General features: G+C 44.5%; 10 protein-coding genes across 23 annotated transcripts in view; 5 read left to right on the top strand and 5 right to left on the bottom strand.

Annotated features, from left to right (window-relative positions):
* Positions 1–178: 178 nt before the first annotated feature.
* LOC142879954 (androglobin-like) lies at positions 179–8281 on the bottom strand. The gene is made up of 12 exons (XM_076013538.1): positions 8230–8281; positions 5694–5808; positions 5539–5602; positions 5281–5385; positions 4567–4675; positions 4212–4353; positions 3014–3128; positions 2219–2380; positions 1995–2133; positions 1775–1909; positions 606–699; positions 179–371 (listed from the first exon to the last, which is right to left on the bottom strand). Exons 3-12 carry the CDS (start codon positions 5539–5541, stop codon positions 215–217), a joined length of 1161 nt encoding a protein of 386 aa, XP_075869653.1. The 5' UTR covers positions 5542–5602; positions 5694–5808; positions 8230–8281; the 3' UTR covers positions 179–214.
* LOC142879913 (androglobin-like) lies at positions 5690–18363 on the bottom strand. The gene is made up of 14 exons (XM_076013472.1): positions 18199–18363; positions 17908–18034; positions 17603–17695; positions 17314–17385; positions 16890–17066; positions 16418–16557; positions 15361–15447; positions 14761–14900; positions 12513–12580; positions 11746–11827; positions 10850–10943; positions 10413–10494; positions 8230–8272; positions 5690–5808 (listed from the first exon to the last, which is right to left on the bottom strand). The coding sequence occupies exons 1-14, from the start codon at positions 18249–18251 to the stop codon at positions 5690–5692; spliced, it is 1377 nt and encodes a 458-aa protein (XP_075869587.1). The 5' UTR covers positions 18252–18363.
* A 3192-nt stretch (positions 18364–21555) lies between these two features.
* LOC142879957 (ras-related protein Rab-32-like) lies at positions 21556–38216 on the bottom strand. The gene is made up of 3 exons (XM_076013540.1): positions 37764–38216; positions 24609–24886; positions 21556–22499 (listed from the first exon to the last, which is right to left on the bottom strand). The coding sequence occupies exons 1-3, from the start codon at positions 37975–37977 to the stop codon at positions 22350–22352; spliced, it is 642 nt and encodes a 213-aa protein (XP_075869655.1). The 5' UTR covers positions 37978–38216; the 3' UTR covers positions 21556–22349.
* Positions 38217–40774: 2558 nt separating this feature from the next.
* Positions 40775–72557, bottom strand: LOC142879945 (metabotropic glutamate receptor 1-like). 5 transcript variants are annotated; one of them, XM_076013524.1, is made up of 10 exons: positions 70920–72557; positions 70334–70416; positions 69214–70080; positions 65251–65500; positions 50572–50807; positions 49456–49702; positions 47719–47896; positions 45886–46012; positions 43136–44072; positions 40775–41762 (listed from the first exon to the last, which is right to left on the bottom strand). In XM_076013524.1, exons 3-10 carry the CDS (start codon positions 69929–69931, stop codon positions 40949–40951), a joined length of 3507 nt encoding a protein of 1168 aa, XP_075869639.1. In that variant the 5' UTR covers positions 69932–70080; positions 70334–70416; positions 70920–72557; the 3' UTR covers positions 40775–40948. The 5 variants fall into 5 exon arrangements, with proteins under 5 accessions (XP_075869639.1, XP_075869636.1, XP_075869640.1 ...); XM_076013521.1 differs by lacking the exon at positions 70334–70416; XM_076013525.1 differs by lacking the exon at positions 70334–70416 and having other exon boundaries at positions 40775–41600.
* Positions 72558–75093: 2536 nt separating this feature from the next.
* On the top strand, positions 75094–78344 carry LOC142879947 (F-box only protein 30-like). The gene is made up of 2 exons (XM_076013530.1): positions 75094–77124; positions 77595–78344. The coding sequence occupies exons 1-2, from the start codon at positions 75094–75096 to the stop codon at positions 77787–77789; spliced, it is 2226 nt and encodes a 741-aa protein (XP_075869645.1). The 3' UTR covers positions 77790–78344.
* Positions 78345–79684: 1340 nt separating this feature from the next.
* On the top strand, positions 79685–84588 carry LOC142879951 (hydroperoxide isomerase ALOXE3-like). Its single transcript, XM_076013533.1, has 14 exons — positions 79685–79891; positions 80230–80434; positions 80594–80675; positions 80810–80932; positions 81048–81151; positions 81622–81794; positions 81898–82041; positions 82127–82330; positions 82898–82984; positions 83090–83256; positions 83349–83470; positions 83566–83666; positions 83777–83947; positions 84023–84588. Exons 1-14 carry the CDS (start codon positions 79745–79747, stop codon positions 84200–84202), a joined length of 2010 nt encoding a protein of 669 aa, XP_075869648.1. The 5' UTR covers positions 79685–79744; the 3' UTR covers positions 84203–84588.
* A 1788-nt stretch (positions 84589–86376) lies between these two features.
* Positions 86377–91309, top strand: LOC142879912 (hydroperoxide isomerase ALOXE3-like). The gene is made up of 14 exons (XM_076013471.1): positions 86377–86995; positions 87209–87410; positions 87536–87617; positions 87739–87861; positions 87995–88098; positions 88381–88553; positions 88664–88807; positions 89065–89268; positions 89987–90073; positions 90186–90352; positions 90446–90567; positions 90660–90760; positions 90851–91021; positions 91130–91309. The coding sequence occupies exons 1-14, from the start codon at positions 86849–86851 to the stop codon at positions 91307–91309; spliced, it is 2007 nt and encodes a 668-aa protein (XP_075869586.1). The 5' UTR covers positions 86377–86848.
* A 2465-nt stretch (positions 91310–93774) lies between these two features.
* On the top strand, positions 93775–98547 carry LOC142879950 (hydroperoxide isomerase ALOXE3-like). The gene is made up of 14 exons (XM_076013532.1): positions 93775–93936; positions 94306–94510; positions 94624–94705; positions 94815–94937; positions 95033–95136; positions 95797–95969; positions 96094–96237; positions 96419–96622; positions 96978–97064; positions 97153–97319; positions 97424–97545; positions 97641–97741; positions 97844–98014; positions 98151–98547. Exons 1-14 carry the CDS (start codon positions 93784–93786, stop codon positions 98328–98330), a joined length of 2016 nt encoding a protein of 671 aa, XP_075869647.1. The 5' UTR covers positions 93775–93783; the 3' UTR covers positions 98331–98547.
* A 440-nt stretch (positions 98548–98987) lies between these two features.
* On the top strand, positions 98988–103366 carry epm2a (EPM2A glucan phosphatase, laforin). Its single transcript, XM_076013539.1, has 4 exons — positions 98988–99648; positions 100136–100310; positions 101986–102230; positions 102701–103366. The coding sequence occupies exons 1-4, from the start codon at positions 99402–99404 to the stop codon at positions 102982–102984; spliced, it is 951 nt and encodes a 316-aa protein (XP_075869654.1). The 5' UTR covers positions 98988–99401; the 3' UTR covers positions 102985–103366.
* A 32121-nt stretch (positions 103367–135487) lies between these two features.
* The window catches only part of utrn (utrophin), a 174958-nt gene continuing 169637 nt past the window's right edge, over positions 135488–140808 (bottom strand). For 7 of the 10 annotated variants that reach the window (XM_076013511.1, XM_076013512.1, XM_076013510.1 and 4 more), the window contains 3 exons: positions 140772–140808; positions 140427–140510; positions 135488–136945 (listed from right to left, as the gene is read on the bottom strand). The exon at positions 140772–140808 is cut by the window's right edge and continues 39 nt beyond it. In XM_076013511.1, coding sequence (XP_075869626.1) covers positions 136890–136945; positions 140427–140510; positions 140772–140808 — 177 coding nt within the window. In that variant the 3' untranslated portion in view covers positions 135488–136889. Of the gene's footprint in view, positions 136946–138946; positions 138973–140426; positions 140511–140771 lie in introns of all 10 variants that reach the window. The other 3 variants (XM_076013516.1, XM_076013514.1, XM_076013515.1) reach the window with 1 other exon arrangement.

The raw sequence follows: 140808 nt of genomic DNA, 5'->3' as shown, positions 1-140808 counted from the left end.
TAAAATTCCATCACTGCAAACTGTGATTTTCAATGATCTTTTCAGAACTTGACGAATAGAGCATGTTGCTCGTCTGTCACAACACAGAAAAACATCAGCAGGTTTCTATTATTTATGTTTTTTTTTGTTTTTGTTTTTTGCAAAACTCAATGCGCTGCAAGAATTGATTCGTCGATAAATGCTTTGTCGATAAAATCGAAAATGTTTTAGCAAGTTAAACGAAAAAACAAAACAAAAACAAAATGTCCCTGCGCTCATCGGCCAGGCCCTGCGTGTTCGTGCACGCGCCTTCCTCCCCAGGCGGCGGGTCACTCGGCAGACGCTGTTGGCTGATTGGAACGGGGGTTGAGGATAAACAGCAGATGGTACCACTGGGAAAAGATGGAACACAATGTGGAAAATGTTCCCTGCCAGGCCACGGCGAGCCGCGGCAGCGAGGGGAAGGGAGCCGCCATCCCCACCAACACCCACACCCCCACCCCCACCCCCGGCGGAGGGTCGAGACGCAGCACGCCATCGTGCAACGTGCAGAGCCACGGCGGCTAGTGATCTAGCGCGTTAGGGATCCGAATCCAGAAGCGAAACGCATTTCAGCCGTTGTTTACCGTAGCAGCAGGACGGCGTGCTTTTCGGCGTGAGGTAAAATCTTTGGCCATAGTTCCGAGAGGATCTTGGAGGCCCTGAGGTTCTCCTCCGTGCCTGAAAGACATGAATAAAACACCCCGGCAGAGGCGGTAAGAGAAAGAGTAAAATATCAGCTCGTTTTCCTCGCAGCTTTTCATTCGCACCAGACAGGTAAGTGCTGCCGGGAGGCAGGACGCAGTCATAAAAGAGGCCATCTGCGTCGGAGCCGCAGCCATTCAGCAAATAAACAGCCGCGCCGTGACTCACGGACTTCACTCTTACTAATCCATCTTCAAAATCTCCGCGCTGAAGCGCTCGTCAGTCCCTCTCAGCGCAGAGTCACTCGTCATGTTTTTTTTTGTTTAGTTGCAACGGAAGTAGGAAGCAAATATTGCAGGATGACGTTCAAGAACTAAACAGACAGCAGCAGTCAGTTTAATTTGGACTGGGCGGTGTTTTCACATTACGAGAAGAAGAAAAGGAGCTGAAGCTTTATTACAAAGAAAAAACCCAACTGTCTTGTTCAGCTTCAGCAAAGATTTTGTTAAACACAAGCTGTGTTTCCATTACCACTGGAATTGCGCGAAACCTAAATATCGCAATTAAAAACTGGTAATGAAAATTCCTAAACTTGGGAAAAAGCGGACGTGACGTACGGGGTCACATGACCAGTTCATTTCAAGTGAAAAAGGCGCATTATGTTTGGACGAAGCAGGAGGCGGGATATTTTTTACAAGTAATCAACGAGAAAAATATGACAACAATTCTTGACAGCAAACAAACGTAAACCAGGAGAAGCAAATGTAAGTCTCCAGATTTTGCGAAAACGACGCACCATTCAATGGAAACACATGGAAATCGCAATTGTACTTTGTCGAATTTTTAGAAATATCGCTGTTATTTTGCGAAAAACTGATGGTAAACGTGGCTACTGAGGTGCATCGCAGCTCTCCACTGTGGCAGAGCAGCATTAGCTCAACCTGAAAGTCATTTAAACTCAACAGCTGCTTGCTTAACTCTCCACTTTAGAGGAGACAGCAAAGCAAACTTGCAGCTGGTTCCTCAAGTTCCATTCAAAAGACGAAGCAGGAGAGAAACGAAATGGAGCAAAAACTCACAAAACCTCCAAGAGCCTGTGTTGATGACTCACCTGGTTTGGAGGCGTTGGGGTTTTGTCGAAGCGAGTGACCTTTGGCCCCGGCCTGCGGCGGAGAGCCTGCCTGGTTCTCGCCGTCTGTCGGCTCCCCGCCGTCTGCACTTTCTGGAGACTCCGGCTCGCCGTTGGCTGGGAGGAACGTTTAAACTTAAACCTCAATGGGAAATGTCTTAAAAAGTCAGGAGTGTGCGGCGGGGGGGGGGGCGACACTCACGACTGGGAGGTTCGTCCTCCTGGTCAGCGGGCTGGAACGAGGGCTCGTTTATGAGGGCGATGATGGCGAACTGATCGTCCGACGTCAGCTTCCCGCCCAGCGCCTGCCGCAGTATCTTGTACACGGCGCTGTTGAACACCTGCGCGCGGTCGTTCAGTGAGGTGAAGGTTTGAGCCCCATCCGAATGGTGATTAAGGCAAAGAAGCAAAAAAACAAACGGTTACCGTGAGATGCTGCCGCGGGTTGGTGGCGATCTTCTGGGGCGTGTGAGCCTTTTCCAGCGCGTCTCTGGCGGGACTCAGCTTCTCCTCGTCGCTGAAGGAAGACACCACCGAGGACAGGGCCTTTAAGATGGACGAGGCGTCCATCATGAAGAGGGCGCTCTCCTGTTTGAAATGGGGGAAACCGGTGAGGGCTCTGGTGTAATTCAGATGGTCTTGGCTTCGGAAACAAAACAGAAGAGTCACGGAACAGCATCAACTAGAGGCACCAGAGGGGTGTTGTTATGGCTACTTCATTTAAAGACCCAATGTGTAAAATTTTTATGGAAGCCTGGTATTTAAGGAAACCTGCCTGACGGTGTGTTTTGTAATTAGGACACAGTCAGGCAGGCTTCCTTAAATACCGGGCTTCCTTTAAAAATGGCGCCGCTAGATTTAAGCTAACTAGGAGCAAGACCCTTGCTCTGTGTATATTCTTTTATATATGAGAACAGTTCTAAGGGTAGGAAAACCAAATGTATTGTGCTGCAATTCCACGCTTTTCTTAATGTATTTATGGGTAGTTTGTTAAGCTTTTGCCAAAATAAAAATCATAAATCAAGTCAAATTTTACACACTGGACTTTCAAGTTTCTTTGTTGTTTTTTTTTTTTTTTTACATAGTCTTTTTATCATCGCTGCTAACGCACAGGCATGAATACAATGCTAAGCCTTTCAGTCAGTCGAGTGACAAACCTTATCGGAACTGGTTTGTGGTATTACACGCAAGGGGGAAAAAAAAGCATCACACACAACGAACCTTGACAAGGTGCGACAAGACGGTTTCCTCGTCCCCGAAGATCAAAGGTGTCGTGCTACACAGATGAACATGGTAACCCAGTTTCGCGAAGGCGCTGAAGCTCAACACATGGCGCCTGAAGAGAGGGTGGGGGGTGGGGGGGAGAGAGGGTTCAACACCACCTTTTATAATTCCGGGCCGGATGATCCCAGTTGAAAACGCAGCGAGTTACGTGAACGTGTCTGAACGTAGCTGAAGAGGCCATGTGGACGGACGGTGGCAAAAATGTGTTGTATGCAGACGATAGAGCTGCTTCTCAGGGCCAATTTGGGGATGAGAGAGTGAATGAGAGAGAGTAAGTGCCTTTTTCTCTCATCCCAGCAGCTTTAACACACAGATGCTTCAGAACTAGATGGCAAAGAGTGGAAGGGAATGGAGAGCGAGGTATGTGCATTTTAAAAGGATAAAGGGCATAGAAAGCAGAAATAGGTCAAATCAAAAGAATAGAAAAGAGTGGATGGAGAAAAAGAACGTTACAAAAGTAGCGCTATGCAGATGAGCAATATTTACGCACGTTATTTAAGGCGGCACGCCGGCCAAAACGACTGCAAACATCAGCTAGCGTCAGTGAGGGAGACTTGTGTGTGGCACCCGTGGGGCCCGCCAGCGCGATAGGTTCAGCGCTTCGACTGCAATTACGGCTCAGCGGTAATTGCACAGTTGCAAACCTGCAGCTGACCCCAGAAATGAGGCCCCTCTGCTTCTAGGACAAGACGCGTCCATTAATAGAGACTCTTTTCTCAGCATTCCAGGCAGGAGGCGTCTCCTGTCACTCCTCGCACGGGGCGGAATATTAACAGCGGAAGCACTTTCGAAGTCGGTTCTCTTGCATTTAGGTGTTTTCTAATATACTGATGGGTATTTGGACCAAGAAAAATTGAATATGAAATATTCCCTTGCATATAAATGTGATTACATAGACAAGAAAGAATTTAAAAGTATTTGTGAAACACCAAAAATGTATAAATAGCCAAACTAAAGGACCTGTGGTGGTGGTTATGGACTACCTAATTTAAAACAATAAAAAAATACATGACAGAATCAAAGAAAAATACAGTTGTGACATTGTTCTCTGCTCGCTCTTGTACTGGAGACCCAGACTGTGAGACTCAACCAATCCAGCAGTTCGCCAGATCGATGTGGGCGGATGCCGCCCTACCCTGCGGGCAGCTGGAGCACGGCCGCCTTTGAGTAGGTGGTCTTGATTATGATGCACGGCGACGGCAGCTCGGCGGCTCTCAGGTTGTAATGCGCCGCTTCAAACCTCGGGTGGGCGCTGCCGAGCACCTTCAGCAGCTCGCCTGCAGGAGGAGGAGGAGGAGGAGGAGAGGCAAAGAGGGGATGGGTCGCTAATCGGTCAAGTTCAACGCACATAGATGCATTAATTGAGGCATTTTATCACACGTCCTAATTACAGACGAGGCTTCGCCGTATTTACGATTGCAGCCCCCCCGTCGCCGCAGAGAATCAAAGGCTGCGCAAGCGAGTGCCAGCGCCTGTCAATAAATCCTTACCGTCCACAGCTTTGTCTCCCCAGGGAAGCAGAGCGGAGAACCTGATGAGGATCCTCGAGGGCTGCGTGCTGTCCACACACAGGTAGTAAGTGCCTCTCACGGACCACTCCTGGAGGGAAGAGACACATTCACATGCACCGTTCCAGGAAAAGGCACGGAGGTGGAAGACGGAGAAACGAGCCAACGAGGACATTAAAGTGTTGATGGAAGACTGGCTCGGTCACTGAAGGCTGGGACAAGATGAACGTAAAGAAAATTGGGAGGAAAAAAAAGGAGCAAGAATGCTAAATATACAATACACACATACACACAAAGGCTGCAGATGTGTGTATGTGTTTGACAAATTTAAACTGACAAGCGGTTGTGCTGAAGCCTGAAATACTAGTGGGGGGAAAAAAATGAGAAAGCCTGCAAATCTCAGTGGAAACAGTTTTCCATTGGTGTTTCATCAACATTCTTAAACAATTGGTATGCTTTTCAGCAAAACTGTAAGAGAGACATTAATGCTCAAGACTTGGCATTTAGTATTCAGCATTTAGCAACATCGAACGCACAGATGAGATGGTCAAGCGACAGTAATGAAGTGAATCCAAACCATTTGCTTCATAGAAAAACATGAAAGAGAGAGAGAAGAAATCCCTCTTTCACTTTCGTTTGCTCCAAATAAAATTACGTGAATTTCATTTGTAGCGTGTTGTTGTAGCATGCACGTACTTTGGCGTGAGCGACTTCGGTGGTCACAGAGTGCGATCCAGAGGAGAGGGAGTGTGTGGACGACGCAGCGTCGCAGCTGCCCACCGACTTTGACAGGACGGAGCTCTGGAGATGAACCGGTGAGACGGCACACTTGATAACACAGCCATTAATTAACGCCAACTAAATGTATTTATGGTAAATAAAAATTAAATTAGCTCCAGATGCAGCGCAATGAAAAGCTAATAGGTCCAATTAAACCAGTAAAGAGTGCCGTACCATCAAATTATATTTCTGGACCTGATGCGAGTAGCCGTCTGGCTTGTGGAAAACCAGGAGAGCGCTGGGAGAAAAGCACGAGAGGCGATTAAATTCAACATTCCTAATCTTTTTCTTTTTTTTATATATTTGTGTATGTGCGTGTGTTCACTCACTGAAAGCATTTGGTGAAATCATCAAAATGCAGCCTGGCCTCCTTGAGGCAGGATGGGACTGAAGAGGAGGGGCTCTCGCCGACGGTGCCCTCGCTCACAGCTTCTGGACAATCTGCTGCAAGGAGAGATTCACATTTAACTGGAAGCTGTTAAAATGCCATCATAAATGTGTTTATGAATATTTAATGCCAAATCATCATCTCGAGAATGACAGAAGGGAGCCTGGAAGGGGGAAACCTGTTGGATTGGGCGTACGACTGGACAGGGACTCCAGCAGTTTAATCTGGATTCATGTCAGTTAGGAAAAGGTTAATTAGCCGTTTTGTGGATAAATATGTATAAATTAATTTAGAACTTGGAGTCAGAAACAAACTCAACTTGCAGAATGGACGTCTGGTGTATTTGGAGTTTGGATGGAGACAAATTGGTTGTAAAAGCTCCCATTTGAAAATAATTATTTTTAGCCAATTTAGCCACTAAAACCGAAACAGAAAAGAACCGTGTGCTTGTCATCGCTCATCTTTTTTTTTTTTGTATGTGTCATTCTGAAGTAATCGTTACTAGGCAGACTCAACCTCGTGCCACACCTACTGTGAAATAAATGCCCACAGAACGCGGCGTTCTCATAGCAAGTTCTCCTCCACTCGAACCGTTCTCACAAACGACGAACCGGCTCAACTCCCACGTGGTGGCGCGGTGCACGGTGCACGCCCGCGACTCCCACTCGCGGCCTCCCACCGCCTCGATTCACGGCAGCACAAAGTAAAGAGCCACATGCAGGCAGACAATCCCTCCACCCCCCCGGGGAAAAAACAAAACAAAAAACATGCAGACAGAGACGCTTGCGGAGAGCAGCTCTGCCCCCGGGGCTCGGGTCTGATCAGAGAGCCGAGGCGGCGTCTACGTTACTGTGGCAAGGCGGTCCGCTAGCTTCGCACTGCAGGTGTTACTAAGCAACCGGAGCAGGGCGGCGAGCCGAGGAGGCAGCGAGTTGGCTGCTCGTCGTCTGTAGGAACTTCTCTAATTGATGGAAGCGCGGAGAGAGACATGAAAGCGCTTTTGGCCGATGTGATCAAAAATCAACTGAGCGATCCTGCGCAATTTGGCGAGACGGCCGCGACTCCCGACATCTGAGCCGGACGTTAAGTCCATGTTGCTCGAAATAAAGTGCAAGTTTATTTCGTGTCTGGGTGGGAAACAGGGAGACATTTTCATCTGATGAAAGTGTTGCACACCGCAGTTGAATTTGTCACGCCGTCTGGTGACAGAGCATGGAGGCATTTTGGAGGATTCACATTCACATGGATGTATTATAAGAATTGGATTCTGGACTGTGGCGATGGCGTGGCAATTTCTTCTCAGTGCCCACTTGAGGTAATGTAGTACAATACAAAATAAAGCCTGGAAACCGGTTGAATAAATATTTATATTTCCAAGTCATGTACTTTTAATCTTTCTGAAAAAAAATGCATAAAGGCCAGAAAATCCCAAGAAAAAAGTTTTAATCCCAGCGTGATGTCATGGGTGCATTTCCAGTTGAGTTTAGCAATTACGTTTTTTCCCAAAATAAAAGTGATATTTCAAAAATTTCAACAAAGTACAATTGTGATTTGCAGGCGTTTCCATTGAATGGTGTGAAGCGCATAAGCCTTTAGTGGTATTGGAGTTTTTTTTTAGGTTTAGGCGTTTCCATCAGCAGTTTTATATTGCGATATTTAGGTTTTGCGCAATTCTAGGGGTAATGGAAACGCAGCTGTGTCTCAACTCGTTCTAATCGGCTGATGCATTCTGATGCATCACGTGTGTTACATGATGGGAAGTGGCACTACTGTCCATGCTCCATTGGCCGCATAACGTGGAACTTTGTCGCTGTACGAGCTGGATGAGAACCTCTATTGAAAAGAATGAGCTGCAACTGGAACTTTGGAGGATTAAGCACAGGCAGTGGACAGTGACCAGCCGGGTGAAACGAGGAGAAGCCAAAAGACAATCCAACGCTAGCTCAGCAGCCTAGCGTTGGAACGTCGCCCCCCTGAGGCTGGGAGGTCGTAGTGTTTGATGATCCCCGACCGTGTCCGTCCTACCACAGACTACAAAAACGGGACCCGTTGGCTCCCTGCTTGGCTCAGCATCAAAGGTTGGACTTAGATCAGCCAATGAATTCCAAGGACATTGTCTCTGCTCGGGAACCTTGTACCTAGATTTCCGACCAAATAGCCACTTTGGGTCGAAATGCCTTTGCTTTGGCAGCAGCCGTGACGGATGTGAAAATCAAGCCGTCCTCGAGAACGCCTGTAACGCATGTTCCTATCCGTTGTCGCTATTTATATCGAGAGCGACCCCCCCGCCCCCCTCCCCACCCCTCCAGGTGTCTTGTCTGGAAGGGTTCTGAAAAACCCTGTAACTGAGATAAATAAATCCAGATTGGGACACAGAGCCACTCTTATATCAGTGTGTAGTATTTCAATCAGCCCTGCTCCAGTTTTCTTTCCAACGCGGGTAAGAGGCCCTGAATCACAAAAGGAAAAGCATTTACCATTAGAAACGGAATCGTCCTTCTCTGTGACCTCTTCAGCAACCTAGGGGGACAGAGAAAGAGAGGGAGAGGGAGGAGAGTGAGAGAGAGAGAGAGGGAGGGATGGAGGGGGTTATGTTTAGTTGAGCTGTTGACAGAACAACACGGCCAATAACTCGGCTGCAGCCTCCAGTGATGCCACGCCAGCTGTGGTGTTTCGCCACTCTTTCCAAACACTACAGAACACACAAGGCAGGGTTCAGTGTGACAGTGGCATGGGGAAAAAAAACAAAAAAAAAAACACTGCAGGGGGGGAACACAGGCTTTAATTTACTTCAGCTGTCAGTGAGAGCTGCTTCATCATCAAGCACATCCTGTCGGCTGTTCCTTGCAGGGGTCGCCACGGCGAAGTGTTTCGCTTGGCATGGTTGGTTCGTTTTTTTGTTTTTTTTACATTGCCCTTCACACAACTCTTGCATTTGTCTGGGCTTCGGAGAATGGCACAAGGAGGACACTCAAGAGGGAGATGAATAATAATATTTAAAATTATTGAAAAAAGAAAAAATCTGATAAGAGTGCATAAAGAGGGACACCTGTATCAACAGGGCATTATGAGTGATGTCATCAGTTCGCTTGGCATCAACTGGGGTGTGTGTGTGTGTTGGGGTTGCTGGAGGGGTTGGTTTTGGGTTGTGTAACTTCAAAGGAGCCCTCGCCAAGACTCTGTAATGAGTCAGAACGAGTGTGTGTCTGTGCGTGAGTCACAACTTATTTGAATAAGCACCTTGAGATCCAGACAGACGGAGGAAAAAAAAAAAACACTATTGTGACTGTGAGCTACGCTTTGCCTCTTTTCTACCACGTTGGCAATGTAAAATGCAAATGCGCCTTTTTTTGCTTTTTTCTTTTTCCACGAGCGTGGGAAGGAAACTTGCTCAACAGTAAGATGTCATACCCACCTACGGCCTATCAACATCCACTTATCACATGGATAATACTGGATTTTTGAGAAAAGAGTTCACTGGCACTTCCTCCCACAGTCCAGAAACATCAAAAACGTTCATGTGAGGTGAATTGGGAACTCTAAATGGACCATCGCTGTTTGTATGAGCGCAAATGCTTGTTTGTCTTTCTATGTGGCCCTGTGATGAACTGGCGACTTGTCCAGGGTGTCACCCTGCCTTCGCCGTATGAGAGCGAAGGAAGAAGCATAGATTGAAAATGGATGGATGGATGGATGATTGGAGTTCACTGGAACGTTTAAAGTAAAATTGTGAGGGGCTTTGTGGTGGAATTATTTAAGGTCAACGCCCACAAAACCATGGTTTACACTGGAAATATCCTGGATTTAAAATCAACCCAAACCAAACCTGATTTATTACAGGAACTTATTTGCAAGGTTTCGCACATTTCGTCAGTGCCTTCGGAGCGGGTGCATCTGTGTGTGGTGTGTGTGTACGCAGTAGCACACATGGTAGAGGCAGCGGTAATAAAGTGAGTGTTGCGCACATGTTGCTGGGTTTGTACACGGAGCGGAGTGACAGCAGGGGCAAAAAAAAAAATGACACGTGACGCCGTGGAGTTGGAGGTGTTAAAAGAAAAAGGGAAAAAAGCACACAAAATAAAACAGGTTTAAGCCAGAGTGAAGAAACAAGAATATTGCTGAAAAGGACGCAGGACAGGATGCGAGAGTCTGGGCGAATTAATCAGGTGGGCGTTGTGGGCAGTGGTGAGGCAAAGTCAAGCGCCTCGTGCTTGGGACACCATGTGACTCCAGCGCTAGCTAGCTAGCTAGCTAGATAGCTCGATCCCAAAGTGGGAAACTACAATGTCGCAGCACTAAAAAATAAATAAATAAATAAAAAAAAAACAGTACAAAAACACTCAAATCAATGTACAAGTTTACCGAGTGAATAAATGTGGTGCCCTTCCCCACTGTCCTTTTCTTTCATCACTTGCTGTCCAATGGTCCCTTCCATCTGTCAGCCCACCTTCTGCCTCATCACTATTCCCTTTTATCTGTTTTTTTCCCCCGAACTGTACTCTAAACCTCCTCGCATTTCAAGTCTTGCTGCTGCACGCCCAGTAAGGAAAGGGTTCTGATATACAGTATTTGGAAGCCAATCAGAACGACCACTAATACGGAGACCAGGTCCAAAAGGAAGCAGCAGGACTTGCTAAAGGGCGACAGTAATTCACTCTACCTTTGTGGAGTCGGCCTTGCCGTCGCCTGGAGTTTCTGTTTCAGAAGAAGGTCCTCCAACTGCAGGACTCTGCTTGTCCACCCTTGACACAGGCACACATGCACATCATGTCATGCACATGAATGCTGCATCTTAAGTACATTTATCTATGATGACATTGCTCTGATACGCTATTATTTCTCCGTTTTCTTTTATTATCATGTACGAGGAGAAAACTCTTTGTTACACCTTCACTGCTCAGCAGCACACAAAGGAGACGTAATGGTTTGATGGGATAATCATAGCCCCCCCCCCCCCCCCCCCCCATTTTCATTGCCAGCTTCTTTGTGTCTTTTATTCTTTGTTCGTACACATGACTTGAAGGCTTTTTAATGAGGTCTGAGACAGTTCAACTGGGCAGAAAGGCTCTGAGATGTGGACGGTGCGAGATCACTTACACGCACTGCTCTGGGATCGGAGCACTGCCTGCACAGCAGCGGAGAAAAGGACTGGCGACCTCAATGAACCGCTCCAGTTTTGATGAGGAAGGCTCTGTGAATCGAAAAATAGGAAATCTCACATTTCAAGCCAACTATGCTTTTTTTTTTAGTTTTTTGTTTTTTCCAAAAGACGCTCCCTGGACTGAATTTTCTACTCCTCGCTCAGAGATCAGCTGGTGTCAGATATGCCCAAGCGGGCAGCTATTTTCATAACAAAAGGAATATGTAGCTTTCCCGCCGCTCCTCCTCCTCATTCTTCTTTTAAGCGCTGGCTGGTGCATGTCCTCTTCCCCACTGAAAATTCAAAGCATAAACACTACTTTGCTAGTCATATTTATTTATGATATACACCTACGCCGCATCGCAAAAATCCTCCCTCTCCAGTTCTCTGCATGCGTCTCTCGATTTTCCCCTTCACCTGCCCAGTTCCCGCTTTGTTCACTTTCAGTTCAGTTTAGTCGGTCATAATTGTGCGTGTACAAATAAACAGATAACCAAGGATACAGAAATAATAAAATTATATTAACCGAAAAGGTGTAGGCTGAACCTAAATTTATATTATCTACCCTTTTTACATTTACAGTAAAAAGCGGCTCATTTTTTCTTTTTAATAGTCCATACATGAACAAAACTTCAAAAACAAAAGGTTCTAAATCATTTCCATAAACAAGGGTCATCATTCCTGACTTGCTCTTGTTTCAAACAGCCTCTGAATAGAGTCAGGACGCAGGTTATTGTGGAATTCATAAATTATCTGTACAGTTTTGCAGTCCATTAAATCAAAAAAAATTAAAACAATATAAATTGATGGATTCTCTGAGCTCCGCTAGCGGTGCAAGTTTCACCAAACTCACCTTCATGAGTTTTGTTCACAAGAACAATGTGGCTGTGATGCAGCGAAAGGCCGCACCGGCTGAGGTGTTGCGGAGAGGCACCCTGCACGAAGACAGAAGCAAAAAAAAAAAATTAAAAAAATGGCGGAGCGGCATGAAAAAATAAAAGACTTACCCATTGTAAATAATGATGATAATGATGGTAAAGTGACCACCAATTTCATGAAGCATGGGTATGAATCACCAAACATTCGGCCTGTTGAGAGGCAGCGTCGAAACGCAGCCCCATCATGCCTCCGAGTCAGAAGCGCTCTTATTTCTCAACTGAGACCACCGACTGGTGACTCACATGGCACAGCAGTCATCAGTGTCTGAGGCTGTGTGCATTTTAGAAAGACACATTGTACACACACACACTGATTAAAGAAAGTTTGACTATATGATACCCAAGCGATGTTTTAGTTGTTTAATCACACATTTATCCGCATATTTATAATTTTTTATATAAGTTACATAACCAAATGCCAGGTATCAATTTATATTGACGGCTCACGCTGTCTTTCAATCTGACTTGTTTAAAAAGTCAATCGCTAAGAAACGTAGAAAACCTCTGGCATATTAATATATGAATGAAAAAAAGCTACACAGTCCAAACAGGGTAAATGCTGTATGAACATCATGAACGTCAGTAACCTATGGGAGCCTACTTTTTTTTTTTTTTTTTTTAACAGTAGGTCCTATTTTCCAACAGGTCTCGTGGAAAACTGGCTAAGTCAGCAGGAACCTACTTTGTGGTGGTGCAGATTGAGAATCGTGCTTGGCGGCGAAGGGTAGTAGCTGGCACACACCAACACATCTGAAATTCCAGAGGAAGAGACGCAAAATTAAGAGGAAGCAGGCAGCGGATGCATGCAAAACGCTCTACGGAGCAGTCGGTTCAAAATGCAAACAAGGAGAACACACGATAACCACAGACCTGAAACCAACTGAACGCCACGGCGAGAACAGGAACCGCATGACGCAAACCGGGACAGAAAACAGTGAAGCAACAAAGACAAACGGAGACGAGGACGATTCATACGCTGGGGTCAGGGGAGCACAGGTGAGAACAATCAAGGGCGGGGCTGGCAATGAGACACAGGTGAAAAACATCAAGAAATAAACAAAGGAAGTAGAACTAAGGACGCTGACAACAGAATAAACACATTTCAAAATAAAACAGGAAATACACAACGGCTTTCCATCACAAGTGTAAAAAAAACAACAACAACAACAACAAAAGACAAACTAAAACCTCACAAACTAGGTAATGTCCAGAGGGAAATAGTTATAGAAATTAACAGCAACAATTATGACCGATGTTGTCCATTTCATATATATCCAAAATATGTGACCATTTTCACCTGATTTAAGTGCGCAGCAAAGCTGATGCAACTTGTTTGCGCTGCCACTGACTGAAGCAGCACTTTTGTGAGACCCTCGACGCGAGTGTTTGTTGTGCTTCACTCCGCACCACCAACACCACCGGCTGCGCGAGTGCACAATGCCGACGCGGGCTTAGGATGCACGCAAAGGTTGCGACACGCGTGTTTCACTGGTGCTGCTCCTCTGGGTAAGACCGCCGGAGTCGGAGCACATGCACGGAGAGGAGCTCGGGCTATTTTTGTTGGATGTGACACCAACCCCCGCCCCCCTGCCACAGCCCCACGGAGCATCTACAGCCTATAAGGAGCTCATGGACCCGGAGACATGGAAAATCAATTTATGACAGCACTGCTCAACTCACGCAAAGACACTCGTGCTGCTGTATGTCGAGTTGAGAAGGGATTTGGTTTTGTCGCGTTTGACGCACGCCGATGCGTACATTTTGAAGTGTGCGCGTCGATGGAAAATGACAGTGCAAAGTAAGAAAAAAAGTCTTTTTTTTTTTGCCCTTTAATCTTACCACGTCTGCGTCGGCTCCAGGTGATAAAGTCAGAAGTCGCCGTTTTTGAGGGCTTGATAATATCAGCAATGTCACAGCTCTGGAATAAGTTACATTTTCTCAGAGAAGAACGTGGAAGAGATCCCATCAAAAAACATTTATGAATTGGGGACAATTTTTCGGTGCCACAGCGGGAATGAGAGTCTAGCTTATATGACAAAAACAATGAACTTAATCCAGTACTGTGACATTGAGATATTATCAAGCCCTCAAACAGCAAGTTCTGAAGTTCTCACATGGGGCTGATGTATATATGGTAAGATGGAAAAAAAAAAAAAAAAAACTACAATTATTAATTTTCTTAATTTTCCATTGACACGCTTACCTCAAAATGTATGCATCAACGCAATAAAAATGAATCCCTTCACAGTTTGGCATACAGTACCATATATATCTGTGCGAGTTGAGCAGCGCCATCATAAATTGATGACACTAAATGCGGTGTCATGGGCCTGCAGAGGGACGAGTCCCAGTGCACTATGCAACTAAACTTCTGCTAAAGGAAAAAATAATATCCCAATCTTACATAACTGTGGCTGTTGCAGCGTCATTATTAACTGAATAGGATCCCTTCATTTTAAAATTCCATACCAGGGACAACCATCCAAATTGTAAAGCCTTCAAGTTTCACAAGTTTTGCTGCAGTGCAAACACTTGTTGAACAAAAGTGTCACATACTGTACATACAAACACCACTGGTATTGGTGTCGTGGTATCGGCGCATGTTTTGCAAGTACGAGTGGTGCGTCCCTAACTCGCGTACATGGAAATAAAAAAAAGTTAGAGGAAAAGAAATATAGCACAAAACAAAAGGTGTCTATTGCACCGATGCATCACATGCACACACACATCAGCAGCAATATTTAATGTCGCCAACACATCGTTTCAAATCATGAAAGCGTAACTGCTTTTAATGCTTACAAATAACCGCAGCCTGATTTGGAAATGATTCCACTCACTAGCTTAATCATATGTGCAAGCCAAGTGTGAAATTGTGTGCATGTGTTGGCTAGTGTGTGTGTGTGTGTGTGTGTGTTCCAGAGCGTTCAGACCTTGACTCTTCTTCGGCAGCCGACTGGCAGAATCTCTCAGGGCATCTGAACCCACAGAGTCGCTCTCCGCCTCCTGCGGCCCCGTATCAGGGTCTTTGGCTCTTGGAACGTAGTCTTGCAAGAGATTCCAGTTGTTCGGCCTGAGAAGCAGTTGTAGAAAACAAAATTTTAACATTCTGCGTGGTTTTGACTAGAAATTGTGGCTTGGTGGACATAGACTCAGCATACCGGACACGGTCAGTATTTTAATTGTAACAAGGAAGCAGGTTGGATTTGTGATTAGAGGTGAAACAGGAAAACAATGTATCGTGGAAGTTTCTACGTCAGCTCATCCTGACTGAAATCTGTGCGCCATAAAAAGCTTCCACCTTGATTGCCAAACGCTATTTGCTCCATTAGCGCTACATGACCAGCCAGTTTTTCTACTGAACACTGCATCTCTTCTGCATTTACTGGACATGTACTCCCTTTATCAGAACAGCCACGGCACGCTTGAGAGGAGAAACTAAAAATAAGAAACGGTGTCAAATGCGCAGATGTGAAAACAAGACGAGTCGGAGACGAGAGAGGGAAGACGCAACGTCTCCAAGTTGTTCTTACAGAACGACGTCGACAGTTGGGATCCAGCCAGTGAGGGTGGAGATGAAACTGAAATCGCCCAACTCGCCGCCTTTCTGGAACACCGCGCTGCAAGGACAAGACGGACAATCAAACAAATCAACACATCTGCAATTCACGTTGTGAAAATGGTGGGGTTTCTATTGCACTCTGGTTTTTAATGCATCATTCACACGGTCCAGTCTGATTGAATGGCTGCAGCGGTTCCAGAGGCTTTGTGCGGCCGACCCACGTGCGCCGTCATCGTACATGACACAAACATCAAACCAGGTGCAGAGGGAAAGAGTCCCGGGAGTTCTTGGCGGGGACAGGCACCTCAACTTTAACAGGAGGCCCGAACAGACACCTTGGTCAAGGTATGACAAACTTTCAGTCTGGGTCATGAATAATAAATTAGGAGGAAGGCTACTTTGTTTCCTGGCTCGGATTAAACTTTTATGCCTCGACCTTCGGTGGACAGTGCGACAGCCACCTGCACTCACTCGTCATAGTTCTCTATCACAGGCGTGCGCAACACCTGTCTGCCCGCCTGTTTAAATTTAACACAGCCTGAGGGACACACTGGGCCAAGTGAATGTTTGTAGAGAGCGTTTGTTCAGAACTCCATAGATCCCCCGTTCCAAGTACATCCTCGTCAGTGAAGAACAAAATGTCATGTTTGTATTACCAGAGCGGGGATGAGTCATTTCTGCTGAAGCATAAATTACTGTATGTATTTAGACATAGTGTGATTCATTTACAAGGCAAAAAGCATTGTGCATAATGCAATACTACATCAAGTTATGTACATTAGTACAGTTTGGAAAGATTATTGGTCACCTGTTGTATCAAGAGGCATCGTGTAGAGTTTCAATGTGTTTTTTCTTTTATTCTGGCTGCACAGTGACAAGATATTTAGCTAAAGGTTAATTTTTTTTTTTTCCAACCCTCTCAATTTAAGACATTAAAAATTTTCTTCCTCCGAGGTGGGGCGTGACAGAGAAAGTTTGAGAACCACTGCGACCAAACAGTACTTCTGGTGGAATGCACATTAACTCACTTCGTGTTGGCCACTTTAATGAGAGCCTTGGCCAACAACAGTGGCCAAAGCTCTGACTGACAAGTGGAAGCAGGGAGGAGCAGGTTGTTCTTTTCATCAAACGGCATGAAATCGTCCACTGTTATCTTCCTCCAGCAGCCCTATGAGAAGACATGCCACAGCAGACAATATATCGCAAAGAGGAAATAGTACACACTGTATCGTAATAGACAGTGTTGAGAAAATTAAAACAGGGTGTCTTACATATTAATCATCGTTCAAATATTATCACCGTTTTTGAGTAACTTTTCAGTCATAAGAACGAGAGAAATTGTTCAGTTTACGTGTTTTTACTTGTAAAAGTTTCTCAATATTTGACTGCAAAGCTTTAAACCCCATCTTTGTGTATGATTTTACTGGGCACACATACAGTATAACTTATCTCACTCTCAAAAGTACCACAAAACGAGCTACTGCATTTATTTAGACTTACCATCCAGAAGAGTTTGACCAGGTATTTGCCATAGCTGTTGTAGAGCGCCACGTGACCCTTCGTCACCTCGCACAGCGAGAAGATGTGCTCCCAAGGTGTCCAGACATCTTGCTCTACAGACTTGCGCCTTTGCAGCGTCGTCACGATGTGGATCTCACTGATGAGCCACCTCATTAGCTAGATGGAGCAGTTGGGGCGGGGGGGGGGATGAAAAGCAATCACGGTACTGACAACTAACTGCGAAACAGAACGGCAAAATCAGTGACGAGCTGACGTGCAGATCAATTCATATTTATTGGGTTCTGTCAATCACACATGGCCATCACTGACGGCTGAACCACATTGCCCGTGTGCTGATTAGCAGTGGCTAACAGAATGTTGTTGTGATGTTCGATAGCAAACACGGACCGAAAGAAAAACTTACCTCGCTGCACATCAGGTGGTCGTTGGATGAAACTAAGTTATAGCTCTCCAGGTTTTCCACGACAACGGGCTCCTACAATTAAAAACACATATAGAAAGTGCCATTGGCCTTTATCAACCAACACAGACCTATGAATGTTACAATTCAGGAGGACACACACAAATGAAATTACAGATGGATATGAACATGAACAGAGTACGACAAAATACATGATAATAAATAACATATACAATAGCTAATATCCCAGTCCAGTAATTGAGCACTTTTCTGTTGAAAGCAAGAAGGTCACCTTGTCGATGATAAACTCTGCAGGTCGCTTCCAGGTGTGTACTTTCAGAGATGGAGGCAGCCCAATCATTCCTTTGGGATCTTCAAAATATTGCTGCAAAATCAAGACAAACAACCGCGCACGTTCACTCCTGCTGACAATTTAGAGTTGTCAATTAGCCTAACGTGTGCATGTCTTTGGACTGCATGAGGAAGCTGAAGCACCTGGTGGAAACCCATGACACTGCACACAGAAAGGTCCTCACCCTAGAAATTGAACCTACAACTTTACTGCTCCACAATCATGGCACTGAGGCTCTTGCACACCTTTTCATCTTCAGCTCCTTCCCGCAGGTCCCACTTCTCCTTGCTGACCTCGTCGTCATGCCACTCCGGCCAAACGAGAAATCCTGGTATAAACTGTTGGCTTTCAGAGCCTGCAGGGGAAGCCGACCTGAAACAATGATATATATCTTTTTATGTTGATTCTTCTTTTCATTTGTCACCGTTATTGAATCATATCATGCTTGTCTGCTGGTTCAGGGATAGCAAACAAACCTTTACACCATACATTTATTTATTTATTTATTTATCTTTATCAGTAACCACTTCACTTACTCGCCGTGCTGAGGGTGTGGGGAGTGCTTTTTCCTTGATTGACCCTTGGACATTGCAGTTGGTTTTTAAAATAATTACTGAACACTTGACCTGGCTTGGCTTGACTGATGCCACACACAATGTTGCTTTGCAGCCACTTTATATCTGCGTTCTTATTCCATTCTCTACCCAGACACTTTGTTATAACATTAAAGTTTCATTCCATAGATCAGTGTTTTTCAACTCAGTGTGGAACCTGGGCCTGTTTAGATGCAACACTGGTATCCATGGAGGAATTGAGGGAGGAAAATATGCTTACATACCTTTCAAAGTAGTCACTTGACAATGGAATGCCTCTTTGAAGACCAATTAAGGGAAGTTTTTTTTCACGGCACACCTGACATTATCTCACGGTACACTTGTGTGCCACGGCACAGGGGTAGAGAAACACTGCCATTGATTACCCTACTAATTCTGTCAGTTGCAAATTAGAGGTACAGAAAAGGCTGTGGCTGTCCGACCAGGATGTGGTGCTTTTCATCAGTTAAGGTAAATCTCAATTCTTATTATTTTTTTTTCTTTGTTTCTTTTTCAATCCGTATGATCCCAATCTATTCCACAGGAGGTCACGGACATTGCTTGCTAACTGCAGCTAGCTGAAAACGAGCTAGCTAATTCACTAGCTACGTGCAACTGTAAAACCTAGAAGGCTATCGGGGGACTTCCCGTATTTATATTGTTTTTGTGTAGGTCTTCCAATTGAAGATGCCGAAGTCATTTAGGATGCAAAGCAACTTACACGTTATACGACGACACATATGAAATGTTGAAATATTGTGTTTTTCCGAGGTTGGCCTTTGGAAAATTCTCGTGACGTTTTACCCCCCACCAAATTCTCTTCCTGCCGCCCCCAACGCTGACTCCGGAGTTAAACTCAGTTATATTCATATAATACACGACGGAGGTGTGTGTTTCTTATCTTCGCAAGCTCGCTGTCGGTGAGGAGCTGCACGCATGTGTTTCTAATGAGGAATGTTTAGCAGCAGAAGAACGTACCTGCACACACCTGGACTTATAATTTAGTCATTTAAGTAAATAAATAACACCTGTAAAGTGGGGGGGGGGGGGGGAAATCAACCCCCCCAAAAGCTAACTTAATTAATTCAACGGGGTAAATACAATGATTTTTTTCCCCCAGCATTAATTCAGCATTAAGTCGCGATAAAGCCTATGCAAGATACTCAGAAGTTAAACTGTGAATCATGTTTCATAATCCTAAACTTACTATCGGTTCCTATTTGTTAAATGTTAACGCCAAAAATGCTATAGCCAGAAAAACAAGAGGCAGGTGTGCCACTTTAAATGCTGACCACTTTGTGTGACGGTTGATAGCGCGCTACCAGCTAACCAGCTACTTCATTTAAACAGCTGGCAATAACCACTTACTTTGACTGTTGGTTTTTACCGGACAAGGACGTCTTTTTCCTCGGCTGTGCCTTTGCCATCCCCTTCAGTTTGCCAGAATCTGCGGTATTAATGTGCTACAAAGACAGACACAAGTTGCCCTCCGGATGTCTGTTTTCTGTTTCATGGCACTCATTCACAGCGTCGACGCGTTGCTAGGCAACAAAGAAGACGCTCAAGCTGGGACTCGTTCCAGTGCAAAGTTGAAACGTGCGTTGGGTTGGTTTTTACAGGAGTCTACATCAGACAATTGGTGGAAGTATCTTCCAACATGGGAGAAATCAACAAAAAGGAAAGTATGCAGTGATCTTTGAAGGATCTTCAGCTCCATCAGGTACAATAAGGAATACTGGTAAACAAATAATTCCTATCATTTCATTGTCAACATATACAATTGTGGATAATTGTGAATGAAACCACCATGAAAATTACACTTGAATTTGGCAAAGTTTGCTCAAAGCTAATCACACTAGATATGTGGATACTAAAGAATTTTGTAGTTTTACTTGATGGTGGTGTTGGGGCAAAAATAAAACAAAAGAAAACAGATTCAAGAACCGTTGAGAAGCATGATGGAAAATTTATGTAGTTCACACCATTGAAATATGAATTACAAACGCACATGGTAAACTGTCATTTCACAGTTCATTAGCTACAAAGAGGTACGTCAAAGGTGGCTAAGTGGTGTGTGAATCTTGTGTCACAAAGATTGTGTCAAAATGTGTCAATTCAATCTATTTTCTTTGACTGTGTGTGCAAAAGCGTTGACACTAATGGTGTCTCGAGCATAGCATTTTCCCAGGGGCCACGGCTGCTGAATCCCTCTGGACGACTAATGCCTGTCACCGTGTGAATCACGCACATGGCTCGAAATCAAAGAAGTGTCACGGCACAAATGGAGGCACGCACACACACGTATTTAATTTTTTTTTTTAAATAAAAAAAATTAAAAAGCTGCCTACGCCCACGTGTTAAAAGTGCCAAGATCATGTGCACACCGAGACACTTTAATGACACGATGTGGATTGCAGTGATGGCAGCAAAGGGGCCTGCTGTGACAACAACACCAGTACATAACAACAGTGGAAATGCATTCTTGCTCTGGATATAACTGAGTGCAGACTTCAGAGCAGAATCTAATCACTTGCAGGCACTTTAAGAAAAAAAAATCATGGCGTATAAGTTTTACCTCATGAATAAAAAACGACATGTCTTTTAGTGCCATAAAGTACTTACCCATTGGAATCATGAACGGAAAAAAAAACACAACACAACAATACAAATGACTACATATAGTTCAGATTAAAGTATTTTAAATCAGGGCTATCATTCATTCATTCATCTTCTATACCTGCTTATTCCTATTCAGGGTCACGGGGGTCTGCTGGAGCCTATCCCAGCTGTTTTAGGGCGAAGGCAGGGGGACACCCTGGACAAGTCGCCAGTTCATCGCAGGGCCACATAGACACAGACAACCATTCACACTCACATGCACACCTACGGACAATTTAGAGAGTTCAATTGACCTTACATGCATGTAAATCAGGGCTAAGTAAAGTTAAATTATTTACATTTCTGTTCATTAAGGGAATTCTGTCTTTTTTCATTTTAAGGTAATTTGAGAACGTTGACGTTGGAATTTTGATCATATGCTTGTAAAATATGATTATGAAAAATTCACTCTAATCCAAGCTCAGCGGACTTGATCCAATAATTCCCAACATACCAGGGAAAAACCTTTAAATATATAATCTGATTTTGTTAATTTTTAAAACAACCACCGCAGTCCACATTAATCAAATGTTTGTATTCCGGAGCCCATGAACGGTAACGCTTTGGAGAATATTGCGCAACCGCAACACTAACCAATAAGAAAAACATAAACATTATTAATGATCATCATCAGAAAACAGATATCTGTTAAAGTGTTTATTCTATACGAGTCTTGTAGATTCACCATCCTTATTTACATGTGCTCTGAATGCAGTTCTGAATATTTTAGCTTTTTCATGCACACACATAAAAACTCCACACTGTAAACCACATCTACATACAGCTAAAACACACACTTTTTCCTAAGGGTCTCCTTCCTGGAACACTCTTTGCCTCTTTGCAAGAGTTCCCAACAGCAATATCATCGGCTACAAAGAGGACTGATTGTGACAGCAATTTAAAATATATTTAAATAACTTTTTTTTCCTTAATTTTACAAAATAGTCTAAAGAACTGTGGATAAGACAAAATGTGGATGCACTATAAAACAGTTGAATTAAAATGCGTTTCCTACAGCGGGTTGCCTGAAGGGATACTTCGGGAACACGAAAGTAAAACATCTTATTTTACAGATAACAGACAACAGTACCTGTAGAGTGAAAACACCAGAGAATTGTGATTTTTTTTTTTTTTTTTTTTAGTCCAGGCCCATAAGACACAGATTCAGTTGAAGGAGGTTTGAGCTACAAAGGCTTTGTGACGGAAAACAGTCGAGGCAACATGTGGCGTGTCTGAGAAAAAAACTGGGTTTCCGTTCTGGCTGATGGGACAGTGAGAACCTTCACCGTAGCGCAGGAAGGGGAGGATTCCCGTAGCTTTGAGAAAAGAAAAATCCCCGTTTCCTGCGAGGGGCAGTAGTTGAAGGACCACTGAGCAGCCGCAGGCTGGCGGGCAGGATGGACTTCACCCACTAGTGACAGGCGAGAGAAGAAGAGCTAACAACAGCCCGACTTGCTCTCGGCAGCTATGGGCTCTTGGTCCAGTTTGATTCGGTCTCCGTTGCTCTCCTCATAGGGCAAGCCTTTATCGTTGGCCAGGATGTTCTCCACCAGGAAGCGCGCCGCCTCGTCCACGTTGATGTTGTCCTAGGAAGAACAGCAGTGCGTCAGAACAGTGGTGCCACGTTTAGGAGCTAACAGTCCTTCCCCAACACTTTATTTTTTTTCTTAAAGTTATTTTATTTTATTTTTTAGAATGAAAAGAGCCACAAAGGCTCAAGCAGTGATGGATCACCTTCTTCTTTCTCATTCTGGACTCCAGTGGAGGATCTTCAGATAGATAACGTAAACTCGATATAAATCTTTGGGAACCTGAAAGTTTAGCCCTCTGTTTACAGTCACCAGCTGGGAAAAACAAAACCCTCACGAAAAAATAATAAGACCAAAAAAAAAAAAAAAATCTAAACGATGAATTACCATTGCATATGATTAAAATAGGGCAACTACAAATAGAGCCAGGGCCAAAGCCCAAATATTGCAGACATGAACCTCAATATAAGAGAAATTAGTATGTACATTTAATCATCCTGGATTTTAAAAAAAAAAAAATGTCCAGGGAGGCGCTTTGTGCACGGCACACACCCACACACTTCATATGACGCAGCACGTGACCCAGCTACTGGGGCCTCAGGCCTTTTGGAATGACTTAATAACGTCAGCTCTGGCTGTCAAATTTAACAGCATTTCCTCACACAAAGGGAATTGCAGAAGTGTGTGTGTGTGCATGCGTGTGTGCGCGTGTGGAAGTGCGTCTTTTAGCTGAGCTGTCTCGCTCTCTCTTATACCTTTCCTCACTTCATTTCGTTAAACGTGAATGGCTTTGAGCTCTTGCACTAAATTTAAAATATGTTACCACTTTACCTGCAGAACGTTCCAAAGAAAGGTTCTCAACAAAGACTTTTTTTTTTAAGCGACCTAAAACTTAAAGTCTGCCTCATCACATGTGAAAAAAGTTACTGTCATTAGCTGAGACAATCAAAGATTTATTATGGTGCACAAAATACTTTTTGTGCATCAAAATTAGTTTGTAGTCCGAATGTCACGCATGTCGTAATCACGTAACATATGGAATTCCTCGTCCTTTATCACAAGTACAACACCTGAGACCAACCCTATGACAAAGCCAACCACACATAACAGAGTCTTCCTGCCCCTCTAGCCCCTACAGCTCTGTGTTGCATCACAAGTCAGCATCATGTGACACCGTTTTATCACGGCAGCCGACTTCCAAAGATAAGATATATGCTGTGAATGAATAGTGAAAACTGCAGTGCGAGAAAGGTCGGCAATTCGCTTTGTAGTATCTGCTCAAAGAGAGTGAACAGGGACAATACTTTTCACAACCACCTTGATACTACTAGGGTGACCATTCCATAAATTTAAAGCAAATTGTTCAGTTGCTATGCACCAATTTGTTGTTGGAGGCTATGGTTTAGAGATTTTCTAATCCACACATAACCATTCAAGAGTTTTACAGGTGGAGAAAATACAACCCAATAGAAGTCAAGGACTTAGCCTATGTCCAAGTGGACAATCCAAGAGTCCAGAAGACACAGCAGTCCAATTTGATCACAAAATTGTATAGTTCACGTCACGTTTTTGCCCGAAATGTCTGCAGCTTTATGTATGCGAGATCAGCAAGAACATGTCAGAGTAAAGAAACATTCCTTGGCATCGTTTAGGTTGCTGCTTCAAGTAAAACTCAACTGCTTTCTGCGGACAGTATAGAAACAAAACATAAACTTTCTGTTGATTTTTTTAGGTTTGGAGTATGTGGCTCCAACTCAGAATGCAGGGCTAATCAGTGGAATTATTTTCCTCCATGAAATTTCTATACGGTCACTTAGATTACGCAGGTTTAAAAAAAAGAAGCTATGACCAACTTGTGAGTGGCCATTGGATGAAATTTTAATTCTGGGTGAAATGTCCCTTTAATGCCATTTAGAAAAAAAGAAAAATCACAGTCATGTGTAGACCATGACTCCAGTATTAGTTCTTCCTTTTGGGACATTTCATGCTACTCTGAATCCATTAAAATTCTAGCTAGAAATAAAAATGGAACACCCAAGCAGGGCAACAAGGTCGAAAAGATGTGGCGAGGAGGTAAAGGAACGTAAGGAAAACATTTAAGCGTGTGTGTGTGTGTGTGTGTGTGTGTGTTCGGCTGAGAGCTTCTGTCAGGTGCATTAATCTTACCTTGGCCGACGTCTCAAACCAGCCCAGGAAGCCGGTCTCTTTGCAGAAATTGTCCATTAGGGCCGAGTTGTTGGCGCCCTCCTTCTTCTGGTCACACTTGTTGGCAAGCAGCACCGAGGGGATGGGGTTGCCGTTGGCCAGCTTCACCTTGCTGTCCAGGTCGTGCTTCCACTTGGACACGGCCTCAAATGTGGAGCCCCTGGTCACGTCGAAGACCACGAAGGCCCCCACTGCCTCTTTGTAGTACACTCGCGTCATGTTGCCGAAGCGCTCCTGACCTGCGGGGGATAGAGAAGATTTTATTGGTGCATTTTTAAAATTTTTTTTTTTTTTTACAGATAAACCTTGGGCCAGCGACAGTGTTTTGGGTTTTGTCACGTATGTAGAAAAAATAATAATCTGGATTTGATTTCATTCTTAAAAATCAGACATCAGTATCTCAGGAACCGTTGTCTTTGGCTCTAGATCTTTTGATTTTTGTCAGTATGGCCACAAAGCCTCAACAAATAAATTTCCACTTTTTTTAATTTAAATGTTGCCAAAAAGAGAGAGGGTAAAAACGGATGTGACGGTTCTTTGACCCACTTTCCTCTGCGGGAGTAATCCGCCACGATAATAAGCCCCTTTCTCTGTAGTCAGGCTCAGAGAAAATGCGAGGCGGTATTTCACAAAGGCAGAGCCAAAAGGGGGGGAATTACCAGCATGTCCACGGGGGTTGCTACCATTGTTCCGAGGGTGGCCTCGTCTTTCCCCGAAAGCAAGTCATGATCAGCGTCCAGATCCGACTGTGTTCACACCCGTCAGACCCCTGGTCCTGATACCACCTCAGTTTTAATGCATCGCTGAGACTCAGCTGAGCCGTTTTAAACATATGGATACAAAAAAAAAAAAAAGTACCCCTGACACGGGGCTCTTACATACCGTCACGTCAACCCAAGTCGGCACGTGAATGTGCAACGGAGCGTGGCAGCATAGAAAGCTCATTGGTGGAATTGGATTTTCAGCAGCATGCATGACTCTGGAGAGGCGTCTTCTGATCACAATCCCCTGAGCTGTCACATACATACATACATACACACACATTTGACCCCTCTGCAACCCACCCAACCCCACCCTCATTTTTCTTTCTCAAATTTAGTTTTCTTGGCTGTGGGTGGTGGTAGTTTACAGTAGACGAATTACTGCAGCTTTGAAAAAAAAAAAAGGCCACATTTGTGCAATCAGAATCACTAATAACACTCTAAAGTACACAGCGGTAGTCATAATCTGGCGGTGCAGGTTTTTAAAATGCATTACAAGGCTAAAATCAGAGCCTGTAGGATTTTCTTGAGGGTAGGGTTTTTTAACCATTGTAATTATTTGACAATGTACTAAACACACAAGCACCCACACACCTCCTCTTCAGGGATATGCGCACCGTCACTAGCCATATGACTCACCACAATGAGCTGTGAGTTGTTAAAAGACTGAGAAAAGCCACAGTTTATGCTCCTCACATGTGGCAGTCAGGTGACTGGGGTTCGACCGCATCTTGGTCTCAAAGTGCTAAGAACTCTGTTAGACTTGTCTTGATTTGTCTCCCTGGCTACTGCAAACTGAAGTAAGAATTACAAAAGAGTCAACACCCACGTGAGTTCTTAGTTGGTACTGGGCTCAGTGTTATCACGTGGCATCACAAGAGCCCAGCAACATCGTGAACCAAGAAGACGATTGAGGAAGTGGGAGCTCGGCTTCTACTTTCACTATCCTGCCGGTACTTGCCCAACCACGGCTGAAAGTGGAGTGACGTGGCGCTGTGTGGTGCGGTGCGAGGCAGAGAGCGAATACACTGTGGGGCCCAAAGGCCTGACGGTAATTGCTTATAATTGAGAGTCTAATTTTAGCCGATACAACCCCAGGTGAATCCACCGGGGACATGACACAGTGGGATGAGCAGGCGTTGGACTGAATCAAGGCTTTAATTTTACAGAGCCTCGCAGAGCTCATACTGCCCTGAGAGGAGTTTAAAGGTGGAGTTTCGGCTGTTCCTTTTTTTTATTTTTCCAACCGGGCCCGGAATTAATTTTAGCCGGAGTGGAGACACTGGAGTTCGATGACCACAAGGGGCAGAAGGAAGGGGAATAAAATAAGTACAGAAAAAAGGTAGAAACTCTTAACTTAGTCGCCAGTGAAAGAGGGAAAAAAAAGTAGGCAATGGGTAAAATTAAAGCATTGCTCCATTTGTTCAAATGAAATAAATTAATATCCATCCCAACATACCCTCCACCCCCTGTAGAAACTAGTGGCCCAAAGGACCAGGCAGCGGATACAAAGCAACAGAAATAAAGTTTCTCCTGAGGTATGGAGACAGAGTGACTGTGGAGTACAACCACTGCTCCTTGAGGTGGTGTCGGGAAATCTGATCGAGATTCCGCCTGGAGACCCTCCCCTCACCCAACTCCCTCCAGAGAGGTTCCAGGCACATCTATCTGGCCAAAGACCCTGGAGGCAGGCCCAAAACACACTGAAGGGATAACATATCTTGTCAATCCTGCCCCCGGGGGGAGTCTCTGATAAGTAGGAGAAAATGGACGGACGGACATGAGGCACGTTCATTTCACATTCTGTATGTAAGGGAAGTGATGGCACTCTTGCCAGAAGGTGAGGAACACCCGCTGCTGCACAGTGATCAGAAGCAGCTCCTTCAGTGACGTTCACGTCGTTGTTTTTCCTCTTCTGGAAAAACATCTCCAAATTCTTCTGTATCCCGTTTGTATCCCTCAACCAGTTTTGGACTTCAACCTGCACTTTAAACCAGCAACCAGCAACACTGTAGAGCGTTTCCTCTGTAGACCGACAGCAACTGAAACCAGAAAACCTAAGCAAACGTTTGAGGGCAGTGGCAACGGGCATGATGTCTGAACTCGTCTGGTGCGACGACACCTGCCAAGACCTGTATTCTTTGTTCTTTTTTTTTCAAATGAAAGTGAGATAAAGGTGGAGACCAACAGAACTGAAATCAAATACATCTCTTACGGTATGCTGACTAATTTTCATCTGGCCAATGTTTTTCTTGCCACTTATGCAAATTTAAATCAGTTAAAACAGTTCCCACTTACTCAAAACATTTTTCACCTTCACCTGCAAAATGCACACCAGCCATGTGTGCACTCTGTTCGAATGACATCTCAAATAAACTAAAAGCAATCTCAGCAAATTGTAGACACTTGGTTTTATATCAAAGATCAAATATTTCTCCTGATTTAGGAGCTTGAAGATAAAAAAAACAAAAAAACAAAACATAAAGATGTCCAGAGAAAAAAGCACATTTACTTAATCTAGAAGTGAGCCGTACCCTTTATGACATCGCAAGGAGCTGATTGTGATCAGAGCAGAGTGTTCTAGAGCATGGTTTCTGAAAGTGGAGCAAGCAAAAGAGGTAAATTAAGGATTTTCCTCATTTCTTGGAATCCACCTACGGCTGGAGCAAAACCACTGAACGAAACAGGCAGTTTTGCTACTGTGCAGGACATTTGCAGAGTTCATCAAACACTGTTGCTGTCATTGCTCACAAACTCTGAAACTGCAGGATTGTGCGTGCCTCGATTTCCCCCTTTTCAATGGATAGAAAGCAGAACTGAATAAAGCCGCAGCCTCTTTTTGGTCGTTTTGGTTCCAACTGTGTAAACAGAGGCCACGCTACTATCCGACACCGACCTGAGGCGAATCGTCTCGTAGATGCACGCAGCAGCGCAATCATGTGTCCCAATGAACCTCATTTGCTCCCCTGCTATCCATGCACTCCGCGCCGCTGCAGTTAATCCCTTGATTTCACCCTTAATCTTCAGCTTGAAACGTACATAAGAGCCATCTGAAGGGGGTTTGATTCGGTCGGGGAACCGAAGACACGGTTCTCCATCAACACTGACAAGATGACGGTGACGAGATGAAACGAGATGCCCGGCAGTGGCGACGCAACATCATCGCGCTTCCACTTGAAATTCCGACACATCCTGCTGCTGGGCCGAAATATAAACACACACACGTACACCCAAAGACACACACACACACACACACACACACACAACCAACAGTGAGGTTAGCCTCACTTCATCCTGGTACAGTCAGCTGGAAGAAACAGTCTCCCATCGTGGGAATTCAATCGATGGTACTTGACTGGCCCCATCTACACACACACACACACACACACATGTTAGTGTATTTTTAAGCTGTAATTACTCATTTAAAGGCCATTGATAAGTTGCCGTGTTATCATGCAGAAATCACTAACTTCAGATGACAGCCAGTCCCATGATGCTTGACATTCCATTGCATTGCATTTATCACGTGCAGACCTCTGTTGGCTGGAATGAAACATCCCGTTTCTGTCTCCATGGTGCTGTTGGTGCCTCAGCAACAAACGGCAGTGAAGACTCCCCCGAAGTAATACAGATACGTTTAGCAAATTTCATTGCAATGGCAAGATGCCAGTTCCTTGATCAGTTGTTGCCGCCGTGGCTTTACTGTATGTGCCACTTTTCAGAGTTGACTGGTCACATAACGGTGAAGTCCCTCCTAACAGCACATAGCTGGAGGACTGCTTGGCTCAATTCCAACCGGCGACCGCAGTTGCGTGTTTCAGCTGCGTTTCACTTCCTTGTTTTTTTTTCCTTTCTCAACGTTGAGATCCAGCCTGCAAACTGTGCAGGGCGTGCAAAATGATAGTGTTCTTCTTGAAGGTTCCAGACAGTGCCTGATCATTCGTCAGTTTAGTTTATTTATTTATTTAGTTTATTTTGAACTGTTAAAAAAATAAAAAATGATGGATAAAAAGATGTACATGTGGCTATATTCAAGAAAAAACTTTTTTTTTTTTTAAATTTCATGTACACAATTTCAGTAAAGATTTCCAAGAACTTACCTAGTCCCCCTTTTTTGTAATCTAATATTGTACCGTAAATATATATATATATATATATATATATATATATATATATATATATATATATATATATATATATATATATATATATATATACATATATATATATATATACATATGTAATACAATCGCTGTGCGCGTCAACAATGCACACATTTACACTTGAAAGCCACAGAGGAGCATGAGACCGCAGGAGGCGGAATGGCCACGCACGCTACTGCGTCAAAGCGTCGACATGCCTCGAAGGAACCGGGCAGCACATTAGTCTGACAACCGAAGAATTACGTTAGAAAGAAAAGGGGGAAAAAATTGACTAATCACAAAATTTCGGCTCAGTTGACCACGATGGACCACAAGACCAACCGGTTTCCCAGGTTCCAGGAAGGAACATGCGGAACACTGAGCGGCACGCGGTCGCGCAGCGCCCGTTATCATCTCATGTGTTTGTTGTGTGGGAGAAAGAGGGAACAAAAAGAAAAGGACTCATCATTATCCATAGCCCTGGCAACCCCGGTTTCCTTTATAATGGTACATATTGCCACTGTGTGGGCGGGTAACCATGGGAACTGTCCAAGCCAGACGCGGCAGTAGCAACAGCAGCCTTTTTTTTCTCCCATTTTTCTCTGTTGTTAGGAGGCAACTGGCTGTGAAATGTCCTCGCGCACCCTCGCAGGGGCGAGCGGAGACGTGATTATCTCCGCGCTGGTATCTGCTAACCAAGCGAAATGATCTGGGTTCCAGTGTTCAGATAAAAAAGGGAATCGGCCGTTGACTTGGACTGCGGCGCAGTTTCCAACACGACTGTTGGGGCTTCGCTGAGAGATTTCTACCTCCACGCCCATCTCACTCTCATTGTCTTTACCACCGAGACCTCGTCCGCAAATGAATGCATGCACTCCAACAAAATGTGGGCTGAACAACAATGACAAAATGCACGGTGGACTGACAGTAGAGCGAACGAGCGGCTCAGAGGCAGAGCTGCAAGTAGGAGCTTCTCTTTGGCAGTGAAGCAGCATGGATGTGACCAGAGATGAGGACATCATAGGGACGGTCTCAAAGACTAACCCTAACCCGACTGGGGAGGTTTGGACGTGTCCCGAAGAGGGACGGTAAATTTATCAGGAGAAGGATGCTGAGGTTTTGGAACTGGCAGACAGGAGGCCTGGAGGAAGCAGAGAGGACAGGAAGTGAGTTGGTGTGAGAGAAGAGGTCGCAGAGGAGAGGGTTAGACGGAGGCACACCATTGGCTGTGGGTACCCAAGAAAGAAAAGCAGATGATGAACAAGAAAGGGAAACGCCATACGATGCTTCTAAACCTCAATACACCAGGAGAAAAAGACCCAGAGACCTGCATAAAGTCCTGTGAGAAAGATGAAAACGGGCACCATTTTGGCTCCTCTCGCTATATTCTGTGGGTTTCCCGCAGCCAACACTTCAGTCTACGACGCTGATTATTTTTGATAAAATACGAATATGTAAATGTCACAATAACAAAAAGAGACAAAGTCATTGAACTTTGAGGAACATTTTTTTTAAAATAGAAAAAATGATGATGATCAAAAACACATATTCATACCCTGAAGACAGCCAGATAAAATCTCTACTTGATTGTCTCCACAGATCTTTATTATATTTTAAATTTTTCTTCCACCCACACGAGCACCAGTTAACGTGTTAGAAAACTGTCTTTTTTAAAATGTCCTGATAAAAGGGAACATACATCCATCCATCCAGCCATCCGTCAATCTTCTGTCATTGCTTATCCTGCACTCGGGAGTGACTGGGGTGCTGATACCCATCCCAGCTGTCTGAGGGTGAAGGCGGGGCTACACTCTGGACGTATCGCCACTTTATCACAGGGGTCAACCATCCGTAATCACCACGGGGTAAACCAGAACTGCTGATTTTCTTTTTTCTTTTTAATTACATGCACGCCTTCACACCTCACACAGGAAGGCACGGGAATCGAACTCGCTCAACACAGAGCTGCCGCGTGGCCTCGATAAGAAAGCACTTTTCAAGCGTTTTGCCTCCTCCTGGTTTTCCGCGCCTCTTGAGATTATCCAGGCTCCGGTACGGGCTCGTCTCCTCCGAAGGCTCACATGCCAAAGGCAACACAGGGTCCACTCATAGACTTCGGCACAAGTTTTTTAAAACAAGGGGACCGCGAGAAACACATGACTGCCGCGTGTGAATTCCTCTGGCGCGGCACGTGAGGGGTGACTTACTACAGTGCGTACGACGGGCCGGATCAACACAAAGCCCGAGCACAAGGCTGCTGCAGGAATTTAGACCGAGACAATTACGCTTCCCCGATTACTACGTGCGAACCCTCCGTGAACCTATTTGGGGTTTTTATTTTTGAGGAATTCTGGAATAAAGTGAAAAAGCTGGTAAGCCCTAATCACTCCAAGCGGAGGGGAGGGGCTTAAATGTTGCCCTACAATGTTGTTTTAATATAGTACTGCAAAATCTACTAACACAATTGCTTCAGAATGAATTCACAAATGAGTGGAGAAATGTTAAATCCGCTCTGGAAAAGAAATTGTCTTTTTACCGAATGAATTACGGAAAACAAGGAATGCGGATCTCATCAACCGAGTGAAGATCTTCTCAGGGGGATTTTTTTGCTTTTTCCTCCGTTCTTCCCTTGACGCTCATGCGGCACACGGCGAGTTCGGCCGCTGGGAGTTGCCTGGCGGACATTAACCTTTGCTCCAGTGAGTACCGTGTCGTTTCGTCGTCACACCAAAAAAAAAAAGGCCCTGGCGACGCTGCTCGACGTGCACTGTTCTAATTGCCCAACGAAGCTAAACTGCTGGGCAGTGATTACGTTTCTCTCTCTCTCTCTCTCTCTCTCTCAGTGGTTCTCAGCAGCAGCGGAAACAATTAGGGGTTTATCCGCTAGTCAGTCAGACGCTGCTCCGACAAACATTCTTTGTTTCATCTGTGGCTTTTTAAAAATGGGCATTTTTCTCCATGTTCATAAAGCAAATAATTACCCAAATATAAAAAAACAACTATCTGATCTCTCACCTTCAAGAGGGTTTTAAAAATTTCGACCTCAGACTTTCCAAAGCTACAAAGTTGACACCTGATGCCAATAAGTTCACAACCACATAAACAAAACTTTATTCTCTTCTTTTATTAACACCGGCTGAGAGGAAGTAGGAGGTCACCACGTATCGTTAAATATACTCTAAGTTTCGTGATTGTATCCTGAAGTCACAGCTGGTATAACAGACAAGATCAATACTTTCACGATTAACATAAACATTGTTAGCAATACTGCCAAATCTTACCCACTGGGCCTTAAAAAGAGGTCATTTCAGAACGAAAAGAAATCCAGGTTGGCTGATCGGTAAATTGTTTTTCTCCTCTCTGTAAAAGGTTCCATTCACTCACGCCACCTTCCGCTTCTGTCCGGAAATGTGCGATCCGACAGGAAGCAGGAGGCTTGTTTTTTAATACCCCAATCATCCTGCCCTCTGGCAAAGACAAATCAGGATAGAGGGAGAGTAGCAATTCTGGGTAAAGAGAGGGTGACGAGCCACAGCACCTCCGTCGTGTGAAACCCTCTGATTAGCGTCATCCGTCCCAGACGGTAATTGTTATCAAGGTTTGTGTGCGAAAAAGCAACGCTGATCTAAAGTCGCTCCGCGAGTTTGCCGGGAGGGCGAAAGTGGTTGTGATGAGTCAACGCACGTGCTTCAACACGTTTTCAGTTTGTCACACAGACGTACTGAGAAATGAACCAAATCGAATGTTATTTGGATACATTTACCGTATACATTACAATTATGGCTATGATGTGACGCGGATGTGCTTTTCAGAGGCTTTTGGAGAGCGCCCCCTCCCTTCCGCTTCAGTCTGGGTTTTAAATCAGATTTGAATCATTTTTTTGTGGTCATGTGATTTGAATGAATCAGCCATAATCGGTTCATACGGCCAGTTGGCCCATGAGTGGACACTTGTGACATCGGTTAGCGGTGGGAGCACAGCGAGAAGATTCCAACAATGGAGGACAGTCCAGAAACAGAGGTTCCTTCCTCTGCACCTAAAACACAGCACTGAGCTCCAGAGCTTAATCCTTCTCTCTCTCTCTCTCTCTCTCTCTCTCTCTCTTACACACTCACACACGTTCATTATCACAATTGCATCTGATTATGCCGCTGTTCATTGTTGATTCCACAGCGTGACATAATGGTGTTGCATTGTGTGCTCTTGTACTCAACCCTCTACGACTAAACCCGGTATTTTCGTCCCGATTGTGTTTGGAACCTCTCCGGCATCTGCGTTCAGCTCTAGCTATTCTATTCTTTTTCAGTGAAAGAATGAAAAGAAGTAGCAATGAGGCAATGAGTCTGTCCTGGCAAAAAAAAAAAAAAAACCTCTGCAAGTTTGCCACAGCAAACAAATCAAAACAGCCAACAGTAAAACGTTTGGAAACGTGACCTTTTCATTGCCGGTGCACTAGCAATAAAAGGTCATTTACCTCTTGCAAGCCATTTTACAGGATAATTGCTATTTGGGTTAGAATCAGGAAAAAAGCTCTTTGCATATCTGCCCTATTTTGTTTCTGTCCAAGCACAAGGCGATGGACAGTGGAAGACAATGGAACTTTCCGCACGTTAATTCGGACCAATCAAAGAGCAGCTCAGGAAATGGTCGGTGTGATTTTTCTACTCAACTGTTTCCAACCTGTCACTAAATTCACACCAGTCCTGTTCAGTTCAACTCGATCCGCCTCGTAACTAATAATTAGGTAACAGCTACATTGGGTATCATAGGCGTCTGTCCGCGTCAAGTGGACCAAAGACAGTCAGGAGATTGCAATTTGCAACGCAGGGCAATGTCAGCCTATACAAATGTGCTTCATCTTCTATAATCACCGATACAGCGCCACCACAGGTGAGGAGGGGAATTCATTACTCAAAAAGGTTTGGGTCCGTTTGACAAAAGCGCACGCAACGCAAAAGCAAATTGAAACCCGCCGAAATCTTGCAACCAGCTAGCTTCAGCTACGCTACGCTTCAACCGCCCGTCAGCTAGCCCCTCGCTGCCTTCGCCACCTGTTGACCGGTTTGGTTTCATTCAGCGCAATGAAGCTCGTCTCGGTGAATGACACCAGTCAACGGCGGGCTTGCCCGTCTGTGCGTGTGTCTGTGTGCGTCAGTGTTTTATTTATCCTCACATATCGTGTGACGGAGTGCTGTCTGGCTGCGACAGGCAGACGTGCTGCCTTCGCTGGCACCCAGTCACAGATGGCCCTGCACGCTGAGCGAAGCGCTGCCAGGGCCACACTTGCCAATCAGTCCAGGGCAGCGAACCCCCACTTCCTTCCCTCTCCCCCAAAACACACACACATAAACACACATAAATTGCACACACTTATTTTTTTCCTGTCACGGCTGCAAGCACTTAAAAAAAAATAGCTGTCTGGACCCCTCTGTGCCTTTGAGGGATTTCTTTTTTGGTGTTTGATTGATTGAAACTGCGCTGTTGGTGATCCTCCACTGCCCTGCCGGAGTTCAAACATGTGACTAGAATGTGTCTGGAGACAGGGGAAGGCAAGGCAGTGTTTGGATGTGACCTGATCAGTCACAGGCCGGGTGTCAAAATTGATCAGACGACTTCATGACACGTAAGACAGTATAGCTATAACTAACTTTTGGCACAAGCTGTCTGAACAGCAGGTGCTGGAACATTGTGTGATGGAAAAAAATAAAAAACTAACTAAAAGTTTGCTACTGTTGTCGATTTTAAAAAGAAAATAACATCAGCGTGAGTATTTTAATGAAAAGGTATAAGGACGGTGGCTACTTTTTCTCTCAAACAGTAGCTAAATTGCTAACTTCCTGGATTAGGACCGCAAACGCCCTCCACCCCCGTGCCAACCTATTACTCAAACAAAAATTGAAAGTTGAACCGAATCCAGGCCTCAAAGGAAAAGCCATTTACACCTGCCGGGGCCTAAGTAAACTCCACAGCCGCTAATGTGATCGACTAGAAATGCTGCATGAATGCAGTGTTTAACATCTGCCACTCGGCGCTACAGGCAAAACAACTTAATAAACGTCTTAATGGGATTTCTGTTGACTGTGCGATACGGTTGTCACTGCAGTTACTCCACGGTCTGATTTCCATCTGAATGTAAAACATCCATCCAGTTTCCATCTCGGTTGTGAGGTTTTCATGGATTAGATCCATGAAAACCACGAAAACCTTTGAGATCAAGTAATATAATGGTCTCATTACTGGCTGATGGGCATCGGTTGTTACTGCTTCTCCCAGTTTGAGAATGAAGTATGTTTCACGCAGGAGCCTAGTCTCATAATGAAATCAAACACTGCATTGCACCCATCGGCGCTCACATCTTTAATCCAAGATTAGTCTTCACTGTAAAAGGTATGGAGCAGAGCAACAAAAAGCTTATTTTTGTTTCACCCCAAGAAGGCATTCCCGCGCTGCCTTGAGTTCACGTCACGTGAAAAAAATTTCCCGTTTCACAAACATTCTTCGGTGGATCAGGGCACCCACGCGAGACACCAAGCCGAGCCCGCGGCTGACATTTTGCTCGATTTACTCAGAGGCGCCGAGCTTCTTTTAAAGGTCAGGATGAAAGCCGCGTTCATCCGTCACGATGCGTTCGACCGAGGAACATACCATCCGCGGAGCTCCCCTCCTTTCAGGATACACACCCGACCATTCACACCGAACGGAGCATTGAAAGAGTGCCGGCCAGATAAAGATCGCGAACCGAGCTCGTCTTGTTTCAAACAGTGTTGGAAAATGGAGAGAAATATCAAAACATAACAGACAGGGAACCATGTCTGCTTGCGCTTGGCCATATGAATGTAATGTTGATTTATTTATTTTTCCCAATATCACAGCTTTCCTTCCTGACTGACAGGTTTCAGCTGACATGTCCTGCATCAACACCTTACATAAAGTGGCCCTTCTAAACCGCTGCGACATGTGACGGACATGAGGGCGGGGGGGGGGGGGGAATCCACCGGCAGACATGAATGCTTATCTCTCACTCCCTCTGACATGTTCGGCAACCAGCATCCATCATTTCACACGCACAACACTTTCTTTTGTACCGTCGCACTAAAAGGTCCCCATATCAGACACGCTCTCAGATCTTTATTTTTCATCCTGGACTCCAGTTCAACAGTCTTCCACCACTAAATGATTTAAAAAAAAACAAAAAAAAAATCATACTGAGCTCTGCGTTTGCAATCTGCTGCCAAACTCAGTCTTTGCTGGACCTCCTACATGTTCCACATCTCAGAGGGCGGAGCACAAAACCTGGCTGGATGTGTTAGCGGAAGCTGCACCCTGAAACAGTTTTTTTTCCGCGCAAACCGACTGACCAGAGGAGGTCAAGGGTGATCTTTTCTCATCACTCACATGCTGGAGGGGTGACACTGTCGCATGCGTTTAATAACAACACGGGAAGACGAAAATCCTAAAATTCTGCCTTTAATTCGCATTAAAATTGCTTTTAAAAGCTGTACTTTGCATCTGCGCATCTGCTTTCTCTGCGCGCGCACACACACACACGCACACACACACACACACACACACACACACACACACACACACACACACACACACACACACACACACACACACAGCTGTTTGCAGTGAGGCGCTCTCCCGGTGCCTTGAGATGGCAAACAGTGCCAGTTGCAGCAGGGCCGCCCGCCTGCGTTGTGTGAGAAAGTTTTATTTGCGCTGCACTGATTGCGCTCAACTTGCGCACGCGCGCCCTGCTGGAATGCGTGCGTGCCAGTTTAAAGAGGACCGTGGTTGCAAGTCTCGCACAAAAAGAGGCAAAGCGCTCAACACGGAGCAGGGAAAGTTTGTTGGAAACAAACATATAAATAAAGTTACCCAACAGGATGAGCAACGACGTGGAGAAGCGGCAGAGGAGAGCAACGTTCTTCTGCTCATTACGGGGCTCGTCTCATGATGCGTGTGATGATTAGAAGAGAGGCGGTGCCCGGCTGGCAACGTGACCTACATTCCATGACAATAATGGATCGCGCCAGAGATCGCAGACGGACAGAAAGCGAAACACACACGCACACTGGGATCCGATCTTCTCAGGGAAAGTCCGGTTATGCTCCCTTCAGGCCACGTCGGAAATCCCAACTTCCTCCTCCACAAACCCTCCCATCGAAGCACTTTCACCTGTTTCCACTCAACCTTCGGACTTTCCTTACCTGCTATGTCCCACAGCTGTAGCCTGACCAGCGTCTTGCTGTCCCAGTTGATGACTTTGAGGGCGAAGTCCACCCCGATGGTGGCCCGGTAGTGCTGCGAGAAGAGCTGATGCACGTAGCGCTTGATGATGCTGGTTTTGCCGACACCCAGCTCGCCGATGACCAGAACTTTGAACAAGTACTCCTTGCAGTCGGACACCGAGCCCCCCGCCATGGCTGACACCGTGTCCGCGTTGTGTGTTGGTCGCGTGTTCTTCTTCTTCTTCTTCTTCTTTCCTCACCCTTTTTGAGCTCAACTTGCTTCTGCTTTTGCGCTCATCAAGGCTTCCTGTGAGGACCTGAAGCAGCAGCAGCGGCAGCGGCGGGACTGAGCCGGTCACTGGTCCGAGGGGCCGGATGGGACACGACTCACATTAGCGTGCCTCCCCCCCCCCCCTTTTTTTTTTTTTACCTTCCTCCGCCTCCTCCTCCTCCCCTTTATTCCTTCCCTCCTTTTGACTGTTCTTCTCCTCCTTCTCCTCCTCCCCTCCTGATGCCGCTCAGCAATCACCTGACAAGTCACAGGACCCGGAAATGTGAGAATAAACTTGGCAGGCACTTTACTTCGAGGTTCCTCGTGCTGCTGCGTCGTTTGCGCAACCATTTGTTGTTCAACTGAAGCCAGCGGGCTTCCTCATGCGTGAGTTTCACTGCCATCAACTGTCAGCTTCTACAGTCAGGGGGGGGGGGGTCCGTCATGCCGTTTAAAATCAAAAGGCAGTGGTGAAGATCGATTTAACAAACAAGTCAATGAAATGGCACGTCACACACACACACACACACACACACACACACACACACACACACACACACAGACTTTGAAGAACACAGATCACTTGACACATCAGCTGCATCTTTTCCCAAATCTGTTTATTTCAAGTATCCAATCAGAAAGAGAAAACAGCACCTAGAAAACATTTGGAAAGGGGACATATATATATATATATATATATATATATATTCTAAAATACATTTGGAATAGTTGGAATTTGTTTTTGTTTCTTTTTAACTTAAAATCCCGCTTGGTATTTGTGGGCTTCCTTCTGGTTCAAGGGTTGACATTAATCGCTGGTGGTGAGCATCACAGCGTCTTGGTGTGTAGCTAGTTTTCTTGCCAAAAACAATTAGTTCAAGAGCATATTTTCCATAACGGCTGTCCGTGCTGTTTTTCCGTTCTTCTCTCAGTGTGAAAAATACAATTTCATTCTGACAAACTGCTCTGAAGGCAAGCTACAGCAGCAGCACTTAAGCTGGTAGTACAAACCCTAAGACTGAGTGAAAATACTTTATGCTGGAGGCTGTCAAGATGGATGAGTGAGACTGAAGAATCGAACTCTTTAATTTAAAAATTCTGCCTAGAGCCCACATCATTTTCGTCAATACGCTACCAAATTGACCCAAAAACCTTTTGCGAGCCTCCGAGTGATGTTCCGAATTCATTTCACTTTCAACGTTTAAGAACCTGGTTAGATAACAAGAACCCAGTTTCCAAGCTATTGGCAATAATCAGTCTTATTTCATATAAATACATTTTATTTTACAGCAATTGTTGAGCTTGGCCAAAACTATTTCACTCTAGATTCAACAGTGTTAGACAGGTAGTGCCGTCATATGTTTGTACACTGGTTAAAATCATTTAACAACTCACACTATAATAGACTTAAAAACATTTGGAAATACAATACAATTGCACCGGCTTTTTTTGTTTGTTTAAATAAAAAAACAAACTTCAAATTATTTGTAACCTTATAGATTAAGAACTATGAAACCTAACCCCAAGTAGACTACTTAAATTGATTATGCAAGATTTAAGCAAAGTTGAAACATGTATCATCTCATTACAGGAAGCAGCTGATCATTGTTTTTTGTTTTTTTTTACCGTTTACAACTTTTCAAGAGGATAACGTTGACTTAAGTTAACTAAAAAGTTACCCCAAAAACCAACAACATTGCTTCGCAACAAGCATCGGCGGACAGCTTCAATATGTATAAACTCCTACCCCCATCTCTTGACATTCTAAATATAGAAACATTTATCAGTATTACAAACATACCATCCGTGTGAAAAAACAAGAGATGGCATAACGGTATTACAAACTCTGAGAACTCATACAAGTACTGTGTTTTCCCATCACAGCGACACAGCAGAACATCGGACTCAGGGAGGAGTTCTGGGGCGCGACGGGCCGGCAAAAGTGTTGCGCGCCGCGCTCGTAAAACGCCTCATCGGGTTCATGGTGAAGCGTAAACAGGATAGAAAGCACTGCCGTCATCTACAATCACGCTAACCTTTACCAGCTGCACCGTAAGAGCCAAAAAGCGGGGATGTAGGTCGATAACAGCTTCGACTGGCACATTTTAAATCCACATCGCATGTCACGCGGCGCAAATCTTCAGCGGAGTCTCGGTTCAGAGCACAGAGGCGGATAAATTCAACCAAACTACTGCATTATATATACTCATAATATATATATATATATATATATATGTGTGTGTGTGTGCATTTTTTAATTTGTACGGTTTAATGAGAATAGGATGAGGCGAGACCGATTCATGGCTAAAGAGGAACTAGCTTGCGCTAACTAAAAAAAAAAATACTGGCATCAAATCCACCTGAGACACTTGCAGTCAGCCAGTTTAGCCTGATCGATGTGGTCGAGTCTCCAGGTAAACATGCTGAAGTATTTCCCTGCTTCCCTTTTTGTTGTTGTTTCCCTGCGAGTTTAGTTTCTCACATCTGGAACTCGGATTTATGCAAATGAAAGCTAACTGATTTTTGGCACTGTTCACTTTCCCGTTGTACAGGGAGGCTTTGTGCGCCAGCAGCCCTTCAAGAGAGGTTAGCACTCGTGGAGGATTCCTATTGGTTTTTCTACAAACGGCTTAAATCAACCCCTTAACGATAAAAGCAGAGTAGCAGTAATAATAATAAAGAGCGGGCCTGAGCCACAGCGAAGGCCCGCTCGAATAATAATAACAATAATGATGATAATAATGCTCATAATAATACAAGAAAGCAATCAGGAGAGAGCAAACATGGTTATTAGTGTGTTGCAAAAGTTTGCAGGTTGTGTGTGTGTGTGTGATTGTAAATGCGAGTGTGCTGGAAAAAAAAGAAAAGAACTGTGTCAGCGTCTGCTTTGCTCTCACAGTGTCGACGAGCTGTGTGCGAAGTCTCCGAGGATGTTTGAGGTGTAGAGCGAGCTGCTGGGGTGGCTGGCCAGCATCAGCTCGGCGAGGGGGGAGCTGCTGAGCGACTCCTCCGAGCACACTGAGTCCCTGAAGGGGGAGGGAGGGGAGAGGACCAGGGACTCCTCCGGGGTCGCCATGCGCCGGGCCGGGACCTGGCTTTCCCCGTCCTCCCCTTCGTCCTCCTCCCCCTCCCCCTCCCCCCCGTCCTTGGCATCGTAAATGTAGCCACGCAGGAGGTCCAGCTCCTCGTCCTCTTCGGATACGTCCTCCTCGGATACGTCCTCGTCGTACGGCGGGGACGGCGGGGGCCTGGGCGGCAGCGGCGGCGTGGAGCTCGGAGGCTCGCCGGCCGAGCCGTGCTCGTCCGCCGCAGGCTCGCCGCGCGGGTGTTCCCCCGCGCGGCCCTCAAGGTCCGGGGGCAAATACGAAGCGGGCTTATCCAAGTGGGACTCGGCGCCTCGCTCGGAACGAGGCGGGGTCCAGAGGGGGCGGCGCGAGTCGCTCTCGTCGTCCTCCTCCATCAGGTTGTAGAGGGGCTTAGTAGCGCCGCACGCTTCTTGGGGGAGATGGTGGTCTGTGCCAAGGTCGCGGGCGGAGGGCTCGCAACTGTGGGGGTCGGGGGTGTTAGTTAGGGGCCTGATGACCGCCGTCTGATTCAGGCCGGCTTCCTGTTTCCTCACATGCACAGACAGTCTGTGCCACACATTCCCCCCCTTCGGAGGGTGTCTTGCACCTGATTCAGACCATGACACAGACTTGCCATTAGAACTATGAACGAGATAAAGACTCAAGTTACTACGACAGGAAACTGGGAGGTGGTCACAGAGAAAGTTAATAGGTCACACAAAGCAGCAAACGGCAATGGCGCGGCAAAGTGGCAGCGTTTCAACATTTCCGATGCATGTTAAAACACTTTTTCCAATGCAGGCTGACATGACATGTAGGCGGCCTTGCAGTGGGAGTTTGCTCAAGATCTCCGGAAAGCAGAACACTGTTAATGTATCTACTTAGTTTTTAACTTTGGCTCAGGACTTGCCGGCTGATACATAATGTGCTGCATACAGCATTATGATCTTAAGAGAAAGTCAAGCATGTGAAATTAGGAGTTGCCCTGACTGTTAATACAGTTAAAATGGACACATGCACTCAGAGAACAGTCTCAGACCCCTCTGCGAGCCTATTCGCGAGAGGGGCTGTGTGTTGGGGGTGGGGCCGTGGATTACTTTAATGCGATTAGTCAGAAAGGTGGCAAAAAGAAGGGGCATTCATGCTTAAAGAAGTTATACGTAAGGTCAAACCAGGGGAGACCAAAAGCAGCAGAGTGGCTGAGCTCTTCTTGGAGGGCTGCAGTGTCAATTTTGTATTTATTTTTGTTATTGTTTTTCCTTTGCCAGCCCAGGTGTGACAGGGCGGCAGAGCAAAATATCTTCTTTAATCCTTCACAAGGAAAGTTTCCATCAAACTTTGCCCAACTCCATCCCCTTTTTTGTGTTAGAGATGGCCTGCAAATTTTGGCTTGCCGATTGCTTCCGTCGTCAGCGTCACAATTGGCAGAGCAGCCCTCAAGGAAAAGAGCACAACGAGCCTGTTTTTCCCAAATAGTATGCTGCTTTTTTAGACATTTGTGTTTGAACATTTGTAAGGTTGCATAACTGGGGTGAAAGACAACATGTAAAAAACAAAAAAACTGGGACCACTCTCATATTCCCATTCCTTACTCTGGACACTTGCCCATGTGTCAATTCTGTGGATCTCAAGAGAAGTTATATGCAAGTCTTATATCTAGATGAAACCAAAAATTGAAATAAACAGTGATAATTCTGCAAGGCTCTTTTAGCTTTGGGTTTCCAACTGAATTCATTAACAATAAGGGGAATGTGCCACATAGTCACTATTTGGATGTCATCATACTCGGGGCTAAAAGTGAGATTCTTTGAAATCATTATGCACGAACACTCAAAGGTATGTTGGATTAAATTAAAAACATTAACTTTTGCCCGCCAAATAGTCATAGATTTTTTTCTTCCACAAATAAAGCCAATCCACACCTTTTCGAGACTTTGCACACCACCATTTAAGTGTGTACGCTCTTACTTCACATATCAGCATATCACCGTAGAGACTTGTAGAGGGTTACTCACTTTGCGTTGCCGGATCCGGGCTTCTTCCGGCGGAACATGTTAAGGAAGCTGTTGCTCCCGCACTGCGCCGCCGACTTCCCGTCTCCCACGTGCATCCGCACCACGTCCGACGTGGTGAAGGCGCTCCGGACGTTCCTCTCCGGCTTGGCGATGATAATGTACATCTTGGGCGTGAACATGCAGCTCAGCGCCACGGTGACGCTCAGGCTCACGGAGAAGGACGTGGTGATGATCTTGTAGTTGGAGCCAAAGTAGATGGGCACGAAGGCCAGCCAGATGATGCAGGTGGTGTACATGGTGAAGGCGATGTACTTGGCCTCGTTGAAGTTGGCCGGGACATTTCGGGTCTTGAAGGCGTAGTAGGTGCAGCTCATGATCAGCAGGCCGTTGTAGCCCAGCGGCGCCACCATTCCCACGTTGCTGGTGTTGCAGATGAGGAAGACCTCGCGGATGCTCGGGTAGGACTTGACGGGCTCGGGGGGCTCCAGGATGATGAGCGTGATCTCCAGGGTGAGTTGCACACTGATGAGCATGAAGGCGATGATCACCTGAGCCCAGGCGCTCATGAAACGGGGCTTGCGGGTGCAGATCTTCTTCTTGCTGCCCGCCAGGATGCGGGCAATGCGGTTCGTTTTGGTCACCAGGGCCGAGTAGCACATGGCGGACGAGAGGCCCACGAGGAGCCGCTGCAGGTAGCAGGAAACCACCGTGGGGCGAGCGATTAGGGTGAAGGGACAGATATAGCCAAGGAAGATTCCGGCCAAGATAATGTAACAGAGTTCTCGACTGGAGGACTTAACCACAGGCGTATCACGGTACTGGATGAACACAAAGGTGACAAAGGAGGTGATCAAGATGCCCACGCAGGAGAAGACCACCGCCACGATGGACTCGACGTCGGCCCAGTCCAGGTACCTGAGCGGCAGTGGCTGACAGCCTGCAGAGAGGGAGAGGAGGAAACTGGGTTTTTCCCACGTTCGAGTGAAAGACGTGAATCAGCACACACTGCCCAAGACCCAACTTCTGTAAGGTTTCTTGCGAACATTTTGCAAGACATGTATGTGTGTGTCACAGCACCAAATAAGGAAGTTTGTGGATCTCATCCGAAAAGGCATAGTTTCATACACATAAGCAGAGCTTCACAAGCATCATTAGCCAAAGGTCTAGGGACATATAGAGAAGAAAAGAAAAAAAAACTTTGTGGTTGCAAAACCACTAAAAAAAACCCTCTGCTTTCCCTCAATTGAATGCATTTACCGTTTAATCATGTTCAAGTATCGAGCAAGTAGTCACAAGTCCTGTTGTTTCTGTCTTTGTGAATATCTGGTACTTCACTCTCAACAGCCTATGCATCATGCTGTTGCCACATGTGTTTAAGTTCCTGTTTTGAATAAGGGAATTATGCAAAGGACGCTATGACAGAACTGAACTGAACACCGGTATGTGTTGCTAATCCCCAGAAATACAAATACGAGTGAGTCCTTGGAAACGTTCAAATGGCGTCTTTGGTCCAAACAAATCTGGTTACTGTCAACAAAAAATGTGAACAGCTCAATTACAGTAGGATGAGAAGGAGTTCTTACCGAACGCCTCTCTACAAAAGAGCCAATTGTGGAACACTTGAGGGGAGAGTGTCTGAACAGCACCTGTTTTCTTTGGACCACCCACACGACTTCCACTCTCAGGAGAAGAGATACAACTTGCTGCATCTGTCCAGTCACGAAACCAAAAGTATGCTGCGTTCCTTAAACTTCAGGAAGACTTTCTAAGGAATTGATTCATTACGTGGTGAACACCCTCTCTTGGAAAATGTTGCTCCCCATTTCATCCTGAGCAATCGCTTTATTAGCACGTTGTTAATAATAAGGGATTTAGACAAGAACATCCTGCCCTGAATGTGCCCACGAGTGAACACGTGAGCGCCGCAGCCTCTCTCTATGAATATAGCACCAGCTCTTGCTATTAGTATTCTCCAGATAGGGGTGTGTAATGAGGGTGGCGGGAGGGTATCTTTCTCGACATGCCGCTGAAACGCATCCCAAGAGCCGCTCGCGGCAGTAATAGGATTTTACACCTGGGAACCGAGAGCTGCTCAAAACTCCATATATCGCCGTCGGAAAAAAAACATAGGGTCGCAAAAAAGGCAAAGAGCAGCGGAGGTGAAGACAGGAGTGTCGCTTTGAGTTGTTGGGTGGTGTGACGGTTGAGTGATGCTGAAAGTTTCGGATGCTGCCAGGTTGGGGAGAATTGAACGGCGTGGATTTCGATTGTTCTCTCCTAGTGGTGACATGCGCACGGTGCATGTGTAAGTTCAGCTTTGGGATATAAGTTCAGAATGCAGCTCAATTGCATTTAATCTTTTGACCTCCAGAATTTTCAGTCCACGTTTCCAACTGTTGAGTCTTTCAAGTCTAATTCCAGAATACGCTGTTGGCTAACTAGGTCATTGACCACAACGGTCAAAAACTCGAGCGCCTGATCCGTGTTTGACGAGCACTAAATGTTCTGGTTCAGTGACGGTTTGTATTCAAACGGTCCTGCAATCTGGTGGTTGTTAGCTTCTTTTTCAATCAATTGTTTAATATGAGGAAACAGCCATTGCCTGTTACTAATTGAATACCCTGCTTTCAACATATAAGATCAACTTTGAACATTTTTCTTCAATTTTGCCCGAAAATCCGACATCCGCAACCTTTTGTCGAGTTGCCGATGTGCACAACAGGGCGCAAGGATGAGCAATTTTCGCCTACCTTCCAGGTCGTCGTCGGGCCACCAGCCCAGCTCGCACGCCTTGCAGGTGAACTCGTCCTGAACGTACTCATTGTCCTTGCAGGTGGTGCAGATCCAGCAGCAGCTCACCTCGCCCTTCCTGATCACCTGCACGCAACACAGCCCGGACGGCAAAGGTGCTGAGGGGAGGGTCGCAGACATCTCAGAGTCTGTTCAAAATGCTGATCAAACCAAAACAAGAAGCGCACCACGACCCCCAAAACCATCTAAAATAACTGATTAGTATCAAGGGGGATATCAAAGGCTTTCGTGGGTTTTTTTTTCCCTTCCCCGGGTTTCAGAAGCACCGTTTTTTTTTTAAACGGTACGTTTTAAAAGCATTCTGCTGGGAGGGGAGCTGTGATATGGAAAGCAGGGTGATAAGTGGGGCAGGAAACAAAGCAGATCGGGGGAGAATGTGAGGGGCTGGCAAAGAGGATGCAGCCTCCCTCAGGGTGCCTGCCTGGCGTACGGCGAGACTGAAAAACAATTGATTCCAGTGAATGCAAATCAGGGCAGTTTGCAGACTGAGCTAGTCGGCAATTTTTTATATTGCTCCCAGCCCCAAAGTCACCATCTCCTGCTACCTGATTTTTTAGTATATATGTCGGAGCCATCATTTATGTCATATTTAATTGCAGCATTAAATCCAAAAGGTGCACGGCAGAAAACGGAGCAAAGTCAATGTGAAGATTTGTGGCAAAAATATTGCAAGCTGTACATAAATATCGGCAAGGCTCCAAGATGCTGCTGCTTTTCCATTGTAATGTTAGCAGTAACAATGGCAGGAACAAACATTGTACGATGCCGGGGTCATCCATATGCAGGCTCTCTTTCATGCATTAATTACGAGTAGGATATCATGGTGCATGATAGCTATGATGCCATTGCAGCTACTCCAATATTGTGAATGAACTATAAATCAATTATATAAGGCTATGAGTGCCAAAAAATATTGTCTTCAGTCAGTAAAGGAAATTCTTACTAAGAATGTCAACAGGAATTTACTTTTTTGTTTTTTTAAGGGTTAGTCATCCTGTTACTAGCCTAGCATCTTCTACCAATGAAACATTTGTACCAGAAGATAGTAGGTTTCTCTTTTCTGAAGTATTGATTTTAAAATGGAGTTATATTCATTGGCATGGAGTAAATGAACATATTTGACGTAACTACCTTATTAGTTTGATCAGTTGGCCGTTGTGTCCTGATGTAGCATACCGTTAGTTAGCATTTTGAGACACTAAACATGGCAGTACCTGCCAAACGATCGTAATAAAAGATCTGCCAATGGGTGTGTAAAATGATCAAAGAACAACTTGTTAGGAGCTTTAACACCTATTTAATTGTTTTGTTCAGCTCCATTTTTGTTCATTACAGATCATTAGGGCAAAGTATAAAATAGAAAGCACCAAAGGAGGAGAAATGAAGCATCAGTCTCAAAAGCTGTGCCGGATAACTGACATAACATTTCCAAAGTAGAGGGGGTGTCACCCTGCTTAATCCCCAAAGATAATTAGTTTGCCATAGAGTTGCAATCTAAAACACATTTAAAGGCGCTTTTGCTGACAATGATGAAAGTCCATAGTTCTTGTGTTGCATTTCCGTTATGGGCAGATAAACGTGGTTTACAGCAAGGGAATAAAAACAAAACCTTTCACTTGTTGCACCACAAGAGCAGCTCAGTCCAGGATAAGGAGCTTTTCTTGCCCTTACTAATATCAACACCCCGATTGTCTCAAATTCTACCCCCGTTAATACTTTACAACTTGCCGTTTCTCTACACTCTTTGTCTCCCCGTGATGCCGAGCTCCTACCTTGATCTGTCCTTTGGAGCAGGGCTCGCTGCAGACCGAGCGGACCATGTCGCTACTGTTCAGCCACAGCTTGTAGTCGTCGATGCTCAAGATGCCCTCGTGCCAGGAGCCCACGTTGATGTAGTCATAGCGACCCTCGCCCGAATCGGCGACGCTCTGCAGATTCATGATGTCATACCTGGAAGGGAAGGGATGAAGCGTTTATCAAGTGGCAAAAATGCACGGACTGAGATTGGGGAGTTGAGGTGAGGGAGGGCAGAGTGAAATGAGGGAGCGGCAAAGACGTGAGGTACAAAGTGAGCGGATTGACGGGTAATTTGTCAATAACGACTCGGCGGCTTAAGCCGAAACCGATTTTTTTTCCTCATTCAAAGCCGCGCTAAGCAGCTAACGCTCCTGTACGTGTGACACGCGATGCCGGGGCAACCTGTGGCCTCATTTTCCAGACGCGGGCGGCGGGAAGCTCCACCTGACCTCTGCTTGACAGACGAGATGACACGGCTGCCTTCTCCCGCTGTCACATCCTGTCTGCTGGGCCAAGGAGAGATGAAAGTGGCTGCCACAACGGACAGTCCCCCGAATCTGTTCCAGTCCGAACCTATTACGTCTCCGCTGATCGAGATTTGTGCGCCCAAGTGTGCATGTGAGACATGTGTCCCAATGGCGAGGCGAGCGGGACGGTGTCAGACAACAAGATTGCGGCCCCTACCGGTGAGCTGAACTCTCCATTTCTAGTGACTCTGTCTGGAGGTCTTTTTTAAGATCTTTGGATTTGATCCTGGATAAGCTAAAAAAACAAACCAAAAAAACTTTATAAGGCCTTTGTTTATGTTTGCAAAAACTAGGCAACCACAAGGTGGTCTTAGGGGAAGGTGACAGTTTTAGAGCCCTTTGTGACATCAGGAATTTTCAGAACGGTGTACCTTTTGGCCCTCGTTTTTGTGCTGCAAGCAAAAGTAATGAACTTTTGACATTTCTGGGTTGGTTTACTGACAAGTGTGGTGAATTCTTCAGGTGGCTTCGAGGGATGTAGATGTTGAAGGACTCTTCGCTGACACCGACTTGGTTGTATAAAAACTGGTTTATTGCAAAGAAGTCAGAAATCAAACAGGCACCATGGAAGCCTGGGGATGTGTCTTGGCCAGATGTGAGCAACTCCAATGATCCTTTGTTCACATCTCCTCTTATACCCCCCGTAACCCGAGATGAAGACACCAGGAGTGGGGGAGAATGTATACATTCCTTTGTCGTACCCCGAGTGTCCTCCTGCGCAGGAATTTGATGGCAGTGGACACAGGAAGTCCACTGACCAGACCACTTTGCCGGAGGCGCCACATAGGAACAATGACGCCTTATATGAAGAAGTGCAGCAGGGTCACTTCTTAGTCCAAATGAGTTCATATACCTACGTTCAGATACTACACAAGTCAGAGACACATACAGTATTATTCCTAGAAGACCTTGCTCATTAGCTGTTAACCTGATGAAAAATGTCAGAACATAAAAGTGTGTTTGATCTATCAGGTGGACAAGACACAAAGAGACGATTTTCGGTCAACTTTGACTTTAAATTTAGTTTGTTTTCTGAAAGGCAAATAGAGCAAGTGGGGATTTTCTCATTTGTTTTCTGTGTAATTCCAACCCAATTGGTCGAAAACACTGGGAGAGTACATTTGTACAGTTTAGGACTTTTAAAATTCCAATTCACGGCTCCCAAATGGTCCTCATTTCTCTCACCTTCCAGGTGTGTCGCCGTTCTCATCGAAGTAGATCTCCTCGCCCGAGACCCCTCTGAAGGACGTCTTCAGCAGGTAGTCGAGCAGCTTGCTCCCATCGATTGGATTCATGGCGTCGCAGAATCCCGTCTGCCCGGGGCACAGCTCCCCGTGCATGTCATGGAGACCGTGAGCCATTGCGTATATGGCGTTGATAACGAAGCCCATTTTACTGTCCTGAACGTAGTTCTCTTGAAGACTTTCATTTCCTGGTGAGAGGGGGAAAAAAACATGCACTTATGAAGAATGCATTGTGAAACAATGCCCTACTTGGCAAACAACCGCTTTAGCACAGAAGGAAATCACAACTTTATGGCCAAGGGCCCAATAGGAAACATATGTGGACATGAGGCATTGTGTGGGAAAGTTCGAAGACTCCATGTTGTATTCATTTAAGACATGCAAGGACATTTTGTCAGAGAGGGAGGGTTATTTTTTGCATCTCGTATGTAGATTCCAGTTTTTAATTTAAGGTTTTTAATTTATTATTTTTGTTTTATGGTCTTTGCAATCAGGGCTTCAACATGCAGATGTTTTGACAGACTTTGTTTCAGCCCTCCGCACCACCCTGGTTTCTCGCTGTTTTTTTGCTGATTTTTAAAATGTTTTATGGAGATTATAGAGAGATTTAGGTGGCAAAGAAAACGGCAGTCCTGGTGAGTTAGGTGCTTAAATGGTGTGAGGAGACATTGTGGTAAGCCTCAAAGGTCTTTGGAAGAAATGCGATAAGGACAAAGGGAAAGAACTCACTGACTGTGTGAGTCGTTTGATTTGCAGCCTGCTGGGTAATTGTACTTTTCTAATTACTAAAGTATTTATTTGATTTGCGCTGAGTCACTTTTAGCAGCGGCTTGATTCTTTTCAGAAAGTCAAGACTGAACTTTACTAGGGTCGCCTTTTGAGAGCAAAGAAAGGGGGAAATAGGGAGGCAAACACATTGGCATTGCAGAATTCATCTGCTTTCTCGTGTTCAATGAATGTATGAATGAATATATGTTGATCGAGAGCAAAGCAAAAGGGAGAAACCTCATCATTCTCCCAACCAGGTGATTAAAAAACAGGCCTTCCAGTTACCCACCGGTGCAGACTTTCTTGTAGTTCTTGTTCTCCTGCGGGTGTCCTTGCAGGCGGCACTGGAAGCGGTACTGCCAGAACTCGGCGAACCAGGGGTTCCTGGTGTTGGTGTCCAGTCGCAGCTTCAGGTAGTAGTCGTCGAAGGACTTGACCATCGCCGACTGCAGCTTCATGGTGATTCCTCCCTCAGCCTCCTGCTCGTAGCCCTCTACCACCTCGTAGCGGTCCGCCCAGCCGTCGCTGCAGGAGCGAGAGGAAGGAGATGGTAATAATTGTAATGATGAGCTGAACACCCATTTGGGTTGAGGGTTGAACACATTCATTGGGCAGTTTGCAGGACTAAAGTTGCTGTGCATCCCGAGGTTGTCAATGCTTCCAATGGTTGTATCACCAAGCGTGAAATCAATCGGAATGCCTTGGTCCCAGTAACTGGTTGTGTGTTTATCAACTAGCCTGGAGAGGCCGTTTTGTACATTGGTGCTTCACCTTAAATTGAAATACCATTGCAAAAGCACCAGAACAATTCTGACTAGTGTATTAAACTGAATTAGATTCCTACACTGAATTACTATTAGCTGTAGTGTTGTTTCCGGCCCTGAGACTGATCGGTCCCAGGTTCAATCCCTAACCAGGCCACTCCAACAATTCAGAAGAGGTACCAACATGAAAAAAAAAAAACCTCAGCCAAATTAAATCGATTCAATGTGTGGAAGGGAACAGCCGAATGGAAATACATCAAGTGTCTTTAAAGCCCAAGTGTGGGAGATTTTGTGCCATCTAGTGACTAGAAAGCATATCGCACAAACAACGCTAATGTTTGCGTAAATGTTTGTTTTCCTGATGTCCCACTTCATCGCCCATCTTTATTATGCAAGTAATGATGTTTGCTAAATATTTTTCATTATTGCATACTGGGCCTTTTTAAAGGCCTTAGAAGCTGTCAACTCTGAACATCGATCCATCCATCTTCAATACCCGTCACAGGGCGAAGGCAGGGTGACACCCTGGACAAGTCGTCAGTTCATCGCAGGGCCACATTGAAACAAACAACCAGTCGCACTCACTTACACACATAAAGACAATTTAGAGTTAAAGGGTTTAATAAAAAGGTTTACTAACACAGACCTACAGCGTAGGAGAGCTCATCTGCTTGATTCTTGATGTTCTCTTATACAAGTGACAAATTATATGCTACTGCCAAATGTGAGTAGTGCTTTGTTGATGAAACACCCAACAATCATAATCAAGACCCTATCAACCACTTGTGCTTCTAACAAAGGCCGTTAGCAGAATTGCTTCAATAGCTTCATCAACTGCACACAAAAGATGATTCAGCTGAATATGTTTATCTCCTTCCCTGCACAAACAGCAGCAAGTAACCCACCGGTCAGAACTCCCCCAGTGATCCCCACTCTGCACACACCTACACGCACCAAAGGGTCACCGGTTACTGCCGGATGGAGGATGGACGGAGCGACTAATGATCCACACAGGTGCGTTGCAACCTCTGAATGGTCAAAAGGTAAAGCGGGGGAGGTGGAAGGATGGCAATCCTGCAGGCAACCAACGTAAGCAAACCCGAAACTTCAAACTCCGTCTCCTGTGTTGTTTCCATCTCGGTAACAAGGCGGCACACAAAGTCCAGACGACAGCCTCGACTCGTGTTTGATATTGAATTAGCGGAGCAACGCCGTCTGGCTGCCGGCTTATCTCCCGACCACTGCGGCACTCCTCAATTTAACACAGAGCCGCAAAACCCAAACTGTCGGCCGCATTTCTTTTGATTTTTCCCTCGTTATTCTCGTGCAAATTTTCACGCAGTCTAAATGGATTTCTACGCTGCATAGGGAATTCAGGCACGACAGTCAGACCTTTTGGAGAGATAGAAAGCGGCACTTATGGAAACACACTGGGAAACAAATTAGCAGAGGGACGGTAGCACGTGCTCTCTGTCTAAATCCTGGAGGGTGTCGTTTTTTCTTTTGCTGTATTTTCCGCTCCGTATCTTTGACCGGGGCTCTGGGCGACTGGCTCAGCCAAATACCTGCGCCAGCCAAAGGCTACACGGCAATTAGGTGTGACTCACCGCGGAACCAATTACCTCGCACACATGGGGATTTTCTAGGTGATGGATAAGGACACAAACGTTTTTGCGGGTGGATTGGAGCGGGTCAAACTTTCTGACCTTTCTCTCTACAATTACCATCCGTCAAGAGAAAGGAGACACTTTGCCGAAATTGTGACAGTGTGAGGAGGAGGAGGAGGAGGGGTCGGGGTGAAAATCCAATTCATTGGATTTATAACAAAACTGACGATATGGAGTTGACATTGAAAACATCTCGGTGCTTTTGTCCCCTTGAGGCCCACCAAGGTGACCAAACGTCTGACAGTATCTTTAGAATACAATAGAAAATAATGACATTTTAGTCAACAAATGTTTACGTTTAAACTGGTGAATCTTGCCTTCGACTTTCTTCTGCGTTTTCAAGACAGCACTGAGGGAGTTTAGACTGACGGTGGTGACAGATGGCCACTGAAGCTCTCGGTAAACTCCTACCCAAGCTAAAGCAAACGGGACACTTGATGAAAACATTCAGTCGATATTTTATTAATGTTTAATTAGAGCTATCAACAAACTGGAGGAGTCTAAGCCACAATCTGTTCTAAAGTTAAAAATCCCATTGTCGTTACATTACTTTCATTATTGCAACAATACCATTTTCATGGCTTGATGTAGTTTTGCACTGCACACACACCAAAACAAACAGGCTACCTGCACGTACTCAGTGGTGTAAAACACTAACACTCAACTTCTGCAATGTAATGCAACAAACACGGTTTTGTGGATGATATCAGATGACAAAGTTTGGACATCATGTAAAATCATTTCCTCTGTGCTGTTTTGTCTGACAATGGTCAATAAGAGCCACCATTTCAGAAGGCTAAGTTACTGTAAGCATCAAACTGCGCCCACTCACCACTGTTTAATTTTTACTGACACACTGTTGGGAGGGGCAGGAGGGTTACGGCGAAGGCAGAGGAGATTTACAGGCATTACAGTGATTTTGCAGCCAGCACGGCTTGTAAACAAGGAGCAGAGGGCAACACACACAGTCACTTTCTAATCTAAAAGTCATGGCCCCACCAGAGCTGGCGGTCGGGTGGTGGGGTTGATTCCCAAACTCTGTGAACCTGAATTCTCATGTAGCTCCTTTAAATTGTAGGTCATGCAAAATCTTATTTAGTGGTTCTGTTTTCATTTATGTCAAGATGACTGCTGGCCAGATTACGCTCAGAAAATATTTTTATAAGGAATAAATGCAATCTAAACCTGTTTAATGTCAAGCATGGACTCATTTAAAATGCATACATACGTATGTGAATTATTCAGTTGTAATATTTTTCTGGTTAAAAAAAACAAAACAAAGAAAGAAAACCAACCCAACTGGGCTCAAATCCTAATTGCATTTAGAGTCAGACACACGTGGAGCCCATTTGCTCCAGTCACATTCCCTGCACTCAACCTGAATACAGTGACTGTGCCCCCCTCCCTCTCTCTCCTGCCAATGTCGTACAGACTGAGCCACTAAAACAAACTCAACACATTTACAGACCATTTATTCTGTGCATGTTTTCCAATCAAATTAATCAAGTTAACCATCACTCTACCGCTTATAAAATCATTCAAATTCACATGACGGAACAGCATGGAAATTGTTTACATAGACATTACAAGAGGAGTGCTGTTTGATTCCTGGCAGGAAGAACACAGGATGAACCTACGACCTGCTTTGTTTTATTTCATACAAAAAAAGAGAAGCGAATTTAGCCCTCTGTTTACAGCCGGGCTTTCACTTGCGGCTAAAATGAAACCTTTGTCAGTCTGGAAGGAGACTAAAAGGAGGCAGACTTAGTGGGTGGGATCAATATCTGGCTGCGAGTGTTGTTCCCTAGTTGAGAGAGACATTCACACCCCTTGTGACATCACAACATCACAAAGGGTCAGAATTCAGCTGGCATGTCTTAACACTGGAAACTAGAGCAGAACATAATTAGCTAATGGGGGGACTCTGGTGAGTTTACAGATACCTGAGAGACATGTATTACTTATAAAACATTGCCAAAGTAAATTATGCACCGTTTGGGACCTTTGGGCAGTGGTAGAACTGAAAACGCAATTTATCATTTTGCTTTAAACATAATCAGTGCATTCACTGGCACCCTGCTCAAGTCTCCAGAGGCCACTGAGGTTGGTACCAGTGAGTCTGCAAAACACTGCCGCCAAAATTTCTGTATCTCGAATAAAATGTGAAAAAAAGAGGAGGGAGGGCGTCGCTTATTCCAGTATGTCGTGGTCTAAACGTAAATTGCGAGCAATTGTAAGGACGCCAGTGTGGCAATAAAACTAAAAAAAATCAGCAGTTGGGTAACAACGTTATATTATTAAGCCTAACAAATGCTCGGCCCTTAGTTCCCCCCTGCTGACAGAGCACTATTATGTCACACTTCCTCCATGTGCGCTCCAAAAAGAGGACGACTATCCCTCAGACCACAAGGAATCCTTTGTTCGCGGAGGGAATATTCGGAAAAAACAGTTTTCACTTGCGGAGGAGAGGCGACGGCACGGATTAACGCTTTCATTCAATCATCCAACGACGTCAAAGAAGAACACATGGCACTCATTTTCCGCCGTGAAAAAAAAATAGAGAGCCGCCGCCTGAAATCGCTGCCGCAGGTTGAGGGCTGAGTCACGTTTTGCGGCCGAGTGAATCGCACCTTCAGAGTATCAAGCACGATTAATTTCCTTTTCACCCCCAACTTTGGCATCTCGCAAGACGAACGCTCTCGTCTTCCACGACGCTCAATCGCCCACATCTGCCTAATGACAGGATGTGCAAGTGTGTGTGTGCGTCTCCGTGTGTGTGTGCTGGCTGACGCCTGCCATCGATTGGAGGAGCGCGGCATGCCAACAGCTGGCTAATTTATAGAGTGGCGCAGACAACAGAGAGAGCACAGCGAGCGCTTCAACCCCCCCCCCGTCCCCGACTGCCCCGCCTCATCGCCACTCTCTTGGATGTTCTCACTCCAGTTTGATGGAGCATTTGTATGTTTATGAAGCCGTGGATTAAGGCTGTAATATTTGGAGATTTTGAAGAAGAAACAGCGACATCAAGTGATTACATTCTAGATTGCAGCGTCCTATCTTGCCAGTGAGCTACGGGGGCCTGAGCACCCAAACCTGGGTACCTCATTTATTTGAAGACGCAAAGAGTCACAATAATTATGAAGTGTGTGGTTTGGCAACCTGGAATGTCCACAACAGGCTTCCTTAAAAATATGGCGATGCAAGATGGCAGCTAACCGGGAGACCGCAAGACCCTAGATATGTGTATATTCTTGCGTAGCTGTGAGAACCGTCCTAAGGGTGGAAAAACCACATTACTTTTATTGAACTGCGATTATACACTTTTATTAATGCATGCATGGGCAATATGTTAAGCTTTTACAAATGTAAAAATCCTAAATCAAGTAGAATATTACACTCTGGACCTATAATTGCGAGGGCAGAGATGTAATCATATGCACTGCCCCCCACAATTCTAAGTCAAAGTTATGGAAGAATTATGTAAAGTAATTGTTTGCAGGAAAAGGTTAAAGTGTCCAAAGCGTGCCGAATGCAAAATTACCTAAGCAGATATACAGAAATATTCTCCAAGAATACATGAAGTATAAAATGATGCATGTTCCAACAGTTGACAGAATAGAAAAGATTTTCGTGCAAATTTGTGTGATTTCTGAAAGTGTCACACGCCACAGAGGAGCAATCCAACTAATGCCGAGTGAAATCTGTGAAGTGTTTTTTTTCCTTTTTGTGAAAAGTGAAAGTGGCAGAAAGTCTTGGCTGTCAAAACTCTCAAAAGGAGACGAAAAAGGCGACAGCGACAGGTGCAGCGACGAGTTCTCACACACAGGCGGCTTTATCTCGAGCCCACTAGCAAATTCTGGACGGAGGACTTAAAACTCGCACGGTGTGGCTCAAAAAGCACAAATGCATGGTTGTGGACTGTACGAGGTGAACACCGTCTGCCTTCAAGTGAAGAAAACAGGATGTTTTTGTAGCTTCCAGAGCAGCTGCATTCCTGCGTTTTTAAGTTTGAATTGTCACACGTCCATCTTGAAAAACTCTTTCGTCAGGTGTTTTTATTAGCTTGTCAAAGTATGACATGGCCAACCTTTGACCTCAGAGGAGAAAGAGGCGAAACTAGAGTACTATTAAAATGAAAAATAAAATAAAGTCAATTGTTTTAATGTATAATGAAGCAGAATTTAATTGAAGTGTTTTTGATCAAATCATTGCCTGGATGCACAACAATATTCAAAAGAAAAACAAAATCCTCCATTTGATAAAAGGATGAAAGCTTTTTAATTAGCTTCGTATCAGAAAAATACAGCTTTTTCCATTAAAAGGTTAAGAGTAAAAGAGCTATAATATATTTCAAGTTGTCGTACGCCAAGCGTTGTCCCAATAGGACGCTTGGCAGCAATGGAATCTGATTGGCCATCTTTGAATTTGGCCGACCGACGTTTGGCCACAGCGCTTTTTCCCTTCCGTTTTCAATTAGCTCTTTCCCAGACTGACTAAGATTAACATCCGTTGGCCTTATGTGCGTACACTGATCATTAAAAATGCAATGCTGCAGTCATATAGCTACATTTTTTAGCAATTACAATGACGAGTCTTAATGTTTCCGGCCCTGGACTCAAACAAAACCAAGCTTCAGCTTTGGACTGAATTGCCCCGACTGAATTCCCGCCGCACTCAGCTCGCAGCTTTCCCCTCTGCCTTTGTCTCGCTTCTCCTCCATCTGTCTGCTCTCCGCATCTACCCACCCGTGGCTCTTCGGAGCGAAAACAGAGCCCTTGTTCGCTGACCGGCAGCGCCATCGGCAGCACCCTCTTGCAGGCTGCACATAGGACCCCGGGTGAGCTGGGGGAGCCTTTAAAAGCCCATCCAAGTCGCTTTTTACTTATTCAGCATGCCCCAGTTTGAGTCTGGGAGATCAGTCTCCCCATCGCAGCGAAAAGGAAAACACTGCTGGGAGAAAATCCTTTCTGCTCTTATTACTGAGGGATGGCAAGTCATTTGCTAAGCCCTCCCGCTCCCCCCCGACCAATTCTATTGATGCAACACCAGCGGGGGCTAGTACAACAAGAAGCTTATTAGCAGTTTGCTACCCTAATGCCGGAACACTGTCGAAACTTGGCTGAGAATTCCTGCCAAAGGCTGTTTGGAAGCTGGTCTTTATTTCTAAGGCATTAAAAAAAATAGATTATTGTTTATATTGAAACAGTAAGAAAAGGGTTTCAATGTTTTCAATTCAATTTTATTTGTCGACTCAAGTGGTCATAATATCAGTGTATATGAGTGTGTGTGTGTGTGTGTGTGGTGGTTTTGTTTACAGGAGAAATTTAGTTTAAACTAAACGTGATTGTTATGTGTTTTGGCAGTTATGGTTTTCATGTTGAGAACCATTAAACTACACTGATTTCTTTTCCAAATATACTGTAAAACTGACGCAGTGCCACTTAATGGTTGGAAAGCATATTGCAGACCAGGCTCCTGCATGAAGAGCTGGTGGTGGTGGTGGTGGTGGTGGGCGAACCAAGGCATCATTTGCAAAGCGTGAGATGCCCCTGACAATGTGTGGCCGAGTTCAATTAACATCACAGGCGCGGTATAAATATTCAGATGCGGCTCATTGTGGGGCCCTCGGTGATCCGCTGGCCACAAACCCAAAGCAATCACGGCGCCCGACTCGAGCTGAATGCGCTTCTTTCACGCCCACGTGCGCTCATGCGCACACGGCGCATTAGTGAGCAAATGCAGGCGACACATCTCGTGATTACTGTTTCTGTTACCGTCATTGCGGGTGGGGATTTTCGCACGTCAGCCGTACTTTTCGAGAATCAACGAGTGCGTAAAAAACTCCGGGGGCATAACGAAACCCGCTTCGTGTTTTTCCCACAAAACTTAAAAATTGCACATTTCTGCAAGCTAGCCGAGCGAGCAGCGTGACGATGGAGGCTCTGCGCTCCACATCTCTTCCCCTCGGCTTTTGTATCAGCCCGTCCCTCCGCTACCTTTCCGTGGCTCTCTCAGTCCTCACGTTCATGACTAATGTATCATACGCTCGCTTTCGCCGGAGGCCAAGCGGCAGAAACAAAAAGACAGCGACATTTCAAGCAAAGCGGATCTGGGTGAGCTGCTACTGTGACGCGGTAAAATCAGGCGGCAGTCAATCGGCATGTTTGGCATAAGTCCTAGTTTTCGATTCGAGGTTCAACCTTCGATAAATTTATTTTTGCTTTCACCTTATATTGGGCTGCGAAATCTCTCGCTGGTTCACTTTCGCACGCAAAATGTCTCTGTTGCAAAGAGATTCCAAACGGTACGGTCTGCGCCCACTGGATGTCTTACGTGTTTGCCTCTCAGAACAGAATTAAGCAAAAATAGAAAGAAAAAAAAAAAAAAAAAAAGATTTCCGGTCCACTGCCCGTTCATCCTGAAAAGATGTACAGCAGGTCTCTGTTTAGTTAAATCCAAATCAAGAGTGAACAAACAGCGAGCAGCTTGCAGCCCTCAGCTTCCACGTACGTCCAGTGATGCTTTGTACACGATCAGGATTTTAGCAAAAAATTAGCATCAAGCTGTGAGATGGGAAAACATCTCTAAAAATAATGAAGTTTTTGTTTGTTTTCCTGTCCAAATGCATCAGGAATCACTGTTGACCAGGTGCAACGAGTCCATTCCTGGTCCCAGTTACTCAGATCAAACAAATTCCTGCCCAATATTTGACTGGTGCGAAAAGACGGGTGGAAATATTTGATTTCAACTTGATGGCCAACAGTGTATATAACATCACCGTCCAAAATAGACATGACTACATTATCTGGCTTCGGGGGTGTTATGTAATAAAACTTGGCACGGACGCAGTGCATTTTGGGTAGCAGCGTGCAAGGGAGAGCAATTTGATAGCAGCTGAGGACTCACAACGTGCAGCAAGTGACATTCATGCAGCGTCAAACGCAGCATACGGTCTGTTTTCCAGAAGATTGCATGTGATGTTCTACTGGATTCCAATGATTTTATGTTGTCTTGATTCATTTTTTTTCTCGTAATTAAACGCTATTCTTTTTATCGCATTAAAAGGGTGAACAAATGTAGAGCAGGAAGGAGAAGCAAACATCCAAATCTTCAATCTGAACAATTTGGCCTCAGATCAAATCAAAGACACTTCTCTGGCACCATAGATCTTCTTTTTTTTTTCCAACCGGCAAAAAAAAAAAAAATTTAAAAAAAATCCACGTCCTCCGCAGCCTTCTGCTTGAGATGGGCGGGAGATGAAAGTCTTCTCTCTCAACTTTTCCTCTATCCAACTTCAGAGCCAAACCCGTGTCGCCCTGCTGCAAGAAAATCAACCGGCCGGAAACCGAAAGAGCACGAGAGGCGCGCTGAAGGGTTTCAAAAGAAAGCTCACATCCTGCGAATGACTCGTGCCAAACCCGTTGTAGATACAGTGTTTCCACACCTGTTTCATAACCAACAGACGGGCAGGAAGTGATAAAAAAAAAAAAAAAAGACACGCTCCGTACGGGACTCGTGGGACAATCATTGTGAGAGAAATGAAGGCGGCGAAAAAGCAGCCAACTGTGTTTAACGGTAACAGCTTTACAGCAGAGTTCCTGGGGGGGGCGGGGCCGCTAATTGCAAGTCAACAAGTGGGTGGGCAAACGGGTGGGCGGGTTCAGGGACGGGCAGATGGAAGGGGAGCGACTCGCAAAAACACAGCTGCCTGCTGCAGCACCAAAGCACAGCTCAGCCCTGCGTCACCCTCGGGCGGCCGAATGTGCTGTGACACTTCAGCTGCCAGAGAGTTTAATCATGCATCCATTCAGAGAAACCGTGCAAAAAAAAAAACCCCAAAACAACAGAGACAAAAACAGACCTCAAACAAAGAAATACGTTGCAGGATTATGCGTAAACGCAAGGAGTTGAACCACAATCACAGATGACTATTAGGCTATTAGACAATCCGCTTTACGGCCCTGCAACCCTCCTTTCAATTGGAAAGAAAGAACATCCAACATGGACTTGCTGCAGGGTCTGTGTCACTTTGGCTTTCAAAAAAAAAAAGGAAAAAAAGCTGTTATGACCTTGAGACCTAAAAAAATTTGGGTCAAAAAAAAAAAAACAAGACAAAAACATTCCCTTTTGAATTTTGACCGACAGAGAAACACAATTCTCGATTTTTCATGCAGCAGTTTGGTGCAAAAATCTGTTAGGGGTCAACAAGGGCAACATGTTTTCCTCCAGTGTTCTCAAACGCAGTGTTTTTTTGTTTTTTTTTGTGGGAGGACGTAAACAGAGGGCTCCACAGGAGTCTGGGATTTAAAAATAAAGATCTGGCGTCATACATACAGATTATACTGACTGTTTGTAGCCATAGTTAAACCATTCAGTAGTAGTGGAAAATAGTTTTCAGACACCACACAATTTTGTTTTAACACAATACCAATTTTTAACACAGCCAATTTTTATGATATTGAAACATTTCAATTTTTCCAATTTTCAACAAGTCAACTCATCTGCCGTGATTCTTTTCAGTATATTTTTTTCTTGAGGATTTCTTTTTCAGAACCTATGACGGCATGGACAGGATGTTCCACAGGAAGACTCGCTGCCTGCCGAGGCTTCCTGAAGGCATCGTGGCCCTCGGTCGATGTGTAATAATACGGCCAGTCGTCTCCGGGGACTCGTTGTGTCTATTGCTCTCCGTGGTCAGATAACAGGCTGCCGGCTTTTCATCCACCAGTGTGGCCTGTGGCACAGAAGGCAGCACAGTGCATTCTCTTTTTCTCTCATACACACATGCACACACACACACAAACAAACACAATGCCGACAAGACACTCAACAGTGTTTTTTCAAAAACACTAACTACGCTTATTAACGAGGCGCAAAGCCATCGTAGCGGACGGTGGAACGATTCCTTCCCTGTGTGCTGCTGTAATTCCTGAACTTCCTGAACGCTTCCAGACGTAATGTCGAGTTTTTGTTTTTTTGTTTTTGTTACTGTGAGGGTTTATTTCTCTTTTGTTTTGAGATTGTTTCTGCAAGCGGAAGCCGAACTTTAATTTCTCTGAGAAACAATTTTTTTTTTTCTCTCCAAAATAGCTAATGATGGAAATGACTTATACATTTGGAAAGCTTTCTGTGAGGTCGATGAATTACTGAGAATCAAATTCTGAAATCATGCAGATCCATCTTGTAAATCTCCCACCCGAGTCATTTTCAGCCGGATACAATGTGACCAAACCAATCAGGGTTCTTGAAGAAAGAGAGGCGGGAGTTTGGGCGGGTATGTTTTTTTTTTTACTCTTTTGTAATTCTGTCTGTGTGTTTTTCAGTGTGTTTTTGTATACTGCTGGGGCACTGCAATTTTCCCTTTGTGGAATAATTCTTACCAGATGCACAAGCTGTTGCGCCGGTTGTGATTTTTTTTTTTTTTTTTTTTTAACATTTTTTAAAATTTTGTATCTGGTTGCATCTAGTCAGCCTAGCAAAACAAAACAATGTGCCGCTAAATGTGTTTCCATTGCAATCTGTGTTTTAAAAAAAATAATGATTTTTTTTTTTTTCTCTGCGAAGGCCAAGTTTCCGATTCTTTATGAGTCTTTTACCAAAAAAAAGAAAAGAAAAGAAAAGAAAAGGAAGCGTGTTGGCGAGAGCAGAGACAGAGTCGAGAGCACCTCTGGCTGACAAAAGTGGAGCAGAGTGGGCGCAGAGTGCTGGAGTGATCCAGAGAAGAGCCCACAGGTCACGGATGAAGTGGGTCGAGCGTGCTGCCACACCTGGCCCTCGTCTGGAGAGCAGGTTGGCCCGGGTTAGCAACACAACACCAAAACTTTTTTTGGGTGCATTCTTTTGGTCCGTGCACACTCCTCCATTCACACTCCTTCGTGCCCGTTCTGACATCTGAAGAAGACAGACTTATTAGCTGTTGTTGTCATTGGCAACTTCTGATTGCATTCCGGCCACCTGCCAAGCAGCAGTTTCACATCCATCCGCCCGCTGGCTGTGAGGCCAGAGTGGATATTTTGGTGAAGAATCTGGTGTTAATGTTGCTGTTACGAGTTGAATTGGATTGCTGTGTCTTCACGGCGGCTGCACAGCAAGAACACATGTTCGTTTGACTGCAGTAGATCTACACTGACTGGAGTTCTATAACGGTGTGAAAGCAATGAATGGTTAGAAGAATTAGAAAATGTCCCTCCATTGAGGTCAATGTGAAATTGCAGTTTTCTTCCTGCACACTAGTCACTTAAAACAAATGTTGGTGCCACTTTTTGCTCCAGGCATAAATTAGGTGTTCAAACCGTAGCTATCTTAACTGATTGGTCCCGTCATAATCTTGCATAAACCGTAAAACTTCCTGGGCCAATAAAGCGGTCTAAAAACTTTCATTTTACATTGAAGTAAAATTTTTGCAATTTGTGCAAAGAGCCAAAAAGACAGAGGGCAATGTGTGCATCTTCTCGAACCTTTAACAGTCTTTCAGGTCACTAAAGTATTCCATTTTAAGCTTGCGTGTCAGCTGGATCCCTAAATTCTGAAATCTCACTCATCCGTTTTGCCAACCGTTCCGACTGACTGTGATTTTAGTCGGCCTTAAGCTTTCATCGATGATCTTTTTTGGTTGTGACATGAAGCAGGAGGGAGCTGTTGCAACTTGACTGAGAGAGAAAAATCTTTTTGAAAGAGAGAAGAACCAGGAAGGAAGTGCTAGCCTAGCGTCTGCTAAAGTAGGTCTGAAGTGTCCACTCTAACGATGCTATTCACACGTCCTCCTTCTTGCTTTCTCGGTCTCCTCTGTCATTTCAACAGCCACCGCACCCCCAACTCCCACCCCATTCTCTGACCCAGAAGCTCTCCTCCTGGCCGGAGGAGGCGTCCACAAAAGCTAAATAAAGACTCAGGTTTTCTTGTCGCCAATGGAGGAGAGATAGTGAAAGGCATGGGGAAGGAACGCAGCCCAGAAGTGTCGCCATAATGGATAATTTAGCAGAAATATGCATTCAATGCAACTCGCATAATGGAGGATGTGGAGAGCTAGTCTGAAAAAAACAACAGACACAACAGCAACAACAAAAATGAACGTAAACAAAGAGGCCGACACACAAATTTCAAGCAACGGCGTGTTTAAAATAACTGCAAAAAAGCTGGCTGAACACCTTCAACACCTCCTCTCATCTTTAAGGCCGGCACCGCGGAAATGAAATTGCAATTTAATCATTTATTCACACCGGTGTCTTGTGACTAAGTATATCCTGATAAGACCTGAAGCTGCTCTATACTTTCGTGCAGAACTGAGCCCTGAGGCTTCAGTCATGATGGCATGTAAGGACAGGTGCCACCGCAGCTGCACGCTCAATGGCCACTTTATTGGGAGCACCTTGGTCGCACAGGGGTCCCTAATGAAGTAGCCACCATTCTGCAGACCTTTGCCGTGGTTACTTGTTGTAACCAGTGGGTGAAATACAGGCGGATCTGGGGATAGGACCACTTTTTAGGTGACGTTACTAGCTCTGATGCTAAATAGCAACAAAGTTGCCTTCACGAGAAGGCTATTGTAGGCTTCCTGCATGCTAAGGACAATTTGATTGGGATTGAGTAACAATCAGGAGGATGGGAACACCTCTGTATTTCGCACACAATGGTTGTTTTGAGGTACTGTCGCCTTTCTGTGGTCTCCAACCAATCTGCCCATTCTGACCTCACACCCCCAACATCTGCTGCCACTCTCAGAGGATATTTTCCCTTTCCGGGACCTGGTTCTCTGTGGACGCTACGGGAACGACTCCCTGTTTGATGAAATCCTCAAGAGCAAATCTCCCGCCGCTGTGGCTCCTCAGCTCGGCCACCCTCAGCTGTCTGTTTGATGCCCTTCTCGGTGACAGACATGTGACAACTGGCCCACAACAACACAGAGCACCGGAACAACTGGTAATCGACCTCCCCGACCCAACTGACAGGGGAAAGATGCTGCGTGAATGAATAGCAGAAGTTGCACGTGGCTCCGAGTGAGAAGCTCACCAGAGGGATTTTTTTTTAACGTTTGTGGCGCCCCCTGTGGCGATGCACGTGGAAATTTTGCTCTCTGAAGGCTAAAGCCGTCCCAGTTGGTTGTCATCGCAAAAACAACATCTACAAGTCGGAGAGTTTAAAGGAGAAGGAGGAAGATAAAAATCTATGATTTTATCCAGCATTTGAAATCTAACATCCAGCATGTTTTCTTTTGTTTTTTTGCAGCTGAACGCAGAAAAACGTCTGCTGTCACGGGCAAAATAACGAACAAGCTGCATTTCTTCCCTCTCTAGTTCCGTGCCTGTGACAGAAATACCAATTATTCATCGCTGGAGAACATTTTTATGCAGCGCTACTGGTATGTGGTCTAATTCTTCCCCGGTTGCCGTGGCGACGCGCACATCAGGATGACAACGCGTCAACTTGCAGCCTCGCAGACTGCTAACTAGAAAAAGAACCGCTCGTGGTCATCAACCAAACAGGTTGAAATACAGTTAAGAAAAAAAAAAAAAAAACATGCCCGAACGCATTACGTACCTGCCGATGAGGAGGAACTCGCTGTGCACGCCCAGCCTCCTCATGGCCATCAGGAGGCCCCGGACCGTCATGCCCTCGCAGAAGCAAACCACCACGCGAGCTTTGGGGAGACGCTCCCGCAGTTTGCGCAGCAGGCGGTCGAAGTGCTTCTCGCCGGCGTTGCTGTAGATCTTGTCCGAGTGGGCGATGCACAGGCCCTCCTGAGAGGCCAGCTCCTTGAAGGCCTCCATGCCGCTCTCGCCGTAGTTTCCTGCAGGTGGAAGCGAAGCCGGAAAATCACTCGGGATCACGCAGGTCGTGGAGCAGTCTGGCTCCATTGGGACCATTTCTTGAAGGTCCAATGTGTAAAATTTGGCTTGATTTATGATTTTCATATTGGGAAAAGTTCAACACACTACCCATAAATACATTAATAAAAGTACTCGCAGCACAATAAAAGTCATTTGGTTTTCCCACCATAGAATGGTTCTTATTTATATTGACATAGAGCAAGGACCTCCAAATTTCTAAGGAAGCCTGGTGAGAACAATCCCGCCTACCTTTAGGGTGAACGCTCGGGTACTATAAACCAACGAAGAAGAAGGTGGACGAGGTATCCAAGTTTGTCTGCATAGGCCACCGTAGTTCACTGGCAAGCTCAGGGGGGTGGGAGTGGAGTGTATGAGCGCAGCAATCTAAAATGTAACCATGTGATAACCTTTAACACTCTATATCCGGGTTGATTGGCACTCTGATTATGAGTGATTAGCTCTCCAGTAGCTGTTTTGTGGAGACACACGGATGACGACGACGACGACGCAATGTGGACAACCTCTTTGAGCCGAGAACGTTTCCAATAGGCTGTTTTGATTTGACGTCACATGGCTCAGATGGAGGGCAAGTTGCTGAGGGTCTGTCGTTTAGAAAAATGACGATGTTTTACGTAGTTTACGGTTGCTCTGATCGCTCTACCCAAGAAAAAGAAACAATTTTTTTTGCGTTCTAAAGGTTATTGTTCACAAAGGTGAGAAGTGTAAAAAGCTCACAGAGCAATGCTGTAAAAAGCAGGTTTCAAACCCAGTGTCTGCTAATGCCCATTTCAGCAGCGACCACTTCATCCGAGGTTAGTTAGCTAGCTAAGTGGGTTTTTTTTACCATCTTGAAACGGTCTCTAAATCTGTACATTCCTTCATCTCCTAAACACTTTCCTCCATTTACTCATTTTCCATTTTTACTTCCTGGCCTCCATCTGAATTCGCACCACCATCATAACCACGTGAATGAAACCCAGCTATTGTTTTTAGTCGCCGTGGCGCTCGGAGCACGATTCCTTGATTTGGGACTGAGCCGAGGCTCTGATCCTCTCTGGTGATGAGCGCTGCTGAGTCCGTAAGGCCACAGAATGCAATTAAAGCCCTGACGGGGCAGCGACGGCTATCCTCATTTAACCGGCGCACCATCCAAATCGGGAGGCCCGCGCAGCTGTTTGAAGTCTCAGTCGTCGTCGTCGTCGTCGTCTGACGTGTCACGATCGGGATCACTAATGCCCGCGGCTCTTTAAGCGTGAGAGCTGGATTACAAAAGGCAGTCCAATCACTCGCCCGCGCTTTGCCATGGCGTGGGTCCGCATGTCCCGGAAAGGGAAAATGATGGGCCTCCGTCCATGTTCCCCGTTTGTTGTGTTGCTGGTTTGACCCACTCTAAAGCGTAATGGACTCATTGTCCGTACGCGGCATCGGATGCGGAGCTGAAATAATGACAGTGGTGCATTTCCACCAACGCGTTACGTCACTTCCCGTACGAGAAGAGTTTCCAATTCCCTCCCTTGGTTCCCCTCCGTCTGAGTGAAGGTGCAAACTGCCGCGGTCTCCCCCATCGAGACGGGGAGACAGGTGGGCGGGTGGCGACGGTCCGATCGACAGTGAGTAAGGAGGGAAAACAAAGTGAAGAAAAAAGAAAAAAACGGCACTCTGAGTACCGGCGGACTGATAACGGTCGGGGTAGGTAATTTATGCCGTTTCACAGCCACGAGCTGTTGCTACGGGAACGAGCTGCAATTTATAAGTTACCCAATGCAGTTGGCGAGCGGAGGAACTCACGGGCGAAGTCGGTGGTGAATGCTGTTTTGAAAACGGGAAGGTAGGTAGAGAATGACGGACGTTCGGCTAATTTGTGAAGTGAAGTCTGCGTCGTGTGATCTTAAAGGTCAATGAACTCTTCCCCGAAAAAACGGAAGTGGATATCATTTCCTGCTTTTGCTTGCTCTGCTTTTCTGAAAGTGCCCACTAAGACAAATAGCTATGGATATTAGCTTTTTGTGATGTCACAAGGGGAACTGCCATTATCGTCCATTCTGAAGCTGCATGTTTTTTTCTCTCTCTTTCTTCCGAATCAGAAGGCTGTAAACAGAGAGCTAAATGGACTGTTTTCTCCCCGACCCATGGAGATTTGGGGATAATTAATTTTGCAAGACCGCTCGGCTGGAGTCCAGGGTGAGAAACGAGATTCCGAAAATAGACACAACATAGGGGCCTTCAGGAAAAGAGGCTCGAGCTTCCACGGTAGCACTGCAGTCAAACCCATGCTGCCATAAACGGACTTTCATTAGGCCTAAATTGTGACCTCGGTCCCACAGGATCCCCTCCTGTAGGTATGTTGAAGGTCAGATGATGCCACCTAGTTAAGCCTCCAGGTACTACAGCTCCCCAGCTCCCTCACTTCATTTGTGTGATAGCCACCTCCCAGGCCCGGCTGACCGACACCCGACTATATTAGGAGATTCCAAAGATGTCCAACGGTCCCAGTGAGTCTGCTCCTAAGTAATGAAGTCATAAATTCAGTGCACGTTGGAGATTGTGTTTCATAAAGACCTTATTTTACATATAAACACACCTGTAGACATATTCCAGTTCCTATAAATGGCCTACCCACCCCCTGACTCCTTCCCTCCAGTTCCCATCTTTACATAGCTGAGAAAGAATAAAACCAGCAAACTGTAAAATTCTATATAAGTCAACTCTAACGCTCATTATTCTGTGGAGAGATAAGATGTTAATTCTGATTTGATGGGTAACAATTTCCATCCTCTTCCCCTTGAAAGTAATCAACGTTTCAGTTGAACACCTCCCTGTTTTACATTCATTTTTATTTTCTGAGAGTGCTTCAAATTGCGCTGCCGCTGATTACTGTGACCTACCGTGCAAGTTGCCTTGTATTTTGCACAAGGTTGATGAAATATCTTAATCTTAACTATATTATCTTAATTATATTAACTGCACATCTCCACTAGCTCTGAATGTCCTTAATTAATTGATTCATTACTTTGACAAGACAGTGTTTGTTCTTTGGTTGCTTTTTTGTTTTATCACGGGGATTCACATTAACGCTTTTAGCTTTGTGGAAAAGATTTGGAGATTTTGAGGCTTTTTCGGCTTTTGTTGTCACATTTTGTCGTCAACATTTCTTCTTATTCTATGAAGTTAACATCACTTTGTTGCGAAGCCCCTAGAAATAATTCTCTGGAGCCCCAAAGGCTTCACTTGGCTCCCTCAAGTCAACGTACCTTAGGTCATTTCTATGTCCGCCTTCACTGCAGACACATTCTGCAGTGAAGATAAACCAGCGCATGCATGCAAGTGAGTGACAGCCTGAGGCAGACAAAGGCAGGTGACCTGATTTACGTCCAATTGAAAGTGCCAAAACAAAAATTGCTCGATCTATTAGTCATCTTAATCGTGGGTTTAAGATACTAATTTTCCTTTCCCCCTCGCATACTCAAACTTTGCTTAAAACGCCTAAAAGTGCTGCAATGGATTCTGAATAAATTCGGAGTGAAAGCATCAAATGTGGAAGCAGAAATGCCACCCTCTGCCAAACCTGGGATGCCGCCCAACGGTGATGTCATGAGTGCACAGGAACATTGTGATGACCGACTTATCTGACAACATGACAACACTTTAATTGGATGTAGTGGCGGGGCCTCACCCTCGGTGTGCACTGCAGACACATACGTCCAGTTGTATCGCTTGACGATGTCCAGCATGGCGCGGGCCTGGAGGGTGTCTGACGGTACCACCCTGAGGAAGTACTTGAACAGAGTCTTGTCGCTCAGGTCGATGCTGGTGGCCGAGTAGGCGATCTGCGGGATGTTGAAGAGCTGCAGGAGGTTCTGCACCTGGATGGCCACCGAGCTTGACCCTGGTCCGATCACCCCGGCGATGGGCTTCTTGGAGGGCGGCGGCTGGTGGGACGGGGTGCCGTCGATGCACCACTTAGATCCGTCCTTGTCGTCCCGGATGGAGATCAGGGAGTCCCGGATGAACTCGATGCTCTGCTCCAGCGCCACCGAGGAGTGCCAGCAGGAGTCTCGCACCTCGCAGCCCAGGCTCATGTTGGGCAGCAGGTGGGGGTCCGCGTTGATCCGATCCAAGGTGTGGAACATGGCCTCCACCCGCTGGATGCCGTACTGCTCGCGGACGTCCCCGCACTTGCGCTCGGCCACCTTCTCCGCGGACGGCTGGTGGTGGACGGAGAAGAGCGCGCCGATGATGACGTCGCCATCCATGCGCGCCACGGAGCGGGCCGCGGCGCGGGGCACCGCCGAGCGCACGGAGACGCCGCCGCCGTGGCAGAGGGCCGGGAGGCGGAGGAGGAGGTGGAGGAGGAGGAACGCGGGGACGCACGGGAGAGCCGCGGGACCCATCTTTTTACGCGTGCCACGTTGCGCCACGTCGCGTGAGCCGTGCCGAGTGCGCGGGCATACTACCTGCCGCCCGTCGGTACATCCGCGCTCAAGTCAGGCACCGTGATCTTTGAGAGTGCGGCGCGCGGGGCTTGTCCGTCCACACGCACCTGCAGAGGAAAGGCAGGGGGAGAAGTGAGGGAGAGAAAAAAAACGACAAAGTGCTGTAACACAAAAAGTCGCGAGGCACGAATCCAGATGTGCGCGTACTGTGCAGCACGCGCGCGCCCGTGCAGCGACGCCTCGTTTCTCATCCCTGCTGCCTCGACAGCCGCCGCCGCTCTCTTATCTTATACCCCCCTCCCCCCTCCTCCCCCACAACTGATGAGGTGCCTTTGAGCAAGGCACTTAACTCACACCCACCTGGTCAGCGGGCTTCCCACTGGGAATCGTGCTGGCGACCAGTTTCATGAAGGGTGAATCCCTGCACTTGTTCCTTTGTCTTTCTGAAACGCATTATTATTTTATTTTATAATCTCTTGAAACCTGAGGACGGAGGTGAAGTATTGGCGGCGGGCGGGTTTCAGCACCGCGGACAGCGCCAAGCACGTTACAAGGACATCTGCTGGACGACACCGCGGTCCAGACTCGTCATCCCCTTGCTCGACGCAACGCTCGAGTCGGTGGTCTTATTTTATGCATTTATTCATTCATTGATTGATTCATTGGACAAAGTCTAAGCCGCACTGAAAATCCACCCGATGTTTGTTTGCATGACAGACACAACGCGGCAGCCGCTGGGACGAAACCCACGCAGTCCTCCGCCTGTCATTCGCCCGTGCGAGCAGCGTGCGTGCGACGAACGACGCAAATTGTGTTTTAAATGATAAATGGAAAATCAACAGACGGATATAAACGAAGACTGTCGGTATCCCGCGCTCAGGTTAAGGGCTTTGCGTTTGCCTCCCCCCGCCCCCCACATTTGTGTTTGTGTTGCAGTCAAACTTACCTGGATTCCTGAGACATGCCGCTTGCCTTCGCTCGTCTTCTGTGGCGCGTGGTCTCGCTCGTCTGCATCAATCCTCTCTCTCTCTCTCTCTCTTTCTCTCTCACCCTCTCTCTCTCTCTCTATGCACCCCCTCTCACCCACAGCCCCGCACCCCTCTCCAAGTCATACAGCGCGTGTAGCAAAACGGCATTATTTCATGAACAGATTAACTTCACCCACAGTAATTGGAAATGCATGAGCGTTAGTTTTTATCTAAAGCGACATAAATATGCATGAATGTTTAATATTTCTAAGGTCTTATTGCGCCTAAATCTGATTTGAAATGCAATATACATGACTTGTTATTACCAATTGGAGAGGCAACATGATGTAAGTTTACAATGAGACTGATGACAATTCGGAATGACAGCAAATGATTAGCTGTTACGACTGTACGAACACGGAAGTCGGACATGTATAACTTCTTCATTGTTTGTAATTATAAAGCCGGAGCCAGATGCAGAGAAACATCGAAAATGGATTCGTAATTCAGCACCATGGTTAGCAAGTTGGCAGCTTGCTCGCCGCCTAGCGGCTAGTTGAAGGTCACTGATGATATTTTTGTCATTATAGGTCAACTTCACTATTATCGCCTTGTCTTTAAAAAAAAAAAAAATTCTAACATTAATGGATGCATTTTTGATTTTTTGATTTACTATTTACTATTACACACAAGCATCGGGCACATTTGAAAATACAAATGTGCCCGACAGTTGTGTGGTAAATATAGCGACGCAGCTGTCATTCCGTTTTATTGTTCAGTTGTGTGTCTTGTATGTGTCTATTTTTGTGTCTATCTGTTTCGAATGACTGCCACCTTGGCCAGATCTCCCTTATAAAGGTGAAAAATATACGTACATTTATTTTTTTTTCTCAAACTCGGGAGTTTTGAGCACTGGTTGCTGGAGTCAATGGTAGAGATAATAAGTGAATACTTAGATAAAAAAGAAACAAGACTATGGTAAGGTGGTGGCTGAACCCACACAGTATAGATGACACATAAACACAGTATAAAGGAGTGGCTGTAACGCAGGCATAAAACTGGTGCCTGGGGCTTCAGGGGCAAACATCAGAAACTGAACCAGAGTAAAAGTGACATGTTTGTAAGGAGAGGCATGCTTGCGCACTGCAGTCATACATGCAGCTCATTCTCATGCCAGCTGACACGAGGGCAAAGGGCAGCATGGGAACTCGCACACAGCTCTTCCTGAAGCTTGCGGTCTGTGCACCAGCCAGTGTGGCAGCTAAAGCTTAAAGCTGCGTTGTAAAAGGGATGTGTAAAAAAAAAAAAAAATTAAAATGATGGCGGTGATATGGGCATTACAAATTTCAATGTAATTTCTACTGATACCGTCAAGTGGGGATTTTTTGAGGGACCTAACTTCCTCTTTGCTGAGCTTTGTTGGTTTTCTCGGTTACATTCCTAACATTAATAGAAAAAAAAAGGGGGGTAACAAGGTTTACAGATAAAGTCACAAACTATTTTATTTGGTTTATATAATAGAGGAAACATTTGCATGTAATTTACTGTAGGCTGCAGGACTGGACAAAACGCAGGTGGCAGCCATAGTGGAAGACATACGTATTATTTCCTCTCCCTTACCCACCCCCCACCCCTCCCCCAATCACTTTTGTGGATAAAAGGCATATCTACCTCACCAGAAGTGATGGTGGCCATTGGGTTTGTCCGATTTATACTAGCACACTCAAAAGACAAAACCAACGCTTAAAACATGACATTAGGCATAAATGTAATAAGAATGTATGCACTTGGTCATATGTACACTTTGAGCAGTAACAGGTTTGTGTCTTTCTTTTGTACAACCTTGTCTGTACAAAAGAAAGACACAAACCTTGAAAAACTGAAGACATAATGAACACAGTAGAGCTGATCTGTAACACATTCAGCTCATTTTAATAAAAGGTTTAAAAAAAACAAAAACAAACATTAAGATACATTGCTGTATGATTTTTGTGTTGCACACTGCCATGTGGATGGACAGATGCAATATTATACATAAACCAATCATTTGATTGTATGTATTAAAGCGCTGCTGACTGCCAGCCAGCGGTTGTTGCTTTTTTTTTTTTTCCTTCATAACCCAGCGTCTCCTTGGTGACGCTGCCAGTTCACAAGCTGACACGGTGCGATGGAGCCCTCACCTGGGCATTCCCGATTACTGCAGGACTTTGGATGTTGAACACGTCAGGAAACAAACTGTTTTTTTTTTTTTCCTTCCCGAGGCTATGCAAGGGTCTTCTCCCGAGTCAGAATAGCGATTAAATTTGACCTACATCCTTAATAAAGTAGTATATTCCACATACACTAACAATGGTAGTCACGCATGTATGCAGATCCTTAAAAAAGAAGAAGAAATAAACTCGATAAATTTGTAAACAAATATGAAACTAACTGTTTGGTGTCAAGTAAAATGATTAATATTGTTAATAGAGTCATAGATTGTTTATATTTGTTGTTTTTATGTACCTTTAAAAAAACATTAACATATATACATTTTTTTAAATATACACATATACTGTTTTATATTTATATTAAACGCTTTAAAGTGAAAGTGTAGCTGTACAATTGTAGTTACAACTTTAAACTGTTAATTCACTTTTTTGTTTGTCAAAGTTTGCCTCTATTAGTCCTTCAAGTTTGACATGATGATAAACGCGTTGTCAATAAAGTTGTACGTACAAAAAAACAGAAGCGAAACGAGAGGAGTTGCTGGCAGCTACCAGTGGCAGTTTTCTTTTAAATTAGTCAATTTAAGTGACCTAACAAAGTGTGCTATTACAAAAAAAACAACAACAACACTTTCATCTTACATTTACCGGTCTTCCTGGGCATCAAGGTAACGTGACACACGCACGTAAACGCGTCATTTCGAAGCCCAGTTAGCTTGTTTTGAACTTCCGACCCTGTTAGCTGTTGTTAGCAGCCGCTGCTCAGCTAAAGCTCGTCTCTCCGGAAATAAGTTTATTTCGCTGTGGATTGGCGACAGAATTAAAATAGGTGGCGGCAAACGTAACATTAGAAAGGTATCATACGACAGTATTCAAATTTTAGAGCTTGTGTTTCCCCCCCCCCTGTCTTCGCCTGAGCTATTAAGTATCGTCTCCTCCGCAAAGTGCCGACTGCGGTTGAGCCCCTGGTCCTGGGGTGAACAGATTGACGGTACGCAGCCTCTTTCTGCTTTTTCAAGAGAGGGGGGAGTCTTATCTCTGATGGACAGACAGACAGACAGACAGACAGACACTCACAACCCGGTGCACCGTGTAGTTGTATGAATCAGCATATTAATCAAACGCCTGAAGGGTTCGCTCAATCCTCGTTCTCTTTCGCTCTTCATTGTCCAAGTGTTGAAACGAATAGCAATAGCGTAACTATATGGCAATGACGTTTTCAGAAGAGTTTACGGACGTATCGTCCCTCATATTTGTAACGTTTTAATTCTATAATGCAGAATTCCATAAACTACCATAGCGACTGCAAGGTTTTGGAAGCAAAATCTTATCACAATACAGGTATTTGTCTTGAAAGTAAATGCAAGTAACTGCTTAAGAAATTGTTAATTTAGTGAAATGGCAATGCTGTATATGAATTTAATACAGGTATAGATTGAAAACATTGACATGTGCCCTAACTTTGGTATATAGTGTAGTTTTGTAGTTTGTGCCCCGTCGAAGACCTGTATTCCAGCTACAACAGTGTCGCCTGCTGGTTACCAATAGTTACTGCATCCGTGATTATAATTATAATTATAATTATCATTTATTTATTTATTTATTCTAATTGTAAAATCATGCTTGATTCAAGGATTTAAGTAACTTTATTTGTCATACCATTTTTTTAACAGTACGAAATTAGGACTGCCTTCACCTGCTTTAACCTTACACCAACGTATAAACAAAACTAAAACTAATATTTCCAACAGTATTGCTAGATATCACTGTAATCGTTGTACTCTTGTAACTAGAACTGGCAGATGGCTGTGTCGTGTGACACATGCTCAGATGCAAGATGTAGAGAAAAATTCAAACACATTAAACATATCTTCAGCTAACCGTTATATGTCTCTGTTCTTTTGGCAGGACACCCTGCAAATCTCATTTGCCCTGACCTCTGAAGATGGAGGAGGATCACGTCCACTGCATTTCCTGTTATACCCAGAGATGCACCGTCAGACCTCAGCCTGGCATTTCCTGCGATCTTCTCCCCTGCCCGATAGTGTGCGGTGCCGTCTTTCACTCCTGCAAGGCCGACGAGCACCAACTTGTCTGCCCGTTGATAAAGGTCCCATGCCTGAATCGCGACTACGGATGCCAGGCAAACCTGACGCGCAACCAAATGTACTCCCACCTCGAGGTTTGTCCAGCCGGAGTGGTGTGTTGCACCATGGAGTGGAACCGGTGGCCTGTCAGCTCCCTGGACTACACCTCCTACGAGAGCCTCAGCCGCGGCATGGAGGAGGCCGAGCAGCTGGACATGGCGCTCGCCCTTCAGGACCAGTGCACTCTACTTGAATCCCTCAAGGTGATCGCAATGGCGCCTACTGTCGGAGGGGCACAAGGTGTCCCTGTGAAAAAAGAGGACAGGGCGACAGACTTTGATCTTTTAAGATCTGCCTGCGACGCCACGGTTATTGAAGCATCATCATTATCATCATCATCATCATCATTAACATCATCGACATCACGTCAGCCACAGACTTCTCCTGCAGACTCCGCGAAGGAGAGAATCGCCAGCGGAATAAATGGCTTGAATGAGGAGCACTTCAGCAAACTTTACGAGGCCACGGTTGAGACGGCCAGGAGCTTAGTCGCCGCTCTAGAGATCGTCAGCGGCGCCAACTCTGTGGTGAGCCCCGCCGACCGTGCCAAGGTCGCGACCGCGCGGTGGAGCCGCAGCGCGGGCGACTGCGCAGGCCTTCAGAACTGTCAGAATGGTGGTCCGAACGAGGCCGTGACGGAGGAGCAGCGGCACACGTGCTCAACTGCTTTGGGAGAGGACGCGGCTCCGCACGCAGCCAATGGGGAGATTTTAAACGCAACAAAGGAACCGCTGTCGGGCCAAACCAAGACACCATGTCAGGTCGTCGGGCAGGGTGACTGCGGCGATGCCGCGCCTGCTTGGGAACGAGCCGCCACAGCGCCGGAGGGATCTCACGCTCAGGTCTGCCAGGGTGTGGCCCAGAGAGCCGAACGTGTGATCCGGGAAGGTGCGTTTCCGACATCCGAGGGTCGCAGGAACCGGTTCCCGCCGAGCGGACAGACGGGTTTTAGGTCTCCGGCCCAAACGCAGGACAAGTCGACGGACACCTCGGACCTGGAGCGGGACAACAACGATGACGGTGGCGGGGAGGTGGACCCCATCTCGGCCGCCCTGCTCTTCTGCCTGGAGGAGTCCCGAGAGTGCAGGAGGATCTCGGACGCGGTGCGCGCCGACGGCCGCCGACGCGACTTCGGCACGCAGACGTTCACCTTCCCGGCGGCGATCCTGCTCACCGGCACCCGGGTGGGCGACGTGGCCTCGGCGTCGGCGTGCGACCACGCGGCGGCGGCGGCCGCGCCCCACCCCTCCCAACCCAGCCCCTTCCACAGCCTCCGCCTGGGCCTCGTCCTGGAGGCCCTGGAGGTGGAGGCGGTGCCGCACGGCCGCTACCTGCCGGCCAACCCGCGCTACCGCCACGTCTTCCCCTTCGTGTGCGGCCAGCCGCTCCGCCGCGACCAGTTCTCGGCGCACTTCACCAACGTGCACGGCGACATCCACGCCGCCCTCAACGGCTGGATGGAGCACCGCTGCCCGCTGGCGTACTACGGCTGCACCTTCTCCCAGCGCCGCTTCTACCCGTGCACGCCTGGCGCCCGGGTCGTGCACAGCCGGCACCTGCGGGCCTTCGGGGTGCAGCCGTGCCCGAGCGCCGGGCCGCTGGGCGCCGCCTGCCACTCGGACCGGTTCAGCGAGCTCCCCTTGGAGGTGCTGCGGCACATCGCCCGCTACCTGGACAGCTTCAGCCTGTGCCAGCTGTCGCTGGTGTCGTGGACGCTGAGGGAGGTCTGCGCCAGTCTGCTGGAGAGCAGGGGCATCGTGGAGCTGCAGTGGGAGCGAACGCAGCGGCCCGGCGCCTCCGGTTCTGTGGTGTGGCAGGTCAAGAAGAAGGTGAGGAGAAATGTTTGGCTTAATTTATGATTTTTATTAGGGTAAAAGTGGGGATGCACCGATACCAGTGTCAAGTATCTGTGTAATGGCCATATTAAGTACTCGGTATCGGTGAGTACTGAAATGCAAGTAAAATGCAAAAAAAAAAAAAGGTATTTGGTGCATCCCTTGGTAAAAGCTTAAGACACTGCCCATATTGTGCATCACAGTGCAATTAAAGTAATTTGGTTTCACACTGCACCTTTGAGTGATTATTAGAAGCATTATTAAGCATTATTAGAGGGGATAAAGCTACCTGTGTGACTCAAATTCTCGGGTCACGAGCTCAACCTCCAAGAACAAATCTGTAAGCCACCACAAAGACATTCAGAGCCATCCCTGCTTGTCATTCTGGCCCGACAGGACGGGAAGGGATGGAAAGAAAAAGGAAAAAGAAAAAAGCCTGAAAATGAGTTTTCTTCCTGCCGCAGGTGTGGCGATTCAGCACCGCCTTCAGCCCCGTGCGATCGTGGCACTTCTCCGACGTCCCCAGCATGTCGGACCACCTGAGGACGTGCCGCTTCAACGCGGTGGAGCACAAGACGGAGCCCGTGCCCCTCCCGGCCATGTGCACCGCCCGGGGCGTTCAGTCGCTGCGCTGCGTGCTGCGTCACATCAACACCTGACCGCACTGAAGCCGATTTCTCCCTCCGGCCGACCACGCCTGTTCCCAAACGGACACTATGTCTTGACCTCCCTCCCGTTATTACTCCACCTTGTGCAGAATCCTCGGAGGAACGCGATGCCTTACTTTCGCCACACTGAAGTCCCGTCGTTGTGGATGTCTGTGGTGATAGAAAAAAAAACAGAAAGAATTTGTCTTTGTGTGGATTCCTCCAACCCAAAAAGTTATGCATACAATAGATTTATATTATTCCAAATCACATAGACAGACAATTTTTTTTTTTATGATTTCACTGCCTTGCCTTTTACGTGGAACAACGGGGATAAAAATCCCTGATGAATATTTTGCACTGTTTCTGTGTGACGGGAAGTGAAGCCAGCAAGCACTTTACACATTTCTTTGTGACCTGAAACAAAATATATCACGTCTACCTGATTCCACACGATGCAACTGAGATGTCTGCTTTTGTGAAATGTCAACGGAGTCACAACTGATGCATATTTCTGTGGAGAGTGCATTTGATTTGCAACTGTTAAATTAAAAGCTGTTGTGTCCATTTTTTGTCTTTTATGTTCCAACGATTCTTTCAAATCTGCTGGCCTGGCCTGCAAGAAAAAAAACACGACTAAATTGCAGGTGTATACTGTATTTACGCGTGAGTGTGTGTGTGTGTGTGTGTGTGTGGTGGAAGAATTCTGGATTTCATGTTCCAAGAAGAAGTCCAGAATCTCAACAACTCCCGTGTGAAAAAGTCAATTCAGCACAGATTAAACTCACTATAGACTGACACCTCTAAACGCCATATTTCTTTTCAAGATAGATGTGCAAGATTTGACACTACCGCAGCCTTCTAGGCAATGCTGCTCATAGTGTAGATTATCCAGGGATCATCAAAGTAAATCATCCAATGCACTGAAACTTCAGTAAAAGCATATTATTGTGGAACTGTTTGTCACTCATGCTGGTAAAAAAAAAAAGAAAAAAGTTTGGGTCAACTGATTTTAAACTCCACTAAACGTGGAGCCGGACTTCTTGGGTTGATGGCATTTGACGCTTATATGCTGCGGCCCATGGGAATTGACAGGCAGTTTGATCTGCAGGTGCACGGCATGCTTCGCTATTGCGAGAAGTAAAACAGTGCAGACGACTACGTCAAACAAGGAAGTATAATACAAAGGGAATGCTTGGGCAAGGCTTAGATCACTGTGGGCGGACTTCCTCATGTTTGCCTCCTAGATCTGCCATGCATAGACACTAAATTAGAAGGAAGGTAGACTTCTGAAGAAGAGCCTTTAAATACAGGTACAACAAACAAATACAAACGGTTTCGAATTCTCTTCAAACTGACCATGCAGGCATCAGTGTCATTGCGTCTTTGGACACGTCGCGTTACAAACCTTACATTGAATGAGAGTGAATGTTCAGTGGTGGTCAGAGAAGCTGTTTGGCTTAGTTACACAAACAGTACGACTGTAGTGTGAATGAATGATGTGGTGTCTTAAATGCCATTGTTCTAGTTTAATCTCATGCAATGGGAAGGTAACTTGATATTCTATTCATAATAATAACGTTAATAATAATAGTAATAATAATAATGATGACTTGACTATATATCGCTTTTTCAAGGTAAAAGCATCTCACATTGAAAACACTATACAGCTCCACCTTATTCACCAACTGCTTGAGGCAAACTGCATGTACAGATGCAGCTGCCCTGTGGCAGACTGACAGAGGTAAAGCTGCCAATATTGGCAAGACCGTCTCTGTCTGAACTCTCTGAAACTGGTTCGACGTATTGTCCAACTGCCAAAATAGTTCAAACAGGGAACAACTTGTCTACTTTGCCAACCTACACGTCAACAGTAAAAAGGCACCAACTTGTTTGAACTTCTGCTTTTGCACCGATCACAACCGAACACATTTCAGCTCTCCCTCTACAGTTTGGTTTGTAGGACCATGGCTGAGTACAAGGTGGAATTGACAACTGGTAACTTGAAAAAAGCAGGAACATGGGACCACATATTTGTCACCCTATTTGGAAGTGACGGGCAAAGTGAGCGCACAGAGTTCAACAACTGGGGACTGGATTTCATGACGGGTGGGGTAAGTTGAAAACATGCAGCATGTTTGCTTAAATAAACAAATTTGTTTTGATCAATAGACCGATAAAGAGATTTTCAGTAGATTACCGTGTAACTACACAGTCCAGTGACCATAGGCGTTTACTCTTTAAACCAAGACAAATAGTAATAAATAATCTGTCCAAATCGGTAAATTCAACTGTGGGTCCTGTGAGGAGTCATGGTGTTTGCTGTCACTTCAATGGCTTCTGCATAATATGACAGAAGCTTTGTGATATTGGCCCGAAAGTCTCTTACTTTGATGGCATGTATGTATATGGCATGTTTATGTTCATTTTACCATCTACCACCACTTTACAGACCAGGACCTACACTGTTACCACCAATGGTTATCTGGGGAGACTGCTGCTCCTAAAGGTGGAGAAAGATCCTTATTTTCTTCTCCCTGAGGATGAGTGGTACTGCTCCAAAATTGTGGTGACCCCACCAGGAGGACACGACATTCTTTTCCCTTGTCATAGATGGATCTCCAGAGGAGAGCTCGTGGAGCTGAGAGGAGGGAGAGGTGTGACTCAAATTCTGTTTGTTTGGTGCCTCTCAAATAATTTTAGCCATTTGATTACTTCCTATCCACTTTGGGATCAATAAAGTACACCTATCCATCAATCGTTCTATCTATCTATCTATCTATCTATCTATCTATCTATCTATCATAATGTCGCAGCAATTAAAGTTTTTGAGGAAGATCATCCCTTGCTCATAGAGCACCGGAGAAAGCAGTTGACCAAGAAAAAGAGCTTCTATCTGTAAGTTTGCAAGGTTGTGAAGTTTAGTTGTAATCCTGCAGTTGCAAGTCTCACTCTCGATTTACACTCTCAGATTACATTTTGGATAAATGTTTATTTCATTTTCATCAATTATTCTTGTCTGTCTTCTCTAGATGGAAAACTGTGGCTGAGGGAGTACCCCACGTCAGTGGCTTCAACACTGTTATGGAGCTACCAAGTGAAATCAGCTTCACTGAAAAAAGAGAAGGTGAAATGACGTGGATAATAGCAATAAAGTAGGTTACTTTAAGTTACAGAGTGAGCACAGTTTGTGTTCAATCAGCAAAAGAGATTCAGAGCTATAATGTCCCCGATACAATCAATGCAATATTTGTTTTGTTTTGTCTTTAGCGGCATTGAACTCAAACTGAAGGGGATGCTTGGATCTGATGAAAAAATTCAAAGTCTTGAAGACATGAAAAAAAACATTCCGTCCCAGTCAACAAAACTTACAGGTAGAAATATTCACTTACCAGCCACTATGTCAAGTACTATTAGGCTGCGATTTTGTGCATTACCAAGATGATTTGAATTACTTTGATGGTATTGTCAAGATTTGCTCTGAGATGCTGAAGACTTAAGATTGAAAGGGGTTTTGGAAGACAAGAGGAAATATTCAAGTCATATTCCTACGACACTTGAAGTATCGTTGAGTCTTGTTTCCAAGTGACAGGGCACATAGTTGGTTTGGGATGGTGTATACCATGCAAAGAGGTGATATCTTGATTTACCGGTTTGTATGGTTTTTCTATTCCTCACCGATAGTAACACCAATAAGGTCCTAAAATGACTAGACATCAAGCAATGAGGTTTCTCCAGAGAGAGGCTGGCATTTGCCTTTGAGACATGGTGTGGCATTATATCAAAATACTCTCTTTAAAAATAAGTAAAACAATTATTGTTGTGACCGTTGTTCATTTTACAGATTATGTTGCCAAACACTGGAAGGAAGATGACCTTTTTGGATATCAGTTTCTGAACGGACTCAACCCAACTATGATCAAGAGGTGCTCAGAGCTTCCCAAAAACTTCCCAGTCACAGAGGAAATGGTGAAGCCATTCCTGAAAGAAGGAAGCTCTCTGAAGGAGGAGATGCGGGTACGGAGATTGCGTTGGAACGGTCTTTGCTTTGGACCGAATTGCCTGAGGCTATCTTGAAATTGGGTGAATTGTGGTTAATCTTAAAGTCTAACCCCAATAGGAAGGCAAAATCTTCATCTATGACCAGAAGAAGATGGATGGGATACCAGGCAGGGACTACAATGGAGAACAACTGCAAATAACTCCTGGACTCTGTCTCTTCTACCTGAACCCAGAAAACAAAATGATGCCAATTGCAATACAGGTATTTCACGGAGTCTATAACTTATTTTCAACGACAGCAGTGTTTTGTCGCACTGTCTCAGTCGTTCCTTCTACCGATGTTCCAGTTGCAGCAACAGCCCTCTGAGAAGAACCCCATCTTTCTGCCCAGCGACTCAGAGACAGACTGGATACTGGCCAAGATGTTCATCAAAAATGTTGACAGCCTGGATTTTGTATCAGTCCATCATCTCATGAACACTCACTTCCTGGCCGAAGTGTTTGCTGTGGCTACTCTTCGCTGCTTCCCAGAGATTCATCCCCTGTACAAGGTAGAAGAGATCACAGTGCTGGTGCCCTTCTTTCGGCTGCTTGCTCTAAACTCTTGGTGTTGGATTTTCAATTTGAATTTCTGTTTTTTGTTTGGTTTAAAAATTATAATTTCTTCTTAGCACCTTTTGGACGGCCAAACTCATCGACTTACTGATGAGTTTTGCTCTATCCCATAGACAGACTCAAACATTCAAGAGATCCTGACACAAGTCTTTGTTGTGTCTCGTCTAGGCTAGGAACATGTCGTAGGACATGTCCCAGAAGGCGCAAAAAGACAAACAAAATTTGGACACGCCAGGCTTTCTGACGAAAGACACTTATTCTGCAATCCAGACAACTCATACTCGGGGGGAGGGGCACAGCATGGAACTTTGTCTTTGACTTGTCTATCAGGTCAAAATCGGTATGAACCTGGCATTGTTACTACCATGTCAACGCACCTGTAACGTTCTTGATGTTTCATACCGGTTTTAAATTTGGTTAGGGAATAGCCCGATTTGTGGTCTGACAACTTGCTCAATGAAGATCATTGGCAGACCATTAATATCCCATCGTTTTCTATACAGTTGCTCTTGCCACACTTCCGCTTCACGCTGGCTCGAAACATCGGAGGCCGTCCAGGTCTTTTGGGTCCTGAGGGACCATTGAACTTGGTAGGGTCGATTCGTTTAATAATTAATTTGTATTTTATGGCAAATCACGTGAAATGCTGAGTGTTGTATTTTGCCAGCATTCAAAAGTAATTTCATTGATATTAGAGCTCACTTGGACGCAACGGCGTAATCGAGCTGATGAGAAGGTCCATGCCAGAAGTGACCTACAGCTCCCTCAGTCTGCCAGAAAACATCACTGCACGAGGACTGGATTCTGTCCCCAACTTCTACTACAGAGACGATGGCCTCAGGCTGTGGGAAATCATTAACAGGTTTTCACTGCAATGAATAATCCTATATTGTTGACTTGTTGAAAGAAATCTCACTTTAAAGAATAAAACATCAAACCATTTGTATTTGCCAGATTTGTGAGGGCAATGGTGAGTTACTATTATCCAACTGACAACGATGTCCAAAGGGACACTGAACTGCAGGAGTGGATCAGTGAGATTTTCACCCATGGCTTCTTGGGAAACAAAGCCTCAGGTAGAGACTAACCATTTTTTGTCTGCAAGTGTTCTGTGTGGTTTTCTCATTTGTCCATACAGACAGTTAACCTAGAAATTCCCCATACAAAAAAGGTATTCCTACATCCTTCCATACCGTTGAGGAGGTGATCAAGTTCATCACAATGGTGATCTTCACGGTTTCAGCACAACATGGCGCACTCAATAATGGACAGGTTGGTAGACTGTCTGAGAAGCAGTGAGGGTTTCCCACAACAGCACTCTATTCAAAATTAAAACATTGAGAATGAACAAACATCATGTTTGTCTTTCTTCATCAATCTAGGTTGACTATGGCACCTTTTATCCAAATGCTCCACTCCTGTTGCACAAACCTCCACCGACCACCAAGGGACAAACAAGCCAAGGAACAATTTTGGAAACCCTTCCAAATGTTGGAGAGATAACCATCTTCAACATTACGGCTCTTCTCCTCTCAGAAAAATACACTGACCAGGCAAGTTTGGGTTTTACTAAACAAAGGAATTTTATGGTTTCAGTATAATCTTTACTTTTTGTCTCAATTTGACAGGTTCTTCTGGGCACATACCCTGAGCAGAGATTCAATGAGCGAGCCCCTGAGGTGATGATGAAACGGTTCCAAGCTGAATTGGCACATCTGACTGAAGACATTACTGTCAGAAATGAAAAACTTGGAATACCCTACAACTATATGAATCCTACTTGTATAGAGAACAGTGTAACTGCCTAAATTGAACTTGCAAAAAAAATAAATGTTTGGAAGTTGATGAAGACAAACGGTTGAACGATCAAGGGCAATGAGATATTTTCATTGTGTGTTTATACTAATCATCATCCAACTGCATAAAAGACACCCAATTAGATTTTTCTTTAAAAAAAAACAAATTTATCATTGAACAATTTCCCAATGAAAACTTCAATTCTAAAAGCATAGTGACAGATATGATGACCACAGACAAACTTCCAAACTTGTTTTTTTTTTTTTTTTTTTTACAATTTTATTACAATTGTACCAAACCACATTGAGGCAGATGTGCCTTTAATATCACAAATAAATGGAGCAGAAACTTGCATTGGCATACACCTTTCACCTGATATTGTACAAGATTGTGTGACACAAACATGGTTCTCTGCAGTGATATAAAGCTGAGAACTGGGAACAAAATTCCCAGTTGTTTGCTCCTCTTTAAACATGTTGAAACTGTTACGTGGGATTTAACGCTTAAAATGTGTATCATGTGTATAATCATGTGTATCAGCCTAATGATTTTTTTTTCTCTCACTTTTATCTGTACAGTTAATTAATGTCATAAGCAAAATTGGACGAAATCATACTTGCAAGGAAAAGCAAAAATCAAAACCAAAGATCAGTTTGAAAAAAAGAGTAAAATACAATAGTGCGGACTGATATTCATTGAGAGAGTGTCGTGTTCCACAATATTCACACGTGCCTGAAGAAGAGTTATATTAGAAATGAAGTACTAAGCAAAACTAAAAAAAAAAAGGTGCTCTTCCATGAATCCGACTTTTTAGCAAACAAATCAACAATTAAAGATAGAGAAAATGTTATCCTTCACTTAAATCTGAAGCTATAATAATAACCAAATTGCAGGTATATAAATACCTGCAATTTGTACGATAGCAGCAGTTCAGTTTATTATTATTTTGTCTTTTTTAACACACAGCGAGACTTGGGACACAGTTCGGATGGGCAAAAGACTTTAGTTTTACGGGTGTTTTCTTTAAATATTCTTGTGGGACAACTGTTGTGGAACCCAACCTGCCACAACTGTCTTCCAAGGAACGTGGCTTGGGTGTGTGGAGGGCAACCCAACCCTTTTCTTGAGGATCAACAAGTGTGATTTCTTAACGGTTCTTCTCTCAAACATCTGTGAATGTTTGTATTTCCAGTGGAGTGTCTGTCCAGCTGTCACAACTAGCACATTGCTCAAGTCTTCAAGTTTGTAGGTATGCGGTCAAGTGCAATCTTGGCCCAGGGAGTAGGACCCCCCTGCCATGGAGAGTCCCCAGGCACTTTGGATCTTCTGACATCATGTCCTGTGTTTTCAAAATCACCAAAACAGTGAGATTCAAAGCCGTCAAGAACAGAAATTAGGGATGAGACCACTATGAAAGGGCCGTTTGGAGGAGAGGGGCCCTTAAGGCCGAATGCATTTCAAAGATGGTGAGGAGGGGGGAGCGAAGCTTCTCCGGCACAACCTTTCACCTCTTTCGTTGGGCTCCTCTAACTGAGCTCAGAACATTTTGTGGCTTGGTGTGTTGTTTGCAGATCTTAACGATTTCCTTAGAAAAAGGTGGCAAATCATACAAGCTTTAATTTGGGGACAATTGTCGGGCAACCCAACCTGCCACAACTGTCTTCCAAGGAAGGGGGCTTGGCTGTTTGGAGGGCGACCCAACCTTTTTCTTCGGAATCAAAGGTGGCAGATTTTACAAGCTTTTCTTTGGGGACAATTGTTGGGCAACCCAACCTGCCACAACTGTCTTCCAAGGAAGGGGGCTTGGGCGTGTGGAGGGCGACTCAACCCTTTTCTTGGGAATCAACAGGTGATTTTGAAACGGTTCTTCTCTGAAACTCCTGGCGGTCATGGTTCATTTTCCCATAGGGCATTGACATGGCTCGAGGAGGCCCTGCCACCATTGCAATAAAAGAAACAAACTGAATAATTCATACATTCTTCCGTGGGTTACTGCATCCATAGCCTGGAAGTCTTTCTAAAGACAAAGAAAAAGGACAATCAGTGGCATCCGAATGCACCTGAGCTCAATTTTGAGGGTCATGACAGAGCCTATGAATACTTATGAACATGTTTTCTTAGTTCTTATTTTTTTAAATTAATTTCCAAAAATCTAAAAAAAGGAAAAAAACGTTTTTAAGTTTTCATTCTGGGATGTTATTTGTGGAAATTTATTATAGGAAAAAAATAATTCAATCCATTTTGGAATGTGGCTGGAACATACAACATGCTGTGAATGAATGGATGCACTGCACATGACAGCAGTATCAAGACACTCCATTTGTTTGCACTTCTGCTTCATGCACGTCAGTAGATAGTTTTATGACAAAATGTTTTTCAAAATGCTTTGTTCAGATTTTTTGTGCATGGGACAACACACTGTGACTTGGCTTTGTGACTGAAGTATGACACCAATAGTTAAAAGGAAAGTTGCATCAGGCTATGCTGCAGGCCAAAAACCTTGTGATCAGCTAAACCAAACTCCACCCCCTCAGAACCCCACCTTTTCATCACTACTCTATAAAAATGGCGATAAAACTCAGGTAGTTACCCAGAGGTTGAATCCACAGGGTGAAGACTAAATTCAGCTCTACTTGTACAGTTTGAATTGTACGACCATGCCTCAGTACAAGGTGGAAGTGACAACTGGTGACTTGTATTGGGCAGGAACATTGGACAATGTTTATGTCACCATATGTGGAAGCAAGGGGCAAAGTAAGCGCACAAAGTTGGACAACTGGGGACCGGATTTCAACACCAGTCAGGTAAGTTGGAACCATGCAGCATGTTTGCATGAAAAAACAGATTCTCCTGTTCAACAAATTGATAGAGATTTTGAATGTCCTGTAATCCAAAAAAGAACGGTCACAGAAAGATTTGTTTTCATGGTGGTGTCATTTTTTTTTTACATTTACATATCTTTCCAAACAATATATGGCATCTCTAAGTTAATTTTTCCATCTACCACCTCTTTCCAGACCAGTACCTACAATGTTGACACCCTTGGGTATCTGGGGGAAGTTCTGCTGCTCAAAGTGGAGAAAGAGTCTTTCATGCAGTTAAACGATGATTGGTACTGCTCCAAAATTGAGGTGACTCCTCCAGGAGAAAAGGCCATTGTTTTCCCTTGTTATAAATGGCTCTCCACAGGAGAGCCCCTGGAACTGAGAGGAGGGAGAGGTGTGACTCAGATTCTATAAATAACAAGTACAAATGCAGTACAAATCCATGCATTTTATACATACAGTACATACATACATACATACATACATTAAATTAATTTGATTGTTTTCATAATCTCTCAGCAATCAAAGTTTTTGAGGAAGTTCATGACTTGCTGAAACGCCACCGGAGAAATCAGCTGAGGAACAAAAAGATATCCTATCAGTACGTTTTTCCTCCTATGGTTCTGTTGTAATCCTGCAATTACAAAACAGTCTTATCTTACTTTCTGGATAAATACTTGTTTCATTTTCATCAATTGTTCTTGTCTATTGGTCTTATTTAGGTGGAAGATTATGGCTAAGGGACTACCCCTCAGCAGTGACTTCAGAACTCTTCAGGAGCTACCAGGTGAAATGGGCTTCACTTCAGGAAGACAAGGACAAATGGGATTATTAAAAATCATTAGGTTTGTGGGTTAAGTTACACATCGAACACATTTTGGGTTCATTCAACAGTATTCTGAGCAATGTCACCAAAAACAATCCAATACAAAATGTCTTATCATTCTAAAGTTTTTTTTTTCTTGGTGTTGTCCTCAGCGACCTGCAGCTCAGTTGGAGAGGGGTGCTTGGATCTACCAAAAAATTAGAAAGTTTTGATGAAGTGAGAGACGCGTTTACATTCAAGTCAACAAAACTTTCAGGTAGAAATATTCACTTATTTACCACTTTATTAAGTAAAACTAGCTAAAAGGAAAAATCCTTCTGAATGTTTTCTCCCAACAACAGGTGAAAGACCATACAATTTCAATACTAGTTATAAAAAAAAATGCAAAAAAAAAAAAACGCAGATCAAGAAAAATCAAGCAGGCACAAACAAGAGGCCTTTGCTTTTGAAACAGGGTGACTTGACATCAAAAAACTCTCTTTCGAAAAAAAAGTATTATAATAATCGATTATTATTGTGCCTGTCGCTCATTTTACAGATCATGTTGCAAAACACTGGAAGGAAGATGACTTTTTTGGATATCAGTTTCTTAACGGACTCAACCCAACTATGATCAAGAAGTGCACTGAGCTTCCCGAAAACTTCCCAGTCACAGAGGAAATGGTGAAGCCATTCCTGAAAGAAGGAAGCTCTTTTAAGGAAGAGATGGAGGTATGGAGATTGCACAGGGATGGTCTTTGCTTTGGATGAACTGTAATTCTGCCTGAGGCCACATTGAAATTGGATGAATTGTGGTTGATCTTAAAGTTTAACTCCCACAGAAAGGCAACATCTTCATCTATGACCAGAAGAAGATGGATGGGATCCAAGGCAGGCACTACAATGGAGAACAACTGCAAATAACCCCTGGACTCTGTCTCTTTTACCTGAACCCAGAAGACAAAATGATGCCAATTGCAATACAGGTTGTGTGCTTTATACTCTACAACCTTGTTTTTAACAATAACAATAAAAAAACACAAAAAGAATATTTTGATTGAAAGTTGTAGTATGATCCATGAAAGCTATTATTGCATTATTGCTCTACATTATTTCAAATTTCAGTTTAGTTTTTTCAATGTTCATAAAATATTTAAAGAATGTTGAAGATTTTTCCCTTACAATTTTAATTTGAAAAATGTAAAGAGTTTTCTCAGTGGTTCTCCTTCTGCCAATGTTCCAGTTGCAGCAACAGCCCTCTGAGAAGAACCCCATCTTTCTGCCCAGCGACTCAGAGACAGACTGGCTACTGGCCAAGATGTTCATCAAAAATGTTGACATAATGGATCATGAAACAGTCCATCATCTCATGAACACTCACTTCCTGGCTGAAGTCTTTGCTTTGGCTACTCATCGCTGCTTCCCAGAGATTCATCCCCTGTACAAGGTAAAAGAGTGCTGTGAACAGTGCTGGTGCCCTTCTTTTGCCCACTGTCACGTTCCTATTGCATTTTAAATTTAATTTCTGATTTTCAATTGAATGTAAAAATCCTGGGCGACACGGTGGCGCAGTGGTTAGCGCTGCCGCCTCACAGCAAGAAGGTCGTGGGTTCGATTCCGGGGCCTGGACCTGGGACCTTTCTGTGTGGAGTTTGCATGTTCTCCCCGTGTCTGTGTGGGTTCTCTCCGGGTTCTCCGGCTTCCTCCCACACTCCAAAAACATGCATGTGAGGTCAATTGAACACTCTAAATTGTCCGTAGGTGTGCATGTGAGTGTGAATGGTTGTTTGTCTCTATGTGGCCCTGCGATGAACTGGCGACTTGTCCAGGGTGTCCCCTGCCTTCGCCCTAAGACAGCTGGGATAGGCTCCAGCAGACCCCCGTGACCCTGAATAGGAATAAGCGGGTATAGAGAATGAATGAATGGAATGTAAAAATCCTAACTTCTTTATTTGTTTGATTGTGTGTGATTCACTGTGAGAAAAGTGGTATGTGTGTGTGTGTGTGCGTGCGCAAGTGTATTTGGTATACAAATGGTATATTTATTGTATACAAACATTACTTGCCTGTTTTAAATTTGGTTCGGAAATAGCCTGATTTGCATTGTGACAGCTTAGTAAATGAAGATCGTAGGCAGACCACTAAAATGTAATCTTTTTCTATAGTTGCTTGTACCACACTTCCGATTCACGCTGCCTATCAACATTTTAGGCCGACCAATTCTTCTTGGACCGGAAGGAGCATTGAGCGTCGTATGTTCTATTCATATAACAATCATTGATAATTTGACACCTTCAGTTAAATGATGAGTTTGAGCTTGTGTTGTTTTTTGACGGCATTCAAAAGTAATTTCACTGATATTAGAGCTCACTTGGACGCAACGGTGCAATCGAGCTGATGAGAAGGTCCATGCCAGAGGTGACCTACAGCTCCCTCTGTCTGCCAGAAAACATAACTGCACGGGGACTGGATTCTGTCCCCAACTTCTACTACAGAGACGATGGCCTCGAGCTGTGGGGAATCATTAACAGGTTTTCACTGAGTAGTACTGACTTTGAATTTCTGATTTCAAGCAAAAAAAAAGAAAAAGAAAATGTTGATTAAAAAATATTTCTATTTTCCAGATTTGTGAGGGGAGTGGTGAGTCACTATTATCAAAATGAAAGCGACGTCCGAAGGGACACTGAGCTGCAGGAGTGGATCAGTGAGATTTTCAAATTTGGCTTCTTGGGAAACAAAGACTCAGGTAGAGACTAACCATTTTGTCTGCAAGTGTTCTGTGTGGCTTAATCATTTGTCCATACAGACAGTTAACCTTGTCATTTCACAACAAAAAAGGTATTCCCACATCCTTCCATACCGTCGACGAGGTGATCAAGTTCATCACAATGGTGATCTTCACAGTTACTGCACAACACGGTGCAATCAATAATGGACAGGTTGGTCGAGTGTCTGAGGAGTGGTGTGCGAAACAACAGACCCTTGATACAAAATTCAAATTTAAAGAACATCTTTCTTCATCAATCTAGGTTGACTATGTCACCTTCACGCCAAATGCTCCACTCCTGTTGCACCAATCTCCACCAACCACCAAGGACGAATCAAGCTTGGAAACAATTTTGGAAACCCTTCCAAATATTGGAGAGATGGCTCTCTTTAACTTAACAGTTGTCATCCTCTCAGAAAAATATCAGGGCCTGGTAAGTTTTGGTTTTACTATACAAAGGAATTTGATGGTTACAGTATTTTTGCCGGTTTTTAACTGCACTGCAAACAAAATTACTTTTTTTTTCTCATCAATTTGGCAGATTCCCATTGGAACATACCCTGACCAGAGATTCGATGAGAAGGCTCCTAAGGAGATGATTGGAAAGTTCCAAGAGGAATTGGTAAAACTTGCTGAAGTCATTATGACCAGAAATAACGACCTTCAAATACCCTACACTTACCTGAATCCTGACCTTTTAGAGAGCAGTATAACTGAATGATCAAAGACGGCAATGGCATATTTTCATTGGGACCCCATCAACTTACAATAATCATCCCCCAACTGTATGAATGAGCCCCAGATATAATTAATTGATTTATAATTAAACAATTTCCCAGTGATAAATTCAGTTTTAATAATATAGCGACAGATATGATTACCGTAGACAAACTTCAAAACTTTTTCAAGTTGATTGTATCAGGTTATGCCCTTAATATCACAAATAAACTGAATAGAAGCTTATATCGACTGTCTCACACTTTGCACGTAATGTTGTACAGGTGTGTGACACAAGTCTGGGTCCCTACATGAAAATAATTCTTGTTGTTTGCTCTTCTTCCACGTGTTTTAGCTGTTAGGTGAGATTTCAAGCTTTTCACACTTTTTGCTTAAAATTAAATTGATTTTAGTTTTGCTTGTCGCTGGGATCGTTAAATAACTAGAGATACAAACCATGGTCATTCAAAAAAGGAGCTTTGCAAGCATGAATAGCTAGCCCAGCATATATGAAATGGGAGTGGCGCATGGTGAAATATGGGTCATGTAGGAAATGAACTTTAAATGCTCTCAATATCATGTTTCTAATACTGTCTTGGTGGAGGAATCTCAAATAAAGCTTATTTTGCATCGCATCTGCCTTTTTTTCCCCCTCAAATAATTAGGGAATGAATTTCCCTGACTTAGCTAACTTTTGATTTAACCATTGTTAGGACAAGCAGAGGATAGACAAGGACAGGCTTGTGCTGACTGGCTAACTTATCCTCTGGCACTAGCAATTTTTTATTTACATAAGAAATCATTCAAATTTAGCAGAATTGTGGAAAAAATATGAACTTCTTATGAGGTCTTTAAAGGGTTTATTATCTGAGGTTGCTAATATTCTACTTTGTTTGCCCAAAGAGACGCTCTGGTGAATGTGCTAAATGCTTTACATGAATGTATTCTGTTCGCTGTCGTTTCATGCACTTTGCACTTGGAAGTGACATTAGTGACGAGTGACACACCACTAGTCTCTACTCCTGAGTGGATCTGCTTTGCACAACATACACAGCTGTACACCAAGTTTTGATAAAGTGTTGTGACTGGCCGAAATGTACCGAAATGCCTTCGTTTGTCGTTGTGTATTGAACTGAACAGGGCGTACTGAACGATTCAGGATAATACCGAATGTTGCATGTTGAAATGTTGCATCCCTAAGGTGCATAATACGGGACCTTTGAAGTAACCCATAGCCATCAAATCTTGGGACCTGCTTAGCTCGAAAGCGGATGCCGCAAAATCTTTACGATAAACAGGTTTTTCATGGCGAGGTTGCGAGTCCAACTGAATCATTCTGTCCAGCACAAAGCTCGACAGTGTCTTGAGGCATACTTTGCTGGTAAGAATAGGCCTAACTGTAACAGAATTACAGAATCCAGTGAGAATTTAAAAGACTCAAGAAGTCTTTGTTAATTTTTAGTTGTACTTGGCTTCCCAGTTTTCTTTTAAATGGTAGTACCCAGCGCTGTAGTGGTGAAAAGGTGTCGCCTGTGGCAGCTCTCTCATGGCTTTAAAAAAAATTGTGGATTAACTGCAAAATTCATTCATCCACATACGTCATGAGACTATAACAGATGTGTATATTAAGCCCATTACAAAGGACCCCCCCAAACCCCCCTCCACACACACACACACACACACACACACACACACACACACACACACACATACACACACACACACACACACACATACTTTGAACAAATTCTAATTAATTTCTAATTACTTTGCATGCAGAGTAACTACTGTACTGTACTGTACAGTATATAATTAGAAATCAAATATTAGAGTTTGCCACAACCCTGATTGCAGGAAGGAAGCGGGTATAGGAGATGGATGGACAGATAATGCCGTTTGATGGCTTTGCTTTAGTCAGTGTGTACGCAATGAAAATTCCTCATGATATTTGAATCATACACTAAAAGGAAATATCTACATGAACCGGTTAGTTACGAGGCAAATTAGATGGAAAGGATCAGAATTATTTCCATCCACTTAATACTAGCTTTCTCAACCGTCAAGGCATCAGACATGTTGATCATATATTCAGAAAATACTTCTTGGGCTTGAATGTGGATCATCTAAGCCTCCAAATATGTGAGAAACTGGTCCCTTTTTTTGCTTTGCTTTGATTTTACTTTGAAAACACACACAGAAGCACCAAAGAAATCTCTGTAACCTGCCAAACATGACAAACAGGAAAGACAAGATTAATGCATTCCACCTCTGTGGAATTCACAAATTTGAGGGTGATGGTTGGAATAGTCTGCAACTACAAGAAGGACAGACTTAGCAGGGAAACAGTTGACCATGGGAGAAGCAGTCAGACAATTTGGTTAAGGAATTAAGAGATATTAGATTTCCTACTTCTCTCAACAAAATTGACAAAAAATATCCTCAACAAAAAATTACAATTCTTCCTCTAAGATTCATTTCATGATAATGGCCGAGTACAAGGTGGAAGTTACAACTGGTAATCTGGTAAAAGCAGGAACAGATGACCATGTATATGTCACCTTATTTGGAATCAACGGGCAGAGTGAGCGCACAGAGTTGGACAACTTTGGACGAGATTTCAAAACTGGTGGGGTAAGTCAGGAACACGAGGTGCATTATAGCATTTACAGGATTATGAACACTTAAGGGTTAAAACTCAAATTGAGAAATGCTTAGAACATGGTAATAGAGGTTGGTACTTTTCTTCAATTGTTAGCATGCTGAAACAACTTTTTATGTGCCACATTTTTCTCAGCAAACTCAGGCTGAGCATACCAGTAAATCCATACAGATTGTGACAGCAAATGTAAAAACATACTTTGGCAAATCCACACTCATAACCAGCAGCCTTTCCAGTCCAACCAGCTATCTGCAGTTCAACAAGCTGCCTCAACTTTACTGCAGATACCACCTCCGGCAAATGGCTCCATGCTAATGTTGTTAATTACGATCTCTTTCCAGATTGGAACCTACACTATTTCAACCAGTTTGTCCTTGGGGGAACTTCTGCTGCTCAAAGTGGAGAAGGATCCTTGCTTTCTTCTCCCTGAGGATGAGTGGTACTGCTCCAAAATTGTGGTGACAACTCCAGAAGGAGACGCCATTCTTTTCCCTTGTTACAGATGGATTTCCAGAGGAGAGCACGTGGAACTGAGAGGAGGGAGAGGTCTGCCTCAAATTCAATAACCAGTCAAATTAGCAGGTCAAAATTTAGTATTTGTTAGGTATTTCTTCCTTCCTATATTTTTTATTGATATGATTGTTTTCAAAACTCCCCAGCCATGAAAGTTTTTGAAGACGATCATCCCTTGCTGGTAGAGCACCGAAGAGAGCAGTTGAGCCTTAAAAAGAGCTTCTACCGGTAAGGTTTTCCTAGAATGTGAGGTTCAAGTGTCATCCTGAGGTTACAGTCACAGATTATTTTAAATTGTGGGATAATTTGGCTGTTCTTGTCGGTTTATCTGGTTTAGATGGAAGACTCTGGCTGAAGGACTCCCCCACATCATTGACTTCAACGATACCTCAGAGCTACCAACTGAAATTCGCTTCTCTTCAAAAAGATCAGATGAAGTCCAGTATACAAAAATTACAACGTGGGTTAAGATTCATTATCTGTTCGTTAAACAAGATTTAGACCGTGGCGCCAATGTGTTATTTCCCTCTTTTTACTCTCATCTTTTTTTTTTAGTGGCATTGAACTCAAACTGAAGGGAATGCTTGGATCTACTGAAAAATTTGACAGCCTTGAAGACATGACAAAAATCTTCTGTTTCAAATCAACAACAATTTCAGGTAGACACACTTGCTAACAGACAAACATTTTTTTTTTTTTTTTGGACTTTGAAGAAGCAGGGCTTTCCACTATTGTGTGAAAGCCTGTGCCAATGCTTTTAGAGTAGTATATACTGAGGTGTAAAAAGAGGAATCAAAGGGCATGCAACAGGTAATCTTTGAGATTTGTTCACAAATGACAGGAAGATAGTTGGTTTGTGGCAACAGACTGCTGTACTGGACAACTTTGGTAATAAAAGAGCTCGATTCTTAATTTATCAGTCTATCTATATTCTCATCTACCAGTCTTTCTACCAAGTCTTTTCCTCACCTAAAATCACAATCTCTTGATTATGGCCGAGAGGAAAAGAGAGAAGTTATAAACAACTCAAATGAGGCTTCTTCAGTGACCAGCTGGGGAAGCCTCCTTTAAAAGAGGGTGATAAGCTCAACCATGCAAATAGAGATTTGATTGAGGCGCTGCTCCTTGCTGTTGAAAGAAGTCAATTGAAACGGTTCAGGGATCTGATTAAGACGACACTGAGACATCTCCAAGTGTCTGTCATGGCTGTAGAGAACGTTGAGGGTCCCCAAGAGGAAATGGGAACCCATTGCTTGTCTGGGATACTAGAAAACTGTTTTTAATGTTAATTGTTTTTGCACCCATTGTTCATTTTACAGAGTATGTTGCAGAACACTGGAAAGAGGATGACTTTTTTGGATATCAGTTTCTGAACGGAATCAATCCAAATAGGATCAAGAGGTGCTCAGAGCTTCCCAAAAACTTCCCTGTCACAGAGGAAATGGTGAAGCCATTCTTGAAAGAAGGAAGCTCTCTGAAGGAGGAGATTGAGGTACGGAAATCACTCCAGCCCAATCCTTGCTTTAGACAAAACTGCCTGTAATTCTACCTTAGGCCAGTTTGAAACTGTTTGAATTGAGGTTGCTCTACATGTATGTATGATGTGTAACCCCAAGGAAGGCCACATATTCATTTATGACCAGAAGAAGGTGGACGGGATGTCAGGAAGGGACTACAATGGAGAACCTTTGTATGTGACTCCTGGACTCTGTCTCTTCTACCTCAATCCACAAAACAAAATGATGCCCATTGCAATACAGGTATGCCACTGACGCTGCAATCTCATTTCATTCAACAATGACAAGATCATTGAAAAGCACGTTTTGGAATTTCACCTCATTTTTCTCAACATTCACAAGATTATGTGGGCAATTTCCGATTGAAAAAAATATTCTTCTTGTTATTGTTAGTCTTACTGTGATCCTCCTCTCAACGGCCCAGTTGCAGCAACAGCCCTCTGAGAAGAACCCCATCTTTCTGCCCAGTGACTCAGAGACAGACTGGCTACTGGCCAAGATGTTCATCAAAAATGTTGACATAATGGATCATGAAACAGTCCATCATCTCATGAACACTCACTTCCTGGCTGAAGTCTTTACTGTCGCTACTCTTCGCTGCTTCCCAGAGATTCATCCCCTGTACAAGGTAGCGGGGCACACAGAGCTGGTGCCCTTCTTTTGGCCACTTGGTGTGAACTCTTACAGACAAATGTATTATAATATACCGTATACTATGGCATGGCAATGATATACCTTTCTGTTTTCAGGTGAAATTTGATGAAACAGGGCTTTATTGAGAACCACTGTGTGTACACAAAATGAGGATTGAAAGCAGGCCACACCACTTCGAAGTTATTAATTATAAAAACAAACTTGATGTGAAAATGTGGCAGTTTGTCTGTAAAATGTGGCCCTGGCCACCTTAGGAAAAAAAGCTTTACTTTCTGAATGAGAGCAATAGACAGGCCACCAATAATGTTTTTTTATCTTTGTCTTTGCAGTTGCTCATACCGCACTTCCGCTACACTCTAAATATAAACATTGGCGGCCGCCCAGCTCTTTTGGCACCTGGAGGACCACTGAGCATGGTATGGTCGATTCATATAATAATTTCACAATGTTCTGACGACTCAAGTTAAATGTTGAGATTACATGACAAAATGTCATTGACGTTAGAGTTCAGTTGGATATGAAGGCAGTCTAGAGCTGATGAGAAGGTCCCTGCCAGAGGTGACCTACAGCTCCCTCTGTCTGCCAGAAAACATCACTGCAGGAGGATTGGAGTCTGTCCCCAACTTCTACTACCGAGACGATGGCCTCAGGCTGTGGGAAATCATTAACAGGTTTACACTCCAATTAAACCTCTCACTTTCTAATTTCAGGCCAAAGATTTGTTGATTTAAAAAAAAGAAACTATTAAAACAATAAAACTATTTGTATTTCCTAGATTTGTGAAGGGAATGGTGAGTCACTATTATCCAGCTGACAGCGACGTCCAAAAAGACACTGAACTGCAGGAGTGGATCAGTGAGATTTTCACCCATGGCTTCTTGGGAAACAAAGCTTCAGGTGGAGACTAACCCTTCTGTGTCTGCAAGTGTCCTGTGTGGTTTGTCCATTTTTCCATACAGTCAGTAAAGCTTGGCATTTCCCTACAACATAAGGTTTTCCTACGTCCTTCCATACTGTTGAGGAAGTGATCAAGTTCATCACAGTGGTGATCTTCACAGTCTCAGCGCAACACGCTGCAGTCAACAATGGACAGGTTAGCAAAGTCTCTAAATAGGGGTGGAGCAGCACAATATTCAAGATTGGGGATTTTATAATGCACATATTCTATAACCCTTGTCTCACTTTCCCAACCCAGTTTGACTACGCCGTCTTCATACCAAATGCTCCGATCCTGTTGCACAAACCTCCACCAACCACCAAAGGCCAAACAAGCCAAGAAACTATTTTGGAGATCCTTCCAAATGTTGGAGAGACAGCTGCCTTTGCTGCAATGCTTGTTCTCCTCTCAGAAAAGTATAGTGACCAGGTAAATAGATTTTTACTAAGAAAACCCCCTGCAAAAATTATAAAAACTTTCAAACACAAAAAAGTTTTGAATTGTATTGCAAACAAAATTTCCAAGATAAGCAGCTGTACCTTTTTGTGTGTGTGTATTTTGGCAGGTTTTCTTGGGAACATACCCAGAGCAGCGATTTGATGAGCCGGCTACGGAGGACATGATTGACAAATTCCAAGAGGAGTTGTCTCTTCTCTCTGAAGCAATTACTACAAGAAATGCAAAGCTTGAAATACCCTACACATACCTGAACCCTTCCATCATTGAGAACAGCATATCAATCTAATATAGGCTGAGATAACAAGACAAGACTAATCATTTATTTGCTCCTTTCTCTGAGCATCTTTATTGCATGCTGACAAATGAAACAGAGTTTGGATGGTGGGAAAGGTGAGGATTTGTATTGGGGATTGGAAGAATACAGGTAGATTAGAGTACTAGTGATGACATTTAATAATACGCTTTAGTGGGGATAGTGGGGTTTTATTGTCTATTAATCTGGAGACTTTGCTGTCAGTTTACACTTTTCTTCCATCAGAATGTTTAGTAAGCCTCTGTCTGTTTTGTTTTTTGCCAAATAGAGTGGACAAATAAATGAATTAGCACAGCTCCAAAGTTACTTTGCAAGGCAACTGGACCGATTTAATCAGGTCAAACAGGTTCTGACAACACGGTTGTCTCTGTGTCGCAGAGATTTATGTAGCTTTGATGTCAGTTCGCCTTTTTCTTTCTTTCAGAATTTTTTTTTTTAGAACTGCCTCGTTTTGCTTTTGGCAAATAAAGCACCCAAGTTACTTGTCACTTGAACTTTCTTGATTTCTAATGATATACTGTACAGTACAGTACAGTAGTTACTCTGCATGCAAAGTAATTAGAAATTAATTAGAATTTGTTCAAAGTATGTGTGTGTGTGTGTGTGTGTGTGTGTGTGTGTGTGTGTGTGTGTGTGTGTGTGTGTGTGTGTGTGTGTGGGCTGGCCGTTTGAACAGAGAAACGTGAGTGTGTTGTCACTCTGAAGGCTTGATGGATGCAGGTCACTGCTGCCACTGCAAGGTAACTCGAGTGGACCGATTTAATAAGGTCAAATTCACAACAGGTTCTGACACCACGGTTGTCACTCTGTCGCAGTGGTATCCATTACGATGCATAGAACTCCACTATTCCTGCCAATTTACGACTTTATCATATCCGGCTTTTAATATATATTATTTCTAGTGTTTCTTCGGAGCTCTGTCACCGCAACCCGATTGGCTAGCCGTTACATTTAATCGCCGGACCGGAAATACGAGCTACAAGCTCCAACAGTCTGCATGAGTGGACGAATCGGTAGTTCGGAGGAGGCGGAGGAAAAAAAAAAATGTTGTTCAGGTTCGGCGTCATCCTCACTCCGGAATCTTCGGACATCGAGGTGCTTGTCGTGGGTTCGCGGGTGGAACTTGGTCACTGGGACCCGGGCAGGGCGCTTCAGATGACCGCCTCTCGGAAGTTGCCGTCACCGCACGAACCGTGCTTGTGGACCGTCGACGTGCAGCTGGCCGAGCCGGTGAAAGACCCGATGTGGTTCAAATTCGTCAAAAGAGCCGGAGACACTTTAATATGGGAGGGTCAGTGACGCAACATTGTCTGAATTATATTTTTCCCCCTGCAATTGACTTCACGGAACCATGCATTCCAGTGAACGTTTCGTGCAAATAAAGTCATAAACAAAAATAACCTTGTCCGCCATGTTTGTTTTGTTTTATGTATTGTAAGCTCGTCGCCACGCGATGGCGGTAAAGTATTGTCTAAAGTCAGCCAGTTGGAGCTGTGAGTTCAGATATAAATTACTGCTAGGGACCTAAGAAGAGACTTTCCGTCTAATAATTTGAATACCAGCCACTACGGAAATACAGTTTTACCGACTTGTTTTCCTTTAAAAAAAAAAAAAAAAAAAAACATAAATTTTGTCTTGTTTTTTTATTTTTTATTTTTTTATTTTTTTAAATGAAAGCAAGGTTCCTTTTACTTATTTCAGATTAGATTTAAAACATTTGGGTTGCATGTTTTGTCCGCCAACCTTCTGAAAAGATGTCTCCTCCTCTTCATCTCCAGGCAGCAGTCCAGGCCATGATCGATGCTGTTCTTATGATGACCGCAACGTTGTGGATGGAGTGTACTGCCACCCAATTGGCCACTGGATAGAGGAAACGGGACACACAGACGAGATGAGACATACAACCAACTTTTACTTCAGTGTGGCTGGTCAAAGCGCCATGCATTTCTCCAGGTGATATGGTGTCATCAAATCCTCTTGTGTCATTTTCAGAAAAGAGAAAAAAAAAAAAAAAAGGTGGAGGGTGTATGTATAGTCTTTCGTTGAAAAGATGCATTGGCTTTGACACCTGTATGTCAGGAATGGTGCATGGATAAAATGGTTCTCTTTTCTGTGGCACAGCACCTTTGCCAAAAAAAGAAAAAAGGTTTAGATCCAGACACCTACAAGGCCACTGTCAAGGACCCCTATTCAGAAGGACGCTCTGTCCTGTTGCACTCTTTCTAATTTAAGGAAATGCAAATCTTGGACCTTGCAGACGCATGGCCTTGAGTTTAATCCCCACATTTATTGCTTGGATTTAGTGCCAGCTTATTACATATGGATACTGTCTGAAGAAGAAAATAAAATAATCATAGTGGAGAAAGCTCATAGCGACACTTTTACCTGAACAATTTACACTCCCGGAGGCACCACCTGAGTCTGAAGCCCAATGGCTGCGGAGACGTTCCCTACTCGTACTCAAAATCCTAACGTCAGCTTATTGCTGTGCTTCCCAATAACTTACACTCAAGAATGAGCCAACACTCTGCTTCCAGTACAGTAAATCTCACTTGAAAACATCTATACAGACAAGCCCTTTAAATCTGTTGCATCCTTTGGTCTGCAATGACCCCATTCTTTCTTTGTACATTGTTTAATTGTATTGTATTTTTTTAAGGAAGGTGCCCATGAAAAAAATAAACTATTATTCTTATTCTTATTCTTATTCTTATTCTTATTCTTATTCTTATTATTATTATTATAATTATTATGTTGCCAATCAGTTACCCCAAGACTTTTACACTTTTCTACAGCTTCAGTATAGCTTTGATATAACATAATTTACCTTGATTAAGGCATTGGGCTGCAAGAGCAATTTTAAGAGTATGTTCCCTCACTTTCATGCGCCACAGCCTCTGGTTTTCACTTGACGTTTGCTAATGAGCATGAAACGCGGTCTGCCTCAGACCCTGATGTTCAGAAAGAAAATTAGAGGGACAAGAGGTCAATAAGGGATGAGGGTACTCTCTCAGAGATGACAGCCTTTTGCTCGTTAGTGCGCTGCTGTTGCTGTCACCCTTGCAGTTGTCTGTTTGCCATTTAAAAATCCTCGGGAATAAGAAAGAAAAAATCCATAAAAGACACAATGTTCCCTTACTTAATTGCCAAAGTCAGTGTTCTCCTCCTACCTATGTTTCCATTGATTGTTGAGGCCTCACCCTGTTCCCCTAAGAGACGTTTTGTGCCAAATCTGTGAATCATTACCCCACTAAATAATTGTACCTGATCTGCCAGATGGAATATCTTCTTGGTCTGTTGAATTTATGTCTGTAGTTTGTTCTTTGTTTGGTCACAGGTCGAAACTGATCAGTTTCTATGCGCTAGTCAAGACAAATTGAAAATTCTTTCTGTTCGGCAAGATGGATGATGCACACACTTGAATTTTTTTTCAACCTTTCAACCTCCATCTAAACTCAGGCAATACAAGCAATCTAGGGCAGTCCTCAATAAAAAAAAAAATAATAATTAAAAAATTAAAAAATTCCCAGCAGGAACAAATTCTTTCCATGAAAGCGAACCTGGGCAAACATAAATCACAAGATTGTTTATAAAAGCTAGTGTGTTTTTTTTTTTTTGTCTCCGCCAGAGTGCTGCCCAGTGTGTGGCTGGGCAGCTGCCCTCGCCAGGTGGAACACGTGACGGTAAAGATGAAGCACGAACTGGGGATCACTGCAGTGATGAACTTCCAGACGGAGTGGGATGTGGTGAACAACTCAAGTGGATGTAGGCGCGACGGGGGAGAGGCCATGACCCCGGAGATCATGATGAATCTGTACAAAGACTGTGGCCTGGTGTACGTTTGGATCCCCACACCGGACATGAGCACAGAGGGTGAGGCGACTATGGGAAATAATGATACTACTTCGGTATAGCTGTAATAATGTAACAACGATAAATATATATTTTTTATCAGTCAGTGGACTGGCACAGCTTGTCCACAGATGTTCAGAAATCACCAGCAAGGAAATGAACAAATTTAATGGACGATCTGAGGCAAACAATGCATGATGGGTTTTGAGTTAATCCACTTGCACAAACAATCAACAACCGGGAATAAGTTGAAAATCTGCTCAAGCTGTAAACTTGCAAAGTTTGCAGTCCATCAGCGGCAGTCTTTGCACTGAAGCCATGTTAAAATGCGCTTTGCCTCCTTGTCCGCCCCGGAGACGGGCTGCTAAAACTGACACTGACGGACCTTCAATGTGTTTGGAGCTGCAAAGTTCACAAAAAAAAACAACAACATAAAACCTGACTGCATGTTGCTGACAGAGCGCTGGGTGTTTACTTTCTCCCTTCTGCAGGTCGGATCAGGATGCTCCCTCAGGCTGTGTTCTTACTCCATGGTCTTCTGGAGAACGGTCACACCGTCTACGTTCACTGCAACGCCGGGGTGGGCCGGTCGACGGCGGCCGCGTGCGGCCTCCTGATGTACGTCCTCGGCTGGAGCCTCCGGAAGGTGCAGTACTTTGTTACGGCGCGCAGGCCGGCGGTGTACATCGACGAGGAGGCTCTGGTCAAGGCTCACGGCGACTTTGTCCAGATGTTCGGGCGGCTGCGCTCGTCCGTCTCTCAGGCCGAGATGTGAAAGTTCGGATCCTGTCGAGAAATCTCCTCGTCGGAAGTAAAAGGCCGAAAACTGTGTGGAAGACTTTTGATTCGCTGTCCCGAAAGATGACGTAGTCCAGCGTGAGACAGCCTCCCCAGATTTACAAATCCTACTGTAAATCATAACTGAAGTCAACTTAGGGAGCCTTCCGCAGTTTTTGAGTGGATGGCTGACCTTTCTTTTGTAACAATTTAATCGGATTGACATTTTGAACACTGGACTGGACTTTTTAAACTGCATGGACTGAGAGAATCTAAGCAACAACAACAACAACAAAAAGCCTAATGTGAATTTATTGCAAAGTAAATGACAATTGATTGCTGCCATTGACGTTGAGAGGAATGAAAGCTTGAAAATGTCATGTTTGTGTACGAGGAATCTTTTGAAAGGGAAAAAAAATATTCCCCCCTCTATTTGGGGAAAGAGAATGTGGGATTGCAATGGCACATTGCTGTAAAGTCACCCGTCACTACCTGCAACCAAAATAACAACAGCGGCTCTCCTGAGCTGGAGATGCCCTCACTTTCCACTTTAACTTGATAGTTTGGAATGAAAGAGTTGGGAAACAGGAGCTCACGGCATCAGTGGGAGTGGAGTGGGCTGTGCGCATGTGTGCGTTTCCATATTTATCCACACAATCTGAATATGAAATGAGTGAAACGCTTCTCTGTATTCTGCCTTTTGAAGAATGAGAGCGCGCACTCGTTGGTGAGTGAAATGAGGCCCGCACGGTTTGTGTTGTGTTGTGTTTTGCGTGGATTCCAGGCGGCCTTACATAATGGATGCCGGTGCGATTGTCAAAAGGTTTGCCGTTTATTCCGCCGGGGTTTTTTTTTTTTCAGCTCATGAATTATGCTATAGCGTGTTTCAAGTCTTCATTCTCCTGCATCTGCCAATCAAATGAACATATTGAAATGATAATAAGTGTTCAGTGTTTGCCAGTATCAAAGGCATCCCTTTGTCACTATTTCAATGAGGATGAAAAAATACATTTAGATCTATTAAAGGAAAGGCACTTTAAAGGACTAGTTGGAGGATCTTTTTTGGGGGGGGGGGATTTGAATTACACAGTGTTCGGCAGAGTCTGCCAGTCACATTCTGGCGGAGGCGCATGATTATGTATTTGCAACCTTGCTAGCTAGACTCCCTCCGGTTTAGCAAGGTGGCTGCTGCTTGTGCAATGGGAAACATTGGTTACGCGCCACTTCTTAATGCAGGAGTTGGTATTATCTGCTTTGTTAAGTCAGACTCCTGCCAAAAAGAGTTTGAGTGAAGCAATAATGTTTGCCCAGAAAAGCCTCCAGTGCGTCTTGTTGCTCCAGTCATGTGAAAAAACAGCATCATCCTGTCCTGGGAAAACTTTGTCCTGTTTTAGATTTTAAAGGCAAATAGCAGTTACTGGCTACTGCCTGGCTTTGCCACAAATGACAGGAAGCAAGTAAGTAAAAATGATGCCCCGTTAAGGTGCCATAGACAGCGGATTCACAAATAAAAGTATCAAAAATAAAAGAATATAAGAAAATATGAACCACGCTCTATTAATAAAATTAAGACCGGTGCTCATACATATTGACTCTACCGATCTACCGGTCAAAGACGGGAAAAGCAAAAAAAAAAAAAAAAAATTGTCGCAGGGGCTCAGTCCTGAAAAAAACAATGCAATCGAGGTAACAGTAGCGCTGTGTTTGGTCCTGTACCCCTGTGCACCTGTATGTCCCTGTCAATTGGTTCTGCTGTCTAAGTCATTTTGACTCACCCTTACGGTGAAGCTACAGTCTATCAATCTATCAAGGTTCAGTTCTCAGTCTTGTATGCAGCCTACTGCTGTTGTGTATCTTTATTCCGGGTTCTTGGAACCTTTCTGGTTCAAAAATCAAGAAAAAGTATCACTTAAAAAACTGAGCATGAAAAAAAGTTTTTTTTCTGCCATTTAAAAGCTTATTACTGGTAAGACAAAAAAAAAAATGAAAATACAGAGGGAGCTCAGCACGTAGAATGAAAAAAAATGCTCGTGTGAAAAATGTCCAAAGTTCGAGTTTTGTTCGGGGGCTTTTAATCACAGCCCGCGCCGCATGCTGGCTTCACCCCAACTAATTTATGTGACTGGATCTGACCTCCCTCGTCATGATGTTTTGCATTATTCATGCAAACAGTGGACAAATGATGAGGCTTGCTATGCAGCTAATTGTACAGAGGAGAACATCGGGGGGGGGGGGGACATAAAAGAAACATGGGCTCCGGCTCAAGGATTTCCGCCCGCTCTTGGTCCATGACATTGCAAAGATCAGTTCTTCGTTCTGTATAGAAAGCATCATTTTCCACAAAGCCTTAAAAACAGACAAGCGCCTGTCTCACCCTAGAAAATAAGAGCAAATCATCCATATCAACCAAATCTACGAAATACAGTATGTGAAGAATTGAAAGCTCCAGTTTGGAAGAATTTCCAAGCATCAAACATTTCAAGCTGGTTGGCCGAATGAACTTTCATGCTCAATTTGTAGCGCTAGTCACAATCCAGGCAGCCCATGGCAGCAACCTTCTGATTTTCAAGAACTTCCAGTGGCTAAACAATGATGCGGTTGATAAAAAAGAACCTCTTAATATTTCACACGCTGGCAGAATCGGAATCAGAGAACAGCTTGCTACTGCAGAATGATATGCCAGCCATAGATCGATGGAACTGTATTTCATATTCCTAGTTCTTATTTTTTGAACCTCTGCAACAATATTTTTGAATTTAGAGTTGGGCTGCTGCTGCTGTCAGACTTTACCTGACAGCAGGTAAAGAGACAGAGAGGAGAACAAATTTGACTTGCTGAATAAATACAAATGCAATGACTGATGAATATACATCCTCTCGGTTCTACTTGTATTTTCCTCACAACATGATCCATTTTTATCAAAATATGCCAAGTTTACTGCATGACTTAAGTTGTCTTCAATTTTCCAAATAGGGTTTTAATTTTCCCACCAAATTCCTTCAACTATTAATACTCCCAGTGGGTGTCTTTCTTCATTCTGTCTGGATATTGTTAAAAAAAAACAAAAAAAAACAAAAAACAAAAGCAACAAAAACACCAGTCAGGCAATTATACAAACTGTAGTTGCATCACAAATCATGCATTAAAAATGACTGTTGGTGGAATAATGAATGCCTCACGTTTTCCCCATGCCGTGCAACTTAATTTAACAAGCCCAATATGAGGGGATTTGAGAAACTGGCGGTGCTGCAAGCAAAGATTTACTTTGATGGCCTCCGCCTGCCCTCCCTCCCTCCAACTTCCTCCACTCCCCAATGTGACAAAAAAAGGATGGCAAAACAGGTCCACTGAGGTGCTATGTAGCACCACTCACAACCCAAAGACCCACTGAACCACCGAGGCTCGGAACATTTTCTGTGCGGTACCTGCAGTATTCTAATCAGGCTAAAAGGCTTCTGATAAGGTTATTAATCAAAGTGGTCCCCCATAAAATACTCTTTTTTTTCTTCTCTCTCCCTAAATGATTTATGCTCTTGATGTGCAAATACGAGAGCTGCGGGTTCTTTCCGTTCAAAGGATCGAGCTTCATAAATCTGAGATTGCCTAAAATAGAATCATAAAGTGCTGTCGGTGGCCGCATTCCTCACAGTTTGTCACTTTGATTGACTCTGGAGGCGGATACTCGTGTTTGAGCCTTTGACGGGACAATCAGTCAGCACTTCAAATCGTGTCAGGTGCTCGTTTTATTCACCCCCTTTTACAAATTCTTCCCTTATACTCCAATCCATCATATTGTTTTGCAGTCAACAACAGCGCTGGCAGAAATGATAGTCCTCTTTCCATAGATATGCTCATGTCTGCCGCCCTGCACACTCGACACGGCCGGTGTGCCGGGCTTTGCGAGAGGAGCTCGTTTGTAGACGTTTTTAGCATGTCATTACGCTCGCTGATTGTGTGGCCCGAAAAAATTGAGCGGGTGGGTCTGCCTCCACGCTTGAACGTGCGGTGCCAGATGCCGAAGCTGACAGCTCGATTAGCGTGCTAATCACGAGAACGCTGGGGCAAAAAGACGCAGGCGCCGACTGCAGGCAAAGGTGAGCAGAGGGAAACACAGCAATCGGGTTTCGACTATTCATAACCGGCGACGGCTTCAATGGGCATTTACGCCATTTTTTTTATATGGGTACATTCTTTCTGAAAGGTTAAGAAAAAATCGGGGGCACAGTGGCGTCGGCTCGGTTCCCACCTCAGGCCTCCACACCTCGGTGTGGACTTGGCACGTTCCTCTTGTGATTGTGTGTGTGTGTAGTGGGGGGTTTGGGGGAATGGTTCCAGGAATCCGACGAAAGACATGCTAAGTTAAGGCTAAGTTGCAACTCAAACCTGTGAACTAAAACTAAACTATTCACACTCACCCTTGCAGCTGGGATATGCACCAGCGCTTCCACGACCCTGAGTGCAGGACGCGTGGTGATGAGAAGCGGGTATCAATACCAAGTTGGTATCGGTATTGGATCGACACTAGCGTGCTGAGATACATTCTTTAATTTCAGTTTTGTGCTTGTGTGCGCTTCTGCTGCTGAAACCAAACGGACAATAGGTCAGAATTTTAATGATGTATCAGACCTTAAATCTGGATTGCTATCGGCAATACTGGCCAGGTATTTAATTGGTATCAGATCAATACCAAAACATGTCAAATCGCACACATCTAGTGGTGACAGAAAATGTATTTCCAGATGGATGGATTTGACTAGTGCCAACATGAAAAACATTTTGAAAACACTTTGATACCTGCATATTAACTCATTAAATTGTTCATTTAAAAAAAACAAAAAAAAACAATAAAAAACTCGGAAATCAAAATCGGTTACAGGTGCCGAGGGTCTGCAACTGGACAAGTGTTCCCTCATTAAGACAGGAGCAAAGAGCAGCAGTAAAAGGCTTCTATTCACAATAAACTCTTTTGCTGCCAAATTTGGAATTGCTCCACCGTGACCAGCTCCCTCGATGGGTCGCTGGTTGGGTGATATTGAAAGTGACAGTCAACGGGGTCCTGTAATCGTCCTCCAAGGAGGGGCGTTACGTCGGCTCGTTCCCAGTTTGAAAGTGAAATACACCGGGGCAGAATTGTGAGGCTGTTGGCCGTTGACCTTTGTCTGAGGAACCGACAGATTCAATAGCAGCTGCGCCTCGATTCAACTCCGCGGACACCGAGGAAGGGGCAGGAGAAAATCTAGGTTGACAACAGAGAGAAAGTGTGTGTGTTCTGCTTTGTCACCCTCAAATATTTAGACATGGCCTCGCTGCCAGAACAGATAAGATTACACACACACACACACACACACACACACACACACACACACACACACACACACACATTCCCACTGACCTCTTTTCCTCACTGTTAACACATCCTCACTCTCATATCGGTGTTGAAACATTGGTTTTCTGCGAACGCAGGCAATGACTCTCGGACCATTGGAATTGAGGCTCCCAGCCGGGCGAAAAATACGAGGCGAGGCATTAGGACCATTTTGTGTCGACATGTATTACATGGCTGAGATATTGACCGTGCGCGAAGTCGATGGTGCGCATCTCATTTATGCAGAATTAGGGCACTAACCACATAATGAGCCACGCAACACAGTGGGGAAGTGCATTTAGATGGCTTGCCAGCTAATGGACAACCTCTAACCTGATGATTCCGTTCAGTGGTGGGACGACGGTGGAAGCGTCACACACCAAAACGTAAAATTATTGCACTCCTCCTATCAGAGACTTCAGTTAAATACTTGGATTTGAACAAGGGCAACCCCTGGTGCTGGGGACAGCCAAAGTCAAGTGAATTGACTGTGTGTGTTTTGTTTCTGCGGGCTGAGATGCCAGTGTAAACAGCAGCCGTGTCGTGTGCGCATCTAGGAAAAAAGCCGACGTATTGCCACCAGCTCCCCAAACCGCCAGACTCATAAATCAGCAGTGACAAGAGATAATAAATGCAGGCCTTTGAGAAAAAGGGACCAGATTCGCATGTCCCTGCATCATCGCTGGTAGGTGGTGCTGGTACAGTTGGTACATCTGGGAAGATTTTTGTCAAACACGATCAGCGCATTATGGTTTTAAACATGTTCATAAGCCCAGACGTGTCAGATAAACTAATTATCCAAGATATAATCAGCAATTCAGATTTTGTCTTTCTCAAAATTTGTTTGCTAGTGATATCTAAAGGGGGGGGGGAAATTACCTTGCATAGCTACGGCTCCATATCTGGATTTCCTCCTCGTATGTTATATTGAGCAACTGTCTGGCATTCTGCACCCATTAGGGGTTTCAAGAACGTAAGCCAGCCAGAGAGCTGAATTGGCGGTGACAAATCTGATTGGTCAGCTCGATTGGGTTCGACAGAAGGTTCAACAATCCACTTCCCTTTCTAAACATTTTCAACAGGCTCTATAGTTGGATACAAGTGACATATTCAAAGGCTGTAAGGACGCCAGGTTCAGGTATTTCTCCATGAGTGACTTCTCATGATAACAATGGATAGCCGATGAGGGAATTTTTAAAGACTTATCCTCACTGTCTGTAAATTCTACAGCTTTATCTTGCCTGCGCTTGGTTTACCCCATCTGTACATCTGTGCCCAACAGCTACACAGATGGAAAAAAAGATGAGGTCTGTCTTTAAAGCGAGGGCCGGGGGTACACTAGTTGTCGGGAACTTATCTAGGAATATTGAGGACAGTGCGGGACCTGGATGGCTTTACTAAGTGCCTTTGGCAAAAGACCAGAGGGTCCGGCTGTCTGGTCGGTCGGCCGGCCGTCTGGTTGGGAACAATTTGAAGGCCTTCAGGCGATCTTCCGAAAGGCACGTTAGCCTCGCCCTGGCTCATCTCAAATTATGCCATGAGCTGTCACAGTGGCGCAGTGGTAACCGGCAACGTCAAGCGGAAATTGTTGCCAAAGTTCACGAAGCAGCTAATGAGGTGCTCAGAGACTTTACCTCCACCCTCAAACGGATCGCTCCGTAACGACTGCAAATGAGCCAATATCGGTTGGAAAAGCGTGCGCTCTCGGACTCAACCCGTCGTCGCACACCTAGTTCTTTTCCGCTCAATGTCACTCTTTCGAACTTGGGTCTAAGAGGCATTCCCCCTCTCCTCTCATCTCTTCTCCTCTTCTCTCATTTCCTCCTCCCACGCTGGCGCTCTCGCGCAGATGGCGGCCAACACAGAATGCGCACGCGTTCTCACTTTAAGGCCCCCACCTAAATTATCCTGCAACTGTGGGGTGGTGCGGAGCTGCCAAGTTGATGCGAGGGCAGAGCGGGATTGTGGGTAATTTCATGTCACATTTCCAGCAGACTGATGTCTCTCTGGACAGATAATAGCTCACGGCTCGCTGTGACAGAACGGCAGAGTCGGAGTGCCGTTTCTTCAAAATACTTCTCTCCCACATTTCCAACAAAATGGGTTTCCACATTATTTCGGGGGCATTGGCTCCATCTTTCCCCGGCGCTCTCGGGCCGCTGCAACGCTCATCCTTGGAACGGCTTTGGCCTCGTCGGTTCCCGTCACATACCTCTTATTTTAATATGATTCACTGAGTGCTTCTTTCCACCGATAAAACAATAAACGATGCCTTCATCAACATCTGTTCAGTCTTTGTCTCACCTTGACAGGACGAAGCCGTTAAGGCATCAGGGCAGGTTTCTTCCACCGCATGTTTTTTAGTCGGTGCTAAAACCAAGCAGCTGCTGCCAGCCACATTTAAATTATTTTACCAATTGAACGCACCAAAGCACGATCAAATTGTCTAGAATCCTAAAGTTAGGATTACAGGATAAAAATGTTCTTCAAGCCAGTTTTTGCAGGCATTGCATGGCACAGTGTTGATCATCTGATCCAGAGACAAGTTGGTTTCCCTGTCGACGGCTCGCCATAAACTCACAATGTGAATCGACTTTTTTTTTTTTTCGGTCAGTGCTTCAGTGGACGCCATAAACGATGCATCCTCGCGGGGCAGAAGGTGCACTCAAACTTTAACTGCGCCGCTTCCTTCCGTCAAACCCGCAGCACTTACATTTACGCCTCAGAGTCGTTGACAGAAAACGGCCACGGCATTCATTATCTTGTTTTCCAAGAGCACGAGTGTTTTTTCCACTTGCTCGCTAGTGTGGACGACAATAACAATGAGTAATCTGGGGACGTTTAATGAACAAAACAGGCCGAGTTAAATGCAGCATGCAAAAGCAAAATGATGCTGAAGCTTATTTTGTTTTTTGTGTTGTCATGCTTTTCCGAAAGGCTGGTATGAATGCATGCCGGAATCATAACAATCGTATACGGAGCGAACCAGGATTTGCATTCCTCACAAAACACCTGGCCTGTTTTAGGCGGCAGCCATAACTTTGATGGTCTCTGACAAGTAAACAAAGAGGCAGTGTTTGCTTAAGGCACGGTTGCATTTTCTCAGTGGATGTGCTGCGCGTCGTGCAATGCTGCATTTCAAACTTTCGCCGACATATAAAACAAAACTTTGTCCCAAAGCGCTCGTCTTCCAAAAGTTTAACGTGCTCTCCTCTTTAATTGCACACTCTGGAGCACCAAGTCATCAGCCTCATGTTTATGACACAGAAGCCGAGATGGTGGAGAATTCAAGAACACTATCTGCGTTGGTGAAGTTGAACCAGTCCAGTTCAAGGACTCCGGGGTGCCGCGCTTGGTGGGTATAAGGACTCTTGACACGCTTTAACTTAACAGCCAACAACTGGGGCAAGAGCATCATCACTCTGCGAGACGGCTGCTAATCCACCTTCTGGCATGGCCAGACGGAGTGTTTGCAAAAGCATTTGTATGTAATGTATCACACGTATCCGTCTGGTCAAGAGACGACAGAAATCGCTTTTCGCAAAGAAGGATCCGGTGGAGCCTTGGAAGGTGATTGGATGAACCTTCTGTCTGCCACAGTTAAAGAAGGCAAATGAGATTGGTGCTGGCAGTAAAGACAGTTAGCAAGTCATCAAGAGAAGAAGCTTGATTTTCATTCAAGGAGTCCTGGTAAAGATGGATGAGTGAAATGTCAATATTTTTTTGAATTACTCCTCAGGAGGCTAAGTACTTAGGAAGCCAAGAAAAATTAAAATATCAAAAACATGCTTGTTTTGGGTTCAATAAACTCAAAACATTTGACAAGGATTTCAAATAATTACACACATATAGACTTATATGTGCCACCATCTATTTGAATTACATGAATTGAATTTAAAGTAACTTATGAACAAATACATACTTTTTTTTTTTATAGTTATTAGTTGTTGTTTTTTTAATCTCTGAAATTGTGAGCCATATAAGCAAGGTCTGAGCTCAAGTGCAATATGAGTTACAGGTTAACAGAGTGGCTTTCTCTTATCAGCCTTTTACTTGTTGAAAAAGAAAAGGTTCCTCAGGAACACAAAAGGTCGACTTGAAATGCATTTTATTGTACATCGGCAAGACGGATGAGCGAAATTTCAGCAGAGAAACGAGCTTCCTTGCGAGGCTGCTTTAGCCTCAGGGGTGGAAAATAAAGATGCAAAGCATGGCAAAGACAATGAAACGTGGAGTCAAAAGTGTTTTAGAGCCCCTCCACAACACAATAACTCTGCTTAGAGCGCGCCCATCCTCAAAAGCATTTTTTTTTTTTTTTACAACGATTCCACGCAAGAGCAATCGTATCCATTTCCTCGCTGTCAGCAGTGGAAACCATCAGGCTGCACAATGAGATCAATTTGCAGGGCTGAGGCTCAGTCACGCTTCCCCGGCACACTGAAGTTTTTATTACCAGGAGCATGTGAACAAGAGTTGCGTGCGGAAAACTCTCGACAGTCCTGCGACGGCTTTAATAAACAGCCTTGAGTGGGAGGATGGAAAACACCCTGCGGGCCACATTGTATGCTACGTTGCTGTCCCCAGGTAGGTGCAACTCTCATCGAACTAGTGTAGAGAGACTACACTGTGCTTCAAGCCCAGCATGAGGCCTTGCCGGGAAAAGTTGCCCTGACTGAGTTCTGTAACTCTGAACCTCCCAAATGGTGTTTGAGCGATGATGGCGCTCTGATTGCTGGAAGCCAGGGAAACAGAAAAAGAAGAAGGAGACAAGAGGAAACCAAGTGATTGGCCTTAGTCCTTGGACTTTCAGCCAATTTCATTGAAGTGAAGACACTGATGACTGACAAGCAAAAGTCGCAAAGGGAAATAAATTTTTTTTCAGGGGAGCACAGGGCAAGTCCTGAACAAAAGATATCCAACATCCAGAACTCTTTGTAAATATATAATCAGACTTGGGGGGGGCTGAACCTTCCCAAACATAGATGTTCTAAAGAACAGTGAAAAGAAAATCTGAAGCTATTTAATGCAATGGAATGCTTGTTGAACCCGCTTGACCTGCCAGAGTAGTAAAGCCAAAGTGAAAACATCTTTTCTTTTGTGTAGTTTTCAGCACCTTTTTTTTTGTTACTATTTCACCGCCGCAACATTCCTGTTAATCACTTTAGCAGGACTTTAGCTAAAGTGATTAGCAGGATTCACCTCTGCAGCTTTTCGAGGTAGGTAGCAATTTGTGTCCCGTCGATCCCAATGCATTGTAAGGAGGTTGCGAGGAAAAATGACAAACATCAGCTTTTTGTGTTTTGACCATTTGGTCTGTTACTTAGATTGAGCACCTTTATAGAATACGTTTTAAAAGGGTGACCGTTTAGATTGACAGCTTTGCATTAAATAATGTTGATTACAGAGATGAAGATTTGTCTTTTCTTCATACATTTTCAATAAAAAACAAAAATCACTGCTGTAGTTTTGCATCCAGACGGTACATTAAGTCTAAATTTGCACAAACTAATCACAAATTTGGCCTAAATGATTTTATCCTGTTATGAAAATATTGCTGTTGGAGGGACTTTTATCAGCAGCAACTGTGCCTCTGGACTTTTGCCTGTAACATTTTTTTTTCCCGCTACTGTCAGTCTGTTTTTAGCTCTCCATGACGGCCAAGGCTGTGCGATTGCATCAGGGTTTAATATACGTCTGCTGTTTGTTTTCAACACAAAGGAGGATATTGAATGCGCCAAGAGGGATCTGTCCTTCAACAAATAAAGCGCGCTGGACACATTTTTCATGGAGCAGGAGATTAAAAGTGAGATCATTTGAATGAAATGTTCCCATTTAAGATGTGCTTGTACACGTCTGAATTCCACTTTGAGAAACTTGCTCCTCAATGTCATCGTCTATACAAAAATAAACACGCATGAGAAGTTGCACATTTAATATTGGCGTCAATGAAACTGACCTTTTTCACTAAGCTCACTTGCCATACCTGCCAAGCTGTCTTATGTCAAATGTGGAGTTTAACTACATTGTATCAACGAGCAGTATCACAGTGGTAAAAACTAATAAAGAAAGGTCCCCAACGTGTAGGTGAACATTCACAGTATCATCTTAAGAGTATTGTGAATGAGAAACTGAAATAGAAAGAAAAACAGCTCCAGTGAGAGCGTCAGCTCGGTGCAACGGGCATTCAAATTCAGCATATTACCTTCCACTGAACAACCCACCTGACTGGATAGTTGCCATTCAATGGAGCGGATTAGCAAAGGGTGGTGTGAGTTAAATCCAAAACTGCTTGGAACCGAATAATATTAAACTTTACAAATGTTTCCTGTCAAATGTTTTGTTGTCCGATCTGGCGGCAACAGTTTAATTCTCAGCTGCGGTGCGGATGTCACGACCGGGGGGGAACCGCAGGGGCAACGAGGTCCAGTCACGCTGGCTCAGCAGTGAGCGAGCCTTTATCATACTCATCGGCAAAAACTTTCACGGGAGAGAAATAGGTTTTAAAATTATTTACCAGGATTTAATAATAATAAAATACCAAATATATTTTAACAGTATCCCTATATAGATTTTTTTTTTAAAAAGTCTGTCCAGCAGAAGGTTTCCGCACACGATTTCTACTTACATTCGCGAGAATTAAGCTTCGGCACATCACGGATCTACGACAGATCGCCCCCTTGGGGAATCCAATTGCTTTGCGGCATTCGTGTATTGTAAAGGTCTTATTTTAAAAGCCTGCTCATCCCCAGGCTGCTTACTCATTTATGTTCAGCAGCAAACAGAGTGGGAGGGAGAAAGAGAGAAAAAAATAGGCGTAGGAAATCATATTTTATGGCTTAAAGGGAGAAAAACAGGCCCCGTCCTGAATGCATTTCAGGAATTGATGTTTGATGCTGCTGAATAATAGACGGCCCAGCTGGCAGCAGGCATGGCGCATCAGTTTTAAATGAGAGGACATGGTGCACCATGGGAGAAGCAAGTCATTATACCACCAAATAGCCAGGACGCCGGCAGCTGTTTGAGTTGTGTGAGCTGTGAAGCCAGTAATGATGATCATTATCACAAGCCTTTAAGATTCAGATAGGTTACGATACATTTTGATGTACTGTACATACGCAATGTGGTCGTAATGATGATTCCATACTGTGACACTGGGCTTAAAAAACTAGGGGAGTTTGAAAAACGCGCATTTAATGTGATTTCTTTTCTGGTGTTTTTTTGTTTCCAAACCACTGATGTGCTTCACAGGGGTAAAGGGAAAAACGTGTCTTGTTTGTTTTTGTTGATCATCTGCTTGCTGAGCAGTGGGAGGTAATTTAGACATCAAGTCAAGCCAAGCTTAAAATTTTCAATTTTACAGACAAGCTATGATGCTGAATCTCACATGTTGCCAAGGTCAGCTGAAGTTGTAAACACCTCATTTAACTTCCCGTTCAGTTAGGTTTCGAATTTTTCTCTTTTCTTTTTAATGGTTCCGTGTCTAAAATTCTAAACGTATTTCACCAAAGTTTTTACGAATAATTTCTGTGAAACCTTTTACTTGCATAAATAATCATGCAATGCTGCTCAACCTCAGTCCAGGATTAAAAAAAAAAAATTAAAGATCTGAAAACGGTAAACTCAAATAGTTTTGTGTTGCTGCTGAACAGTTGCGTTGATGTGACGCCGTTATTATATATATGTTATATATTATAACAAAATGCAAATAATAAATTAGCTTTGTTACAGCTCAACACGTTCACTTTAGAAGCTTAATAAATAATTTGTTCCTCATTTGTTGGAGGAACAAAACTATTTTTCAAACATTTCTGGATTGGAGAGGTCCAAAGAAAATCCAATGTGGAGTCCAGTGAATGACGACTGCTAAAGCCATAGTCAGAGACAGAGGGCGCTGTGAACCAGAAATGTCTGTTGCGTCCGTATCTGCGGGCTGCGTTCCCTTCTCGCCGCCTCAGGCCCTGAGAAAGCATCTCTATCTCTTGGTTCCGCTTGAACCTTCGGCTCGCCGAGCAGCCGGGCCGCCGTCCCACTCGATTAAGCCCCCTCCCTCTGCGCCACGTCGCTCTCGCGGCTATTTGAATCCCTTCCACCTTGAATAATCGCGCAGGTCAAAGCCTTGCGCGGGGGGGGCACGGTTTCCAGAACGGCCCGACACGCAGCTTTAACTTGAGTTTAAAGCGAGCGCAAATGGGTTCATTTGGTAATGGCGCACAGCGGCGGGCGGCAGGGAGGGGTTGTCTCCGTCTGGATATAAACGGCACGCATTGATTCCTTCGCTTATAATATGAATAAGGTGGCGCCCTTGGAATTTAGCTTGGGTGCGTCTCGCGGGGAAGCAAGTTTCGCATTTGCATCAGCAGCACGGCCGTTTAACGTCGGCGAGGCCCGCACGCCACTCACGGCAGCGGGGAGAATGGCGAAAGAACAAGCTTTTCAAGAGAGGACAATTAATACGGGAGCAAGCGACGCGCGAGACTCATTACGAATTCGGGCCGCTCGACCGCAATGAGCGGACCACTCTGCGAGACGTAAAGAAGACCCTCATTAAGGCTCTCTCGCCATTATCGTTAGCGAGGGCGAAGACACGTCGCCGCCTCCCGATGCGGCACGGAGAGCTCCGCACAACCTTTCGCCCATTCGTCAGGATTTAATGGCGAGCCAAGTTCATTAAGAGCAGATGAGATTGTGACAGAAGGTTTCACCAACGGGCCTTTGCAAAAGCTCCATGTGGACCTTTATATTTATGCAGATGCAGTTAGACTAGAGGTTGCGGCCGCATCTCCTCTTTGCGGTTGGCATCTAGCGCGAGCAGGACCAGTGAAGGAGTTTGCAGACTTGAGTCAGCAAAAGGACTTGACTTCTGAACTGTGCGTTTAAGAGCTGCACATCTCCACTCCACTCCACTCGAGGGCAGAGGTGGCAGAAGTATTCATATTCTGTACCTAAGTAAATGGACGGATCAGGGCCGTCTCTAGCTTCGTGGGGGCCATAGGCAAGATGCTGTTTGGGGGCCTCTAGTTCGTCAAACTGTGATGAAGAGATTCCTATCCCTTTAGATGGTCTACTGCCACAATCTATTACACTTCATGAGCAAAACAGGCTGCAGGTAAAATTAAACATCTTAGGTTGAGCCACTCAGGCAAGTTAAACTGATTAAAAAAAAAAAAGGCTAAAATAACATTAAGTGTCAAATATGTGAGAGACAACTTCCACTGAACAATGACATAGCACTGACTACAACAACATGCCCTCCCTCCTTGTTAGAATCTGAATAAACGGGTCTGGAGTCATTCATCAGTCATTCCCATGGCAGGACATAGCCAACTTTCATAAAACAAACAAAAAAGCCGAGTTAATGACGAACAAATATTAGCCAGCCAGCTACCATTTATCCGACGCCAGCTAACTAGCTAGCTAGCTAAACTTGAAAAGAAAAGAAAAACCTCCACGTCTCCAGGCCACATCACCAACAAATAACTTACCTTTATCCTTTACCCGGTTTTCTTCATCAGTTTTCTTTTTCTTCCGTTTTTCCGCATCGCTCCGATAACTCATTTTTGATGCCATTATTGTTTTTTATATATGTACAATCCTCTTGCTAACGGGAATGAATGGTAGCTGTCAATCATTCCAATCATACCTGTCGGCGTCGCCGGCCCGCTACGTCACTAACTGTGTGACAATGCGGTCAAACGACCTAATAATGCCAACAACAAAAAACAACAACAACAACAACAACAACAACCAAAAAACCACCAGCCACAGCTTATTATTGCAGTTTATTTCATTTATAGCCAACGTTTATTTTTTTAGGCATATAAGAGGTGTAATGAACACATGAGATAGCTCCAGATAAAAAAGGACATTTTAATTCTCCTCAGATGAGGCTGAACATGCCTAGTGCCCCCTGCTGGCTTGGAGGCCCTAGGTATTCGCCTATAGCAAGAAACGGCTCTGGGGTGGATATGTGTTTAAAAAAATGTTTGTTTTTTTAAAAAATGGAAAAAGTTCAGATTAAAATTTTTTGCCGATACATTTGTTGATAATTTTGCGAAAAACTACCAACTGAAACAGACTGAGCAGTGACCCGAAACCCAAGGTACTCCAAAATAGTCTCCCTCTAAAATATGATCCACTTTTATATTGAACTACACATCAGCAGAGTTCAAATAGCAAAACCTAAAGTCACAACAACTATAAATATTAGATCATTTGTATCTTTTAAAACAAAAGTAACAAGCATGTTTTTTTTCCAATGTAAGGAGTAGAATGTACAGGTCTTTGTGTACAAATTTAAGTAGTAAAAGTAAAAAGTTAAGAAAAAGGATACTCAAGTAAAGTACAGTTACCAGAAAAATCTACTTAGTACAGTAACAAAGTATTTGTACTTATTCTTTGTCCAATCACCTCCGGAGTTTGAGGATTAAGAACTTTCTGTGAACTTTTTCTAAAGCACCAGTACCCACATGGAGAAGTGTGGTTGACTTACTCAAGTTAAAATGTTGCATAAACACCGAAACCCTCAACACGTTCCCTCTCAAGTGGCAGCCGTTTCCGGTTGATTCTTGCACTTCTTTATTTCCCTCCTACATGTTGCTACCACTCTCCACAAAGAGCAGGCTTGTGTGTTTCTAAACATAAACCCACTAGTTGTGAGGTGCTTTGTGCTGAGTGTGTGTGGGGAGGAGGATGCCTCAGTGATCCATATGCACACACTCCCCCGAGGATTGGGATCTAAAGGGAACATATAGCCTCCGGTCTTCATGTACAATCCACAAAAGTCTCATACAGAGGTTTTGTTTTTTTTTTCATTTTATGTTATTTCTTTATAAAAAAAAAAAACAAAACAGAAGGAAATCTATTTTGATTCAGGCCAGTTTGGGCTGTTGAGCCCACGCACGCCTTTAGTGCCGATCCAGTGCACCGCTCTTATAAAGACTCCTGGAGCGTATTTGCGGAGGAAAGTTTTTTTTGTATTTTTTTTTTTTTTTCAACCCAGATGCAGCACCAGAGAGACAAAGATACGCCTTCCTCCTTTCTATTCTAAGCACATTCCGCCATTGAACTTCTTCTCTTCACAGCTTCACTTTCTGCCACCTTCCGTCTCGCGTAGCGTGATGTCTTACCCTCGTCTTTTCATCATCTTCCACCTCCGGACCACAACTTGGACATTGAAGGAGACCAGAGACCTTTCTGCAAGTGTTTGGTCACCAAAATGGATCCACAATAACAATCATGCACAATAATGTGCCTTATACACATTAAACGGAAGATGTCAATAATTACTTCCTTCTGCTCACTTAATCCGATTACAACGTCTAGAAATATGAAATACAGAAATAGCTGCCTGAACTGAGCTCATGGTGTTAATGGTATAATCATATTGTGCGGTGGCTGGTACGGTCGTCTCGTCCTGTATTCAGTGTTGCTGCACCTGGAGATTTATTGTGATTGTGCAGCGGCTAATTCCTCATCTTCTTATAGCCGCCATAATGTACAGAAACTGTTTGTGTAGTTAATTATGCACAAGTATAATTCTTAGGAGCTTTCCACCCATTCCTCCGGGGTTATTGTGTTTACGCTCACCTCTTACATGAATAAATTATTACACTACACTGTAAACTTCAGTAAAATGTTACGCCCGACACAAGAATGTGGTGGCACAAAACAGCTCGCTTGCTCAACTTTCAAATCCAACGTTTTTGCAGAGCCATCTTGAAAACCCCCCATCTGAACCCGTTTTAATTGGTGCACTCCAGGACCAATCAGGATCCCATATGAGACAGATGCGCAGGCACCAAGTGAGGGTTTCTGTGCATGACTGGAGTTTGGATAGCCACACACTGGCAGAGAGGACTGTGACACACATCAAGTGCTGGCCCGGCACCAAAAGGAAGCATCGAGCTGGAAGCGAAAGGCTCAGCGGGTTGTAAAAATGTATCTGATGAGTCCATTAGAAAAGGTTTGTCCACTTGAAAAGGCTTCTTCTATTCTGCCTTTATCCTGAGGACTTTGTGTAAAATAAATTCATGTTCCATCTCTAATGGGACTCTAATCTCTATTTAATGTCACCGTGCGGTCAAGACAGTTAGTCTTTTCAGCTTCCATGTGCATAAAATTATTTTTTTCTTCTTTCTTTTTTTCCCGTCGACTCAGCCGCTTCACCAAACACCAGCGACCTCTCGTTGGCATTTTGCGATCCTCCCGCGTGATTTCTCCAAAGGCCAGTTTGAGCACGTCACGGATCAGCAAGCGTGGTCCCCAAAATGACTGGCGCGGTGGTGGGCGGGGACCGAGTTCATGAGGCGGAGACGGACATCTGCGAGGATGACATGGTTGCGCCAGTGGCACCAGCTCGGAATGTTCAAGTTTCATTCTTCTTCAGCGACCTTTAATAATATATATATATATATATTTTTTTTTTATTTATGTGTCTTTCGCACAGACACCAAGTGAACTGGGGTGGAACGGTCGGACATGTTGAAAGCAGCCTTGGTAAAAGGAGGAAAAAAATCTCATTAAAGTGTCTACAAGTGGCCTTGGTAACTTATTTCTGGCCGCTGACAGGATGGATGGCCCTTTGCTGAAGCACTGTTTGGAGGGACGTGGTTGTTGGTGCCTGAAGTGAGAACAACGCACAGGTTTTAATTACGACCCCTCAGTTTCCGCAGAGACGAACGTGTCGGACAGACGGGAGACGTACTGCTGCCTCAGCCTTGGAGGAGCTCGGTGACTTTGACGAGTCGGAAATACTTTTAAAATAACAAGCGGCCAGCGTCAGTGTTCCTGGGCCTGTTTTAATTGCATTTCCTCACAACGTCTCATTCCTGTCAATACTGCGGAAGTTTCTGTTGACGATTGTTGCTGAAATTAATTAAACGTGTTTGAGATTTTAATATAGTCACATTACAGCCGCGACGCTGTGCTTACTTAACAGGTCCAGTTGACGTTGTGTTTTAATCTTGTGTTTTGAAATGAATTCAAGCTTTTAATCTGAAGGGTTTTTTTGTAATTGAAGTTGCATTATAGGTTTTAAACCAAATCTGCTGTTAGGAATGTTAATACCAACAGTAAATAACTTGAACATTGTGACCTGCACTCAAAGGGGGCCAAAGTGAATATCGCATATTTGTGATCTCGGTTGGTGTTGCTTTTGTCTCAGTTACAAAAATAAACTAAAATCAGTGGCTCCATTGTTCTGGTACAATAAATGAGAATTTTAAAATACAGGTATACTGACAGTGTTGTTATTGAAAAGCCTCAAAATGTCTTACAGGTGACTCACCTTTAACATAATTAAATATTGCCATTTAGTTTACAGCACAGTCATTGAATTGTGGCCACTGTTGCAAACAAAGAGTAGTTAGTTAAATCATTGTACACTCACTCCTGCCACTGCACCATTACTAACACCCGAATAGTACAATCTTGAGTGTGATTAAATATAGTAATACAATGGAGACTTTTTAAATGTGAAATTTTAAATCTGGATCTCAAAATGCTTAGAAAAAAATTGCAAAAATAAAGATCCAATATCAAATACAGAGCCATTCCGAAGACTCTCGACGAATGCTGTTTGGATTGATTTTTTTTTTTTTTTTTTCAATACTGTATATATGAAACAACTCGGTATCAACAATGCATGAAATTGCTACCACGCACTTATATTGTCTATTAAGGAGAATCCAAAGATGCATCCAATGAGAGAAGGCAGTAAGTGGCAATGATTTGTTCTGGCCCGCACCCATGAAAGCAAATTGGATCGTTAAGGCCAGTCGGTGCCTTGGGCTCTCTGTCCAATCTGCAACGCAGCCATCGCCATCCTACACTGTAGTACCGGGGCTCTTGGAAAGGAGAGGAGAAACAAGATATTAAATGACGCATGATTTGTTACATTAATGCCATCCAGACAGCGGACTGGAAACACTATCAGCTAAGCAGCTGGAGATCTTGTTGTGCGGTGAAATTGGTGTGAAACTAAATTACCCCGCGGAAAAATGGAAAGATGTTTTCTCTCCTGATAAATGCGACGCTGCGCTCGCTTCCCGCCTCGCCTCTGTGCCTTATCGTCGAGATCTCTGAAAGGGAGATACAAAACAGTTGGCGGCGAGGATGGTCTCGCCTCGGCCCCTCTCCCGGTTGGCTCGTGGGCTTTGAATTTCGAGATGAGGTGCCTGCAGGAAAGGGGAGAGTCTCCTCCATATCTTTCTCCATGTGCAAAGACATGATTGACCACACAGGGCACATCCTCTCTGAGTCACCCAATGCAGCCAAGCTGCACCTTTCAGCAAGATCGTAAAAGCCGCAGGATGACCTTAAAATGAAAGTCTGCGTTGCTTCAAAGAGTCCGTGAAGGTTCTCAGTCATCCGGGTCATCTTAAGGCAGAAGGGTTGGGTCAGGGCAACTGGACTTGTTCTTGTTGCCCTGAAAGTGAAACTACAAAGTGAAACTCCATCTCCCACAAAGCATGGCGATTTACTGACTCGCAAAGAGGGCTGCGAAACACGCCAGCAGTGTTTTCCAACGGGTCAAGTGGAGAGATGCCCATAAGTACTCGCTAATGTCCAAAGAAGAAGAGTTGGAAGATGATGTAATGAAAGTTAATGTGATGTCATGTGTGATGCTGGTTGTCTTTTTGACCCTGGATTTACTGAGTAACTGGGTTGCTTGGCCGGATAAATTTAAATGAGTTATTGTAGCAGCAACGTGCTAGATGTTGTGAAATTTATTTTTCATCTATGTCAATGGATGTACGATATTGATAGCTGGAATAATGAATCATTTATGCAGTCTAACAGCATAATGCTAATGTGGCTCTCAGTCGAAATGAGTTTGACAGGCCTAAAATAGGAGAATCTGAATATTCTTATATACACACACACTTTCCCCCTCCAGTAATAAACAAAGAGGCACTTTTAAATAATGCAAGTTAACACCATGTTTAGCTGGTTTCAGATGTATTTTGTTTTCCATTTCGGCATCTATCAGGGCAAAGGAGGTCAGCCCACCAACACTATCAGAGAAACTCACATGTGCGCCGCTCGCGCCGTCACATCCAAAACACGGAACTCAGACAATGTTCGCGGCAGACAAACAATGACGAGTCTGACAGGTAATCTTGGGAGAGGCGTGAAAAGGGCATTCGATATGTCTGAGCCTCGGGTTGGTGTGTGTCAATATGAGGGATGAAGATTAGAAATGGATTTGGTGAGAGCAGGTCCTGGAGGTGTTATCCTGCCGAGACCAACAGTGGCCCAGGCAGCTCAGTGGGCCGGAACAAATGAGGCATTTTGTTGTTTTTTTCACTACCTTTGCACCATTCAGATTAAAATGAGACGGGCGAAACAGTAGCTGAGCCGACGGCTCCCTTCACCCCTGTTAAAAAAGAATAAACATCTCAGAATTCAAAATGGCCAAATTCTCACACTGTAGGAGTTATATATTGATTTGCAGAGCTGCTTTAGTCACTTCAGAGTCGTTCAGGCAAACAACATAAGAGATATTACAATGGATCAATGTTCAATCAAGGTGCAGACCTGAAGGTGGAAACGGAAGTTGTAGCTTCTACTGACTGTCTTTTGTCTTCTGACGAGGTATTATTATTAAGCCTCTGAGCATAATGCACAAATATGTGTATGCACACACACTCATACATATTGTATGAGTTTCATGGCAAAAGAAATCTCCGTCCATGGCGGTTGCAGATCTGTGGTCTCGATGTGAAAATGAATGCTTATTATCAGCAAGTGAAAACCTTTCGTGACTTTGTCGTCATTATCACGAGGCTGAATTTGAATGTTTTTGCTTGAACTGTAATGCGGTTTCTCTCGGCTCTCTAGTCTTTGCAAATGCCAACTAATTCATATTAAGCAAAATAAAACTGTCGCAGCAGAGTTTAAACAGTCCGGGCAATTTTTGCATTAATTAGTTAGTTAGTTGTCAAGAGAATTTTACTGTATAGATATATGCAAGCTCATGCTTGTGTGCCATTTTAATTATGACTGGCTTGCTTGGCGTGCGTTTCGTGAATTTCCAGAGATATGTCTGCAATCAACACGAGTTAAATCGAATGATGTGCACATATATTTTTCATAAACACAAGCAACTTAATTATCTTTGACAATAAAGAATTTTGTTTTTAATTTTTTTGGAAGAGGCATGTAATTCTTTTCAACTACGCGATGCAATGCAATTTCTTCCCACGCAAACAAACAAAAAAAACAACAACACAAATTTTGACTGTTGGAGAACGAAGTGGGGGAGAAAAACCTCATTATTTTTCTCACAGCCATGCATGCCTCCACCCACTTTCATGCCCTCACCTACGCTCGCAGGGAGCACGGATCCTAAGAAAAATGACTAATTAGATTACTGACATGGTTTTGCTGGTGGAATGAGGCTTCTGTGCAACATCAAGCCATCTTTTCAAGCCAGGCAGTGAGCAGGAATGAGCCAATCACATTAGCATGAAATGGTTATAAACAAAAAAAAATGGAAAATAAAAACAACGGACTTTCAGCCCACACACACTCTCTCTCTCTCTCACACACACACAGACACACACACGCAGACACATAATTTTTGCTGTCAGAAAATTATTCATAATATCCGTTGGTTGTGCAATATTTTTGTAACACAAGCATGTTTGCAACCGTTAATCAGTTTCTATTTGCCAATAGCTAATCATTCATTTTTGTCTTAGTGTTATAAAACATCATCTTGACGGTAAAAGGGTCAAGGTTTGTGGTCAGATTCCAGCTGTAAAGTACAGCTAGAGCTAGTGCTAGCAGATTTCACGTCAAATCTAATGGTCTAATTCGTCGCACACCATGCAGTGACCGTAGTGCATTGAAATACCAATCAGTTTTGTATTGAGCGGCATTTGGAATGCAGCAATTATCCAGAGAGGACAAATGCTGAGGTGGTTAGCGTGATGCAGGTACCTTTGAGTCAGGCAACACCATAGCATTCATGTCGGTGGCTGGATTAGAACAGATCAGTGTTAGCCTGAGGTCCCAGTGCATTTCACCTAGCATTTCTGATACATCCTGTTGCCTCTGGTAAATAATGGTGTGTGAGCCTGAGCTAATCCTGCGCACAGGACAGAGGATTAGCCTAAATCAAGAATGACCCCACATTGTGTGTGTTCTGGCTACATTCCACAGCTATCATGGTGCATTTCATCCCAGAACCAAGAGGAAGCGCTGTCTCAGGATTTAGCGGTATATCCTCAGGACATAATGGGAGGAATAAACAGATTACCTTACAAAAGCAATAGAAACAGAAACAGATTTAAGTATTAGTTGAGCCTGTCTTCATTCATAAACTATAACTTAGCGATTTGGCTAAACTAGCAGCGACATTTCTAACTTGTTTGGAGGGCTCCTCTCATTTAGCATCCAAAGACTTGAGATACATACAACGGGTTTAAGAATCATTTCCTCAGGTGTGCCAGAATGAGTCCCTAACGTCTCTCTCTCTCATCAAAACGCACACACTCCTCGGGGTCATGATCAAAATCTTACCTCCGAACCGAGCTGCCAAACTTCCTCCTGTTGAGCCGTTGTTGGTCCCTCGGTGTGTTGCGATGATTAACAGCTGACCCGTTTCCCCTCAACGCTCGTCTTCACTTGCCCCCAACACGTCCATTAGTTTCATGTCAGCATGCTGCCACTTAATAACTCTCGCAATCCATAGTAGTACAAAGTCTGACCTTGCAGCTGCTGAATAGATGATTACCCTTTACGCTCATTTAGCCCCTGGTTCGCTTCATTACTGGATGAAATTTTAATTACAGAGCCGAAATCGTGTTCTTAGAGCCCTCCCTGGAAATCCATATCGGAGCTCTCCCTCCAATACTATCAGTTAATGCGCAAATTGAATCCGTCCGCGCGTTTTTGTCTCAGCTCGCAGCCAGGGACAAAGCAGAGCATTAGCAGAAGTTTAATGGCGTGTTTTATCGGCCTCAAACTTGCGTCTTTAAAACTTGTTGAGGAAACACATTGATCATCAGAATTTGAAACGTTTTATCTCTTTATGATGATCAAATGTTTTTTTTGTTTTTTTTAATAGGAATTCTGCGAGGCAGATGGTGTTTTTCAGGCTATTAGTCCGACGGACCACGCATCGCCCCAAAACCCCAAAGCTATCGCAAAATATCTAAACAGCACAACACCAATTTAACAGCATTCCCTCTCAGATTTTTTCAACTAATGTTTCCTCGCCCTCATCCGCGTATACTATCGATCTGTACTCGCGAGCTGTACTCACATCTGTGATTACAGGGCTGGACCGGTGGGTGGAGAAGCAGGTCTCTGGAGAAGACAAAGCTGGCAACTGATAGCGCGGAACGGCTCTGCCTATTGTTCACCCGCCGAAACGGGAACAATAACAAGGTGTCGCGTCGAGTCATCCGAGGCCTCTCCCATGAGACGATAACCTCGTTTTAACCGCAATCTGGATCAAACAAAAAGAGCCTGATTTCCAGCCAAGACTGCGCTCGGTATGAAGGTTCTCCCCGTCAGTGGATAATGGAGGACTTTTACAACGAGCGCAGGAGGGAAAAGGAGATTGCCTTTGTATCTTAGAAGGCTCTTACCCGGCGGCGGCTCTTCCCCAAGCTGTAAAATAAAATCACAGTCGCTTCATCCAATTTCTGCTCGACTCCCAAAAGTTTTTCATGCAAGGAATACGTTATATTGTACAACTTCAACACATCCCTCATTATCTTGAAATCATGACGTGAAATATTTTCAAGCTTTCATAACTAGGTTCCCTTGTCGTAATTAGGTGGACTCCGGCACAAGAATTCCCTCTCAGATTAATAATTCATCCGTCTTTTATTTCAGCAGTCCCGGTCACAAGGATGCAGACAAACAAGCATCCACCCTCACGGCTACTGAAAACTCAGGGTTGCCAGTCAGTCCAACGAGCACGTGTGTAGTGCCCTGATTAAAATGTATGAAATTGTGTTTGTTTTAACATGCGTTCAGTTAACAAATATGCAGTATAATTTGGAAATTTTGCTGTTGTGAAAAAGGTTAATAATTAATTGGGGACATTCTATTTGGTATGTGGGGAGATACTAAAATGTCCCATGCTCCGGAGGGTCCTTGAAAATCTCATGTCATCTCCTTTGTTTACTTACAAGGTGTCCATCTTTCAGGAGCCAATTAGTGTCGGTCAGAGATGAGCGTCAACTACCTACCTGATTCCGAGAAGGGGCTGGGACTAAAAGAGTGTGGGAGACGAAGCTCAGGCTAATGTCGGGTAAAACGAGGGAGAGAGAGAAAAAACCGACAACTTGAAGAGCTAATTGTAAGCATTTAAACCTGTTGAAAGTTATTGGTGTTAACTTGAATTGAAAGCCAGTGGTTTTATCTGTGTGTTATCCGGTACAAAATGTCCAAATGAGTCGTGTTTGAAGCTGTTTCAGACGGAAATTATAGTGAATGTTGGCGACGCCTTTTTCTGCGGTGTATTAGCGCTAGTTAGCATCGTACCCGCTAGCCGGGAGAAGAAGGAGACCGTGTGTGAGTGTGGCAGAGTATTTTGCGCCGGGATTCCTGAGTGAGTATGGACCTTATGAGAACTGGGGGCAGTATGAACGTTAATGGGAATGAACTGTAGATTTTATTAGTGTGGTGAATTTCTGCATAGTGTGCCTGTCTGGCTGCCTGCTGGCCTTCATCCCGCCTGCTTCGACGCCGCGAATCCTACACGCATGCCTGCTTGCGCACACGGACGTGTCTCCAGGGCTGCTTTTTCTCCATCTCACCTCACCTTTCTCCAGCGACCGGAAGGTTCTGCCGTGTGTCATTTCTGAGTGTCTGGGGATAGGTGAGTACTGAGAATGCACTTTTCACAAAGGATTCCAATTAGCTCCAACATGCGCCCCAGAAAGCTATTGCATTTGTCCCGGATCCGTTTTAAGCCCCTTGCCTCCGTTTCTAGCTCGGATACGTTTTCTGACTGTGGACCAGATTCATGCCAGATAGAGGTTTCATCTTAAAGATTCCAACTGCATACTAATGGCGTATAGTATATTATATTATTAGAATGACAAAAAAAAATGGGGGTCAGATGAGAGAAAACACGTTTCGGGAAATGGCAATTATAAAATGCAGGGGTGGGGGGGGGGGTGAAAAAAGCAGAAAGGTGGCCACTTCATCTATTTTTATGTTGATAACTGTGAAGAATTCCTGCTACAGTGATAAGTAAAGCAGAGGGTTTAGCCCACAGCACATTACAAAGCCATGAGGACAAGGGAGGAATTTCAACCGCCAGGGATTCAGAAAATCGTTTTCCCGACACGACTAATTAAGATCAGCGTTAAGTGTCCTTCTGCTACTTCATCTGCTGGCACTTCTCTCTTTGTTTTTTTTGGTTTCCTTTGCACTCGAGAGAGGTTGTTTGTTTTTTTTTTCCGCTTTCTCTTCCATTTTCAAATGAAATGTAGACACATTTTCAAATGTATTAAAGGCCTAATTCAAATCCTAGGCACTATCCTGTTTCCCTCAGTGCTGCTGCCTTCTGCACAATTTTCCACACCTTTCCTGACCACTAGCACACAGGCACAAAGGTGTAACTTCCTCACAGCCGCCTCTCCCACGCCGCTTGGGTTGTTTTTTTTGTTTTTTTTTAACTGAATGTCTTTCCCCCTGTACACCAACCACACATAACCCACATCCAAACACTTCATCATCAGCAGTCCTATCGGAAAACAGTCTTATTAATACATTTTGTCATCCTTAATCTCCTGCTGCACCGTCGATGAATATGTTAGATTTTTCCTCCTCTCCTATGACAGGAAGAAATATGGGGAGTGCTTGATGTGGAGAGAGTTATTCATCTCCTGCTGGGCAAACATTTGCTGCGCTCCCAGTTAGGGATGGACAATTTACATAATTTCTGCATTTAAGAGCTCTGATTAAATTACACACACACACACACACGCATATATATCTTGCAAAAAAAAGAAAGAAAGAAAAATGCCACTGCGCAAAAAGTCGGGGCCGAGACCCTCGAGCAAAAAGACCTGTCTGGCTGCTGAGACAAGAAAATTACAGCCTTTGCCCCCGTTGTAAACAACAGTAAAGTCTTTTATTATTAGTAAAGTCTGAAGGTTGTCAAAAGAAGTGACATGACCTTTTTTTCACCTCACTGTGGGGAGACCATTTAAAGTTTGTCACTAATTAGAGGCTGCATGTTCCCCAAAACAAAAATTCACAGCAGCATTGACCAACACAAACTACACAAAGGGGTTGTTGAGGTTGTGGCGGAAAGGCGAAATGTCCCCCCGGAGGACAGCAAGTGACTTTTCTGCTCATTTACCACTCAGGAGGAACCGAGCCTGACAGCCTTTATGGAGCCTCTTTATTATGGTTATTTGAATTAAATTTATGGCGCTTTAGATTGCAGCTTTACCCTTGTCAGTATCGCAGGTGAGCACGTTTACGGCCGACAAGGACAGGAAAATAGTGTTCAAAGCAATCAAAACTGTGTTTCCTCCAGATGGTTTTACGAACAGGCGATGTGACTGTCCTCTGCTGCCCGGAAGCTCATTGATGCGGATGAGTCTCGCAGTGGCGGACAGAAATCATCATCTTTCACCCACTGCCTCTTTCACGCACTGAGACTGATGCGATTTGGACTCGTGGATGCAATTCTTAAAAAAATTTAGTATAGGACTGTGCGGGGCCAACTCCTTTGTCTCTTGATAATGACTGAACTGAGATTAGCGAGGCCAAGCTTATATTTTAATTTTAGCTCCTAGTCAACGTCCAGCAGCTGTCAACGTCCCCCGCTTGATTGAACAATACAGATGTCTGTCAAAACCTTGCTCCTTCACGTCTTGCATCTTGGCACACGTCGCTCCGCCTCCTCCTCTTCTCTGCCGTGCAGTGCTGTCACATCACTCAGCCTCACCGAGATTAGCTGCCGCAAGGTGCCTCTACACGGCCACACTTTTGTCGGGTCTGATTGAAATGTTTCAAATTGAGGGATCAGATTGGCCGTTTTTTCATGACCACTGAAGAAATGGATTGGATTGATTTGCAGGGTCCCATAATGCTGAGTATTTGAAATAGAGTTCTTACCTTGACTGATCAAGCTTGCTGTGGGCTTCTTTTTCGACGTCCTTGTTGAAAACATGAGCGGGGGATTATCTCAATCCTCAACGTGGCACCACCGTTATGTTCTGTGGTGGACACTGTGCGCATAAAGCTCCATCCTCGAGAAGCATTCAACGTGCCATTTACAAGGACTCAAACAAACAGTTACCTCACCTCCATCCATCCGACTGAGACGTCATTTGGATCGGACCAATCAGACGGCAGTGTTCACATGGCGTGCCATTATCTGTGCCTAAACATGGGAAGACAGCTGGTATAAAAGTAAAAGGGAATTAGAATCACCCAGAGTTCCTGAAGCAACAGACAGTGAAGGAAATCTCAAATCTGAAGCCCAATATCTAAAAGCCCAATACATTCCCCCTAGTAAGCACAAACACAGCTGCCTTAATACATGAAAGTGCACAAGATGCTTCAAGACCATCTATTGCTGTACCGCTACTAGATTTGGCAATATCTGGCAGGCTTACAATATAAACCATATAACTCCCTTGCAGTTGAACTCTGACCGCCTCTGGAGACGTGATTTAGTCTGCTAGTAATACTACCATGGCTCATCAATATGCAAACCATGTGACAATTTAAGAGCAGCGACAATGCCGGCAGCCACCTCTCAATAATTCAACGACTTTTCCCATTCGCAAACCAACGCGGCTGTGGCAGAGCCGCGGCGTCTCGCCGCACCGGAGCACAGAGACGTGACGAGCGTTTAATTCGTCACGAGGGGGCGAACGCCGTAGCGAAAACTGCCACCTTCGGGCCGCGGGCGACGTCGTGATTTGTTTTTCCTCCAGAAAGGGCCGGCGGATCCAGCAGCAATTTACCTCCAGAACTCCCATCAAATCTCATTAGCGCCTGCGTTTACAGGACCGCTGATTGGTTTAGACGGGCTGCTGCAAGAGGCCCGGGTGACGCAGTGAGCAGCAACATTGATGACCCCGCCGGTCCGTGGCGGCGATGCGATGCGACGTCGGGGATGCCGACTAATTTTTCACCAAACGCCTCCCATTGCAGCGATCGCGCCCTGTCGACCTTCATTACTCGCCGGCCCTCCTTCGGCCAGAGTTGGAGGCGGGAGGACGTGTTGTCTCACGCCGTGTGAGCACCGGTACGAGTCGACAGTGTCTGTACTTTTAAGCTGTAAGTGACTTTTTGCTGTTGCCTGACTAATTCAGAGGGTAAACATGGAGGAAGTTATTCTTGGCAGCAGCCGCGGCAGCAGCAGCAGCAATAGATTATTCACCGTTTTGATGGGAGCATTTCTCTCAATTTTCATAATAGGATCCTTTTAACCTATTTGATCTATTTAAAAAAACAAAACATGTATAGCAAACTAGAACAGACAGATTGACAGTAATTTCTCAAGTTTGAACTCACTGGTTGATTTTCCATTCCAGACTTGAGCAAAACTGAGGCATTTTTGACTGACTTTATATTGAGTGATGTCAAGCGAGGAAAACGTGGTTCCTCTTCCTGTGCTGAGTCATTTCCAAAAGTTTGCAAGGAGATGTTAAAAAGTTTGGCATGTTTGTTTCCATTGCAGCTGAGACAGCAATCAGTTTGTTTGTTTTTTTGACCAGTTACGAACCTCTTGCAGTGTCCACATCATCCTCCCACTGGGAGACGCCTGCTGCTGGTACAAGGTCTCAGTGTTTTTGTTGTATTTTTTTCTATTGTTTGCAAAATATGCCTTTAGAATGGCTCGAAAAACCTCATGAGAGAGTGAAGTTTTTCTTTTTCTCCCCCAATCCAAGAGAATTGTTTTATTTCCCGAAGAGGCCTGTGGCCTATTCACCATCTCGGTTTGCACAATTTCGGGGATAATGGAGGTGCACCTACGGTTTGAGACGACAGCCGCAAGTGGAATCTCTCATTCTAACAGCCTTCGCAGCAATGACGCAGCATTTTCAGAGTGCGTTATCTAAAAAAAGAAAAAAAAGAAAAAAGAAATCATTCTCAAGAGGTGCTGTGGAGTGGAAGTACTAAAGAATGAGAAGATTTTCAGAGAAAAAGTAACTGTGCGGAGGACGTCTCTTGAAAGCAGTCCGCTATGCTAAAGTTGACTCTGGTCGCCGACGAGTGACAAGGAGAACTTTTGCTGGAGCTCCAGCGTCGCATGCCATCCCATACTGCTGAGACGGGAAACTTTTAACGACAACAATCCCGCGACGTCAACCCTGCCAAAGGAAGGCAGAAGTGGCTGCTTAAAACTAATTGTCACAGGGAGAGCTACCACGGTGCTAATGCTAACGGTCTTTCTGCGCGCTCAGCACAATCTCAGGGGCGACTGCGTCGCACCGAGGGCCGTAAACAACCAGGGGATTATTATGGAGCACGGCTGCTCATTAGGAGACAAGTTTAACTAAAGTTTGTGCGAGCTGGAGCGTGTGAGTGGAAGGAGAACAGCGGGAGCATAATGAGGAATCCAACTGCTGACCAAATCAGAAAACAACAAACTCCCACAAATCTGCAGACCATCCCAAAAAAATTTGACTCAACTCCTGCTGCTTCCATTCTTACCCGGCCTCCCTCCCGAGCTGGAGGTCCAGATTGGGTGCCGTGTCCTACGCAGGTCCAGCGTTGCTCCGGCTCCTCCCATCCTCAGCATCTGCTCTGCCATGTCTGCCAGCCCAAGCTGCCAAGACCGCCGTAGCGCCTCGCCAAGCACCTGATCAAAAGGCTGCAGCTGTCCAACGGGTGGCCGCTCCGGCCCCGTGCTGCTGCACGACGGCAAAGGAGAGAAAACAGACATCAGAGCCGCCGTTTGCCCGAGAAGATGCTTTGCTTGTTTCATCGCATTTGTTACGCGTAAAAGAAAGGAAGGAAATTTGGTGTTGGCAATGTATGACTTGCAAAAGAAAAGTTTGAAATACATTCTTTAAAGGAACATATGAACAGGTGTGTATTGAGCAGATTTGGATGGCCATCCGAAATGTTGCATAATAATAAGAAAACTCAGTAAAGCATTTTATTTAGTGGCACCGGGGCGTTTGGCAGCTTTCACAAGTTGCCAGTAAATGAAATCAGAACGTGGAATACTTTGTGTTTAAGAACTGGATACCGGACTGGCAATATGGTGGTGCGCCGATTTTCAGTGGCCACTCGCGGTACTGCAGCAAATAAATTCCACAGGCCCAAAAAGCCTTTTTCCCATAGACCGTCATACAAAAATGAACTTCTCGAAGAAAAAAAAATGTTTATATAGGCCAGAAAATCACCAGAAAACAGTTTATTCCCAGTGTGACATCACTAGTTCCGATAATTACAATCGGATATAGAATAGAATTTTGGATAATTGTATCGAAATATTTTTTGTGCATCAAGAAAATAATGACATCACAGTCTGGAGATTCAGGGGCTCTGTAGAATTAAGTAGAATGAAGTTTGTTCTTCCATTGTGAGGCAGAGCACTTGACCTCCATGGAGGTTTGTTTATCTGCGACATTAAAAATGAAATGTTCAGGGCACGTCGGAAATTTGGAACGATCAAAAATTACTTTTTATTTGAACTCATAATTCCTTTGCATTTTATAGGAATGGTAAAAACTCAAACTAAAATCCCTATAAACCTATAAATCTTATGCAGCACACCACACAAAATGTCTGTGGAAATTCAGGTTTATTTTTTTGGTAAAATGATATAGCGCTTCTCCAGCACCTTTACGGTACCTCAAAGTGCTTTACAAAGGCCTCTCATTCACCCATTCACACACACATACACCAATGGGCGGCTGCTGCCATACGAGGTGCTGCCTCGCCCCACTGGGAGCAATTTCGGGTTAAGTGTCTTGTCCAAGGACACAACGACAGACTAGGAGGGAGTGGGATTTGAACCGCCAACCCTTCGGTCATCGGACAACCCGCTCCACCTCCTGAGCCACAGTCGCCCTCATCACGAACGCACTCTTCATCCAGAGGTCAGATCTTCTGACTTTCTCGCTGTCGCTGAATGCAGCACAGGGCTTTAGCTGACGTTGAGGTGGTGAAGATCTTACTCCTGAGCCTCATTTGACTACCACGAGAAACAGAACAACAGGCAGGAAAGCTTCCGAACAAATAAACAAAAACAAGACACACAGGATTCCGAGGGCCATAAAGAAGTCCGAATGTGGCGCCGGAGAGCCATAAAACACACAAAAGGGGCTGGCAGCATCAAAAACACACAACAGCCTGCCTGAAAGGGCAACATGAACTCTCTGGGGCAGGTGAAGGAGGCCCAGGTGTAATTAATGAAGCTAATTAGACACCAGAGGGCAGGAAGTGCAGAGCAGCAGAGGACAAACACCGGGAGGAGACCTTCAGAACAGAACAGAAAACAGAGTAACACAGAGCAGCGAACATTGAGAACAGTGTTGTATCAGAAAATTGATAGCTTGTTTTATTCTCTTTGAACTTTATTCGTTCCACTTTGAGTCTTTACTATTTTATTGAGTTGAACAGGTTTGAGGCCTTCACCACTTTATTCAGTGCATTTTCTCTTGATTTTTTTAATTTTTTTTTGTGGTTTACAAATCCAGTCATAATTATAATGCATACAATCTGGTGATCTCTTGTATTAAGAAATTATTTTTCTTGAAAAAGTAAGAGTCTAAAAGTTTATGCCACCCATTTCAATGTGATATTGACAGCATAAGTTGTAAATATTGTAAAAACTTGTGCCACCGAAGAACTTCAGAACGTTTTCATAAGTTCCTCACCTGCACGAAGCTTTCGCTGTATAAATGCTTGTTTTAGCTGCAGGGTAAACGACTCCCAACACGCAACAAGTGGATAAATATTTATTCATTGCTGGCAGGCAGATGATTTGACAGGGATAAGGTCTTAATATAAGGCGCTGCTGCATAAGAAGCTTTATGCAGGTCAAATGCTGTGTATGTAAAAAAAAAAATAAATAAATAAAAAAAAAATAAAATAAAATAAAAATATGTGTATATATATATATATATATATATATATCTGACTGTCGATGTGAGACGGCGAATAAATAACTTCAGGAGCACGCGCCTTGCTGTAAAAACTTTTATTTAGAATAAAACAACAGAGCCATATTACACGTAGTGTGTTTCAATCTATTTTACATACCTCAGGAGAAGTGACACAGTTCTGCCCATGGAGCAGTTCCACCATGACTGGAATCATTCAAATCACCGTTAAGTCTACAGTCGGGAGGAGGTTATAGTAGTGTTGCTCACAAGTCTTACAGGATAGCGTAAAGCACGACAACACAACGCGGTGAGGGACCAGTGCTAGATGGCCAGTGGAATTTCAAAAAACAAACAAATAAACAAAAAAACCAAAACACCACAGGATAATACAGTTGGCTGGCTTCAGCAGGCCACAGACCCATCACGGTACAGTAATGATGATTTACTTTTCATGATTCTTTTTTTCAAATTCCTACTTGGTGTCTCCTTGTTGCAGTGTTTACCCAACAGTGAGCCGAAGCTCAATTAAGCTAAGACCAGGATTTTCCACAGATGATCCCGATTGTTCTAGACAGAATTAGAAACCACAGAAAAACAAAACAAAACAAAACAAAAAAACAAAACTGTGTCTATGAGTCTGAGGTAGCAAGGCAATCATGGCTTTCCTCTGATTTCTCAACATATATCCTCTTTTTTTAAAAAAAATACTATTCTACACAATGAAGACAGGCCTCCTCGAGGGGGGAGGGGAGGAGGTGACGGTGGTGTGGGGGAGGGAGGGTAACAACCAGAACTTTGGATTTAAATCCTTGTTTCCCGAAGCGCTTCGCTTTGTACAATCTTACAATCTCGCTGAGCTTTCTCCTCGGTCTTCCTCACGTGGAATGACAAACTGTATATAGGCACAGGAGGGGTTTTCTTCGATTAGGAAATCGTCATTTGCACGTAGTCTGCCGGCATGTGGACGCGTTAAAGGGGAACTCGACGTCGAGCGCGCTTGCAAAAAAAGAAAAGAGAGAGAGAGGGAGAGAGATGGCGGCGGCGCAGCGGACGCTTTTGGATGCAGGGAGCCGGCGTGTGGTAATAAAAGTACTGCTAACAATAAAACGCAAACAAACAGCTGCAACGGTTTGATTCCCAGTGAGAGCTGAATTTCAGAGACCAACTTGAAACAATCAAATATTTACCTGCCTCAGCAAAAGAAAATAAAAAAAAATAAAAATAGAAAAAGTGATGGAAGCTGTACAAAGCTGGAGGGGATTGGGGGCGGGGGGGTCTGTGCACTTGTCTAAACAAATCACTGACAACTGCTGGACCAAGTTCAATCTACAGTTCATAGAATGTACAGATTGCATAGTACACAACAAGGTGGCGAAAGAAGTCGAGTGTCTGGTCCTGTGCGTCTTTGGGATCTCGGGCGGGGCTTGGTCGGGTGGGGTCGGGGTCATTATTAGGTGGGTGGTCCTGTTTGCGGGTGCGCACTCAACGCTGCTGGGACGCTAACGTGCCGTCCTTCCCCGCGGCTCCCCTCACATCACCTGCGAGACAAAGGGCGGAAATGTTAAAGGCGCCTCACAAGTCACGCTAAGTAGCAACGTCACCGCGCAATGCGACGCTGTGCACCCGCAGAGATCCAGGCAGCAGTTCATACGCGTTTCGATATCATGTAAACCAGCTCCCAAAATGACAAAAATCCCATCCGTCATTTATTCCGCATCCTCCGCTCTTAAAGAGAGAAAGAAAAACAAAAATGGAAATTACGAGAGAAATCGCAAAATTCGGAAATAAAAATGTTCCTCTGTCCCAGTGCGGTTATTAGATTCACATCTACTACTTTTGTTTCCGGTTTGTTGCCTCTACCAGCCTTTACGGTTCGTTGCTTATGCCGCCCTCTACTGACAAGGAAGACTATAGCAACATGAAGCAGTTTAAGAACTGAAGCGCTTGATTGATTTGTCTTTCCATTTTGGTGTGCTTTATAAACGTTGTGCTTTTCATTCAGACCCAAAACAGGCTCTCAGCATTTAGTGACAGGTGTCCATTGAGAGCACCTGACGACTCGCTGATGTCTTTGCCTGTGGACGCTTTCCTGAAGAATAAAGACCAAACATATAGCATCAGTTTTCACTGGCAGCGGTGAGAGCATTTTTGCCGGAGGCTTTAAACAAAGAGTTAAAGAAGCCATTTCTTGGAGATATTTGGAATTTTGGAATTGAGTTAGTCAGGGATCTAAAAGGATCTGGCAGCACTTGAGTCAAAGGTCTGGATGTGGATAGAACACGGGAACTTTCATCTGTAACGCCACACAAGTGCAGTGTTCAAAGTTTGAGCAGAGCCAGGAGAAGTTAGTTACTTTATACTTTAGTCCCAGCGCAGCAGGTGAACCACACACACACTCACACACCTCATTTCTCTTCATCAAGACGTCACTCGGAGGAAACATCAGAGATTTTGAAAAAAAAAAAAAAAAAAAAAGTAATCCGATTTGCCGGGGTGGTTAATGGACTGCAGCCCCTGGAGCCAGTTACAGTCCATTAGGAGCGTGTGTGCGTGCGAGGGTGGAGGAGGTGGGTGTGGATGATGCGGCGGAGGTTTCATAACGCACTCCAACCTTTTCACCCGCGCCTTTGTGCGAGAAAAAGCAACAGCGGAGTGAGCGGGCCGGCCGGCGGCGGCGGCGGTGGGGTGACTCAAACAAACACCGCTGCGGGGGGGCGGCGTTGCATCGGGCGAGCATAATGGAGAGATACGATTAGCGTAATGCGACTTCAAATGAAGGTAGAGGCGTTTATAGAAAAAAGAAAAAAAAAAAAAAAAAAAAAAAAAAAAGCTGCCGGGAATTGGCTGGTGCGCGACGTCCTTTTTGAGAGAAAAGCAGAAATCAAAGGAGGCGGCGCGTCCTTTTGTTTGACAGCAAATGTATTCGACGCAAGCATTTGGACGGAGGTGTGGAGGAGCGAGTCAGGAGGAGGTGGGGATGGAGTTCGGTTCAAGTGAGGAGGATGATGGGGGGAGCAGGAGGGGAAGGATTCAGGGGGAGGGGAAAGCAGTGGAATGAAGTGAGGCCTCACTCCGCTGAACGGGGCGAGAAGCTAACGCTAACGCGAAAGGCTAATGGCGCTCCAATGACTCATTTAGCAGCACATTTTTCCAGAAGTGCATCTGCGGAGGCTGCACTTGCAACTACATTCGCAGCTGACCTGAAAGCAGGAGTGGGAAAACTGCGGCCCGGGGACCATATGCGGCTAAGTTTTTTTTAATCCGGCCCGCCCATACTTGAAGAAATGATATTAATAGTCATAAAAAAGCTGTAATTCATCCATTGATCAGTGTTTTTAGAGTCATTTCAATAAAGAGCTAAACACCATGCGGCTTCAAAGATAAAGATAAAAGCATTTTGTTGTAACTATGCTTTGTTTCTTTTTCAATTGACAGTAAATTGACAATGTTTTCCGCTAAAGACTTAGCGTAGTGAATGCTAACGACTGGGATCTGTTGGCGGTGGAGGAGGCGGGGAGGGGGGAGGGCTCGGGTCTCACCTGTGGTCTGGAGGAGAGGCTGGAGGCTGGGGGGAGACAAAGCAAAGAGACAAAAGGAGGAAATTTAAATGCTCGGCTCATCTGTGTGTTATTAACGAGAGAAAAACGAGAGAACGCACTGAACCATCAGCCTGCGGGTGCCTCCCCCGCGCACACACTCACCTTGCCGCCCGCTCAGCCGCCGAGCCTCTCACGGCGGGGCGGCGGCCAAATTAGAATGGATTTTTTTTGTTTTGTTTTGTTTTTTTTAAACTAGAGCCCTCCGAGGAGCTCTCGCCATGAACATCTGGGTCTAGTCCAAAGCTGGAGAGCCCCGAATCATTATTAAAGTTTTTTTTTTCTCTCCCCCCTCCCCATTCATTTATTCATTTATTTTCCTGATTAATTAATATCCCCAGAGGTGAGGCGGTATTTCATTCTGCGCCCGTTTCTGCATCAGACTGTGGTGGCGACGGAGCCCGCTGAGATAAACAGAGCGTGATCACGGCTTGCGCGGACGCCTCGGTGCTCCGGCTGAGACGCACAGACACACACACGCATAAATAAAGCTCAACAGGCAGACACGAAGCACTGGCGTGTGATGTGCTGAGGAGGAGCAGAAGGTTCCATCAGGAACTGGTGAAGGAGTTTGACAGGGTGGAGGAGGTGGAGGAGGAGGAGCAGTGTGTGTGTGTGTGTGTGTGTGTGTGTGTGTGTGTGTGTGGGGTGGGGTGGGGGGGTTCGGACACCCCCGATTAACCCATGAGACCCCCTGAAAGACTCACAGCAACATTTAAGGGGGCTCACAGATTTTAAAAAAAAGTATATATAGGAGTACATTATATATACACTGCATGTTCAGGAAATATGGATGGTAAATGAGTGAAGGAGAAGTCAGGAGGAGCCACTGCAGGAGAACCTGGAGGAGCAACCGGTTTGGCATTTTGACGCCTCAGTCGCCGCGGCAGTAAGTGACAATTTCGATAAACGGAATAACCGACGCATGAATTTAATTATCTCCACAACGATGTAAAAGGCACAGAACCGAGCTCCAAAACTGCCATTTTTTTCATTATCTCCGTTCCATTTGCATAATGAGTTGAGCATGTAATTAAAACAAACATCCACTTATTAACTGTCTGTGAGACTTTTAATGTGAAATCAAAACGTTTTTTTTTAGTTTTTTTTTCACTTTGACAGATACTGACACTAAACTGTGTTTTCTTTTTAACTTTTAATCTCTCTGGGCCGAGCGAGAGGCTTCAAGGCGTCACATCAGATCAAGCGGTTCACTTTGCTTTAGATGTTGCAGGCTAATTTTATTCACAACGTGTCAGGTCTCCTGAACTGAAGCAAAGCAAAGTTTTTCAGCCGCAAAGGTGTCAACTTTTCTGCTGACCGACGTTCTCGAGGCCAGACAGAGGAAGGAGGGGCGTGGGGGGGGGGGGGGGGGTGAAGGTGGAGGAAAGGAGGCGGAAGGGAAGGAGGTGGGAAAACTTACGACTGCATGCGGGGAAGGAGTTGTTAATCTGCTCCATGACATCTGCCAGGTCAGAGCTGCTGTTGTTGGGCTCCAGCAGCTCATCTACACACACACACACACACACACACAGACACGCACAGTTACCACCAACACGCTGGTGCAGTACCACAGTTTGCAGCCAGGTTTGGTCAGCAGTTGTTCTGACCTCCGGAAAACTTTGCTGCACGGTGCAAAAAACAAACTTCTCACAAAGACATTCATTTCAAAGGGTCACCCAGCAGAAGGGTGTATTGTCTAGATAGATAGATAGAAAATAAATATTGAACATTGTTTTTACAAGTAACCACAGTCCCGATGTCTCACCTGAGTTGTCGGGAAGAGACTCTCGCTCTTGAACGGA

This window comes from Nelusetta ayraudi, unplaced genomic scaffold (assembly GCF_046127955.1).
Source record: "Nelusetta ayraudi isolate G7.1 ecotype Tasmania unplaced genomic scaffold, CSIRO-AGI_Nayr_v1 ptg000151l, whole genome shotgun sequence".
NCBI lineage: Eukaryota > Metazoa > Chordata > Actinopteri > Tetraodontiformes > Monacanthidae > Nelusetta > Nelusetta ayraudi.
Note: the sequence above shows the minus strand (reverse complement) of the source record. Positions and strands in the feature narration are given on the sequence as shown.

Excerpts from the sequence above, each read along its gene's own strand:
- LOC142879913 (XM_076013472.1), bottom strand. The coding sequence starts at position 18,251 with ATGTCCAAGGGTCAATCAAGGAAAAAGCACTCCCCACACCCTCAGCAC. Across the intron at positions 17,067-17,313 it reads ACCACCTGATGTGCAGCGAG|CTAATGAGGTGGCTCATCAG; the intron begins GTAAGTTTTTCT and ends TGCTCCATCTAG. Across the intron at positions 12,581-14,760 it reads GCTGCCGAAGAAGAGTCAAG|ATGTGTTGGTGTGTGCCAGC; the intron begins GTCTGAACGCTC and ends CTGGAATTTCAG.
- LOC142879945 (XM_076013524.1), bottom strand. The coding sequence starts at position 69,931 with ATGGGTCCCGCGGCTCTCCCGTGCGTCCCCGCGTTCCTCCTCCTCCAC. Across the intron at positions 46,013-47,718 it reads GCTCCAAAGGACAGATCAAG|GTGATCAGGAAGGGCGAGGT; the intron begins GTAGGAGCTCGG and ends TGTTGCGTGCAG. Across the intron at positions 44,073-45,885 it reads GCCCGACGACGACCTGGAAG|GCTGTCAGCCACTGCCGCTC; the intron begins GTAGGCGAAAAT and ends CCCTCTCTGCAG.
- LOC142879957 (XM_076013540.1), bottom strand. The coding sequence starts at position 37,977 with ATGGCGGGGGGCTCGGTGTCCGACTGCAAGGAGTACTTGTTCAAAGTT. Across the intron at positions 24,887-37,763 it reads ACAGCTGTGGGACATAGCAG|GTCAGGAGCGCTTCGGCAAC; the intron begins GTAAGGAAAGTC and ends TATCCCCCGCAG. Across the intron at positions 22,500-24,608 it reads GGTTTGAGACGTCGGCCAAG|GACAACATCAACGTGGACGA; the intron begins GTAAGATTAATG and ends TGTTCTTCCTAG.
- LOC142879947 (XM_076013530.1), top strand. The coding sequence starts at position 75,094 with ATGGAGGAGGATCACGTCCACTGCATTTCCTGTTATACCCAGAGATGC. Across the intron at positions 77,125-77,594 it reads TGTGGCAGGTCAAGAAGAAG|GTGTGGCGATTCAGCACCGC; the intron begins GTGAGGAGAAAT and ends TTCCTGCCGCAG.
- LOC142879912 (XM_076013471.1), top strand. The coding sequence starts at position 86,849 with ATGCCTCAGTACAAGGTGGAAGTGACAACTGGTGACTTGTATTGGGCA. Across the intron at positions 88,099-88,380 it reads CAAGTCAACAAAACTTTCAG|ATCATGTTGCAAAACACTGG; the intron begins GTAGAAATATTC and ends CTCATTTTACAG. Across the intron at positions 91,022-91,129 it reads CAGAAAAATATCAGGGCCTG|ATTCCCATTGGAACATACCC; the intron begins GTAAGTTTTGGT and ends TCAATTTGGCAG.
- LOC142879950 (XM_076013532.1), top strand. The coding sequence starts at position 93,784 with ATGATAATGGCCGAGTACAAGGTGGAAGTTACAACTGGTAATCTGGTA. Across the intron at positions 94,938-95,032 it reads CAGTATACAAAAATTACAAC|TGGCATTGAACTCAAACTGA; the intron begins GTGGGTTAAGAT and ends TTTTTTTTTTAG. Across the intron at positions 97,546-97,640 it reads CTTGGGAAACAAAGCTTCAG|GTTTTCCTACGTCCTTCCAT; the intron begins GTGGAGACTAAC and ends CTACAACATAAG.
- LOC142879951 (XM_076013533.1), top strand. The coding sequence starts at position 79,745 with ATGGCTGAGTACAAGGTGGAATTGACAACTGGTAACTTGAAAAAAGCA. Across the intron at positions 82,985-83,089 it reads CTGAGGGACCATTGAACTTG|AGCTCACTTGGACGCAACGG; the intron begins GTAGGGTCGATT and ends CATTGATATTAG. Across the intron at positions 83,948-84,022 it reads CAGAAAAATACACTGACCAG|GTTCTTCTGGGCACATACCC; the intron begins GCAAGTTTGGGT and ends TCAATTTGACAG.
- epm2a (XM_076013539.1), top strand. The coding sequence starts at position 99,402 with ATGTTGTTCAGGTTCGGCGTCATCCTCACTCCGGAATCTTCGGACATC. Across the intron at positions 100,311-101,985 it reads AGCGCCATGCATTTCTCCAG|AGTGCTGCCCAGTGTGTGGC; the intron begins GTGATATGGTGT and ends TGTCTCCGCCAG. Across the intron at positions 102,231-102,700 it reads ACCGGACATGAGCACAGAGG|GTCGGATCAGGATGCTCCCT; the intron begins GTGAGGCGACTA and ends TCCCTTCTGCAG.
- LOC142879954 (XM_076013538.1), bottom strand. Across the intron at positions 4,354-4,566 it reads GGGAGACAAAGCTGTGGACG|GCGAGCTGCTGAAGGTGCTC; the intron begins GTAAGGATTTAT and ends CTCCTCCTGCAG. Across the intron at positions 3,129-4,211 it reads GTGCTCCAGCTGCCCGCAGG|GCGCCATGTGTTGAGCTTCA; the intron begins GTAGGGCGGCAT and ends CCCTCTCTTCAG.